We start from the raw sequence: 144,179 nt of genomic DNA on the forward strand, positions 1-144,179 counted from the left end.
AAGTGACTGAAGGAATTCAACGCTGGCGGCGATGGGGCCACCTTCAAGTACATGTCGAGTGACACGGCTTTCTGTCGAGCTTGTGAAAAGACTTTCCGGGTGAAGCAGAAGTCTGAGCTGGCCCAACATGTCCGAGGAGACCGCCACAAGAGCAACTTGGCCTTGAAGAAGAAGAGGACGGTCACGCAAGCCACCATGGAGGACTTTGGTGGCGGAAAGAGGCACAAGTGCGACGTCGTGGATCAGGAGCTGTGCCAGGCCATGCTGGCCACTGGCATCCCATGGTCGAAATTGGAAAACCCTGCCCTCCGGTCGTTCCTGGAGAAGCACATCACTCTCCAGATCCCCGATGAAAGCTGGATTCGAAAGCACTACCTCGACAAGTGCTACGACGAGGCCTTGGCGGGGATCCGTGCCGACCTCGGACAGCAGCCCATCTAGCTGTCCGTCGACGAGACGACCGATTCGGCAGGTCGATATGTGGCCAACATCATCGCGGGACGCTTGTCCAAGGAGGGGTACTTTCGTCCCCACCTCGTCCAGTGCATGTTTCTGGAGAAGACCAACTCCGGGGAGATCGTGCGTGCAGTCAATGACACGCTGCGCTATCTTTGGCCTGATTTCAAGCCGGAGTGCCTCAAGGTCCTCGTCAGCGACGCCGCGGCCTATATGATCAAGGCCGGCCATGCCCTGAAGGAACTCTTCCCGGACTTGCTGCATGTGACTTGCGTTGCCCACGCGCTCCACCGTGTCTGTGAGACAGTCCGAGAAATCTTCAAGGACGTCAACGACCTGATTGCCACGACGAAGAAGGTGTTCGTCAAAGCCCCGTCGCGTGTTGTCTTTTGGAAGGAGCAGCAGCCCAATCTTTCTCTCCCCCCGGAGCCCATTCTGACTCGTTGGGGGACGTTAGTTCGACGCCGCGGTATTTTACGCCGAGCACTTCGAGGCCGTCAAGGACATTGTGGACCAGCTGAACGATGACGACGCGATGGCAATCCGGAGTGCCAAGGACCTGTTCGGAAAGGCGGACATCAAGCTCAATTTGGTCTTCTTAAATGCCCACGTGTCGTTCATCCCGAAGATCCTTAAGCAGCTGGAGGAGGCCGGCGTGGAGCTGGCCAAGGCCTTCCAGCTCCTTGATCAGGCCAAGGAGGAGCTCGAAAAGATCCGAGGCTGCCGTAAGGAGATCCTGCTCACCAAGTTCAAGGCGGTGCTGCAGCGCAATCCCGACATTGGTGTGCTGAGGACAGTGGCTTTGATCCTGGATGGAGATCAGCACGGATCTGAGGTTGGTGTGCCGGCTGGAGTCAAGCTTGCTGACATCCCCCTCTTGAGGTACTGCCCCATCGTCAGCGTCGACGTGGAAAGGTCCTTCTCCGTCTACAGAAACGTCCTCACCGACCGCCGACACCGCCTCACCAAGGAGAACATTACCAAGATAATGACTTCAAACACCTACTTTAACCGTTCCTAAAAGGGTCTTGTCAATTTCTTCTAGTCCTCTACTTATCAAACAATGCGGTTGCAATAAAGGTACCTGAACGTCATTTTTTACCTGTTTACTAGCCCAGAGTGCTTAATGTTGTGCAGGAAAAAGCTTACCATTTTTTGTTCTTTTTTTGACTGATTTCTGAAAAACTTGGTAATAATAAAAAAAATGAATAAAACGGGGGAAAAAAATATTTCGGGATTTTTTCACATAAAAAAAAAAAAATTCCGCTTTACAAAACATAAAAGGCCTATTTTCTTAACATAAAAATCCGTAGTCTACTGAGTCATCAGTATAAGACCTTTGATATAATTAGTGGTCTCTGTGAATCTGTCGAGGAACATTTCAACACCTCCGTAATATGATTAAATGGACATTGGCCACTGTGAGAGGATGGTGTCCCCATGGATGTACAAAATTATCAGTGTTATAATAATGCTCACATTGAGATTTTGTTTGTCTCAAAAATAAGTGAATTGTCTGAACATGAATCATATCGACTTTATATAAAACACCTTTAATGGAAACCAACCACCCCAAAGCGGGTTAAGGATGGAAAGCAAATGGAATTCATCAACGGCTTTGCAGGGGGGGTGGGGGGAAATAGGTTTTAAGAGCGAATTTAAAAGGAGAAAAACGAAAAAAACAATTTAAGAACGAATTTAAAAGAAGAATTGGAATTGTGGAAGGTATTTCCAAAATCGACGGGCGATATTTTCCAAAAAAAAACAAAAACATGGCCGTCAAATATTTTGCTTCTGATTATGGGAATTTAAAGAAACCTGAGGTTAGATGCAAGAAGAACAAGATGATTCATAAATTGACTTAAGAACAGCAAACAACTCAGGGTGAGGCGATCAATGGATTCATCAGAGTTTTAAAATCTATTAATTGATGGATGTAAAGCCAGTGGAGTGGGGAAAAAACTGGAGTTTCGTGATCATTATTCAGAAAATGGTTTTGTCCTACGCATCCTGTGCGAGTTGAAGTTAACCAAAAGTTGTTGATACTGTAAAATTGAGTTGCAGTGACCAACAGATTATAGTGCATGCACCAGGTGTTCAAAATAACCTTCCTATTTAGACGATAACGAATCATCGTATCTCATTCTTTCCGCAAGGACTCCAAGATGGCTGCTCACCTCCTTCTCAGGTTATCCCCCATTCATATTTTCGATCCTCATTAACCCTCTCCAAGCACACCCCTTCCTTTCCAGGTTAGTGTGTTTCCATCCCTCTCCCCTATCTCCCTCATCTTAGTTTTTTGTTTTAATGCTCTTTCATTCAGTTTTCCCGTATTGTTCTTTCAGCCCACTTCTTGTTGTGTTGAACTTGTATCCAGATTGTTCAACCCCTGTGTTCCACCTCCTCCTATTACTCTCTCATTGCAAACTATTGGGGACGCCTCTCCGTGGTGGTTGTACCCCCCACCCCCCCCCCCCCCCAATGCACGTCGGGGACCAAATCTTCCGCACTCTTCACTGCTGCCCGAATTGGTCAGGGCAGCGTGTACACAGTCAGATTGCCGATCGGTCCCCATGGACAGGCCCTTTCCCTCTTCTCTCTCTAACTCAGTCATGGCCCTGACTTCATGAAGGCAGGGTACACCACTACACCATCCTGGATGTGGAGGATCTTTGCGTCACTCCTACGAGATCGATCGGCTGTCTCCGTGTCGCGGGCATGTTCGAGAGAACTGTCTGGGCTATACAACAACAACAACTCTCTCATTATTAACCTCACCCACACTTCATCCAAGTGTCCCTTTGTTGTGTCCCTTTACCATGCTGTTGGTGTGTTTCCCCCTTACCAATGTTCTTCTCTTCCACGAGCCTCGACTTTTAAATCCAAAAACAACAATGTTGCGACGATTGTAAAATACTGACTTGCAGGTGCCTTTGATGTAGACCTCAAAAGTGAAGGTTCAATGATAATGCCATTAATGCGAATTGAAAGAGAAGAAATGAGTTGGTCATTCTCAAATACCATGATTTTTTTTTTTTTTTGTATACAAGATCGAGGCTCGTGGAAGAGTTAAAAGAGGTTCTGGATAAGGTTCCTGGATGAAAAGAGGTTCCTGGATAGGTAGCGAAGATGAGTAGGTAACCCTCATCTCGGTTTTGCTGTTATTATTGAGCTTCAATTCAGAGGTTCCAATGCAGCTGACATCTTGGACCTGATTTTGGTTAAACAAGAAGAGTTTGAGGGCCTATGGGATTTGGAGTATTTGAGGGAATATGGAGGTGACATTAGCAAAGGAAAAAGTTGAATTGGTACATTGTGTGCCAAATAGGAAGAATACTGATACATATTGGCACTCCAGACAGAATCATAAGTAACACTGCCAGAAAGAGTAATATATTGAGAGGTTTGACAATGGACAACCACAGCATGGACAGACTCAGTCTGGTCGGAACTAAACCAAGCTGAACCACCAAGGCCATGACCATTATACGTGAGTAAATTAGATTGGGATGACTTGCATCAATAGCACAGGCAGAATAGAGAAAATAGGGGCAAAACCCATGGGCACTCACTCACCTGGTAGATTAAAGCAGTATACTACACCGACTAAAGGTATTTTGATCAGTATGAAGGTATTTAAAACCAATTTCAATAGTTACTAGAAGACAGGTCAGCATGTAGAATCATACTGATCATAGGACTTTATACAAACCGAAAAAAACGATTTTGGGGGGGGGGGGGGGCAAACCACTCATGGTCACAGTCCCATCAGCAGTTGTGGAGAAAAAGATGCAAGTGCTTATGGACTGACAGACAGACGGATGATGCGCCATCCCATAAGCTCCCCGGAACTACATTCCAGGTGAGCTAACAACCCATGAACATCATGCCACAGGCATTGGTTGAATAAAGAAAAGCTATTTCTGAACTATGCCATTACAAACAAGGTCAAAATGGTTCCAAGATGAACAACTGATCCACAAAAACCTGAGACTTGAGCTTTGATAGAGTGTTTTAAAATAATGGATGGAAAGAGAAGAAAGACTGCTCTGTAATTCTACAAATTATTTGGATTAAGAGAGGCCTTAGAGTGGGGGACCATTGAGTTTGCAATTGATACAGTATTGTATCAACTACATTATTGTTCAGAGTAATATGATTAGACTGATTAAAACAGACCAGACAGTTTGAAGCCAACTAATTGCGGAACCCCCACCCCCATATTTTGTATCTCCATAAAACGATCATGAAGTGCTGGGTTTGGTTCAGTCAGGCAGTCACATCGCTCTGACCCAACGTTACAAAAAACACATCAAGGTTCCTTGGTTTGACAGGAGGACCTTTCTTGGTTGAGACAAAGAATATGTTTGATAAATGCCTCACTTTGTGGGAAGCTTGATCATCAGCGAGTCAGGTGGACAGGAGGATCTTTCTTGGATGAGGCAATGATCATGTTTGATTAACTAGTACACCCGCTCACTACGGGAGCGGCAGGAAGTGTCATTCCTCTTTGGGGTATATAGATTAGAGTCGATCTATGGTCGGGTCTCAAGAACATTGGGTGTGTGTTCATTTACCAAGTTTCTTGTGGAGAGATCGCCACGTGGTTAAAGCATTCGAGCAAGCACTCCATTCAAAACCGTTAAGGAACGGCTGGCTTGGCAAGCTGCTTGGTAAATGACCACAACCCGGGCTTCCCCCTTTCAGTTTTGTGTTAAACAGCAGGAGCGAGTTTCAAAACGCTACTTCAGCTGCAGGGTCATGTTATTAACCCAACCCTTGTGGGGTATATAGAGTACTGTGGTGCTGTGCACACACGACTCGATTGCCAGAGAGGTAGGCCACAACGCATGGATACAAACAAGTCTTTATTAAGAGCTCGCGTATCAACACTGGGCGGGCTCGAGCTTAGAGTCCGCATATATGTCCCGAGGCCACGCCTTGCCCCCGGGCGTGGCCGATCGGCCGAAAGGCGGGGCATGTATTTCAGTTCCCCACCTGGACGCTCGCGCCACCCACTGGTGCGCGGAATTATTGACCCTTGTGCCCGCCACACGCGCCCCCCCCCAGAATTCCCGCGCACCTGAGGGGTGAGCTTGCAGAGAAGCCGGATGACCAGGCCGAAACGCCCCGTGGCGATGCGTGCAGGGCTGGGGGGTAGCGGGACGGCGGGGCTGGGGGGTGCCGGGGGTCTGACCGCCGGGGGGCGGCCTCGACGTGGAGGCAGAGCTGCTTGTGTGGGGTGGTCCAGATCGAGGTGGGCCGGGTTGAGGCGGTCCACGGAGATACGATCCGGGGCACCGCGGATGTCCACGGTGAAATGTTTGTCCCCGGTCTCCAGCACGCGGAAGGGCCCGTCGTACGGGAGCCGCAGCGGTGCCCGGTGGGCGTCGTGCCGGACGAAAACGTGCTCCGCCGTGCGAAGCACCAGGGCTACGTGGGAGGAGGGGAACCGTGGTGTGCCGTCGGCACCGGGGCGAACCTCCGGGCGGTCTCCTGCAGGGTGGAGCGCTGTTGCGCCGCGGACCAAGGAGCCGTGGAGTCGGGGATAAATTCGCCCGGTACCCGCAGCGGTTGTCTGAAGACCAGCTCCGCCGAGGACGTGCGCAGGTCGTCCTTGGGCGCCGTCCTGAGGCCCAGCAGGACCCAGGGGAGCCTGTCGGTCCAGCAGCCATCGCGGAGGCTGGCCCGGAGCGCGGCCTTCATCGAGCGATGAAAGCGCTCGCACAGGCCGTTGGCCTGGGGGTGGTAGGCCGTGGTGCGGTGCAGTTTGACACCGAACCCTTGCGCCACCATGCCCAAGAGCTCCGAGGTGAACTGGGGGCCGCGGTCGGACGAGATGTCCGAGGGGGCACCGAACTGGGCAACCCAAGTGGCGATGAAGGCTTGCGCCACATCAGCCGCAGGCGTCGCCACCAATGGCACGGCCTCCGGCCACCGTGTGGTGTGGTCCACCATGGTGAGGAGGTGGGTGAACCCCCGCGAGGGGGGCAGAGGTCCCACCAAGTCGACGTGGACAACGGGGCCTGGGTGTGGTGGTGGACCGTTGCGCGCTGGCACGCGAGGCACGTCCTGGCCCAGTCGCGTTCCTGAGGCCATGCCAGACGAACTTCGCCGCGACGAGCTTCTGGGAGGCCTTCGTGCCCGGGAGGGACAGGCCGCGGATGGCGTCGATAACCGGGCGCTGCCAGCCAGTGGGCACGATGGGGCGAGGCCGGCCGAGGGAGACGTCGCACAGGAGGGCCGCGCCCACGACGTCGAACGGCACCTCGGTGACGTGGAGGCCCGTGACGGCTGTTCGCAAGGCCTGGATGCCGGGGTCGGCGGTCTGGTCCTCCGCCATCCGGGCATAGTCGATCCTGAGGTGGACCGCATGCGCGACGGAACGGGAAAGGCAATCCGCCACCGGGTTGTCTTTACCCGCGACGTGACGGATGTCCGTCGTGTACTCGGACACGGCAGAGAGGTGACGTTGCTGCCGGGCCGACCATGGCTCGGCGACCTTGGCCATCGCGAACACAAGGGGATTGTGGTCTACGAAAGCCGTGAACGGGCGGCCCTCTAGCAGATGGCGGAAGTGTCGGACCGCCAGGTGGAGCCCGAGCAGCTCGCGGTCGAAAGTGCTGTAGCGGCGTTCGTGCGGGCGAAGCTGCCGGTTAAAAAACGCCAGCGGCTGCCAAGCACCACACACCCACTGCTCGTGCACCGCGCCCACCGCGTAGTCCGACGCGTCGGTGGTGAGGGCGATCGGTGCATCAGGCGCCGGGTGCGCCAGCATGTTGGTGTTGGCCAGGGCCAGCTTTGCGCCCGCAAACGCCGTGGCCATCGGCTCCGACCAGGCGGTCACCTTTGCCCGGCTTGGCCCAGAGGGCCTCGTGCAGGGGGCGGAGGAGCTGGGCGACGTGGGGGCACGAAGCGGTGGTAAAAATTTACCATGCCCAGGAATTCCTGGAGCCCCTTGATCGTGCGGGGGCGCGGGAAACCCCTGACCGCCTCCACCTTGGCCGGTAAAGGGACGGCCCCGTGCCTGGTGATGCGGTGCCCCAATAAGTCGATGGCGGTGATGCCGAAACGGCACTTTGCGGGGTTGATGATCAGGCCATGCTGGCCCAGGCGTTCGAAAAGCGTGCGGACGTGGAGCAGGTGCTCCTCCCGGGACGTGCTCGCGACTAGGATGTCGTCCAGGTAGACATAGATGAAAGGTAAGTCATGCAAGACGCTGTCCATGAGCCGCTGGAACGCCTGGGCCGCATTCTTCAACCCAAAAGGCATCCGCAGGAACTCAAAGAGGCCGAACGGGGTGATGACGGCCGTCTTTGGGACATCGTCCGGGTGTACGGGGACCTGGTGTTAGCCCCGGATGAGGTCCACCTTGGAGAACACGGTCGTGTTTGCCAACCGGGCGGAAAAGTCTTGGATATGCGGGACCGGGTAACGGTCGGGGGTGGTGGCATCATTGAGCCGGCGGTAGTCACCGCACGGCCGCCATCCGCCGCCGGGCTTCGGCACAATGTGCAGAGGAGAGGCCCAAGCGCTGTTGGAGCACCGTACGATACCCAGCCATTCCAGCGTGGCGAACTCCGCTTTCGCCACGGCGAGCTTCGTGGGGACGAGGCGGCGCGCCCGGGCGTAGACCGGTGGGCCGACCGTGAGGATATGGTGCTCCACCCCGTGTTTGACGGCCACCGCTGAGAAGGTGGGCCGTGTGAGGGCCGGGAAACTGGCGAGGAGGCGGGTAAACTCGTCCGCTGCCGGAAGCGTACAGACTAACCTCGCCGGGACGGAACCTTTCAGCAAGCCGCTTGGCAAGCCGCTTGGTGAGCCGCTCAGCGAACAATGGGAGCGAGCTGAAGGTTTCGGCCTGGACGAGACGTCTGCGCTTAACGTCGACCAACAGCCCATGCGCACATAGGAAGTCCGCGCCGAGCAGGGCCATTGGCACGCTGGCGGTGACGAACGACCATTGAAAGCGCTGCCCTCCGAACCGCAGTGAGAGGCAACGCTTCCCGAATGTGCGGATGGGTGTACCGTTGGCGGCAAGCAAAGCGGGGCCCCGGCCCGCAGCTTGCTTGTCGGACACGGAGGCAGGGAGGACGCTTACCTGCGCTCCCGTGTCGCAAAGAAAACGGTGCCCGGACGAGGTGTCCGTGATGTACAGGAGGCTGCCAGAATGGCCGACGCTCATGGCCGCAAGTGAGCGCCGGCCCGGTAGTTTCCCGACCCGTCAAAAGAACACGGCGGACGGCACATTTTAGCCTTGCGGCCGAACCTGGCATGGTAGTAGCACCAGGTTTGCGGCGGTGGCAGCCGCGTCGGCGGCGGTGGTGGGCGGGGCGCAGCAGCGGCCACGAGGGAAGCGGGGGGCGCTGTAGCCTCTGCACCGGGATCCACCACGGCAGCACCATAAACCGACCGCGTGTCGCAGGCCGCAAAAAATTTGTCGGCCTCTCCGGCCAGGGCGCGGGTTCCGTGATGTTGGAACTGGCCAGCGCGAGGCGCACCTGTACAGGTACCTGGCGGAGGAAAAGTACACGGAACAAGAAATCCGGGCGCTGGTCTCCAAGCAGGGACAGCATGAAATCCATCCGGACGGATGGTCGTGTGTCGCCGAGGGCGGGAAGGTCCAGGAGGCGGTCGGCACGTTCGACCTCCGTGAGCCCGAACGTAGCGAGGAGGAGACGTTTGAGCGCCTCGTACTTGTGGTCGCCCGGCGGGCGCCGAAGGATGGACACGGCGCGGGCGGCAGTGCCGGGCCCGAGGGTGGCGACCACGTGGTAGTACTGGGTCTCGTCCGCCGTGATGCCCCGGAGTTGGAATTGAGCTTCGGCTTGCACAAACCAAACGTCGGCTTGCGCTTCCCAAAACTCCGGGAGTTTGATTGCGACGGTGTTGGTAGCCATGGCGCGTTCGGGGGTCAGCAACAGCTGAACCAATTGGGGTCACCAGTGTGGTGCTGTGCACACACGACTCGATTGCCAGAGAGGTAGGCCACAACGCGTGGATACAAACAAGTCTTTATTAAGAGCTCGCATAGCAGCACTGGGCGGGCTCGAACCTAGAGCCCGCATATATGTCCCGAGGCCACGCCTTACCCCCGGGCGTGGCCGATCGGCCGAAAGGCGGGGCATGTATTTCAGTTCCCCGCCTGGACGCTCGCGCCACCCACTGGCGCGCGGAATTATTGTCCCTTGTGCCCGCCACAGTACAGTAGATCTTCACTCAGTTCTGCAAGTAAAACTTACGTCACTGATGTCGGGATTCCTCCAAGTTTCTTTATTTAGTGTTATAAATAGCATTAGCGACTGTTTAAAAAGCGAATCATGCGTGTTTGTGGTTTATAATATTTTTACTTCGGTAAGCAAATAGCATGATAAGCTATCTTGAAACGTTGACTCGACGTTTGTTCATGGAGGAAAAATACCTTGGTGAGGTGGGGTATTAATGATATTAATATTGTTTTGTAATAACATTAATATTATGCTATTATCGTTAGTTTTGTTATTCGAAGCGGCCTTGGAAAAACGCCACAATAAAGCTAACTTTACACGGATATACACCTCAACATGCAACCCCATTGACGGAAATGGTGGGGAAACCCCGCTCGGAGGAGAAAAACCCCTTGGGGTGGGGGGGGGCAAATGAATGCGCCACAACTTTCGTTATGTAACCCTTCCGAGTCCCTGGTGTTGGGCTAGCGGCTAGGGTGCCGGCTTAGGATCCTGGGTTCGAATCCCGGTCGATCGCTGAATTAACGCCAGGGGGGTTGACTCAGCCTGTCATCCTTCCGAGGTCGGCTAATTGAGTACCAGTTCACTGGTAATTCCCTGTTTGTCGTTAAAGGCGGCAAAAAGGGTTGGCGTCAGGAAGGGCATCCGGCCGTAAAACATTGCTTCAAAAAGGGGACCAAAAAACAACAACCACGGTTCCCGAAAAAGGCCAACCCCCGCTTTGCGGGGAAAAATGGCCTCTAAAGGTGGTATATAATCATCCTGTAAAGTTTGGTTGAGATTGGATAAATAACTACAGAATGTATTGGGGTCAAAAAATCATCAGACAAACAGACAGACACCAAATGGCGTATTTTAGTATGGTGCCTCACTTTGTGGAAAGCTTGATCATCAGCGAGTCAAGTGGACAGGAGGATCCTCAGGAGGATCTTTCTTGGTTGAGACAATGAGCATGTTTGATTAATGCCTCACTTTGTGGGAAGCTTGATTATTAGCGAGTCAGGGTTTCTTGTATTTTCACTATAGACAGCAACACTTCAATCTCAGCTGAAGTACCAGAGTTGTGAACAATGTGGAATAATGGCAAGATTTAAATGAAGGTGTAAACTGAGCAAATTGTTGATTTGTATAATGGCCTGTGGAAAATACGGTGAAAATGTATGAAACATGCTCTCTTTCAATACTCTGTCTGATGATCTCTCACTAACCTGAATGTCATCTTTTCATTATTAGATTACAAGATTTAAAACTTACAATCTGAAAACTGTCTGATAAGACTCGCTTGTTTAACCACTTAATGCTGATTCGACAGATTGTAAACATGCTTTTTTCCATCATATCAACGAATTGTTACTCAAGAAATACAGTATGCATTGTAAAAGTCTCTATGAAAAAAGTAATGTTAACATACAGCATGTATTGTCAAAGTCTCTATGAAAAAAGTAATGTTAACAAGTGATCTGAGCGAATAATACGCGACTTTCAAAATGATGCAATCTGCCCCCAAAATGCTCTTTGCGCATAAACTCCAGGAAGCTGAAGAGTTTGTGGTGAAATAAAACATATTGTGTGTCCAGGATAAAGATTATTACCTGAAATGGCTCACCAAGCTTCTGAGAGAAGCTGAAAATACTTGGAAAGTACCTGGAAGAAAGGGTGGTGCCTCTGCAAAACAAGACACTTGATCAGCCAAATGTACACCAGTTTGAATTGCAAACTCCTGAGCATGTGTGTTGGTGCAAGGCCCGAGTGGATGGGCATGTGCTACCCAAACCCTCAGACGGATCGCTACCAATGTAATGACGTGTCTGATGATGATGAACACTGATGGGAAGAACATATCTGGAGCTTGTACATGTACAGGGTAAGTTTAAGATGATGATAGTTACCATTAATAATGTTGGGGTATGGGGGGTGGGGGGGATATCAGGGAGCTGCGAGGGCCATTATTTGGTTATGGAGCCAGAAGATAAATTATACAAGATTTTCCATCATACAAATTTCCATCATACAAAAAACAAAAAACAAACAAAAAAACAAACCCGACGCCTCTCATTCAGGGAAATTGCTCGTATTCCTATATTCTCACGAGTCCAATTTGCACACAGGAACAGAACAATTATGGTAAACCATTTTGAAATTGCTCTTTCTTCTAAATGCTGAAAATTATGTTTAAAAGACGATTTGAATCACAGATTCTATGCCAGCATCGCCAGGTTAAAAGTGCCCGGCAAGCCGGACCGAGTCAGTGTAAATATACACACAGGCATGCGCAAAAGGCCGCATTTAGCATCCAAAAGTCATTTTGAAAGTCACATATTATCCATGTAAAGTAAATTACTACTTCGACTACTACTACTACTACAATCATAATTAGCAACACATTATTGTGTGATCAAACAGGAAAAACGTTTGACCCAAGTCTTTCACGAACAGGATGGATTCGTCTGACTAACGTGATTTTGGCAGGATTTGTAAGTAGTTGTTGCATAACCCTAGACAGTCCTCTTGAACAAGCTCACTACACGGAGACAGCCGATTAATCTCCCAGGAGAGACCCAAAGATCCCCCACATCCAGGATGGTGTAGACACGCACGTATGAAAGAGAGAGGTAAGAGGGAAAGGGCGGGTCAGCAATCTGACTGTGAATGTGCTGCGAAAGAAGGATGCGGAAGATTTGGCCCCTGACTTGCATTATCCGCAGCGTACTACCACCATGAAAAGGCTCCCCAATAGTTTTCAATGAGAGAGTAATGGGAGGAGGGTGGAAGACACAGGGGTTGAATAATCTGGATATCAAAAAAATCCTCAGGGATTCCTGAAATACTTTTTATGGAAGTGTGGCATTATTACCTAGAGGGTGAGTCATAAGTCCCAGGACACGATTTTAGATGCTTATACAAGATTTGTTTATACCATCTACCAGGGTGAACCATAAGCAACAACATGCATTTTAAGGCCATGTTCCCTGCTAGAGCGGGGGTTAGCCTTGCGGTCCCCATGACAATCTTCTCCATTTTGCCCTATTTTCTGCATCTCTCCTTGTTAACCCCCTTGCCCGCATTTCTTCTTCCACCATCTTAAGCCAAGTCTTTCTCGGTCTTCCCCGTCCTCTACTTCCTTCTACATTCATTTCCATCACTCTTCTCAACCAGTCACTTTCATCCTTCCTCAACACATGACCAAACCATCTCAACCTGTTCCTCTTCACAGCATCCATCACAGGCTCTATTCCCATCATCTTTCGCAAATCATCATTTGTCTTCCTCTCTCTCAATGATACTCTGCACATCCACCGAACCATTCGCATTTCCACCCTTTCCAGCCTTCATTGCTGCTCTACGTTCATTACCCATGTCTCGCTCCCATAAATCATAACACTTCTCACACATGCAGCATACACCTTTCCCTTCAGCTTCAATGACTCTCCTCCTCATCAGCACGCCACTCAATTCCCGAAACTTCTTCCATGCACATCTCACTCTAGCAACCATTGCCGAGTCTGATCCACCTTCTCCATTCAGCATGTCTCCGAGGTAGCAAAATGTTTTCACACCTTCCAGCTTCATGCCGTCTCCAAGATCCAACTCAACATTTCCTCCATGTGCAGCTCCCTCTGTGCACACCTTACATTTGAATGTAGCTGCCACACTGGTTAATGACCCTCTCAGACCACTACATGTTTGATGAACCCACTCAGCGCACATTGTACATTGAATGGAGTTCACTCCGACACCCTTACTGCACACAGCACATGGCCACTTCCCAGTTCTTTCCACCTCACCACATGCTTTACCACTTGCCATCACCTTCGTCTTTCCTGTATTTTCCTCGGGTGAGCCATAAGCCCCAGAGGTTATAACAGTAATATATAATAACAGGAGTAATAATAACATTACAGTTATACAACAATACAATAATAACAACAATAATACATAACCTTTGATATTTTAAGAATTACATTGAAGTGCTGCACAGCAGTCCGTCACGAACTGTCAACCTGTTTTCATGATCTGCATCTGACAATTCACAAATGACAGTTGGTTTCTTTGGTTTCATGTGAAGATCTTCTTTTGTTGTGTGATGTAACAATGAATATGAAACACCCAACTCTGCAGAACGTTTCCTTTATGATTTTTTGGGATTTTGTCCACTGCGCTTGCTATCGAGTACACTACCAGTCTGAAATACCTTTTTCCCAAAGATGAAGATTTGATTTTGATAGTGCTGGCTTTCCATAACGCTCAACAAAGTCTTGTTGCACCTGTTTCATCGTCTAGTTTGTGTTTCTCCTCTCGTGGTACCGGCCTGTCATGGTACACCACCGCTACCAGCCTCTCTTCCACTGTGTCTGCCATCTTGGTTTAATGTATTCTTTGCATTATCTGAAAAGAAAAAAAACAGTATAAATACATGGTATAAACGTCAGCACACTCTGTAAATAATTTGGGACATTGATGAGGTTGAAGGCCAAGCTATGGCTGAAACAAATGGACCTTTAAAACCTCTTTTTCTGGTAAATCCTTAAGGTTGTTTTACTCTTGCGTTTTCCAGTCTCTGGTTCGACTAATTTCGCAAATTCTAAATCCTCAGAACTACAATCTTTGATTCCATTCCACGTGACAAAGGCCCAACTTTTATCAATTTACATAACCGTCGTCATTCTATCATGTATATTCATTTTTATTGATTTCATCCTTCGCTTCCCCATCTGTTTAGTCATTTCTCGATGGAGCATCCTACCATGAAACACATAATGGCAACTGAAATATTAATACCGTTTTGGTTGTATTTTATGATGGAGGGTGTGTTCACCCTTTATAACTTAGTCATCCATGTTGTACAAATGTCACCTGAAAAGAAAAGTGTAAACATTCCCAATTAATATTGAAGGTAAATTTGCTTTACCGCTTCCAGTATTTTAAAGACAAATTCCTGTAATGGAAGGTGTTTTTCATGATGGTTTTGAACACAGTTTGCAAGGTTAAAACTTGAATTCAATACTCGTTTGAGGCTGGTAGGGGCGAATAATCGTTTATTTAATGTCCTGTTTATGTGCTCTTGTTACGGAATCTACATGGTATTTACTTCACACATAATTCAATATACCATCATCAAATTATTATTTATTAGCTTCTTTTAAAAAAAATACATCATTTAGAGTATCGGTTCTCAAAGTGGTCCCTACCGCCCCCCAGTGGGTGCTGGGAACTTTCAGGGGGCGCTCCAGAGTCCACGGGCGGTAGGGGGGCGCTGGCAATGATTTGGGGGCACTGGCGATTTAGAGGAGCAGCGGTGATTTGGAGCGCTCATTGGGCTTCCTGCAGTCTGAACAGGTTACACGGCGCCATTCGGCAAATTGGCCATCCAATCAACGACCACATTCTTTCCCCCTTCGCATGGTTTTTATGATCACATATTCGCTGATGTCGTGTAGGTATTTTCTTGTCCACACATGCTCACGCAACAAACATGATAGTGTATGACACCAGCGAAATACTATTGGCCGCTTCCATGATGACGGCCAATAGTAAAAACTTTTTTTTTTATTGTAAAACAAAAAACTATTATGCAAAAAAATTATAAATGCAAAAAACAAACAATAGTAAAAACTATTGGCCGCCAATGCGGCAACACTAATTTTTGTCAGGTGGTGCCATTTCAACCAATCGGCTTGCAAGAATCTTTTTATGTGGGATATAATACACTCTATTCGTGCTGGACTATTCAACGTGCCTGGTTCAACTTTACAGCCTGGCCAGTGGCCCAGTGCAGACATTGGGCAAGGTATGAACAGTCAGTGTTAGCGCTGATGTTAGTCTTTCGACATTTTGGCGTGTTGATTTCGTCATTCAAAAAAGCTTCACGTCCGGTCGGCTTCAAGATGTCGGCCTCAAAGAAAAAGTGTCGTCAGTATTCCGTTGAATACATCAAGTATGGATTCATTCCATCTCCGACGAACAAACAGTTACCGATGTGTTTGTTGTGTGGTATCACGCTGTCCAATGAAGCAATGAAACCATCTCGACTGAGCGAGCACCTGAGTAAAAAGCACAGTGATGTGGCTCGCGCAGAGGTCCGCCATTTCCAATCGCTGAAAGAGAAATTTGAGAAGCGATCCACGGTGACGACGATGTTCAAAGCCAGCGAAAAGCTCGTGGATAAAGGACTGGAAGCGTCGTATAAGCCGTCGTTGCTCATCGCCAGATCTGGAAAACCGTATTCAATCGGCGAACAGTTGATCAAACCAGCTGTTGGGGAAGTGATAAAAACCGTTATGGGCCAGGATCCGAATCCAGTTCTCTCGTCGATTGCGCTCAGCAATGATTCCGTGGCCAGGCGGATTGATGAAATGTCATCGGATGTAGAAGATAAGCTGTGTGGTGAGCTGAGAAGCACACACTTCACCATCCAGCTGGATGAGTCCACTTTGCGTGACAGTGAAGCTCTGTTACTCTGCTACGTTCGCTTCATCCGTGATCAGGAAATGGTGGAAGAAATGTTGTTTGCCCGCTCTCTCCCCACCGATACGAAGGGTTCTTCCATCTTCCAAACGTTGGAGAAGTACTTTACTGATAACATACCGATGGAGAACATTCTCGCTTGCGCGACGGACGGGGCACCAGCGATGGTTGGCCGCCAGCGTGGTCTTATTGCGCTTCTGAAGAACCAGGTACAGTCCGTGTTCGCCATTCACTGTGTCGTGCACCGCCAGCATCTTGTAGCAAAAGCTCTCAGCACCAGACTTCATACATCACTCCAAACAGTAATCACAGCAGTGAATAAAATCAAGGTGTCGTCTCTGCACGATCGGCTGTTTCGTCAGCTTTGCCAGGAGAACGATGAGGCATTCGAGCGGCTCCTGTTGCATACCGAAGTTCGATGGTTGTCCAAAGGTGCTTGTTTGACCCGTTTCCTCAACAGTGGTCGAGTTTCTGTCGGAAATTGATACGGAGCTATCGGAGAAAGTGAATGCGATCGAGCATGATGTGGCTTACCTCACGGACATATTCAGTATACTGAATGATGTCAACAAACAACTCCAGGGTGACCATATGACGCTGATTAAAGCAAAGAAAGTGATCGGCGCGTTCGTAACCAAGGCGACTCTGCACAGGGAAACCCTCGGCCGCAGAGATGTGTACCACTTTCCCCAGTTGGCAAAGGAAACTGCTGTTTCTGATGAAGAGCTGCTCGTTTATTGCAATCACCTTGAGAAGATTCGTGGAGATATGGAGCAGCATTTCAGAGACATGCTAGAACCGTCGGTACCAGCATGGGTGGTCAACCCATTCAAATGTGACATTCAAGATGTGAAGTGCGAATTACAGGACGAAATTATCAACCTCCACAATGATGATGAGGCAAAGGCAAGATTCTCGCAGCATGAATACGGCAAATTCTGGATTCTGGAGCGGGGCAAATACCCCGCAATGTGTACAGAGGCAGAACTGCTGCTGATGGCGTTCCCCACATCATACCTCGTTGAAAGAGGGTTCAGTGCCGTGATGGTGCTGCTGACCAAGTATCGAAACCGCCTTGACATTACCAAGAGGGGCGATCTGCGTCTCTACCTCACTGAGATGGAGCCAGACGTTCGTAATCTCGCAGCGAGTCACCAGGCCCACCCTTCACACTAACGGTATTTGGGCCTGTGATAACAGATTCCCAATTTGCCTCACCTGGACCTGTTCTGCTGAAACATTGTAGGTCGTGCAAAATAAAATAAAAAGTAAAGTAAAATATTATTCAGAAAATATTTGGCTTCTGTTATTTTTGCTTCCTATATACATAAATTATGGGTGTCCGACCACGAAAGATAGGACAAGGGGGGCATTGGGCCGGTCCTAGAGGGCAGAAGGGGGCGGTGGCCCAAAAAAGTTTGAGAACCACTGATTTAGAGCTTGGAGTGGAGCTACCCTCATACCCCCTCTCCCTACTTACACCTACTTACTTACACACACACACACACACACACACACACACACACACACACACACACACACACACACGACTTAGATGAGATAAACATAGCCACTGACCTTGGCAGAAGTGCCTTAACTTCCTGGGGCACTCTGGATACCATTACCATCACAACAATGGTGCCACTTTCTTCTCCGTACTCAGCAGGGAATTTCCTCCTCAACATGGATGCCAGCCTATGTGGATTGGCCATTCTCTGGAAAACCTTTCAAATTGTGAACGTCAAGCAAGGAAGCAGCATTTAACATTTTCAAAGGCTTTCGTATGAGTCAGCCAGGGTGCAAACCGCCGACCTCGCAGACACGGAGAGGGAGCGGATTCCTTAACCATTACACCAATGAGTCTGGTTACAACTTTAGGCCCGGTTGCATAAAACTCCCTTATCCTTAAGGAAAGATTTACCTTAAGGTACACTGTGATGCCTTAGCTAAGGGTTTCCTTAAGGGAAATCAATAGATTTCCTTGAGTTTAAGGAAGGCTTTAAGGAAAAAAATTCAGGAATATTTATATATGCAACGATCCTCAAATTAAGGGGGTCCTTAAGGGGAAACTTGAGGAAATATTTCAGTAAATCCACAAATCTTTCCTTTAGGATGCTTTATGTAACTGGGCCCAAGTCCTCTCATGGCGAAGAGACTGGTTTTACAGCCAGAACACCTTACTTCATTAAAAAGAATCTCAACTTGTCACTCAACAAGTCTTTCACAAGAAACCATCTCGATACTGTATTATGTACACAAACATGGCAATTATATTTTCAACCTGAACCGCACCCATTTGTGGATGTGTCTCTCGTATCCTTCCGCGCACCTCACAACCTCCTACGTCTTTACTCCCATCTCCTCACTTTCTCCTTCCGAAGCTTTTCTTCCTTAATTATTCTCTCTTCTACTATTTTTTTTTCTCCCAAAACAACACCACTCCCACCAACATGTCCATGACTCCTCAACTGCTGTCAATACAGTCGTTCCAAGATCTGTGTATTTATTCACAAGACCTCTGAAGACATTACAGAGTTTGTGCAATTCTTCCTTCCACTTCAACAGAAAATGAAGATGTTATCCAAAAGGTTCATCATATAATATGAGAGATATTAGCTTCTCTAAACATATACATATACAGGTATGTTTGATTCTTCATCTTCTTAAATGGCCAAATTATTTCCACAATTTTGTGGGGTTTTTCACAAGGGATTCTTTCCCAAGTGTTTCTGGAAACAGCTGGCCAGGCCTGACTGTGGCCAGATTTTGTAATTTGCTCACAGTGCCAGAAATAAAATTACTCTTTGCAAAGATACTCGGAAATCTTTAACACGAAGATCGCACTGTGTCTTTGCAAGCAAACAGGTCCTCCGGCCTCATGTCATTCCAAGGAATCTTATGTGTGAAACACCAGGTTGAGGGTTTATAGCTGGGTCGAAATTCGAACCCCAGGCTGGACAGCTCAAAGGAGAATTCACATATCTCAAAGTCTGAGCTCCTTCCAGCTCCTTCCAGTTCACTTATATACAACTGGAATATTAAACCTCTATCAGTAGGTGTCAATCAGACATTACCGAGCATACCGAATCTAAACACAATTATTATGTGGGCCTGGAATAACTTTTCAGTGAATCAATATCCCCTTATTCTTACAGCCATAGTGAGACTTGGTTCCGATATGAGCAAAATTGTTTTTAGGTACCAGATCGTAGCTCAGATACGAGGCCCATCTTGCACCTGTCAGGTAACTTGGAATGCAGCGCACAACCACGAGTGCATGGACCGAATCGGAGAAATGCACCATGGTGATTCATTGCAGGTGTGGGTGTGCAGTGGAATGAACACAAAGTCGAAATTCCGAGGAAAGACCGCAGATCAAAGCACAACAAACTATATATATATATATATAAAACACTAATTTCAATATTTCATCTGGACTATTTCAAAATTGAAATAAATAAATCAGAACAAGGAGCTGACACTCTAGGCCCCCTGCCTTTTGGGTGGTATGAGGAATATATATCTGCAAGATGAAAGCTAAATATTTAACGGTTTCTTAAATATCGCATACACAAGCCAAGTTACATGGTCGCCATGGCAACATATTTAAGCCAATCACATCCGTGATCTATTCAGGTTGAGATAATGTCATGAGGAATATATATCTGCAATATGAAAGCTAAATATTTAACGGTTTCTTAAATATCGCGTACACAAGCCAAGTTACCGGAGATGGTCGCCATGGCAACATAATTCAGCCAATCACAGCCGTGATATATTCAGGTTGAGATAATGTCATTAGGAATATAATTGTTTTCAATATGAAAGCTAAATATTCAACGGTTTTTGAAATATGGCGTATACAAAAGTACATGGACGGATGATCGGTTGGTAAATCTGACGGAGCTCATTCTAATTTCCTTGTCTCTGACCTTGTCCGGCCTTATCAGAATTTCCTTGTCTGACATTGTCAGAGGGGAGAGGGGAGAGGGGACAAAAAAAGGTAAAACTTTAGCAATAGTCTTTACCTCCGCCACAGAAGATGGACAGAGGTTATGTTTTAACACCCATCTGTCTGTCTGTTAACACAATATCTCAAAAGGTTGTGGACGGATTCGGAAGAAATTTGGTGGACAGGTTTGATATGTGAAAAGGACGAAATTATAGTTTTTGGGGAAGATCCAGATCTGGATCTGAGACTTTTCAGTGATTCTTCGCCATTGGGAGATGGGGCCAAACATGATACAGTATATACAGCACAGATATCTCAAAGTTATGGACGGATTTGGACGAAACTTAGTGGACAGGTTGGTTGTGTGACAAGACGAATTGATTAGATTTTGGGGAAGATTCAAATACGGAACAGGATGAAAAAATATTTTTTAATTACCCTGCGCTCTCGAAGCGAGAAGCAGGGTTAAGCATTCGGTGAGTACGTGCATGTCTACATTTTAAAAATTCATTTACTTGGCAACCGTTAGTCCGGTTCACACGAAATTTTAACATAGGAGCACCGCCGCATGTATAATTTTTTATTCACAATTATGACGTCATAGATCACGTGTTACGGACGCCATCTTGGGGAAACGTTACACCTCTACATCTCCCAAACCGCTCAATGGAAAAAGTTGAAACATCGCTCATTGTCAAGTACTCACCATGGGAAATAAGATATGATGATGACTTCATCAGTGCCTTCATTATGACGTCATAATTCGACAAGTACAACGCTTGATCTGATCAGTATGAAAAAAATTCCCTCTGCAACTGTTAGTCCGATGGACACGAAATTTGTACCATAGGAGCGCTTCCTCTTGTAGAATATTCTAACGATAATTATGACGTCATATGACACGTGGTACAGACGCCATCTTGGAAAAATCTAAAAATGTTGCACCTCCATAATCTTTGAAACTGCTCCAGGGGAAAAATTGAAATATGGCTCATTGTGAAGAACTCCCCATGGGGAATAAGATATTAATGATGATGCCATATTTATGCCAGCCGGCTAGCTTGTTGACACAAGCCGGCAATTGACACAACATTTTCACCATAGGAGCATCTCCTTCTGTGGAATATTTTAATAATTATGACGTCATAGGTCATGTTGTGCAGTCGCCATCTTGGAAAAAACTTCAAGGTACCTCCTCAGCGTCGACGAGTCTGGCATTTCACTCAGGCTGACTGGCATGGTCTTCAAGCAGCCATCAATCATCTGGACTCGTCTCCCATCTCCACTGCCTCTGACATTAACTCATCCTTGGAATTCTTCCAAAGTAAATTGCTCTCTCTCATGCACATATTTATCCCATCTCGTCTTCAGTTGTCATATCCTTCCTCCTATCCATGGTATACGGAATCTTGTGGTGAGGCAGTTGCCCTGAAACAACTTGCCTTTGCCTCCAGAAAGGCAAATCCAACAAAAGGCAATCTGATTTCCTTTCACAAAGCCCAGAACAAGTGTGTGTCTATCCTCAGGAGAGCCAAGAAACACAATCTCTCTACTCTCAAGAGTGACCTCTCAAACCCGTCTCCCTCTTCCAAATCCTGGTGGCGTTTGGTCAAATCTGGTTCTGCTGTTTGTTCCCCATACATCCCCTCCCTCACCTCAAATGGCCACACGGCTGACTCCACACGTGAAAAAGCGGGATGCCTCAACTCTATGTTTGCCTCAAAATCTTGTGTCCCAAACCCGTCTCTTTCTGTACCCACCTTACCCAGTGACACCCAGCTGCTCCTGGACTCTGTGTCCTTCTCTCCTGACAAGGTGGATAAGTTTCTGCCAAACATAGACTCTGATTCTGCAACTGGACCAGACGGCATCGGCCCACGGGTCCTAAAATCCTGTTCTGCCGCTCTTTCACACCCTCTCTGTTCTCTTCACCCTCTCTTTTGCTCATGGTCATCTGCCTTCAGCTTTGCAATCAACCAACATTACCACATGACACAAAAAGGTGCAAAAACAGATCCTTGAAACAACAGACCAATCAGCCTGCTCCCAATTATCAGCAAGGTCATGGACTCCATCATTGCTTCGGATATCAAATTCTTCCTCTTCTCCAATGGCTTGATCTCTGATCATCAATTTGGTTTCAGACCAGGTCACTCTACTCTGGACATGTTGCTTCTGCTCTCTCAACAATGGATGGAGGTCCTCAATGCCAAACCGGAAATCAGAGCTGTCTCACTTGACATATCACGTGCCTTTGAAACGGTCTGGCACCCCGCTCTGCTCAACAAACTCTCCTCCTGTGGTGTCCATGGAAATCTCCACACATGGCTTGCGGACTTCCTCTCTGGTCGTAGTCAACGTGTGGCCCTGAATGGATTTCTCTCATCTCCCCTTCTTGTTCAGGCTGGAGTTCCCCAAGACAGTGTTCTGGGCCCTGTGCTTTTTCTGGTCTTCATCATTGATCTCTCCGACTCTCTGGAAAATCCTCTCTATCTCTTTGCTGATGACGCCACTCTCTGCTGCTCCATACCTCATCCCTCAGATCGGCAGTCTGCAGCCTCCTCACTCTCTGCAGACCTGGACAAAATCACAGACTGGTCAAACAAGTGGAACATATCTTTCAATCCTGACAAATCTCACACTCTCACTATGTCTCTCCGAAAAGACCGACTGGAAAACCCTCCCATCTACTTTCTCAACAATCCTCTCCAAGAAGTTCTGTCACTCAAGCTTTTGGGTCTCACTATCTGCCATGATCTTTCCTGGGAAAACCACATAGCCAAGCTGGCCTCCAAAGACAGTCGCCGACTGGGCATCCTCTGTCGTGTGAAGTCCTTTCTTGGCACGCCTGAGCTCCTCCCATACAAGGCTTTCATCCGCAGCTCAATGGAATACTGCTCTCCCCCTCTGGGCTGGTACTCCTGTCTCACACCTAGCTAGGCTTCACGCTGTTGAAACCAAAGCTTTCAGAATCATTGGAATCTCCCGCGATGAAGCTCACACTGAGGGCCTTTCACTCACTCACCACAGGCAGGTATGTGGTCTGTCTTCTACCGACTCCTCTCCGGCCTAACTCCCACAGCTCTGTCTGTGCTCTGTCCCCCAAATATTCCTGCAGGTAGCACAATATCTGCCTGTAACCCTCTTATGGCGAAACTGCCAAAATCAAGACTCTCTGCTCACCTTCACTCTTTCATTCCTCTTTTCTCCCGCCTCTGACACAAACTCCCTCACTCTCTTCAATCCCACTCCTCCCTCCAGGTCTTTTAAACAGCTGTTCACCACCATCTCTTATCTTCCCCCATCCAAAACCTTGATCTTTTCTACCCCAGTTAATTCACCCCAGATCCACTTTTTTGAAATCCCAACTGCTTTACTGGAAGTCCTAGCAGTGTCCATGTGTTTTATACCTCTCCCACCCCCCACCCCCTTCCCATACCTCCGCCCCCCCAAGCCCTCTCCCTCCCATAGAACACTCAATGTCCCTGTTCTCTTCTGTTGTACTTGTGTGCTTCCCTCTCTCTCCCCATCCTGTCTCCCGCTCCCTTTATTATCTGTTTTATGTGTCCATTTTTTTTTTTGTGATTAATGTTCGCTCTTACACAGCCTTGATCTTGCACACACAAAAAAAACCTCTATATCTCTGAAACCACTCAATGGGAAAAAATTGAAACATGGCTCATTGTCAAGTACTCACCATGGGGAATAAGACATGTTGATGATCTCTTTGCTGATGTCATCAGTTATTCGTGATGACGTCAAGTATAACGCTTCATCCGATCAAGATGAATTTTTGTTCTCTGCCACTATTGGTCTGATGAACACGAAATTTTCACCATAGGAGCGCCTCCTCCTGTAGAATATTTTAATGATAATTATGACATCATAGGTCATGTGGTACAGGCGGCATCTTGGAAAAACTGAAAAACGCTACACCTCTATATCTCCAAAACCGCTCCATGGAAAAAATTTAAATGTGTCTCATTGTAAAGAACTCCGCATGGGGAATAGGTGTTGTTAATGATGACGTCATTGGTGTCCGTAATTATGATATCATAACTTGACAGGGACAACGCTTAGTCTGATCAGTTTGAAATTTATTGAGTGTGATCTATGCAACAATTTTATTAGAGAATATAAATTTATGATGTAATCGCTCACGTAGTCTGGCAGCCATATTGGATGAAAGAAAGAAAAAAAAAACCTTCAAAAACAGAAGAGTTGGATCGCATCAAGTTGACTGCGTATAGTAAGTATTCCAAGAATACCATCTAGCTTCCGATGTGATTCTTAATCATTGAGAGATGGGAACAAAAACGGTATACAGAGGGATATTTCAAAATGTGAAGGATGACTAGTAAGAAAACCTGTGGTGGATGAGTTGCTTCGGTGATAAGTACAAGCCGATTAAATTTTAGTTCAGGTCCAAATCCAGATCCGTCATATCAAGGGACTAGAAACAGTAAACTTTTCAGCCTGGCAGAGGTATGCTCACTACCGAGTTCTGTTCAAGTTACCCTCGCCAAAGGAGAGGGTATTGCATTCAAGTCCGTTTGTTACTAGCGAAAATCGAAGATTTTTCAAGTATATTGGCTGGTATTGTGCGTTATTCTGTCTGTTCGTCCGTCAGTCAGTATATCAGTCGCCTGCAGGTCACAATTTTCAACCGATCTTCACGAAACTTAAACAAATGGCAGACTTGGTCATAAGGAAGAAGCCTATTGATTTTGGGGTCAAAGGGTCAATAAATCAACATAGGTCAAAGGTCACCAACTTTGTCAAATTTCTAAAATCTTCAATTTTCATCCGATTGACTTGAAATCCGAAGAGGATTTGCATATATGGTCACTCAATTCAACCACCAACTATTTTTGAGGTCAACGTGGCCAAATGGTCAACAAAGGCCAAGATGGTCAACATAGGCCAAAAGGTCAACATAGGTCAAGTTTCTAAAATCCTCAATTTTCATCCGATTGACTTGACATTTGAAGAGGATTTGCATATCTGGTCACTGAAGTCAACCACCAACTATTTTTGAGGTCAACATAGGCCAAAAGGTCAACATAGGCCAAGAGGTAAACATAGGCCAAGAGGTAAACATAGGCCAAAAGATCAACATAGGCCAAAAGGTCAACGTCGGCCAACTTTCTAAAATCCTCAATTTTCATCCGATTGACTTGAAATTTTAAGAGGATTTGCATATCACGTCATTTAATTCAACCACCAACTATTTTTGAGGTTAACATTTACCAAAAGGTCAACATAGGCCAAAATTTATAAAATTGTCAATTTTCATCCAATTAACTTGAAATTTTAAGAGGATTTGCATATCTGGTCACGGAATTCAACCACCAAGTAGTTTTGAGGTCAACATAGGCTAAAAGGTCAACTTAGGCCAACGACTTATTTTAGGGGTTTCACGAATATCGTGCTATGCACGACATATTTCTTGTTCGTGTCTCCCACGATTAAGCTGATTATATAGGCCTGTCGCTTTGCCATCGCAGAAAGGTTGGTGGTCTCTATCTTCTACCATCTCCTTTCTTCTGATCATGCACCGTCTGCTCTTTCCATGCTTTGTACCACTCAGGTTTCTGCAGGGCTCACACTGTCCACCATTAACCCCTTTCTGGTGAAACGACGTGAATCCAGAATCACTACTCACCTCCACTTATTTTTTACCTCTTTTTCCCATCTTTGGAAACAAGTTCCACATTTCCTTCAATCCAATTCCTCCCTCCAGATCTTCAAGACAGCTGATCACCATTATCTCAGATTGTCACCGATCCAAAAATAACATTTTGTCTGTTACATCCTGATCCCCCTCCTCCCCCCAAGCTCTCCCCCTCCCGCAGATCTCCCAATGTCCTTGTTCTCTACGGTTGTTGTGCTTGTGTGCTTCCCTCTCCCTCCCAATCTTGTCTCCCGCTCCCTTTATCATGTCATTGGTACCTTAAAACATTTATCATGTTTTATGTGTCCGTTTATGATTTTTGTGATTAATGTTAGCTCTTACACGAGCCTCGATCTTGAATAAAAAAACAAACAAACAAAAAAAAACCGTTGGTCCGATTGATAGGAAATTTTCACCATCGGTGCGCCTGCTCCTGTGGAATTTGTTAATGATAATTATGAAGTCATAGGTCATGTGGTACAGTGGCCATCTTGAAAAAAACGAAAAAATTTGCACCTCTTTTTCTCCCAAAGCGCTGCATCAAAAAAATTGTGACATGGCTCATTGTAAAGAGCTCTCTCTCTCCATGCAGAATACCATATGTGAATGATGATCTCATAGGTGTCTGCTTTATGACGTCATAATTCGACAAGTACAAAACTTCATCCGATCAAGATCAAATTTATTGAGTGTCATCTATGGATAAATTTGAGGAGACAAAAAAAAAATGATGACGTCATTGGTCACGTGCTTCGGTCGCCATATTTGTTTTAACACAAAAGCCTTAAAAACCACTAAAACACGTCCTGGCAAGGGTCTGCAATATGATTGCTATTTCTTGCTAAATGATGTAATCCTTCACCATTATTACAAAGAATGAACTTCTAGCCAGTCATATTATCACTATCCGATGAATGCTCAGATCGCCTTCATGAGTGTTCATCCAAGTCCTTCGTCCAGGACGACAATGATTAACTGTAAAGTTCCTTTCCATTTCATGTTTTTTTTTTTTTTAAACAAAACAACGCGTTAAGGCTTATTGTGCGTTAAAATGTCTTTCATACGAATCACAGGGAATAATTTATCCGATCCTGTAATGAAATGATTTGAAAGCTGCGACGTCTCTCCGCGAGTGAAGACCATTCCTGCTGGAGCTTGACATGCTCATACACGCCGATGTGTCGTCAGTATGGTTCGCCTCCAGCAAGAACGATATCAAAACCAATTAGCTCTGCGGCACGACAGGTCGACGTGTGCCATCTGCAGGTAACACAGCAGCCTTTTGAAGATGAAGAAGCGAACACGCTGTTGAACTAAATTGCATCACGACAGTGCTCAGCTATCAACGGAGCAAAATTTGGCTTGCATATAAATAATGTTATTTTGCCACCACCATATCTTCCGAATTATCTCTCGATTCCTTTAATTCGCAGGGCAGACAGCAGCGACTGTATATGTGATAAGCATCAGGAAAATGTCTTATCTCCAATATTTTTCACACCGTGTTCTGAAATACATTATAGGGCCATTGGTTGTCTGTATTAACTTTTACTCAAACTGAAAAAGTAAATAAAGCAGAGGAATGTCGGTTTCAGTTCATGGCTCCCTCCCTGCTCAGGAGCCTTAGTATTTATTTATTTTGTCGAATGATGCATCTCAATTCAGAAAGGTGACAATGGATGTTTTTGCTTGCGCTTCAAACATAGTGGAAACAGGTCAGGAGACGACGATGGTTCACGAGCGAGCGGTATTCAATGACAAAGGTCAAACCGACATTGAAAATATATAAATAGGAATGTATTATCTGTTATGAGACTAGTTAGCTACACATACCGAAAATTCGGTTCGATTCCGACAACTTTGAAAATTTGACCTTTGTGACCTTGAAATGTCAAAACGAAGGTTACTGACCTTGAAATGAGATAGAAAATAATGTATAATCAGTTATGAGATGAGGTTAGTTAGCTACACAATACCGAAAATTCTGTGAAAAATGATATGACAAAAAAAAAGAAAAAAAAAAAAAGGAAAAATTAAAAATCGAGCTCCGTGGGGCTAGACACATGACATTGGCCTAACCAAATATCGAAACCCCTGTCGGATTCCACCAAACCACTCGGAGAAGATGTAGCTTGAACTCGATTACCCCCTAAAAAGAATCTTTTTCGGGCGTGGCTCCGCCCACAATGGGCGCAATACGCCCACTCTAGGCAGGACACACCCAGATCATGATATCAACCTCCCACCCAAGCTTCATCAAGATCGGATGATATCATCGGGTAGTTATGCTGCGGACACACAGACACAGACACACACACACACAGACAGACGCACACACATGACGAATATAGTGGTCACTTGATAACTCGTAAACCAATATTCCATCTCGTACAAGCAGCAGATAATAATAGAAATGATTGCCGGATAATCTGGATAGACTTAGCAGGGGAGACAATGTGTAATAAGCATATTAAGAATTCTCATTCATCTGAAATCATGCTGTATATTCATACAACAATCTTATGAACCCAATAGGCAGTCTCATCTCTTACCAGTGATGAGAGTTGTATGACACATAACTCACTAATTCACCAGGGATGTGACCCTCTTGGGCCCACTGTGTGTTCACCGATGCCTTGGTGCAAACTCTATCTGTTCAACACTGCAGATGCTTGGTATGAGTGTTAAAGGTACATTTTCAGATACGCACTTTGCCAATACATTGAACACATCTGAAATAAACTGTTTTTTTAAACCCTGCACACACGAAGAAAAAAGCAGGGTTATGCAATGGGTTCATACTGTCTGTCTGTCTGCCTACAAACGTCAATTTATGATCAAGGAACGACTTCATTTCGAATGAATGTTTCATTTTGAACACAAATCGGAACACAAATCTACAGTCTAGCGCAGAACTTTGGCTCTGAATTTGGCAAATTGTACGGCATCTCGTCCTGAGCACGCATGAGAAGAGTGGAGTGAGATAACTCTTTTTTTTTTTAGTCTGTTTGTCTGTCTGTCTGTCTGGCAGTCAATCAAAATTGAAAGTTATTCCAAACAGGAAACTTACTGTTTTAGGGAGGTCATAAAGGACCGGCGGATGCTGTGAAGAGAAACAGGTTGAGATGGTTTGGTCATGTGTTGAGGAAGGATGAAAGTGACTGGTTGAGAAGAGTGATGGAAATGAATGTAGAAGGAAGTAGAAGACGGGGAAGACCGAGAAAGACTTGGCTAAAGATGGTGGAAGAAGAAATGCGGGCAAGGGGGTTAACAAGGGGAGATGCAGAAAATATGGCAAAATGGAGAAGATTGTCATGGGGCCCGCAAGGCTAACCCCCGCTCTAGCAGGGAAAATGGCCTTAAAATGCCTGTTGTTGTTGTATAAAGGACACAAACAACAAGCACGAATAACTAATGTAACGTGTTAAATAAGGTGGTGTAAAAGATGCTGCATTAATGGGTCGGCGGTAAACTTCCAAAAAAAAAGTTGTTTTTTAAATCATTTTATTTTTATATTTTTAATCATATAAAAATCGACAGCTTTTAAAATCATTTTATTTCAATTTAGTTACAAACTTGAACACTGTTGAGCGCTTTGTTGTCACTTCCAAAAACCTTTAATTTTGCAGTAATTGGACAAAATATCACGCCATTTTACGCCTTCACGACATATCAAATTTGCTGCGCAATCTAAGCGTTGGGGAACATTCCACTGTCATACATTGATAAACATAGTAGCATGATAACAACATGTCATGCTCTCTATAAATCAAAATATTCACATACCATATATGAATGCACTGTGCAAAGTATTCATTTTGTTTTTGTACATTTCTGCAATTTTGCGCTGCATATGTATTTTATCAATTTCTCAGTTATATTTACTCATTTGTGCATATTCTGTGTTTTCATTATTTCCATCTGTAGAGTGCCTCACCTACGGGCAATCTTGTTCCAAGCATGCAACATGTTCTTCTGACACATCCCTTTAATTGGGTGGTGCATAGGCAACTGACTGCTGCCTCGATCGTTCCAGACAACAGAAATAACACTGGTTACGTACATTAAGCAACAAGAAAGACCGCACTGTAATCACAACCTGTGACAAGATCCAGAAACGGGCCGAATGGGAAACACGCATTTAAAGCATTCTTATGTAAAAGGATGAACAGTGCAATTAGGAAACACACATTTAATGCACTATTTAAAAAATTAACTCGACGCCTCTTATCCATGTCACCCTCGCCACGGTTATAATCAGAATGAGCTGATTCCTCACATGGTCAATGATTGTTTAACCACAATATGGGGCCGTTCAAAAATTACAATAACGCTATGTTTTCAGGGAGGCGCATACCATATGTGCTGATGAGCTTGATTTAACCTTGCTAATAATTTTTATTCGACATATGATGATTTTTTGGGGGTCTCTCATTGTAGGTAACACTCGACCCAAACAAAGCCAATGGAAATGAGATGCACCAAAACCCGGGCAGTGTATAATCACCAGAGACATACAAGCCTGATGTCTTAGGCCCACCAGAAAACCAATATAGCAGCCATATTATTTTGTCTGGGTGTCATGTTGGGTGGAGTCAAGCAACATCAACATATAGGTGGGGTCTGGCAGCTGTCTGTCCAATTGATGCACATTTCAAAAATTGACCCCCAACAAGAATCACAACAGCAACAACAACCACACAGAGCTCTTGTAGACCTGCAACACGTCGCAGGTAAATAATGCCTCCTGCTTGTATGCATATAGAAATACATTGTGGTTATATAGCTTGGATAATTACAATTGCACTGATTATGTTCCAATAATTTCAATAGGCGGAGATCACAGGCCTGAAGCCTAAGGCCTGATATGAAGACTGAGGCCGACACATACTGTCGCCTTCACCAGACCGATGACATATGGGTTCCAACCTTTCGATATTTGGCGATCCTTTTAACAGTCGCTTTGGATGTTTCACACTGAACAGAAAAAGTACAGGGAGGGCATGGCGATTGTGAATATAACACTTCCGAAGATGGGTTAGGCTTACCAGAATGGTGAACGTATGACTTTTTTGGTTCACGAGTTATCAAACAGAGTGACCACTATATTTGTCATGGGTGTGTGTCTGTGTGTCTGTCTGTCCACAGCATAACTACCCGATGATATTGTTATGTCGGTAGGGTAAAGGAATATCTAGAGCCAGGTAGATCTGAATAGGTAACATGCTTCGACTGTGGTGATAGGGAATCTACTTGTAATAAGTTGTGTGTTAGTCCGGTTTGTCGGGTTAAGATGTATACCTGTGAACATACAAGGATGTTCGTGTGCTAGGTAGTTAGGGATTAAAGATAACTGCCCCTGTGTGTTAAACCTGGTAATCAAACCTTTGTCCCTTATGGCAATGCACACCAACATAGACATTTAGACAGGCCCTTAGCGCAACATTAAATAATTCCCTTCCCTGACAGTGACTTCGGAAGGAACAGGCAAGGAAACCAGGCCAGGACACCGCCGATGATGGCCGCTGCCAGCTACACCTCCGGCAGGCCTCGAGTAGCACGCGCTATGACCATGCTACAGGCCTGTGATTCGGTGGAGGGCACTGATTTGGTGGCGTGCCAAGGCTGACGTCACCGCCGCAACGCTATATAGGGGCGCGCCGAACGACATTTTCCGTCTTGCGGCTCTTGCATTTCAGCAGTTTGGTCTTGCACATCGAGCTCTTCGTCTTGCGCAGCACGTCGTTTCTTGCTTGCGCAGCTTCCTCGTGCAGCTCGAACCCTCTTGCAGCACGTCCTTCCCTGGCTGTCTTGTGCTCTCTGCGCTTCCCTGCTTGGTCTTGGGAGGTCCCCGGTGGTCATTGGCTCGCCATCTGCATGGTGCTTGGAGCAGTGCTCGGTGCTGGAGCGAGGGACCTCATGGGTGCACCGGGGCCGAACGGAGCCATGCTGGACGGCAGACAAGACAAGACGAGGGACAGTTAAGACGCACCACATTTACATTACACGACGAGACAATTCTTTTCCTTTAATTCATTCCTGTGTCTTGTTTCCGAAGTGAGGTGTGTGGAATCCCAATATAGGAGTTAGTTATTTCATTACCGTCGCGTTCGTTATCGGATCCGTGAATAAATCTCTATTTTTGTACGATAAATCTGGATCTGCTTGAGTTTGTTCGCCTTCCACAGGTACGCGCTTTTACCACAGCTTCCACTTTCCTTCTTCCTCCCGCGTTTTATAGCCGAATCCGAGTTGGTCGTCGCCTCCATTAAAGCCGTTCTGGTCTTCCGCAGTCCCTGGTATTAACCGGTAGGGTTTGTTGTGAAAAACCATTCAGGTCCGCACAACTTAAGTCCAACGGTTTGGTTTAATTGCATTTAGATCATCACATCATTCCTGTAAGTAGAAATACACAATAAGCATACGATGCGACATCTCATAAAGCCATTCATATCAGTCAATGCAAGCAAGCTAGATATTCTATAAAGGCGTACCATTAACGAGGCTACCGATGTAACATGTCACAAGGGAGAAGTCTCGGAGCACTGACACAGCAACGGGTCTTATAGTCACGCCCCTAGCGGTGACAACAATGACAGCGAGCAGCGAGCATCCCCACCCGGGTTCAGTACGGATACGATTTCACTACATTCACCCCCCCGTCAGAATTATACGGCCGCGTGGCTAAAAGCGAGTGAGCGTCAGCATGAATAGGGTGCGGAGTATCAGTCGGCCCAACCGTATCGGGCCGGGCGGCGAATTTCTCTGCCAGCACGCGTTCGAAATTCCCCGGGTACGGCATCTCGTAACCCTGTATCCCCGGTGTCAGAGGCGTCAACAGGGTCGGGTGATGAAGGGGGTAACGCCAAGTCGTCGGACCCGGGCAGTCTCGACGGGGGGAGGGTCGGTGGACTGTCGGCGATGGGAGCGTCGGGAGAGGCCATAGTCTCATAGATGGGTTCGACCGGTTCGTCTGATTCCCTACTAAGGTCGTCGACCCCGCAAGGGGCAAGATGACGAACGGAGACAGTAGTCTCACGACCATCAGACGTCATCACACGAGCATGCTCAGGATTAGCCTGGAGAATCTGCACTTTGTCCACAAGGGGGTCGTACTTGCTCGCGCGAACCGCCCGTTTAAGGTAGGCCGGCCCGGGCCCAGCGAGCCAACTGGGCAAAGACCGTATACACCCTGAGCTCCTGGGGTGGTGGAAAAGTCGCTCGTGGGGAGTTTGGTTAGTTGCCGTACTCAGGAGTGCCCGGATTGAGTTCAACGCCGCAGGTAGCGACCAAGCCCATTTATCGAGGCCCCGGCCGTGGGTCCGGAGATGGAGCATGACGGCCCTCCAGATAATCCCGTTGAAGCGTTCGATCTGCCCATTAGCCTGGGGTCTGTACGGCGTGGTGTAACTAGACGCAATGTTGTTTTGGAGCAGATAGCCGCGCACCTCCTGAGACAAGAAGACTGCACCCCGGTCGGTATGGACATAGGCCGGGTAACCGAACATTGAGAACAAGTTCTGTAAGCATCGCATCACCATGGCAGCAGTCATGTCCGCGCAAATATAAGCAAAGGGGAATCGTGAGTACTCATCAACGATAGTGAGCAGATAGCGAGAGCCGCTCGACACCGGCAAAGGGCCCTTGAAATCCATCGCCAAGCGTTCCCACGGGCGTGTAGCCTTCACCAGAGTCCCCATAGGGGGGTTATAGAAACGCGGTTTGATTTCCGCGCAGATAGCGCAGTCGCGACAGATACGGCGGATATCGTCAATCGAGTAAGGGAGATTCCCACTCCGCACGAAATGAGCGAAACGCGTTACGCCGGGATGGCCCGCAGTGGCATGCAGCACCCGTAGGCCCTCCAACGAGGTGATACCAGCACATGTATTCGGGCGTGATAAGGCATCGGCGGCCTGGTTATCCTTCCCTGGGCGATATTTGATGGTGTAACAGAATTCGGCGAGTTCGATACGCCAGCGAGTGATTTTCTCGTTCTTAATGCGCTGGGCGTGTAAGGTGTCGTACATGAACGCAACGCTTTGCTGGTCCGTGATGATTTGGAAGCTCCGCCCGAGTAGGTACGGGCGCCATCGCCGAATAGACTCGACGATCGCATACGCTTCCTTTTCAACGGACGAGTGCCTCCGCTCAGCGGAGGTAAGAGTCCGTGAAAAGAAAGCCACGGGACGTCCCCCTTGGGAGAGGGTCGCCGCGATGGCCTGATCCGAGGCGTCACTTTCGAGGACGAACGAGCCGCTCTCGTCGATGGTCGCTACGGCGGCTCGGGCGATGTCGGTCTTAAGACCTTCAAAGGCCGTCAATGCGGCCGAACTCAGGGGAAAAGTGTCGCAGGCCACAAGGGGGCGAAGTTTCGCGGAGAAATTTTGCACCCATTTGGAGTAATGGGCGAACAGCCCAAGGACGCGTTTCAGGGATGCCCGATCGCAGGGAGGGGCCATGTCGAGCAAAGGTCGCAGACGCTCCTTATCCGGAGAGACAGAGCCATGGGTCACGGTGTACCCCAGAAGATCTATGGTGCGTAGGGAGTATTGGCACTTATCCTCGTTCATAGTTAAGTGATACCGTTGCGCGACCTCAAGGAAGCGCTTCAGATTAGCATCATGGTGCTCTTGGTCATATCCACAAACCGTAAGGTTATCGAGGTAGACGAAAACATCGGTTAAGTGCTCCCGCGCAACGAGGTCATCCATTGCCCTCTGGAAACAAGCGACCCCGTTCGTTACCCCAAAAGGCAATCGTGTAAATTGGTACAACCGCTGCCCCGACTCGAAAGCGGTATAGATACGATCCACCTAGAGATAGGGATCTGGTGGTACGCACTACGGAGATCGAGAGTACTATAGACCGAATACTGGGACACCTGTTGCACTAGCGCGTCCATCCCCGGAAGGGGGTAGGCATCCAGCTGTGTAAAGCGGTTAATCGTTTGGGAATAGTCGATTACCATGCGTTTGCGATGGGCCTCGCTGCGCACCACTAAGACCTGGGCGCGCCAAGGCGACCTACTAGGTTCTATGATGCCGTCTTTCAAGAGCTGAGCCGTTTCGTCCGCAATGAATTGCATGTCCGCGTGAGAGTAGCGTCGCGATTTTACCGCGACAGGGGTACAGTCGGAGGTTAGATTGGGGAACAGCGAAAGCGGCCGGACGTCCATTTGCGCTAGGGCGCACACCGTTAGCGCGTCGTCCGCCCCCACAACAAGAGTGTCAGGCCCACCGAACTCCATTACCAGACGTCCATGCAGCTTAAGAAAATCGTGTCCTAGCAGAATATCAGCACATAATGCGGGTAAAACCATAAGGTGTACATCAGGGAAAACCCGTCCCTTTAGCACGAGTTTCAATCGGCATTCCCCTTTTGTGCTGAGCCGAAGTCCCTGGGAAGCCATGAAGATCCGTCTCGTAGACCGCCCGATCCGCCATCCATGCCTGAGCACAAGTCGCTGGTCGATAAAACTATCCGTAGATCCGGTATCCACCAAGGCCTGAACACAATGGCCCTCAACCATAAGGGGAATAAGGGCTTGAGCTAGGCCAGACGAGGCAGCTGGGAGCGGGACTGAGCCCCCCGAATGGGTCGGACCAGCCTCGCGGGTGGATCCTACACCAGCAGCAGTTTTGCGATCGTGGCCGGAGTCTGCGTTGACCATGGGGAATCCATTATCGTCATCAGAGGGCTTTCCCCAGCATTCCGGTGTTTCGCGATTCAAAATCCGACGAGAAAAGGCCTCCGTAGTATTTGTCATCGCCTTTTGACACTCCTGGCAGATAAAGGCTTCCGTAGTATCCGAAATCGCCTTTTGACATTTTTGGTCGCTTTGACAAAAGGCTTCCGTAGTATTCGAAATCGCCTTTTTACGTTTTTGGTCGCTTTGACAAAAGGCTTCCGTAGTATTCGAAAGCTGCCTTAACTCTTTTGACGTGGCGGGGGCCGCCATTAGCTCGTGGACGACTCGAGGAGTACGAGGGGCTTGGCAAAGTGTCAAAGCCCCTTGCGTGGCCTGAGGTTTGGCCAAGGACACGGCCTTTGTCCCCGATGGAGAAGGAGACAGTGGTGGCTGTCCGGTGGCGCCAGTCAAGGCCGTCTGAGCGCCCAGCGGGCCGCAGAGAGGGGCCCTCCCCTTCGAAGTCGGGTAAGGCGCTGGGCTCGTGGGCTCTGCTATGAGCCCGTTCAAGGTTGCTGCGCCCGCGCGTCCGCGGCTGCGCGAGTCGAAGGGCCGCGAGCCGCGTGCCGTTTTCTTGCACACTTTCACGTAATGTCCCTTTAGCGAGCACAAATGGCAAATAGCGTCACGTGCCGGACACACGACTCGGGCATGACGAGGCCCTCCACAAAAAAAACATGCGGCCCCGCGCAAGGCCTTGGGTCTGCTGGTCGAGACGGCAGCTGTCAGGGCAGGGTCATCCTCCGGAGCATCCCGGAGTTCAGCAGGCGGATCCACGTCCTCGTCAGTAGCACTCTCCGGCCGGGCGTGTAGTGAGGTACCCGCCAGAAGGCACGTGCGATCATAGGCGTTCGATTGCATCCGCGCTTCAGTATACGCTGTCGCTTGCTCAACCGCCGTAGCGAAGGTCAGGTCGGTCTTCTCCAAGAGTTTGAGTCGTAGTTCCTGGGAGGAGACCCCTGCTATGAAGGCATCTAAAAGACGATCATCCTTAGCCTGCTCGGGAGTCCGTGGCTCCCTGACGCTGTCCAGCAAAAGCTGCCAGAGCTCCTGGTCGTAATGGTCCATAGCCTCGTTGGGCTGCTGCCGTCGCGTTTGCAGCAAATAACGCGCATACACAGGGCTTTTTTCTTTTATGTAAAGCCGCTTGAGCTCCGCGATGGTAAGATCATACGTCGTGCATTGAGCGATCGCGTGGTAGACCCGGTAGTCGATTTTCGAGTGTAATATCGCCAGCTTTGCGGCAGGCGTCGGAGCGGTCTCAGGCTCATCAAAGAGATGCTCCAGTTGTCGGAGCCAGTGCTTGAGTTGCAAGCCTCCGTCCGTGGCTTGTGGGTCGGCGCTGAAAATGGACACCGTCAGCGCCTTGTTGCCAGCCATGTCAGCAGATCTTAAATGCAATTAAGTGTTGTGAAAAACCATTCAGGTCCGCACAACTTAAGTCCAACGGTTTGGTTTAATTGCATTTAGATCATCACATCATTCCTGTAAGTAGAAATACACAATAAGCATACGATGCGACATCTCATAAAGCCATTCATATCAGTCAATGCAAGCAAGCTAGATATTCTATAAAGGCGTACCATTAACGAGGCTACCGATGTAACATGTCACAAGGGAGAAGTCTCGGAGCACTGACACAGCAACGGGTCTTATAGTCACGCCCCTAGCGGTGACAACAATGACAGCGAGCAGCGAGCATCCCCACCCGGGTTCAGTACGGATACGATTTCACTACAGGGTTCGCGCGACAACTGGTGTCAGGAGTGGGATTGAATCCCGAGTAAATTTGGTGTCAAGGAGTGTGGAGAATTTGGACGCAAAATTTTTCGTAGTCTGAGGCGACAAATTGGCATCGTCGATCGATGCGCGGGACGCGAACAGCGCGTCAGTTAAAATTTAAATTTTATTCCTTGTAAGACCCGCGCGGGGAAGCTAGCTCTTCTTCACAGATGGAAGAGGTACGCAATATGGAGGAAGGAAGGATGGAAGATGTGGGAAGCATTGGGGGTGAGTCGGACGTAGCTGGGGTGGAGCGTAGTGGTGGAACTTCCCCCGCCGCAGACGGCCCCCGTAGACAACCAGACCATAATGCAATTGATTAAGCAAATTAATGACAGCATGAAGGCACTAAACGATAGCAGTGACCGGTTGGAAAATAAAATTGATGAATGTACGAGAGAGTTGAAGGAGGAATGAAAGAATGGTGCCGATGGGGCTCAGGAGAAGCCAAGGGTGGCAGAAATTGAATCGGAACGGGGGGAAGCCAAATTGGGAATTGCACTGGGAATGGCAATGGAAGTAGATGGGGAACGCCAACAGGTGAGCGTGGAGTGCCCACAGGTGAATGGGGAAGGAAGTTTGGAATGTGGAAATGGTAATGGGGGATGTTTCCCACCTGCTGGCCTGGAGGTTTATAGGGGCCGGGTGGATGTCACAACACCTCAACAGGGAAATGAATTTGAATCCTTGCAGCACCAGGGCGGTGGTTCAGAGCAAGATAGGGTAACATTATTGGGGGTCCGAGTAATTGAGCCGGACCGGGTATTTATTGGGGAAGGCCTGTCGGGGCCAAAAATAATTTGTGATGATGATGGGGATGATGAGAATGATTTGATCCAGCGGCTGGGGACCTGGGACAGTCCCATGGAGGTAGGGTTTGATCAGGCCCAAATAAGCTTGGGGGATGAGGTGAGTCGGTCCGAGGAGGAGGTTGGAATGGCCGATGAGACCCTCACCGTGCCCACCGATTGGGTAACAGAGGCTCTGAAATTACATAACCAGTTGGGGGAGTGTGTTGACTCCGGGCTGGATTTGGACCTTGGGGAGTCGGGAGATCGGGCCTCCACCGATTTGGTCCCCGAAGGGAATTTGGAACAGCTGCAGGGAGGGGCAGAACAACCCGAAGGAGTTGTTACCTGCAGCTGCGGTTTGGCACAGGTGGTGAAAATTTTGAAAGGAAAAAATAAATTTACATTTAAATGGGAATATGATGTGGAGCAGCCTTGGTTGGAGTTGGTCCCCGAGCTGTGGGATTTGGACCAGGACAGGTCATTGGTGATGGCCTCGGGGAAAATTTGGGTATGCCAGCCAGCTGGGGGGCTGTGCTGGCGAGATTTGGACGTGGGGTCCAGCAATGGGTGTCATGGTACGACCTGGGCCCCATGGGGGGGTCTGGTGGAATGTGGCGTCCCTTGTCCGTTGGGGCACCGCCCAAGCGGGCGGCTCGGGCCGACAGGGTCACCGGACCCTGGTGGGGGTTAAGACCTCCAGGGTTGTCCGAGGTGGTTTCTCAAGCCTGGGATGGCATTTATTGAGGACCACTAGGGGGAGGTGTTGTGGGTCGCGCTTTGGTGGAGGCACCGCGGACAGTCAACTTGGGCCTGATGTAGTGACCACCCGGGCATGCGGCATGGCACCCTCTCCCTGAGACTCTGGGACAGCCGGCATGTGGTTACCTGCCATGCCGTGCTGGTTGATGGACGCGGGTCGAACCGAATGGGCAGGGATGGAGATAGCCTGCCGGACAACCATTGGGGCATCTGTGGAACATGATGGTGAGAATGATCTTCCACAGATGTCTTGTTATGATTTGTGGACTCTCGGTTTGGGAAGAGAGCCATGGGAATGTGAATCGGGAATGTGTAACGTGCCAAGTATATGGGCCAAGCTCGGCTGGCATGTGTATGGCAAAGCATCTTTCTTTGGTGAGTTTAGTAAAATGTGAAAAATGTTTGGCATGGGTAATCTGTGGGTTAGATGTAAATTTAAGGGTGAATTTTGTGAAGAGCAAAGGTGGACACTGTTTTGTGACACCATTATTGATCCAGGTATGTAGACCAAAGTGTTGGAGGCTGTGAAAAAATTGATAGGGTAGCAGGACACAGCTTTCAACTGGTTGCGGGGGCGACTGTGCTGATATTTGGGACGCGGGATCATGGGGATGGAGTTGGGGGTCTGGGGGTCAACGTGGTGCTTTGGGTGTCCGAGGTGTGTGGACCATGTCTTCTGGGTGGGTCTCCTGGTGGAGCATGGCTGTCGACTGGACCTTGGTGTGGTCAAGTGTGGGTGGGCACTGGGGGGATGCAGTTCTGTGGACTGGGGGATGAGCGCGGCGTAGGTTACGTGAGGGGAATGCCACGCACTGCGACCGTCTCCCCCAGGGCCGAGGTTGTGCGTGCGGTAGTGTTTGTTGGCAGCAGGTGCTCACCACATTGGCCAGCTGAGGCTGGTGCAGCTGTGTTCCTCGCAGGGAGGCCGAAGGATGGATGGTGGGTCGCACGCTTATGGACACTCAAGGGCCATGTTGGCGTTTTGACTGCTCGGCTTGTCCCGATGACCCTTGCACGGTAGAGGTGCGGAGCTGTCGTAGCCACATGTAGTTGTGTAGTGATAATTACCGTTGGATGCGGACCCACATACCTGCCAGTATAGTGTGTGGACCCCGGTGTTTTCCCGGTGTGTACCCCGGTTTAGAATAGGTACACCGTATCCCTGCGCATCGTAAGAGGCGACCAAGGGTTGGCGTCAGGAATGGGCATCCGGCCATAAAAACATTGCCTCAAACAGGGAACCATGATTGTCATGGGGCCCGAAAGGCTAACCCCCGCTCTTGAGGGGAAAATGGCCTTAAAAACGATCATTCATTCATAGTAGGGAGAAACGAAAAATTTGGTGAAATTTGATAGGCCCAATGGGATAATTTTTTGGGATTTTGAAGGGTGGATGGCACCTTTGGAGTTGACCAACCGGAAGTTACCTGTACATCAAGGTAGGGGTAAGGCCTTGATGGTTACTGCCCCAGGCTTCAGGACTTGCTATGCAAATTGGGGACATGTAATTTGGAGTTGGGAGGCGGGTGAGAGTGATGACATGGTCGGTGAGGGGGATGGAATGGGTGCCACAGAGTCTTGTGGGTGGCGTGTGTTTTTGTGTTGTGGTGATGTGTTTTCATGTGGTCGTGAGTTTGGAAATTGAAATATGAGTGAGTGGTGATTATTGCGAAATGTGTTTTGGAATTGTATTCGTTAAACTGTGAACAGGGATTTCACATATGGCAAGCCATGTCAACTTTTTGTAACACCATCTCTGGAAATGTGTTGAGAATTGAATGGCAGCGGGGGAGGAAATGTGTTTTGGGATCTTGTGGGTGGGGAAGGTGTGTGTGTCCGCAGGTACAGATCAGGCTCTGAGGAGCGATGCCTGCGGCCCCCCTCTGCGGCAATTACCCCTGGAAGCGGACTGAGGGGGCCGCGTTGGACGACGGACACCCACGGCGGACAGATAAGCTCGCACCACATTTCACAAGGAAACGACGGACAGTTATTTTATGTAATTCATTCCTTTGTCTCGTATTTGGAAGTCGGTGTGCGGGATACCGATTTAGGACATTTTATTACCGGCACGTATTTTCCTGTCCCCCTATCTCTTGTAAAATAAATCCTTGTATTATTTTCTTTGCCATTCCAAAATCCTGTGTCCATTTTGAGTTAATCCCCCTGCAGGATTGGAGCTGCTGTCGGTTCGCTATAGGTAAGCGCTTTCACTTCTTCTTCTTCACTTCTTCCTCTCGTGCTCTTATAGTCAAATCCGTTTGAGCCATCCACGAGCCCTGGTATTAACTGGAAGGGATCGTGCGACAATATACTAGCCGAAAGCACCCGGCGTTGCCCGGGTTCTTTATGAATGAATTTACTACTATAATTCAGCTTTTACTCGCGGTGGTAGAAGATTGACTACTATAATTCAGGTCAGCTTTTAATTGCGAAATGGGCCCAGCCCGGCCGAGGCAGCCTCGACTGGCCTTAACACCTAGCCTATAACCTTTCCGGGGCCCGTCCCGACATTTTTAGTTCTTTTTGAATGAATTTACTACTATAATTCAGCTTTTACTCGTGGCCATAGAAGATTGACTACTATAATTCAGCTCAGCTTTTAATTGCGAAATGGGCCCAGCCCGGCCGCGGCAGCCTCGACTGGCCTCACCACCGAGCCTATAACCTTCCTGGGGCCCGCCCCGACATTTTTGGTTCTTTTTGAATGAATTTACGACTATAATTCAGCCTTTACTCGCGGCCGTAGAAGAATGACTACTGTAATTCAGCTCAGCTTTTAATTGTGAAATGGGCCCAGCTCGGCCGCGGCAGCCTCGACTGGCCTCGCCATCTAGCCTAAAACCTTCCCGGGGCCCGTCCCGACATTTTTTGTGTCAGAGGTTTCCTCCTATCTTTCACCGTTCAGGAGATTAACGCGTGCAGACAAACAAACAAACAAACAAACAAAAACTTTCTTTTATATATATATACAGACTTGGCATTTAATATGGAATATTTTTTGGTGGTGGTTAACTTACTTTTCAAGATGACTTAGAACAAAAAGTTCATTGGAATTATGTTGAAATTATTCTACATTTTGTTAATGTGACCATTAAAAGAAACAAAAACCACATTTGACATTTCGAAGCAAATAAATTGATCCTCGAAAGTGATGTAAACTGATATCGAACTCAATTCATGGACAGTACTGTGTTAAACTTCTGTACGTTTTCCAGAAGTATCTTTTTATTTTGCACATTAGCCAATTTTTATTTTAACAAAAAGAAAAATTAAATTACGACTGGGATTACGGACAGTAAAATTACAGTTCAGTACTTCGTGTAACCCCCACAAGCATTCAGGAGAGCACGTACACGTTGGGGTATGCTGTTCACGAGATTTGCCAAGGTTTGGACAGGAATTGCTTGCCATGCAGTGACAATAGCCTGCTGCAATTCACGCACAGAGGTCGGCTGCTGATCCAAGTGGTCGATTTGACGCGTTAATTCTGCCCACAAGTTCTCTATCGGATTCATATCCGGGGACATGGCAGGCCACTCCATATGCTCTACACCACGGTCAGCAAGAAAGTGTTGGATCATGCGAGCACGATGAGGCTGTGCATTGTCATCTTGGAAGACAAAGTTTCCTCGAAAGGCTGCACAAGCAAATGGAAGCAATGTTTCTTCCAGAGTGGCCCTGTACTTGAACTGGTTCAGGTTTCCATTCAGAACAACCAGGTCAGTTTTGCCCCCTGCATGAAAAGCAGCCCAAACGGTCACCCCACCACCTCCAGCTTGGACTCTTGGCACTATACAATCTTCGTTGTAGGCTTCATGCACTTGTCTGCACACTCGGACGCGGCCATCTTGACGATAGACCAGAAATGTAGACTAGTCACTGAAGGTCACGTGATTCCAGTGTCCTGGCTGCCATTGACGGTGCTCTCTGGCCCACTGCAATCGGCGCTGGCTGTGTTGTCTTGTCAGGCGTGGCTTTCTCAGGGGACGCCTGGCACAATAGCCTGCTTGAACCAGTCGTTGGTTGACTAGCCTTCTGGATACAGGCACATTTGTCAGTTGCTGCCACTCAGCCCGAAGCCGATTAGCTGACTTGGTACGGCCATTGCAGACTAACCGGTGCAGCTGGCGATCATCTCTCCTTGTGGTTCTGCGGGGACGTCCTGGCCTCGGTATTGGAGTAGGGACACCCCTCTGAGCATTTCGTTTCAGGATCTTTGACACCTGACCTTGAGTGATGCCATACTGCCGAGCAATAGCACGCTGTTTCATGCTGGAATTTCGTAAAGCCACCACTCCATGACAAACAGCATTGTCGAGTTGACGGACCATCTCCAGAGGAAGCGGCAATAACTTTTGTGGACATGCAGCAGTTGTTTTCCACTAATACAGAACGCAACAACCCTTATATACCCGATTCTGAAGCCAATCGTCAAATGTACCTGTCCTTACATTTTGTCATGCCACCTGTGATATTATCCTGTTATTGCCTTCTTGCTGCGAAAGACAATCAGTGACATGGTTCTTTTAACAAAGAAATCACTGAAGCGTAAAAGAAACTCACCAGATTGATACACCGAGTTCAGAAAGTAAACCCAAGTCAAGGAAAAAAAAAATTCAATATTAAATGCCAAGTCTGTAGATAGAAGAAGATATACAGTCACGTGAAAAAGTAAGTACACCCCATGTAAAGTTTTGACTTTTTCAACATATTTCAACATACAGCTATTTGATCTTCATTTCAACAATATTGATAGATAATGGTGATATAATATAACAAATATCATGAAACGTTCACATTTTGTAGTCCATTGATTAATTTAAATAAACATGAATGCAAATTTCACGTGTGGAAAAAATAAGTACACCCTTGGCTATAATAGGTGGTATTGCCCCCTTTGGCAGAAACAACCTCAAGTAGGCGTTTCTTATAACTGTCTACCTGTCTCTGACATCGACTGGGAGAAATTTTTGCCCACTCCTCCATGCAGAATTCTTTCAGCTGTGCGATGTATGAGGGGTTTCCTGCATGCACAGCTCGTTTCAAATCCCCCCACAACATCTCGATGGGATTTAGATCCGGGCTTTGACTTGGCCATTGCAGAACCCTCCATTTCTTTCTTTTCAGCCATTCCTTGGTGGATTTACTGGTATGTTTAGGGCCATTGTCATGTTGCAAGGTCTACCTTCGGTTGAGCTTAACTTCCCGACAGATGGCCTCACATTATCCTCAAGCACCCTCTGGTACAATTAAGAATTCATAGTGGATTCTATGATGGTGAGCTGCCCAGGCCCTGATGCAGCAAAGCTGCCCCAAACCATAATATCTCCACCACCATGCTTTACAGTTGGTATCAGGTTCTTGTGGTCAAATGCTGTCTCTGGTTTTCGCCAAACATGTCTTCTGGTACTGTGGCCAAATAGCTCTACCTTTGACTCATCTGTCCAGAGCACATTGTTCCAGAAGTGCTGGTCTTTGCCAAGGTGTTCATTGGCAAACTTTAGTCTTGCCCTGATGTTCTTTCTGGACAGCAAAGGTTTCCTCCTGGCACACCTCCCATGTAGATCAAATTTGTGCAGCCTCTTTCTAATGGTAGACTTGTGCACTTTGACATCAACAGTGGCAAGAGCTACCTGCAGGTCCCGTGATGACATTCTGGGGTTCTTAGAGACTTCTTTCAGCATCTTGCGGTCTGCTCTCGGGCTGAACTTGCTGGGGCGGCCTGGCCTGAACAAGTTGGCAGTTGTTTGGAGTCTTCTCCACTTGTGGATGATCTACCGGACAGTCGAATGATTGATTTCAAATTGTTTGGAGATCTTTTTAAATCCATTCTCAGACTCGTAGGCATCTATAACCTTCTTTCTGAAGGCCTCAGAGAGCTCTTTTGATCTAGGCATGGTGACGCCACACACTTCAACAACAAAGAGCAAACCAAACTAAATGTCTGAGGTTTAAATAAGACAGGTTCCTCCAAGATCAAAATCTAAAGAGTATTTGTAAAATTTCAATGAAAGCCATATCACTGTTCATATCGGTAAATATTATTCCATCGTGTTTGGAAAAATTGGAAAAACAATGTAGCCTATTTTACTCCAGGGGGTCCCAGGATTACCCACCCACAATTTCGTTGCGATGGGTTCAGCCGTTTTTGCGGTACCTGGAAACAGACGGACAGACAGACAGACGGACAGACATTTGGTGAATTATTATAGTAAGATGGTGTGGCATGATATCTAAGAGAGAGCACAATCGTCTCTAATTTGTCTAGTCCGGGTTTGGTTCATAAAGGAAGAGGATATGACTACAAAATGTCATCATTGGGTTCTCAAAAAGTGTACTGTAGGTTACACCATCATTCCTGGGAGACGTAAAACTGGCGGATCTTGTCTTGCTCTTCAAAGACTTGTCATTCTTTTTCAAAACCAATGGGTCATTGTGTGTTGGTATTCTGGCCAAAATCAAAATATATGTCTCCTGATTTTCTGCTGGGAAGACAAGGGCTTTGATGATGTATAAGCAATTTCTCGTTGCGACTTCATCTTATCTATTCGTTTCAGCCCTCCATGGAAATGTCTAATGTGTTCACTGCAGTCCCGTCTTGTTTAACTATTGATCTGGATTTATTTACGCACAAACCCTCCTGATGTTAATTCAAACGGATAAAACTCACAAGTAAAGCAACATTCATAAACAAAAGAGATTAAATTCATGAAATTAAGACAAAACACAGACAGCAAAATATGAGAGCACCTGTATATAATGGCTTCCTGGCAGCCATAAAACAAAATTACAAAAAAAAAAAAAAACCTGTTAAATTTTGAATGGACATAATAATGCCAATAGGCAGATAAATAAGTTTAACAACAGTTTATGTGTAGCATGACAGGAAGTGTTTGGTTTTTGAAGATAGTCTTTCACCGTAAACCACTCGATTGTGTCACGGTTGGAGGTTCTGCTCTGAGTCTAAAAGGTTGGTGGTTTGATCCAAACACTGGCCTAGTCATACCAAAGATTTGGAAAACGGTACGTCCTGCCTCCTTGCTTGATGTCCATCATTTACATAGGATGGAGCATGGACAAACAACCAAAATGGGATTAATGGTCTTCTTTGGTAGTCTTTTTTGATGAAGCTCTTCAATGGTCTTCTTTGATGAAGCTCTTATATGGTCTTCTTTGATGAAGCTCTTTTATGGTCTTCTTTGATGAAGCTCTATGATGGTCTTCTTTGATGAAGCTCTTTTGTGGTCTTCTTTGATGAAGCTCTTTTATGGTCTTCTTTGATGAAGCTCTATGATGGTCTTCTTTGATGAAGCTCTTTTATGGTCTTCTTTGATGAAGCTCTTTTATGGTCTTCTTTGATGAAGCTCTTATATGGTCTTCTTTGATGAAGCTCTTTTATGGTCTTCTTTGATGAAGCTCTTTTATGGTCTTCTTTGATGAAGCTCTTTTATGGTCTTCTTTGATGAAGCTCTTTTGTGGTCTTCTTTGATGAAGCTCTATGATGGTCTTCTTTGATGAAGCTCTTTTATGGTCTTCTTTGATGAAGCTCTTTTATGGTCTTCTTTGATGAAGCTCTTTTATGGTCTTCTTTGATGAAGCTCTTTTATGGTCTTCTTTGATGAAGCTCTTTTATGGTCTTCTTTGATGAAGCTCCTTTATGGTCTTCTTTGATGAAGCTCTTTTATGGTCTTCTTTGATGAAGCTCTTTGATGGTCTTCTTTGATGAAGCCCTTTATGATCTTCTTTGATGAAGCTCTTTTATGGTCTTCTTTGATGAAGCTCTTTTGTGGTCTTCTTTGATGAAGCTCTATGATGGTCTTCTTTGATGAAGCTCTTTTATGGTCTTCTTTGATGAAGCTCTTTTATGGTCTTCTTTGATGAAGCTCTTTTATGGTCTTCTTTGATGAAGCTCCTTTATGGTCTTCTTTGATGAAGCCCTTTATGATCTTCTTTGATGAAGCTCTTTGATGGTCTTCTTTGATGAAGCCCTTTATGATCTTCTTTGATGAAGCTCTTTGATGGTCTTCTTTGATGAAGCCCTTTGATGGTCTTCTTTGATGAAGCTCTTTGATGGTCTTCTTTGATGAAGCTCTTTTGTGGTCTTCTTTGATGAAGCTCTTTGATGGTCTTCTTTGATGAAGCTCTTTTGTGGTCTTCTTTGATGAAGCTCTTTGATGGTCTTCTTTGATGAAGCTCTTTGATGGTCTTCTTTGATGAAGCTCTTTGATGGTCTTCTTTGATGAAGCTCTTTGATGGTCTTCTTTGATGGTCTTCTTTGATGAAGCTCTTTTGTGGTCTTCTTTGATGGTCTTCTTTGATGAAGCTCTTTTGTGGTCTTCTTTGATGAAGCTCTTTTATGGTCTTCTTTGATGAAGCTCTTTTATGGTCTTCTTTGATGAAGCTCTTTGATGGTCTTCTTTTATGGTCTTCTTTGATGAAGCTCTTTTGTGGTCTTCTTTGATGAAGCTCTTTTATGGTCTTCTTTGATGAAGCTCTTTTATGGTCTTCTTTGATGAAGCTCTTTGATGGTCTTCTTTTATGGTCTTCTTTGATGAAGCTCTTTTGTGGTCTTCTTTGATGGTCTTCTTTGATGAAGCTCTTTTATGGTCTTCTTTGATGAAGCTCTTATATGGTCTTCTTTGATGAAACCCTTTGATGGTCTTCTTTGATGAAGCTCTTTTGTGGTCTTCTTTGATGAAGGTCTTTGATGGTCTTCTTTTCTGGTCTTCTTTGATGAGCTTAATGGTCTTCTCCTGCATTGAATTTCCTTGTAAGGGAACTCCGATGATGATGATGATTATGATGATTTTCCTATTACTCTCACGAGCAAACCTGGAAGAAGCAGCTCTGCAGGTATGAATAATGCTTTATGTTTTCATCAGCATATTAAAATACAAAGCATGATCAATAAGTTAAAGGCTTCACATAACAAAGTGGATTAATGAAATTAACAAATACGATGTTTCAAACAATCATGCTTTCTCCACCTGAGCACAGTCTGAAGATTTAAATAATATTTTGATTTTCATTGTACTTCCTATATTTGGGCAGACAGAATGGCCTATGAGTGAGTCCGCACACTCACCTCGAAGTTGTCCAGCCTTGGTTTGAATCCCGACCCAGCTATAAACCGTCATCCCGGTGTTTCATAGGTCGTACGATTCATTAATGTGTGCCGTCTCATCTGCTGATATTAGTTGTTGGAATTGGTGTCCTTCCCAAAGAGTAGGTGAGCTATCGCCGGCATCCTGAACAAATTACAACTCCGTGTCCTAATTACTGCCGGGAAGGCAATGGCAAACCATCCAGTATAAACCTTTCCGACATACTGCTTTGGCAGTATTGAACCAACCTTTGGGCAGAACACTAGTTAGTTAGTTTAGTTATCATATTAACCTCCTAAGTTCGGCTACAGTTTACCAATGAACCCCACTGCAGCTGGTATAACCCTCATTTAAATATCCTGATTTACCATTGCCTTTGTTTGCATGTTTCGGCCAGTTAGATGACGTCACATGATCCTCTATTGCATATGGAGGAGAAACAGGTCAGTTGGACAGACAGAGAAACGAGTCAAGGCAGGTGAGCATGTGAAAAATCGGCCATTTGAAGAATGTTTTGTGCTTCATGGAGTAAGGTGGGGGTACACGTACCTGGGCAGGGAAGGTGAGGTGAAGATGGGCAATCCTGGGGGTTGGAGATCTCGCCCCATTATTTCCCGACAGAGGCGTCCCGCTCCACCTTCCCCGACGCCCACCAATGGACACGCCGCCTTTCCACTGCAAAAAATTAATAACATCGGATTATCCAAAGATATTTTGAGCTGCGTCAGCCACAATGGTGATTACAGTCTCCGTTCGACCTTGGCATTACCTGGGCACTTCCACGTTAACATTTTGGAGATGTCGCGAGGATAAAAAACAAATTCAAATCAAATGACTCAATCATAAAGAATTTCCCAGAGGGATGTTGAGATGTATTATTGAAAACGATATTTATGACAGATGCCAAACGTGCCCAGGTAGTAAAATGGGGCCCCAGACTCTCTCTCGGAGATAATTTTACATGTATACATAATGAGGGAAATGAATAAGCGCTACAATGGCGCTGCTGCTGCTCGAGGCCTGATTGAAATAAAATGAATATCGATCTTTTTTATTCAAATCAAGTAAAGTCTCTGCCTAAGGCTTAAAACCTTGCAAAAGGTCGAATGGGAGAGTTCTTCGCCATTCATGCACTTGGTACTTTAGTTTCAACACCTGTGATGGTCCCGACAAATGTTCATCACTTTCAATTAATTCCGTCGTACTGGTATATATTAATTATTTTCACTCGTGTTGTTGTGTCGACACCTCTTAGCAGCAGAAACAAAAATGGACTCCACTACCTCAACAAGTTAAATCCCAATAGAGATAGAGATAGAGAGAGACATAGAGAGAGACATAGAGAGAGATATAGACAGAGAGATAGATAGAATTTGTAAGTTTGTTTATTTGCAATCAGGTCACTCCATCCCCGTCCTCTGGTCGGCTCAGCGCACTCTCACTCTTCGTCCCAGCGCACCTGGTCACAGCAACCCACACGATCGCACCTCTTGCCTACGAACCCTGGCTAAATCACCTGAATTCATCCCTGCTGTTCAAAACAACATCAAGCTCACCCTGTTCAACACCCGGTCCCTCAACAATAAATGCCTCATCCTGAACGAATACATCCTGGATAACAAACTGGACTTTCTCTGTCTCACCGAAACCTGGCAACAACCTCTGGACTACTACACACTTAACCTCACCACACCCAATGGATATTCCTACGTCAATAAACCACGCTCGGAGGGCCGAGGTGGTGGAATTGCCGTTATCCACCGTCAAGACATCAAGACCAACCTCATCTCCATCTCATCTGCTCCATCATTTGAACACCTGGCTTTTAAACTCTCTGGTCGCACGCAGTCAGTCATGGCTGTCGTCTACCGCCCTCCCAAACCACACCCATCATTCCTGTCTGACTTCTCCTACTTTCTGACCCAGCTATGTTCCCTCTCCCCCTCAATCCTCCTCCTTGGTGATTTCAATATCCACATGGACTCCACTGACTCCACAATAACCACTGACTTCACTGATTTACTCACCTGCTTTAACCTCACTCAACATGTCGACTTTCCTACCCATATCCGTGGTCACATTTTGGACCTTGTCTGCTCCACTGGATTAAATTTGCACCATCTCTATGGCTCCGACCTCACCCTCTCTGACCACTTAGCCATCACTCTGACCATCAACATCCCCGCCCCAACACCAAGGCATTATCGCACAATCAACTTCCGTAAGCTAAACGCTCTTTCACCTACCTCATTCTCATCCACCCTCTCTGAAAAAATGTCCACTTCTCCCTTCATTGACCTCCACACCCCTTCCGACCTCACTGACTACTACAACCACACTCTCTCCTCCTGCCTTGACCAGCTTGCGCCTGTAAAAACCAAAACAGTTTCTTTCACCCATTCTGCTCCCTGGTTTACCCCTGAACTCCACCTGATGAAAACTCGTGCTCGCCAACTTGAAAGACTCCGCAATAAAACGGGTCTCACAGTTCACTCCCAAGCCTACAAGGACCACCTACAACACTACAAAGATGCCCTCTCCCGCGCCCGCTCTGCCTACTACTCTCAAATTATCCACTCTGGCTCCGGAAACCCAAAAGCACTCTTCTCGACAATAAACAAACTCCTCCGCCCCCTGAATACCACCACCCAGTCATTCACAGTAGACAACTGCATCTCCTTCCTCTCTTTCTTCCAACGCAAAATTGACAACATCTACAACAGCTTGACCACCGCCGCACCCGCTCCCCCTCCAACCACCTGCCCCCCCTTGTCCTGCCATCCCCTGTCTCAATTCTCCCCAATCTCCCCTACTGACCTCTCTGAACTCCTCATAGGAATGAAAACTGCCACCTGCACTCTTGACCCCATCCCCTCCAGCTTTGTCAAAGCCTCCCTCCCTGCTCTCTCTCCACTTATCATTGCAACAATAAACTCCTCCCTGTCTACAGGCATCGTCCCACCTTCCCTCAAAATTGCTGCTGTTACCCCCATTCTGAAAAAACCTGGTCTAAACCCTGACACCCTAAACAACTTCAGACCCATCTCCAACCTACCCTTTCTGTCAAAAGTTTTGGAACGCGCTGTAGCCACTCAACTCAAACATCATCTCTCTGCCAATAACCTGTATGAAACATTCCAATCCGGATTCCGGTCCAACCACAGTACTGAAACTGCTCTCCTCAAAATCACCAATGACCTTCTCCTCTCCTCTGACGCTGGCAACCTCAACATTCTCGTCCTCCTCGACCTCAGTGCTGCCTTTGACACCATCGATCACACTATCCTCCTCACCCGACTTGAATCCACCTTTAACGTTACCGGCACTGCCCTCTCTTGGATTAAATCATACCTCTCTGACAGATGCCAGTTCATCTCCATCAATAACTGCAAATCCCCCACTGCTCCCCTCCCCCAAGGTGTCCCCCAAGGTTCAGTTCTTGGCCCCCTCCTCTTCATCCTTTACCTGTCCCCGCTCGGTCACTTAATCCGCCGTCATGGTCTCCAATTCCACTGCTTCGCCGATGACATCCAGCTTTTCATCTCCACCAAGTCCGTCTCCACCGACACCCACTCTATCCTGACAAACTGCATCACTGAAATAAAATCCTGGCTTCAAATCAACTTCCTCAAACTTAACTGTGATAAATCTGAAATAATCATCATTGGCCCAAAAACGCTCACAAAATCCACCCATAACTTTGCCCTCAACATCGACGGTATCCCAGTATCCACCTCCACTCACATCCGGAATCTTGGCGTCATCTTTGACCAAACCCTTTCCTTCGACAAATACACTAAACAGATCACAAAGTCAGCCTTCTTTCACCTGAAAAACATTGCCCGTCTCCGCTCATCCCTCTCCTCCACGGCTGCAGAAACCCTCATCCACGCCTTCATCACCTCCCGTCTGGACTACTGCAATAGCCTCCTCTATGGTTCACCCTCAAAAATCACCAATAAACTCCAATACATTCAGACCTCCGCTGCCCGTCTACTCACCCATTCCCGGACCCGTGACCACATCACCCCCGTCCTTTACAAGCTTCACTGGCTCCCCATCCCCCAGAGAATCCAGTACAAAATCCTCCTCTTGACATACAAAGCCCTCCATAACCTGGCCCCATCCTACCTGGCTGACCTCCTCTCCAGACACACTCCCACCCGCAACCTCCGCTCTGCTGGTACCAACCTCCTGACCCCCTCCATCCGGACCAAATTCAGATCCTGGGGGGACAGGGCCTTCTCCATCGCTGCTTCCACCCTCTGGAACTCACTACCTCACACCATCAGAGACTCCTCCTCACTCACCACATTCAAAACATCACTAAAGACCCACCTGTTCAACACTGCATTCAACATTCAACCCACAGCATTTAACCCCTGACTAACTCTTCTCCTTCTCCCTCCTTTTGCTTTAAATATTTCCCTATTGATTCTTGTCTTTTTGTAATTGTTGTTTTCATGTATTGTTATGCATTATGTTTGCCACTCTGTCAAAGCGTCTTTGGGCTTCATGAAAAGCGCTATACAAAATAAATGAATTATTATTATTATTATTAGAATGAATGAATGAATGATCGTTTTAAGGCCATTTTCCCCGCTAGAGCGGGGGTTAGCCTTGCGGGCCCCATGACAATCATGGTTCCCTGTTTGAGGCAATGTTTTTTTTAATGGCTGGATGCCCTTCCTGACGCCAACCCTTGGTCACGCTCTTACGATGCGCAGGGATACGGTGTACCTATTCTAAACCGGGGTACACACCGGGATCATTCATCCCAGCAAGCTGGTACTCAATTTGCCGACCTCGGAAGGATGACAGGCTGAATCAACCCCCCTGGTGTTAATTTAGCGATCGATCGGGATTCGAACTCAGGATCCTAGGATCCCAGGCCGGCACCCTAACCGCTAAGCCAACACCAGATAGAGATAGACACAAAGAGAGACACAAAGAGAGACAAAGAGAGAGACAAAGAGAGAGACAAAGAGAGAGAGAGAGAGAGACACAGAGACAGAGAGAGAGAGAGACAGGGCGAGAGACAGACAGAGAGACAGAGACAGAGACAGAGAGAGAGACATAGATAGACATAGAGAGAGAGATAGACATAGAGAGAGAGAGATAGACATAGAGAGAGAGAGATAGACATAGAGAGAGAGAGATAGACATAGAGAGACAGAGATAGACATAGAGAGAGAGATATAGACATAGAGAGAGAGAGATAGACATAGAGACATAGATAGACATAGATAGACATAGATAGACATAGATAGACAGAGAGACAGAGAGAGAGAGAGAGAGAGAGAGACATAGACATGGAGAGAGAGAGAGAGAGATAGAGATAGAGATAGAGATAGAGACAGAGACAGAGACAGAGACAGACAGAGAGAGAGAGAGAGAGAGAGACAAGAGGGAAAGGGCCAGTCCATGGGGACCGATCGCCACTCTCACAGAACCCACGCTGCCCTGACGAATCCGGGCAGCAGGGAAGAATGGAGAAGATTTGATCCCCGTCTTGCATTGGGTGGTACAACCAACACGAAGAGGCATCCCTGATAGTTGTAGTAACCCAAGTTGATGTACATGCTGCCATGTTTGAGCACGTACTTTGTGAATCAGCATATCTGGGACAGGTGTGGAAAAAGCAAGAGAACAGCAAAGTGAGGTGCATCTTGTTTTATCGATTGAAGCAAACCTTTCGATTGTGTCGATTATGAATTGATGTGGATTATGCTGAGAAAAGTGGGGATGTTGGAGCACCTGATATGCCTGATGAGAAGTCCGTACACAAGACAAGAAGCTACAGTAAGGACAGAGTATGGAGAGAGAGAATGAGAATGGTTTGGAGTTAGAAAAGGGGTCAGACAGCCCGGTTCATTCTCTCCCCTTACTTGTTCAATCTGTATACTGAATACATCATCATGGAGGATCAAACTTGGATGACACCGAGGCTGGACTGAGGATTGGCGGAAGATGTATCAACAATCAAATGATGTTGGCAGAAAGTAAAGAGGACCTCCAACTGCTGCAGACAAAGAAGAAAAGTGGAAAGCCGGTCTTTACAAAGACAAAAATCTTAACTGTCGAAAAGTCAACCTGTCCACAAAGTTTTGTCCGAATCGATCCATAATTTCCATCCCAAAAGGGAAAGTGCACCACAAGTCACGTGGATTTTCACAAGTTCACCTTAACACCAGGCCTGGATGGGCATGCTGTTTCTACCTTGATGGATTCAGCTCAGCAGCAGGTCGACAAGATGATCGTTATGAAACTCGTGAAAAACCTGCAACTAAGGGCCAAAAATGACACCATGAAATCAATGGCACCGACGCCACAAAAACTTTTGGTGCTGATGATCGAAAGAAGCAAATGCAGAAATTCAAAGAAGTTTAAATGACAAATAAGGACAGGTGAACAAAAAATAAAAAGGTAAAAATGAGAGACGATAAAGCCTAGAAAAGATGAATAGGCTTTACAGGTAGGCCCTGGATATCTTTAGCAGAATTAGTGGGTTAAGAAGTCACAAGGAAGTAGGGATTCACATGGGAAACCAGAACGGCACTCGGTAGAGAGCATACCTCCACCATGCTCAACTGTTTACGCTTTGTGCCGCTGGATCCGTATCCGGATCTTCACCGAAATCGAATCAATCCATACTTGTAACACACCCAACATGTCCACCAAGTTTTGTCCGAATCTGTCCATAACTCTTCGAGATATCCTGCTTACAGATAGACAGACAAAAAGGGGGTGACAACATAACCTAGGTCAACATAACCTTTGGTGGCGGAGGTAAGAAAGCTCAACCTCAGCCTTAAGCATCCTTTCGATCAGAGATGTCAATAGAATCCGAGAGCTTGACAAAGCATTTTTGTTCCGTCGATTTCTTGGTTTACGGAACAGGTAAAGAACCTACCGAAGTACCATGGCGGCCTCATCATGGTATAAAGAGTGTCGAGTCTAATGAACATTTCATAATCAGACACTCAGTAGAGAGCACACCTCCACCTGGTTGGCCATATCACTCAATGGTGAAGAATCACTTTAAAAATTCTACTAGCCGGATCCGGATCTGGATCTTCACCAAAATCGAATCGAATCGTCCTCGTTAGACACCCAACCGGTCCACCAAGTTTCGTCCAAATCCGTCCACAATGTTTTGAGATATCCTGCTATGTATCGTTTCTGGCCCTATCTCCCAATGGTGAAGAATCATTTTAAAATTCTAGTAGCCGGATCCGAATCTTCACCAAAATCTAACCATTTTGTCGCTGTCACATACGCTACATCTCTGCCAAATTTCGTCCGAATCTGTCCACAACTTTTTGAGATATTGTATTCACAAACAGACAGTCAGACAGACAAACGGACAGACAGACAGGGGTGAAAACATAACCTCCATCCACCTTTGGTGGCGGAGGTAACAATAGTTTGTCCATTCAAAGTGTTTGTTGCAAGGACATCTGTTTCGAAACATTTCCTTTTAGTTCCAGACCACCTTGGCATGAATTCATCAACGTATGGAAAAAAGAATCTTCACAGATATATTTCTCATCCTTCTGGCTGGAACAGTCGATCGCACAAACATGGGGCTTAGAAACCGAAAAGATGCAACAGTGCAAAGCTCAAACCAAAGCCCTTCAAAGACATCCGACAAACAAGGATCTTTGTAGAATGTGAGGAAGTCGGGGGAGTTTAGATCAGGCCTGTGGGAAAACCCCACACTCTGCACTTGAGAAGTTTGCTCATTTTGAACCGAACAAGTGACGGACAGGAAGACCAGGAACTGCTCCATCAGCCTCAGCAGCAAACGGTTTGCTCTGTATTTATTTTGGACTACTTTTCTATATGTACAATGCAATCAATCAATCGATCAATAAGTCCCTACTGGATTGTGCTAAGGCAGCCGGCCCACTCGTCTTTGAGCTGTATGGTCTTGGGCCAAACACATTCCCCAGCTGACCCCACTGTAAGATTGCAGCAATTGGGGCCCTTAAAGAGGTAGCAGAGACGACAAGCAATCAATGTAATTGCTTTTAAGAATCATTCATTAACAAGACAATCGGTAGCCGACATCGATATTTACAGTTATGTTGGGTAGCACGTCTGTTGGCCGTCTCCCGAGGCTTCCCAGAAATGCCTGCAGAAAGGTGCAAAGGAAGCATGTGCAATTGAAATGCTGCACAATCTACTAACATCATTTTCAGTAATTAATTGAATGTTGCTACATCAATGCCATTCATTATGGATACGACTTCTCTTGGTTGTGTACACACGACCATTGATTATGTAGTTCCAGTGGCCATAAAAAATTCCTTTGTATTATCATACTCTGAAGCGAACTTAATAAAGTTAGTTATTCCCGCTAGTTAAATAGACAAGTCCTTCGGTATCATTTCATCCCATTTTAATGTACAGTAGTCACCTTTAAGACTGGCAGGATGGCCTAGACTAGAGGTATACACACTCACCTCCAACTGTTTAACTTGGGTTTGATTGGAAGCACAGTTATAAACTGTCATGCTGGCGTCTTGCAGGCAGGGAGAGGCATCAATGTGTGTGCAGGCAGAGCGAGGCATCAATGTGTGTGCAGACAGGGCGAGGAATCAATGTGTGTGCAGGCAGGGTGAGGAATCAATGTGTGTGCAGGCAGGGCGAGGCATCAATGTGTGTGCAGGCGGCAGGGTGAGGCTTCAATGTGTGTGATATCAGGGCGAGGCATCAATGTGTCTACAGGCAGGGAGGGCGAGGCATCAATGTGTGTGCAGACAGGGCGAGGCATCAATCTGCGTGATGTCAGGGCGAGGCATCAATCTGTTTGCAGGCAGGGTGAGGCTTCAATGTGTGTGATATCAGGGCGAGGCATCAATGTGTCTACAGGCAGGGATGGCGAGGCATCAATGTGTGTGCAGACAGGGTGAGGCATCAATGTGTCTACAGGCAGGGAGGGCGAGGCATCAATGTGTGTGCAGACAGGGCGAGGCATCAATGTGTCTCCAGGCAGGGAGGTCGAGGCATAAATATGTATGCAGGCAGGGCAAGGCATAAATGTAAGTGCAGGCAGGGCAAGGCATAAATGTGTGTGCAGGCAGGGCAAGGCATAAATGTATATGCAGGTAGGGAGAGGCATCAATGCATGTGCAAGCAGGGTCAGGCATAAATGTGTGTGCAGACAGGGTAACGCATAAATGTGTGTGCAGGCAGAGCGAGACATCAATGTGTGCGTAGGCAGTGCAAGGCATAAATGTGTGTGCAGGCAGGGCAAGGCAGAAAAGTATGTGCAGGCAGGGTGAGGCTTCAATGTGTGTGCAGGCACGGCAAGGCATAAATGTGTGTGCAGGCAGGGCAAGGCATAAATGTGTGTGCAGGCAGGGCAAGGCATAAATGTGTGTGCAGGCAGGGCAAGGCATAAATATGTGTGATGTCAGGGCGAGGCATGAATGTGTGCGCAGACAGGGCAAGGCATGAATGTGTGTGCAGGCAGGGCGAGGCATCAATGCTTGTGCAGGCAGGGCGAGGCATCAATGTGTGTGTAGGCAGGGCGAGGCATAAATGTGTGTGCAGACAGGGCGAGGCATCAATGTGTGTACAGGCAAGGAGGGCGAGGTATCAATGTGTGTGCAGGCAGGGCGAGGCATAAATATGTGTGCAGACAGGGCGAGGCATAAATGTGTGTGCAGACAGGGCGAGGCATCAATGTGTGTGCAGGCAGGGCGAGGCATAAATGTGTGTGCAGACAGGGCGAGGCATCAATGTGTGTGCAGGCAGGGCGAGGCATCGATGTGTGTGCAGGCAGGGCGAGGCATTGATGTGTGTGCAGTCAGGGCGAGGCATCGATGTGTGTGCAGGCAGGGCGAAGCATTGATGTGTGTGCAGTCAGGGCGAGGCATCAATGTGTGTGATGTCAGGGCGAGGCATCAATGTGTATGCAGGCAGGGCGAGGCAGCAATGTGTGTGCAGACAGGGCGAAGCAAAAATGTGTCATGCGAGGCATCAATGTGTGTGCAGACAGGGCAAGGCATCAATATTTGTGATGTCAGGGCAAGGCATCAATGTGTGTGCAGGCAGGGCGAGGAATATAACTGTGTGTGCAGGCATGGCGAGGCATCAATGTGTGTGCAGGCAGGGTGAGGCTTCAATGTGTGTGATATCAGGGCGAGGCATCAATGTGTCTACAGGCAGGGACGGCGAGGCATCAATATGTGTGCAGACAGGGCGAGGCATCAATGTGTGTGCAGGCAGGGCGAGGCATCAATGTGTATGCAGGCAGGGCGAGGCATTAATGTGTGTGATGTCAGGACGAGGCATCAATGTATGTGATGCCAGGGTGAGGCAGCAATGTGTGTGCAGACAGGGCGAAGCAAAAATGTGTGTCATGCGAGGCATCAATGTGTGTGCAGACAGGGCAAGGCATCAATATTTGTGATGTCAGGGCAAGGCATCAATGTGTGTGCAGGCAGGGCGAGGAATATAACTGTGTGTGCAGGCAGGGCGAGGCATCATTGTGTGTGCAGGCAGGGCAAGGCATATAACTGTTTGTGCAGGCAGGGCGAGGCATCATTGTGTGTGCAGGCAGGGCGAGGCATAAATGTGTGTTCAGGCAGGGCGAGGCATCATTGTGTGTGCAGGCAACTGGGTAAAAACTGGGTGTCCCTTCGGTCGGCATTAGCTGGTGGATGTTAAAGATCCCACGGAGTCCTTCATGAAGATTAGGGCAGCTGTTACTGACACCCTGGCTAAAATTACAAATTCCTGCCATAACCTATAGGGGGCACTGCATCAGTGGCACAGCCATGCTCCCAGCGATGACACAACGAACAGGCACAAGCTGCATATTAAATTACTGAATGAACCTGTTGTTTTTATTTTATTCATTTGTGTATACTGAACTAAATCGCATGGAGGAGCTTATATTTTATGTGAATCACAAGGAAGACAACGACATTAGTGGACTACAGTGTAGACCTACTTTAAAAATAAGTCCAAGAATATTCGGAGACAATGCGGACAAACACTTAAGGTATATGAGATTTGAAACTGGGATCTCCATATAGCGAGGTAAGGCTTTAGATGGGAACAGGAACAGGCTAACCCTAATTTTTGTCACAACCTGCGATGTGCAGATTCAGATAATTTGTGAACCAGAGAAGAGAAACATCAAGCAAGCTGTCCTGTGTGCCTGCAGTCAATTCTCAAGGAAGTGAAAGACCCTAATGCATAATTCAGATTTTTATCGGCCAACTGTGCCCGTACAGTGGGAGAATTCCAATTATACAACAGTCACAACTCCTTGGGTTGGCTCAATTTGTTTTTACACTCAAGGAGGAGTCTAAATATGTACGTTGTTACGTGTTCCTCCCCGACCTCCTGGTCTTGGTATACCTCCGAACCCCGAGAGGAGCCACGGCCGAAAAATATATTATTCCGTGTCGAAATCAATATTGAAACCACACCAATGATTATCCACAAACCAAATAATGTATTAAAAAGCACACAGGAAGAACCATACAACAATGATGGCAATCAACCATATAATCAATCTTAAGATGGTACCATCTTATCTAGTAACTTAACTCAAACTCACGCACTCCCAGGGAATGGAACCGAGCACTCCTCAATGTCTCTATAACTCTCCAAGGCAAAGTTGATTCGCTCCAGCGATCGTTGGAACAATGTCCGATCAAGATCAATCGAGGCGTAGGCGGTCGAAGCGACACAGAAGTCAAGTGGTCCAACACCCAGCAAACTCGCGGTCGAATGGAAAATCCCCAAAGACGCGTGCCGACGTACACGTTCGCCGCTCAATCATCGAACCGCCGTGTAATCTTCAAACGCCGCTTTAGTGCACAGCCCTCCCCGGCAGACCACCGGAGGGTAAGACCAGCCGACGTGACAAAAAACCTTTTCCGATGAACGCAGCGCGCGGGGAAAAATGGCGGACGGCTCTCACTCGAGACGGAGCCTCTAGGCAAGGATTCTCCGGAACCTCAATGCCGATACCTGACTACGCAGGTTCCTCAATACTCCGGCGATAACACCGATCACACGAACTTCCTTTCAAGGTCTCAAAGTTCACTCGCGATGTTCGCTCGACCACGCCCGTAATGGAGCTTCGACACGCGTCTTCCCCGACCTTTGCCTGACGACCTCTTCTTCTTTGTTCGACCTTTCCGGTGCACAATCCGATTTCCTGTTTCATTTTTACCATGAGCGCTTTTAACCTTTTAATCACAATAACCATTTCCTTTAAACAACAATAATCGCCGTTTCCTTCCAACCCCGATAAGAATAATAATACCTAACCAGAAATGTTTCATGTGGATGAAAACCACCACCACGGAAGGGCCGAATCCGTAACAACGTATCACCTGCAGGATAAAGACAACAAGCGTTAGGCCTAGGTCAGACGTCGGTGAAGTGATGCGAGTTGACAAAGTGGAAGACGCAGAAAACATGCTATGATATTGTTGCGGATATGGGATTTGGCCTCCATCCATATCCGCTTGTAAATATTCCCCTATTTCCCCAATACTCCCCAACTATCCCCAATCCCCCATTCCCTAGTCCCATTGTCTGTAAACAACACTCTGTAGAACCGACCTTCCCCTTTTTCCCCCATTAAATGTCGTGCCCAGGTTCACCGCATCTCACGTAGACAACTATAGGACATCTTGCTAGTTATTCTTAGTCTATGTCAGTTAAGGACTCGTTTCCATTAATTCTGACTCTTCGTTGCACCAGAATGTGATTGTATGGCACCAGTAGTAAGTTTAGGACCTCCCAATACCTCCCCACAATCTCATCTCCGCATCCTCCCATCATCTCATGAGACAACAACACCAACAACAACAACAGCGGCGCGGGGAGTGCGCGTCCTCACTCCGGCTTGGTTAGCCGCCATTGACCATGTGCTCCGGCGGGGTTACCACACAGGGGCTGACTGTCAGCTCCTCGTCAAGGGCGGAGCCCGGTAACCCCCCCGCACCCAATAAGAAGCGGCGGACCGATTCCATCTGGGGCGGAGCTAACGAGCCGAGGGCGTGTCACTCCCCGCTGGATATACGCAGCCACTTACCGGAGGTGACGTGAGATGCGCCCCCAGCTTGGAGAGAGAAGTCGCCACCTCCAAGCGCTGGATACCTCCCGCATCTCTGGACCGGACCGGGTCGATTCTGCCCCTGAGCCAAGGTGCACCTTGAGCCATCGACTGCCTGCCCTCCCCTGCCATCAATCCCTGTGTGAGTCAGTCTTGTCCCGTTTGTCTGTGGTCTGTCGGGAATAAGATAAGACCGTGTCTAAGTGCCCACCTTTCTGTGCTGTACCTCTTGTCCGTGTAATCTAAACATTCTGCAAACCCATATTATAACCTCCTCCGGAGGTCTTGAGAACTGTACCCCTGGTGTCGTGTCATTTAACCCAGCCGTTGTGTCCTTTCCTTCATTGATCTAGCGTAGCGCGATTCGGCCAACGTTCGAGTGTAATCGGGTAACTTGTGCGAACACGGCGGCCATTCCGCTCGGCCCACCATAACATCAAAGTCGTGTCCGTAACAATTGGTGTCGGGAAGTGGGATCGGTCCCGGAGCGCGTTTCACGCGCTCGAAATTATAACAGCGAAATTTGATTGTGTTTTACAAAAAAAAAAAAAAAAAAAAACCCGAATTTTGGAAGTCACGCTATGGCAGATCAAGACGGCTGGGTTCCGGTAGAGGAGAGTGAGGCAGGGTCGATCCAGGACCAAATTGAGGGACATGAGGAGAGCGAAGCAGTGAGGGTAGCAGACGCACAAAATGGCGGCCTCGCACACATGGTTATTGTGGCGCCAAATTTAGCCGCGCCCGTGACCGTAGCAGCGCCGCCGATGGATTGGGGCCTATTTATGGAACAAATAAAGGCGCTCATGGTCCAGACAAGTGAAGACCTGAGGAATGACTTGGGAAACCAAATGGGGGTAATGGGGAAGCGGATGGATGCTCAGGGTGAGCGATTGGAGGGCCAAATGGGGGCAATGAGGGACGAAGCGAGGGGTACCGGTGAGGGGTTAGACAATAATTTTAAGGGATTAGACAAGAAATTTGGGAAGTTAGACGACAAATTTGAGGGGTTAGACAATAATTTTAAGGGATTAGACAAGAAATTTGGGAAGTTAGACGACAAATTTGAGGGGTTAGACAACGGGATAAAAGAGGTGAAAAATGGGTTAATGGGGGTAGAAAACAGAATGGCCGCTCAAGAGAATCAAATGGAAGGGATGCAAAAGGGGTTAGAGGGGTTAGAAAACAGGATGGAAGGCAAATTGAGGGACATGAGGAACCAAGCGGAAAGGGAAGTTAAACAAATGGGGCAGCAGATAGAGGGGGTCAGAATGGGGGTAGAAACCAAACTGGATGCTCACAGGGAGGAAATGGAGCAGATGAGGGTGGCATCTGGGCAGGAGATGCAAGTGATGGGAGAGGAGATCAGAAGAGGAGTGAGTGAGGAGGTCGGAGGAGTGCGCGAGGAGGTGAGGCACTGTAAGGAGCACATGGAGAAGGAGGTGAGAAAGGGGACTGTAAAGTTACAAGGGGGCATAGAGGACCTGACGCAGGAGGTGGAACAGCTTTCGGAGGGACAAAAAGGACTAACGGAGCAGGTTCAAAGGAACACTGCGGTATTAGGAGGGTTAAAAGCGACACAGAAAGAACTAAAAGATGACTTGATAGCGACGAAGAGGGAATGTCAGATGGTACGTGAGGGACTGACAACGAGGTTGGACGAGGTGATAGAGGTAATGGAGACGAAGGACCGGCAGGTGAGGACGCACATGGAAACGGTCAAGGTAGCTTTAGAGGACGAGCTTGAGGAGACGTACCGGGACATAAAAGAGGTGAAGCAGAAATTAGAAGAAGTGGAAGAAGGGGTGAGCGAAATTAAGAAGCGACGGAGAGGGGATAAGAAAGAGATAAAAGAGGAGGTAAAAGAATTGGTCCAAAGTCTGTGTTTGGATCGTGATGATGTGCTCATTAACCGGATGAGGGATTCGCAGGTGATGGAGGAGAAGCGAAGAGGAAGAGGACCCGGTGTAAGTGGTGACCAATATGGTCGTGCGTATGATGCGCCAGGTGATTTAATGAGCTTGGGGGTCGAGGTGGACCCGGGTGTTCGTGAGAGGCCGTTGGTGAAGTGTGCGACAGGTCTGGTGTGCGAAAAAGGAGGTGTGCGAGAAAGTCCGACTCTGGGGTGTGTGAGGAAAAAGTGCGTGCCAAGGAGTGAGGGTGCTGGCGAGAGTGAGTCGGTCGTAGCGCGTGTGCGAGGGAGCACATGGAAGCGCGGTGTGGTAAGTGTTACAGAGGGTGTGACGGGAGAGTGTGCGCAAGAGTGTGCGCGAGAAAGGTGTGTGACGGACAGGTGCATGGGGAAAGAGTGCGCTGTCAAAGGCAAGGAAGAGTGTACACCTGTGGTGAGTGTTACAGAGGGTGTGACGGGAGAGTGTGCGCAAGAGTGTGCGCGAGAGAGGTGTGTAACGGACGGGTGCATGAGGAAAGAGTGCGCTGTCAAGAGTGGAGGTGAGAGTAGTGAGAGCGACAAGGAGCGTGAGTTGGTTGTGACAGGTGAGCGAGGATGTACACCTGGAATGGAAGGATGCACACCTGGAATGGTAGAGCGTGAGTGGGAATGCACGCTGGAATTGGTCGTGAGGCACGTGGTTGGGTGTGCGAGTGAGAGCACACCTGTGATTGTCACAGAGGAGGTGACCGAGGAGGGGGCGCGAAGAGGTGTGTTGGTGAGGTGTGCGAGCGGCGAATGTGCGCCAAGGTGTTCGGTGGTCAGGTGTGTGACCAAGGCTGGGAGTGGAATGAGTGTACCTGGGTGTGTTAGAGAAGGTACGACGAGGAGCATGGAAACGGCTGGATGTGTGAGCAAGGAACGGGCTGCGGGGTGTAAGCATGCAGGTGAGGCATCGAAGGTAACCGGGTTAGAGGTTAGAGCGACTTTTAGCCGAATCGGGCCCTCGGTGCGTGCCGGGCCTCGCTTTGAACGGCCGCGTCCGTGCTCCACTAGGCGGAGCGGGCAGCTCGATAGGAAGGGTCGTCATGGCGACCACTTGCTATTGAGACATGCCGGCAGGTCGAGATCGGGACATTGGATGGCTCCACGCCGAGGTGGTGCGTGGGATCTCGGCTCGGGTAAGGCCCCGTCCCTGCCACGAGTGCGGGACGTATCCAGCCGCTGGCACCAAACAACCCGCATTCATGGCTTGGCTGTACGAAGCCGGGCTTTGGACAGGAATTGGCGCACCGAGAGGCATTAGTGAGTAGACTGTGTGACGAGGATAGTGTTTTGGCCCCAAAATTAGAGAAAAACAAAATTTGATGATTGGCAAAGGATTGGCAGTAATGATTGGCAGATGATGGACAGTGATTGGCAAATTTTTGATTTGTTGAAATTTGATGTGCAAAATTGGTAGTGAGCGATGGGCCCGGTGGGTAAGGGTGGCATCCCTGCCACCCTTCCCATGTGTGGGGCAAATGCGCTATAGATTATGGGGTGTATGGCAGTGAAAACTAGCCCGGGTGGGTTAGGATATTGATAGGGCCCTAGAAGATGACATTAGGTGACGTTAAGGTTAGTTAGTGACAATGATACCTGTAGTGGGGACGCAGGTAGATTAGTGTGGATTATAATGACGAGGGAGCGCAATAGTTTAAAGGGACGACTGGGAAGCGCAAGTTTCAGAGGGGAGTAGTTAGATGAGATGATGCTGTGTGAGAACTGGACAGGTGTGTGGAGCAGTGGATGAGTAGTGAGTGTTGTGGATCAGCGCGAATGCGCTTGGGGAGAGAAGGGTGCAGGTGGCACCAGGTGTGAGAGCACAGGTGTGCAAGTAAAGGTGGTGTGGAGAGAGTTGGAGTAAGTGGTACGGAGTGGTGTGCATGGTGCGAAGGTGTGGATGGGGGAAGAGTGGACCCCTTTCACGAGTACCCGGGGCGGGTAGTGTAAGTGTTAGGTAGAGGGTATAGGTAAATTGTGGTTGGATATTGGCATTCGTGGTGCGGTTGCAGAATGGTATTGTGGATGGGTGCATTAGTGTTGTGGAAATGGCTGGGCGTGTAGCCTGTTAGTGTGTGTAGTTGGTTGGGCACTCCACCACTGTGAGGATGTCGGCCAGGTGAGGCCGCAGGTGGGCTCTGGGAGCCGTTAGTGTCAGTGGGGCCCGAGGATCCGGAGGACGGACCCGGGTAGCCCAGTGCCAGAGAGGGCACTGAGTGGGGAGAGCGCCAGAGGGCCTTCCCCAGGTAGTTAGGTTAGGGTAAGGAGCAGGTAAGCTCGGAGGCAACTGCAGTGGTGGAGGTGTGCAGGTGGGTAGACCTGCGGGGAGAGCTACACGTCGCGGCCCAGAAATTGTGCGAGGGCACCGGGAGATGAATCGGGGGAGTGAGACCCCAAATTGAAAAGCACCACAGTTTGGTCAATGTGAATTGGTTTTTAGAACCCATAGTGTAAGAGGGCCAATGGTTTGGCAGGAGAAAGACCCCGGGTAATGTAAAGTTGTTAAAGTCATTTAGGAAATAGTTAGGATTGATGAACCTGTCGCACCATACGCAGCCACTTACCTGTGGTGATGATGACTCCACACCTGTGTTTTCTTTGTTCTGTGTGCAGGAAAGGAGAATTGCTGTTGGATTTGTGAGACGCATCACGACGTGGATGAGACATTGGGGTGATTCCATCTCTCCCTCCCTAGGAGGGACTGATGATGAATTGGTGATGGCAAATTATGATGTTGAGTTGGAGATGGCAAATTTTGATGAGAGTTGAAAATGGCAAATTTGATTGGTTAGGAGGGAGAGAAGACGAATTTGGTTTATGGGAGGAACGGGGAAGACAGTAGGGACATTTGTTGATTTGTAAAGTAGATGTTTATGGGTAGTGTTGTGTTTTGTGGATACAGTAAGGGGTAAGGGAGGGGCAATGTAGGTTACCTGGTGGGGGGGGGGGGGGGCGTACGGTAGGAACGTACCTGTCTCACCTGGTTCCCATGTGCCCCCAGTGTGCATTACCTTATGTTGCGTGCACTTTTGCGCCCTTACCACCTTACTCACTTGTCTTCTTCTTTTGTCTCCCACCTCCGAGGATCTGGCTTTGGGGCAGAGAGAGAGGAGAGAGAGGTGCTGGCTCCGCAGTTGTGGGCCTGCACTTTCGCTGCTTGCTGCCGGGATCGATACACCATATGGACTGCAATTTTTGTGGCCGCCCACCATGGACCGCAGTTCTCTTGCGGGCAAGCACCACCCGTGGATGGACCTATGGGTCAACGTGGCACCTATGCCATACAGGTGAACCACTTTTAGTTGGCCCCCTGATGGCCACAATACAGAAATGGACGCGGTTGGCGCCTTTCTTTATTTTTGAAAGAAGCCAGAAGGCCAAGTGCACCACATGAAGGCAAGACCAGCGGCAGAACATCGGCCGGCTGCGACACCACCGGTGATTGTTGAACACTTTATTGGTGCACCAGATGGTGCTGACTGTACATGATGGGGTGGTGCTTTTGGTGCTTGGAAGGGGTGCTCTGCACATTATTAAAGGCCGTAAGGCCACAGAGCACTCGTGGGTTGGTGTATCGATGCTGGCATGCATGCTCTCTCTCTATGCATAACATCTGCATGTGTTCCTCCAAAAACAGGTCCTGGATCGTAGTGTAAATATCAGTGTAGTCTTGTGTAAATAATGCTCCCTACCGGCTGTATGTTTAGCTTGAGAATTCTTTCCGCGATTCGGTTATCCTGTGGGTGTGTTTCTGTGAGGAGAAGGGTGCAACGTCGCAGGGGGACATATTTACTCATTTGTGAACATCTGTAAAACTGTCGCACTCAGGGTAGAGTTAATAGTAGAGGGAACTACATCTGAGTGCCACACTAAAGTAGGTAAAAATTTATCGGGTCGGGACGCCCCGAGGTAGAGAAGGGTGCAATGTTGCGGATATGGGATTTGGCCTCCATCCATATCCGCTTGTAAATATTCCCCTATTTCCCCAATACTCCCCAACTATCCCCAATCCCCCATTCCCTAGTCCCATTGTCTGTAAACAACACTCTGTAGAACCGACCTTCCCCTTTTTCCCCCATTAAATGTCGTGCCCAGGTTCACCGCATCTCACATAGACAACTATAGGACATCTTGCTAGTTATTCTTAGTCTATGTCAGTTAAGGACTCGTTTCCATTAATTCTGACTCTTCGTTGCACCAGAATGTGATTGTATGGCACCAGTAGTAAGTTTAGGACCTCCCAATACCTCCCCACAATCTCATCTCCGCATCATCCCATCATCTCATGAGACAACAACACCAACAACAACAACAGCGGCGCGGGGAGTGCGCGTCCTCACTCCGGCTTGGTTAGCCGCCATTGACCATGTGCTCCGGCGGGGTTACCACACAGGGGCTGACTGTCAGCTCCTCGTCAAGGGCGGAGCCCGGTAACCCCCCCGCACCCAATAAGAAGCGGCGGACCGATTCCATCTGGGGCGGAGCTAACGAGCCGAGGGCGTGTCACTCCCCGCTGGATATACGCAGCCACTTACCGGAGGTGACGTGAGATGCGCCCCCAGCTTGGAGAGAGAAGTCGCCACCTCCAAGCGCTGGATACCTCCCGCATCTCTGGACCGGACCGGGTCGATTCTGCCCCTGAGCCAAGGTGCACCTTGAGCCATCGACTGCCTGCCCTCCCCTGCCATCAATCCCTGTGTGAGTCAGTCTTGTCCCGTTTGTCTGTGGTCTGTCGGGAATAAGATAAGACCGTGTCTAAGTGCCCACCTTTCTGTGCTGTACCTCTTGTCCGTGTAATCTAAACATTCTGCAAACCCATATTATAACCTCCTCCGGAGGTCTTGAGAACTGTACCCCTGGTGTCGTGTCATTTAACCCAGCCGTTGTGTCCTTTCCTTCATTGATCTAGCGTAGCGCGATTCGGCCAACGTTCGAGTGTAATCGGGTAACTTGTGCGAACACGGCGGCCATTCCGCTCGGCCCACCATAACATCAAAGTCGTGTCCGTAACAATATGATATTTCGCTCACAAGGTTCAGACATACATGGAAGGCCATCTTGGATTTTGACGTGGCGACCCAATTTTCAACAGCCTTCTTCCTTATGCCTAGATACACCCACACACCAGATTATAATTTGGTACTTCGCTTATTTTTCAAGATATTCCGCTCACAACGTTCAGACATACATGGCGGCGGCCATCTTGGATTTTGACGTGGCGACCCAATTTTCAATAGCATTCTTCCTTATGCGTAGATACACCCACACATCAGATTAGAAGTTAGTAGTTCGTTTACATCATGGTGTGTACCCCGGTTTAGAATAGGTACACTGTATCCCTGCACTTCGTAAGAGGCGACCAAGGGTTGGCGTCAGGAAGGGCATCCGGCAATAAAAACATTGCCTCAAACAGGGAACCATGATTGTCATGGGGCCCGCAAGGCCAACCCCCGCTCCAGCGGGGAAAATGGCCTTAAAACGATCATTCATTCATTCAGTTCGTTTATATGTCAAGATATTTCGCTCACAAGGTTCAGACATATATATGGTGGCGGCCATCTTGGATTTTGACGTAGCGACCCAATTTGCAATAGCTTTCTTCCTTATGCCTAGATACACCCACACACCAGATTAGAAGTTGGTACTTCGCTTATTTTTCAAGATATTCCGCTCACAAGGTTCAGACATACATGGCGGCGGCCATCTTGGATTTTGACGTGGGGACCCAATTTTCAATAAAGTTCTTCCTTATGCCTAGTTGCACCCACACACCAAATTATAATTCGGTCCTTCGCTTACGCACGCACGTACGTACGTCCGCACGCACGCACTGACGGACTGACGCATACACGGACGGAGGGGAAAACCATAGTCCCCCTTTCGCTCCGCGGTGCGACAGGGGACAACAAGCGTTACGCCTAGGACCCCGGTCGGTGACATGGCGGCGGCCATCTTAGATTTTGACGTGGCGACCCAATTTTCAATAGCGTTCTTCCTTATGCGTAGATACACCCACACACCAGAGTAGAAATTAGTAGTTCGTTTATTTTTCAAGATATTTCGCTCACAAGGTTCAGACATATATATGGTGGTGGCCATCTTGGCGTTTGACGTGGCGACCCAATTTTCAAGTGTTCTTCCTTATGCGTATATACACCCACACACCAGATTAGAAGTTGGTACTTCGCTTATTTTTCAGGATATTCCGCTCACAAGGTTCAGACATACATGGCGGCGGCCATCTTGGATTTTGACGTGGCGACCCAATTTTCAATAGCTTTCTTCCTTATGCGTATATACAACCACACACCAGATTAGAAGTTGGTACTTCGCTTATTTTTCAGGATATTCCGCTCACAAGGTTCAGACATACATGGCGGCAGCCATCTTGGATTCTGACGTGGCGACCCAATTTTCAATAGCGTTCTTCCTTATGCGTAGATACACCCACACACCAGATTAGAAGTTAGTAGTTCGTTTATTTTTCAAGATATTTCGCTCACAAGATTCAGAGATATATATGGTGGTGGCCATCTTGGATTTTGACGTGGCGACCCAATTTTCAATAGCGTTCTTCCTTATGCCTCGATACACCCACACACCGGATTAGACGTTAGTAGTTCATTTATTTTTCAAGATATTCCTCTCACAGGGTTCAGACATTTACTTTTCAAGATATCGCGCTCACAAGGTTTAGATATGGTGACAGCCATCTTGGATTTTGACCTGGCGACCTAATTTTCAATAGGGTTCTTCCATATGCCTAGTTGCACCCACATACCAAATTAGAATTTGGTCCTTCGCTTACGCATGCACGTCCGCACGCACGGACGGATGGACGCACGCACGGATGGAGGGGAAAACCATAGTCCCCCTTTCGCCATGCGGTGCGACGGGGGACAATAAAACATTGCGCACAATGACATGACATGTTAATTTTGAACTTACACTTCCTTGTGGAAGATGCCCATGGTTTGTAAATCATGAACCAACTCCTAGAAATGAATCAACGAATTATTGGATTTCAAATGCAAAGAAGGAATGATTTGCATTGAATGTATACTGACTGACATGATGTGCTGTAAACAGAGTGTTTATATACATCGAATATATATTGTCGTGCGACTCCCGGTTAACACCAGAAGGTCGCGGATAGGCCTAAACGGTTTATTCGGAGGCAACAACCAAACACGGATTTTACTATGTCGCACGGGAGGAAGAAGGAAAATGGAAGCTGCGTAAATAACTTGCCTTGCGCGCCGACTGCAGCTTCGATCCTGCAAGGAAATTAATTAAACCGGGCACAGGTTTAACAGGGAATGAAAAATAATACAAGGGTTTATTGCAAAGAAAATAGGGACAGGGAAAAGCACGCGCAGTAATAAATATCCTAATCGGGACGTCCCCACACGACAGATTTCAGAAACGAGACACAAGAATATGAATTAATAAAAAGCAAAAAACGTCCGTTATGTAATTGTAAAATGTTCTGCGGATGCGGCCTTATCTCATCTGTCGTCTTGCGTCCCCAAGCTCCGCCGCACACTACGAGGCCCCTCGCTCCAGCACCACAGCAACGCGAAGGCCCGAGCCAACGCCCACTCCGTTCGCACACGAGGCCCCAAAGCAGGAACAGCAACCGCGCATCCAACGCAGGCTAGCGGCTCCAAGCGAGGTCCATCTTCACACACGATCGGCTTGCCACGTCCCAGTCAGCTCTCCCGAAGCAAACGTGCAAGAACAAGCGAACTCCACTCGGGCTATATCTCAACTAAACTCGGGCTGCGCAAGACCAAGCGCCAGATGTCCAAAAGGGCTAGCTGTGCAAAAAGGGCACGAACTGCAAGAGACTCTCCAGACCAACTCTCTCTCTCTCTCTCTCTCCCTCCCTCTGTCTCTCTCTCTCTAAATGGCGTTCGGCCTTCTCTTAAATAACCTTGCTGGTGACGTCACATCAGCCTTGGCGCTCTACCCAATCAGTGCCCTCCACTGACTCGCCGGCTGGAGGTTCACACCTACCGCGCCACCCCAACTCTCGTCCCCTGTTCCGTGGTCATAGCGCGTGGCACTCGAGGTGGATAGGCCTGTCGGAGGTGTACTTGGCGGCGGCCATGCGGCAGTGTCCTGGCCTGGTTTCCTTCCGAAGTCATGTCAGGGGAAGGGAATCATTTAGTGTTGCGCTAGTTACCTATCTATGGTGTCTACAGGTGTGCATTGCCATAAGGGACAAAGGTTTGGCTGACCAGGTGAGACACACAGGGGCGCTACTCTTTAATCCCTACGCTACTTATCACTCTAACATCCTGGTATGCTCAGATATACTCTTAACCGACAAAACGCCTACACATGAAACTTATTACAGGGCAGATTCCTTACCGTGACAGACGAAGCACGTTACCTATTCAGATCTATCTGGCTCTACATATCACTACCCCACCCGACATAACAATATATATATATACAGTGAAACCTTGACTTACGAGTGCACCAACTTACGAGTTTTCCGAGATACGAGCCGTCGCTCGGTCGATTTTTTGCTTTGTGATGCGAGCCGAGATCTGAGTTACGAGCGAGCGAGCTTACGCCACCCGCCACTAGGTGGCCCAGCGAGCGTTCAGTTCACGTGGTTATCTTGCCGTGCAAGCATCTCTGCCGTATCGCTGTTGCTTTGTTTTCGCATTTTGTTTATTTTGGAATATTTCTGAGTTTTAACCATGGGTCCTAAGAAATTGAGTGCCAAGGGCAGTGCTGAGAAGAAGAAAAGGATGATGTGCTTGGATATAAAACACGTAATCGTCGAAAAACATGAGCGAGGTGTGCGTGTTGTCGACTTGGCGAGGCAGTACGATTGTAGTACTTCTACGATATGTACGATTTTGAAGCAGAAGGAGTCGAGTGAATGAAGAAGACGTTAACGACCTCGTCGAGAAGCACGAGGAACTGACAACGGAGGAATTAAAGGAGCTACAGCAGCAGCAGAATACGGAGGTTTTGCAGGAAATTAACGCGGAGGAGCCAGAGGCGGAGGTGGTTATTGCTACAAGTGAGATTAAGGAAATGTTGGGAATGTGGGAGAAAATTTCAGAGTTTATTGAAAAGAAACACCCTGAAAAAGTTGCAACAGGTCGTGCGTTGGCGCTGTGTAACGACACTTGCCTCACTCATTTTCGAAACATTTTGAAAGGGAGGAAGAAACAAACCTCCTTGGACAGGTTTTTATTGAAACGCCCTGCAAGTGAAAGCGAGGAAAGTGTGGCGAAAAAGGCAAAAGTTATCTCCTCCACCTCCGCCAGCATCTTCGTCTGATCTTCAAGGTAAATACACTTAATAAAACCAGTTTATTTCTTTACATTCTCTTTTATTATGTACAGTATATACAAGGTCGTGCTTGTTTATACATTATTTGTTATTTATAAAGTACATTTTTCTTATTTAAAAACACGTAACAAAAAAAATTGGTGTGGTTTTTGGGGGGCTGGAACGGATTAATAGCATTTCAATTCATTTTAATGGGGAAATTTAATTTGAGAAACGAGCAAATTGAGTTACGAGCTCGGTCACAGAACGAATTAAACTCGTAAGTCAAGGTTTCACTATATATACACAAAGAATTAAGTTAAGCACCCCTACACAAAGAATTAAGTTAAGCACCCCCTAATATATATTCTTTGTGTATATGTATACATTGGCATATATTCTAAGGTATGTGAGATCAAATAATGATTGGTATGACATTAGCAATTATCCATTGATGAAATGCAGATGAGTGCACGCATCTGTGACGCCCATCGCTCGTGCAGCACGTGTTATCATCCACGTGGTCGTGATTTTCTGTAAATGCACTATCATCACGGGTTATTGCAAGTCACGCCTGAGCTCGTGTGGGGGTTACATGGTCATTTTCTCGTAATGGTGGCTCGTAGACGGTTGTCGGACGGAGAAAGATGGCGGATAATAGGCATGATCGAGTCCGGAATGTCCAGAAAAGCTGTAGCTCGAACGTTTGGTTACCACCATTCGGTGATCAGTCGGTTGGTGCAGAAACACCAGGAAACGGATGCGGTGAAGGACCGCCCAAGGTCTGGAAGACCTCGCGTGACAACAGTCCGCCAAGATAGAGCGCTTTTGAGACTGGTGCGACGATATCCCTTCGCCTCGAGCCATTTCCTGAAGGACAACTGGCTGCCCAACAGAAGGCTATGTCACCGTACCGTGAGGAACCGCCTGAAATCGGCCGGTTTAAGGTCAAGACGAGTGATCAAGCGTCCAAGGCTACTCGAACGACATCAGAGGGAGCGTTTGGCATGGTGCCTAGCGCGACGTGGATGGAACATCCGGTCTTGGAGGCGAGTTCATTGGTCGGATGAAAGCCGGTTCTTGCTGTACGTGACAGATGGGCGTGTTCGGGTGTGGCGCCACAAAAACACCGCGTATGCACCTAAAAACATTCAACCAACGGTACCCTTTGGTGGTGGCTCGATTATGGTCTGGGGATGCTTCTCCCATGACTGTAAATTGGACCTGATAACTGTGCGAGGTAACCTCAATGGAGAGCGATATGCCGAGGAAATCCTGAATACCACCGTAATCCCGCACTTCGATGACCACACCCTCGCCAGCAGACCCATCTTCATGGATGACAACGCCAGGCCTCACCGTGCGAGACGTGTCCGAGCCTTGCTGGAGCAAGGTGCTGTGACAACCATCCCCTGGCCTGCGTACAGTCCTGACCTGAACCCCCTCGAGCACGTTTGGGACATGTTGGGACGACAAATTGCGAAGATGGTCCCTCCAATAGCCAATCTGGATGAATTGGAACGTGCATTACATCGGGAATGGAACAACCTGCCACAGCAACGCATACGACGGCTTACAGGGTCTATGAGACGTAGGGTTGAGTCAGTGATCCGATCACGTGGGTCCTACACACGTTATTGACGCAAAGATCGCTAGAGGTCTTCTCAGAACAATGACTGTACGTTAGAAAACATAAACGTCATCCACACTGTCCGTGATGGACCTATAGCTCCATACTTAAATTGAGGTGAAAATATGCCTAAAATTCCCAAAAAATTTCACCTTAAATTATTCAGAATAAAATATTGAAAACGGCATGATTGTTATGTTTTTATGTGACCATAATATCACTTCTCCAGAAAATATAGCAATATCATGGGTATATTACACTGTTTTGACGACAACAAACTTGTAATGTGCGAGGTTGTAAAAAAACGGGGGGGGTGCTTAACTTAATTCTTTGTGTATATATATTATATACACAATCAATAAAACACATTGGCACTTTGCGCATTATGATGTAAGTGCCAATGGGTTGCCACTTGCATTATATTGGCCAAGAACACTCTCACTCTCTCCCTCCGAAAGGACTGTCAGATAAAACCTCCAATCTATGCTCTTAATCCTCTTGAAGAGGTTCAGTCACATAAACTTTTGAGCCTCACTATAAGGTATTACTGGATCTTACTCTGGCAAAGGACATTGCTAAGTTGGCCTGCTAGGCCACTGGGCATCCTCTGTCATGCAAGGACCTTTGTTGGCACACCTGAACCTCTTATCCACCTACAAGTTATTCACCCAAACCTTGATGCTCTGAAACTGCTCTCCCATTTGGGCTGGCACCCCTGATTCACGCCATGCGCAGCTTGACGCCATGGAAACCAAGGCCTTCAAGATCATTTGAATTTCCCATGAGGATTCAGAGCATGTGCGGTCCACCATCAACCACCTTCTGGTGAATCTCCGTAAATCCAGGATCAATACTCAACTCCACTTATTTGTTCCTCTTTTTCCCACCTCTGTAATCAACTTCCACATCTTCTTCAATTTCATTTTTCCCTCCCGGTCTTCAAGACAGCTCTTCACCACCATCTCAGATCACCCCCCCATCCAAACCCATGATATTTCTACCGCCGTTAACCTCCCCCTCGTCAACCGCCTCCAAGACCACTTCTCTCCAAATTTCAAATTTTTCTTTCCTGGAGTTTGCTTCTGCTTCTATCTTGTCTACGGCATACATCCTCACTTCCCCTCAACCCCACAACCATTTTTTGTCCAAGTCTCCCTCTATTTTGCCCTGCATAGCTGCTGTTGGTGGGTCCCCCCCCCCCTCCCCTCCCCTCTCCTTCTACTGCTCATTTTGTTCTGTTCCATCCTGATCCATTTTATGACGTTCATTTTATGATGATTCATCCTGATCCATTCCAGCTCCTCCATAAGCTTTGTATACAAAAAAAGCAAAATAATATCTGAAAAGGGGATATCCAATGCAATCACGGTTTTCTTTCCCAGAAGATGGCAAGGAGGAAATTTGAGAGTTGTCAAAACAACATACAATATGCAGCATGTGTTTGTCCATTACAATGCAAATGTATTTCTTATCCATTCCGCATTTATGCTTCACTTTCTCGCTGAGATGGGAATTCAGTTATCCATCAGAACCGCATCTTGAAATTTTCAAACCTACAGTGTGATTGAATTTAAAGGAGCAATTACATGCACACAGTTTGGCGGTGTGAATATAATCACTATTTTAGGCCTCTGAACACATTAGATTGGCATGAAATCATTATGAAATGTGCCATATATTGGAAACGTACCATGTGTGGTGTACCGGACACAATGTATTCAGTTTTATCAAACGTGTACTATGTTGGTGTAATGAACATGTGCATGCACACACTATCGTGTGTTGAACATATTGCGATGAAAACGAGAATTTATTACTTGTCGAAGATTTATTACTTGTCGAAAAATCGAAGATTTTTCAAGTATATTGGTCGGTTGCGTTTGTGGTTCCGTCTGTTTGTTTGTTTGCCTGTCTGTCTGTCACTGGCCTACAGGTCACAATTCAAAACCGATCGTCACGAAACTTTACCAAGTTGTGTAGGTCGTCACAATTGAGAAGCCTATTGATTTTGAGGTCAAAGGTCAACTCAAGGTCAAATTTTTAAAATCATAAATTTTCATCTAAAAAGCCGTCAATTCTCAACCAATTGACTTGAAAATTGAACAGCATTTGCATATGGAGTTACTAAATAGGGAAACCAACTATTTTAGGTCAAAGGTCAACTCAAGGTCAACCTGCCAAAATCATCATTTTTCATCTGAAAAATTGTCACTTTTCTTCCTATTGACCCAAGCTTTGATCAAGATTGTCAATTTTAATCTTGATGAAAAGGACAATTTGCTGTACAAGTGGAATTTTTTTTCTTGGGGTGGGGGGGCGGATTTTGCAAGTATCGTGCTCCACATGGCGTCTTCTTGGTATTTTATTGTGATGCATTGATGTGATGGATTGGAATGGTTGATTTTGCAATTATTGTTATTATGTACTGAGAATTGAGAAAATTAATGATTATTATTTGCCCATCCCCCGCACAGCAGGAGAGGGGGTTTTGAAATCACTTATGTGTGTCTGTGTGTCTGTATGTGTGTCTGTCTGTGCCGTAACGTTTTTTTACCATTTGAGTTTTTGTCATAAAATTATCAACAAAGCTTTATTATGAGCATATGGAGAAACAAATTAATAATGTAAAAAGGTCAAAGGTCAGCGTCATGTAAAATCATCCATTTTCATACAATTGACCTGAAATTTTAATTTACCATTTCAGATTTGTCATCACATTGTCATCAAAGCTTTATTATGAGAACTAGCGTGACTTGGCGCACTCCGCGCAACTCACCACACGTCGTTTCAGAGGGGTAGGCATCTTTGACCATTTCGTTGTCTTTTGGGTTTCATGGTGTTTTGGGTCTTCAGGGCCATTTGGGTCTTCAGGGTCTTTTGGATCCTCTGGGCCTTTAAGGGTATTTTAAGTCTTTGAGATGTTTTGCGTCTTCGGGGTGTTTTGGGTCTTTGGTGCGTTTTGGGTCTTCGGTGTGTTTTGGGTCTTCGGTGTGTTTTGGGTCTTCGGTGTGTTTTGGGTCTTCGGTGCGTTTTGGGTCCTCAGGATGTTTTGGGTCTATTGGGTGTTCGGGGTGTTTTGGGTCTTCGGGGTGTTTTTGGTCCTCAGGATGTTTTGGGTCTATTGGGTGTTTTGGGTGTTCGGGGTGTTTTGGGTCTTCGGGGTGTTTTTGGTGTTCTGGGTGTTTTGGGTATTTTGGGTCTTCGGTGTGTGTTGGGTCTTCGGGGTGTTTTGGGTATTCAGGGTCTTTGGGTATTCAGGGTCTTTGGGTATTCAGGGTCTTTGGGTATTCAGGGTCTTTTTGAGCCTCAGGGCCTTGAAGGGTATTTTGGGTCTTCAGGGTATTTTGGATCTTCAGGGGTTTTGGTGGTCTGAAGGGTCTTGGGGGAATTAAAGGGTCATCAAAGGCCTGAGGGGTCTCAGTAGTCTCAACACAATTAAGAGGGTTAATTAAGAGGGTGGTAATTTTATTTGAAGAAGAAGACGTTTTCGTCGCATATAAACATACATACATACATACATACATACAAACATACATACCGAACCATATATGTTTGCTCTATTATAATAAGATATGGAGAAGACAAATTCATAATTTGGTTAAAAGGTGAAAAGGTCAAAGGTCAGCGTCACCTAAAATCATCAATTTTCATCCAATTGACCTGAAATTTTAATTTACCATTTTAGCTTTGTCATCAAATTTTCAACATAGCTTTATTATGAGAACATGGAGAAGACAAATTCATAATTTTGTCAAAAGGTCAAAGGTCAGCATCACATATAATCGTTAATTTTCATCCAATTGACAGGGCCATCAACAGACAGGGAGAAAGGGGAGACATGTTGGTGAAGTCACTTAGCTGGGATCACATGGCATTGAATCATGATGCAAGAGGAGATCTTCGCTTTGAAATAAGGATGCTCTGAAGGTCAGTGGCCATAAGATCCTCGGCTTCAGTGGGGAGTAACTCAGATACTTGGAATATTCCTGGTCAGAGTGCCCTGTTTATACTAGTCTTGTGATCTCCTATCAGGCCATTCATCACGTTGGTGCAGCAAGGGGGAAGTCATAAATCTAAACAGGCATGCTTTCTACAGAGATGTAAAACAAAGCAGTGTCTCAAAACACCATTGTGCTGCAATCTATATATTGTTGCGGATATGGCATTTGGCCTCCATATCCGCTTGTAAATATTCCCCTATTTCCCCAATACTCCCCAACTATCCCCAATCCCCCATTCCCTAGTCCCATTGTCTGTAAACAACACTCTGTAGAACCGACCTTCCCCTTCTTCCCCCATTAAATGTCGTGCCCAGGTCCACCGCATCTCACGTAGACAACTTTCGGACCTCTTGCTAGTTATTCTTAGTCTATGTCAGTTAAGGACTCGTTTCCATTAATTCTGACTCTTCGTTGCACCAGAATGTGATTGTATGGCACCAGTAGTGAGTTTAGGACCTCCCCATACCTCCTCCCATCTTCCCCATGAAACAACAACAACAACAACTACAACAACAACTACAACAACAGAGGGGGGCGGCGCGGCGCGGGGAGTGTGCGTCCTCACTCCGGCTTGGTTAGCCGCCATTGCCGATGCGCTCCACGGGGTTACCACGAAGGGGCTGGCTGTCAGCTCCTCGTCAGGGGCGGAGCCCGGTAACCCCCCGCAGCCAGTGAGAAGCGGCGGGCCGATTCCATCTGGGGCGGAGCTAACGAGCCGAGGGCGTGTCACTCCCCGCCGGATATGCGCAGCGACTTACCGGACGTGAGGTCAGATGCGCCCCCAGCTTGGAAAGACAAGTCGCGACCTCCGAGCGCTGAGCGACCTCCCCGCATCTTTGGACCGGACCGGGTCGATTTTGCCCCTGAGCCAAGGTGCACCTTGAGCCATCGACTACCCGCCTTCCTTGCCATCAATCCCCGTGTGAGTCAGTTTTGTCCTGTTTATCTGTGGTCTGTCGGGGCTAATATAAGACCGTGTTTAAGTGCCCACCTTACTATGCTGTACCTCTCATCCCTGTAATCTATACGTTCCGAACTAATATAACCTCCTCCGGAGGTCTTGAGAACCGTACCCCTGGTGTCGTGTCATTTTAAACCCAGCCGTTGTGTCCTTTCCTCAATTGATTTAGCGTAGCGCGACTCGGCCAAGGTTCGAGAATAATCGGGTAACTTGTGCGAACACGGCGGCCATTCCGCTCGGCCCAGCATAACATCAAAGTCGTGTCCGTAACAATTGGTGTCAGGAGTGTCGGATTCGGACCTGGGACTAAATTTATTAGGCCCAAATTTTGGAACACCAATTGTACCACTAGGGTAACAATTGGTGTTGGGAGGTAGAATTCGATCCGGAGCGCGTTTCCCGCGCTCGAAATTATAACGGCGAAATTTGATTGTGTTTTACCAAATATAAAAACCCGAATTTTGAAAGTCGCGCTATGGCAGACCAAGTCGGCTGGGGTCCGGTAGAGGAGAGTGAGGCAGGGTCGATCCAGGACCAAAATGAGGGACAAGAGGAGAGCGAAGCAGTGAGGGTAGCAGACGCACAAAATAGCGTCGTTGCGCCCGACGTTGCGGGCGCGCGAAATGGCGCCTCGCACATAGCTACGGCGGCCGCACCCGCTGCACAAGTGGGAGGGATGGCCCAAATGCAGGCCCTCATGGAGCAATTTATGGCGCAAATGCAGGCGTCCCTCAACCTGCAGAAGGACGATATGAGGGCTAATAGTGAGCAAATGAGGGCTGATAGTGAGCGATTGGGTGAGCGATTGGAGGGCCAAATGGGGGTAATGAGGGACGAAGCGAGGGGTACCGGTGAGGGATTAGACAAGAAATTAGAGGGGTTAGACAATGGGATAGAAGGGGTGAAACATGGGTTAGGAAGTAGAATAGAGGGATTAGACAATAGATTAGGGGAAATACAGGAGGGGTTAATGGGGGTAGAAAACAGAATGGCCGCTCAAGAGAATCAAATGGAAGGGATGCAAAAGGGGTTAGAGGGGTTAGAAAACAGTATGGAAGGCAAATTGAGGGACATGAGGGACCAAGCGGAAAGGGAAGTTAAACAAATGGGGCCACGAGCCCTCCCTCGGATCGTCCACGCCGACCGGATAAGGCCTTACACCGGCGAGCAGGCGCCCCCGTGGATTGCCTCGGCTTTAGATGCCGAGGCGGGACCCAGTACCTCTGAATAAGGGGGGGCTTATTAGTGCCAGAGGACTGGGGGATTAAGGAGCGATGGGCCCGGTGGGTAAGGGTGGCATCCTTGCCACCCTTCCCATATAGGTGGGGCAAATGCGCAATAGCTTATGGGGTGTATGGCAGTGAAAACTAGCCCGGGTGGTTTAGGTTATATTGTGTGTAGGGATCTAGCGAAGATGACATTAGGTAACGTTAAGGTTAGTTAGTGACTGATACCTGTAGTGGGGACGCAGGTAGATTAGTATGGATGATAATGACGAGGGAGCGCAATAGTTTAAAGGGACGACTGGGAAGCGCAAGTTTCAGAAGGGAGTAGTTAGCTGAGATGATGCCGTGTGTGTGAGGATTGAACAGGTGTGATTGCACAGGTGTGCAACTGGAGCAGTGTGGAGCAGTGTGTGAGTAGTAAGTGTGGTGGATCAGCGCGAAGGCGCTTGGGGAGAGAAGGGTGCAGGTGGCACCAAGAGTGAGAGCACAGGTGTGCAAGTACAGGTGTGTGGAGAGAGTTGGAGTAAGTGGTATGGAGTGGTGTGCATGGTGCGAAGGTGTGGATGGGGGAAGAGTGGACCCCTTTCACGAGTACCCGGGGCGGGTAGTGTAAGTGTTAGGTAGAGGGTATAGGTAAATTGTGGTTGGATATTGGCATTTGTGGTGCGGTTGCAGAATGGTATTGTGGATGGGTGCATTAGTGTTGTGGAAATGGCTGGGCGTGTAGCCTGTTAGTGTGTGTAGTTGGTTGGGCACTCCACCACTGTGAGGATGTCGGCCAGGTGAGGCCGCAGGTGGGCTCTGGGAGCCGGTAGAGTTGTGGATGGGGCCCGAGGATCCGGAGGACGGACCCGGGTAGCCCAGTGCCAGAGAGGGCACCGAGTGGGGAGAGCGCCAGAGGGCCTTCCCCAGGTAGTTAGGTTAGGGTAAGGAGCAGGTAAGCTCGGAGGCAACTGCAGTGGTGGAGGTGTGCAGGTGGGTAGACCCGCTGGGAGAGGTACACGCCGCAGCCCAGAAATTGTGCGAGGGCACCGGGAGATGAATCGGGGGAGTGAGACCCCAAATTGAAAAGCACCACAGTTTGGTCAATGGGCATTGGTTTTTAGAACCCATAGTGTAAGAGGGCCAATGGTTTGGCAGGGGAAAGACCCCGGGTAATGTAAAGTTGTTAAAGTCATTTAGGAAATAGTTAGGATTGATGAACCTGTCGCACCATACGCAGCCACTTACCTGTGGTGATGATGATGACTCCACACCTGTGTTTTCTTTGTTTTGTGTTGCAGGAAGTGAGAATTGCTGTGAGGATTTGTGAGACGCATCACGACGTGGATGAGACATTGGGGTGATTCCATCTCTCCCTCCTTAGGAGGGACTGATGATGAATTGGTAATGGCAAATTATGATGTTCAGTTGGAGATGGCAAATTTTGATGAGAGTTGAAAATGGCAAATTTGATTGGTTAGGAGGGAGAGAAGACGAATTTGGTTTATGGGAGGAACGGGGAAGACAGTAGGGACGTTTGTTGATTTGTAAAGTAGATGTTTATGGGTAGTGTTGTGTTTTGTGGATACAGTAAGGGGTAAGGGAGGGGCCATGTAGGTTACCTGGTGGGGGGGGGGGGGGCGTACGGTAGGAACGTACCTGTCTCACCTGGTTCCCATGTGCCCCCAGTGTGCATTACCTTACATTGCGTGCACTTTTGCGCCCTTACCACCTTACTCACTTGTCTGCTTCTTTTGTCTCCCACCTCCGAGGATCTGGTTTTGGGGCAGAGAGAGAGGAGAGAGAGGTGCTGGATCCGCAGTTGTGGGCCTGCACTTTCGCTGCTTGCTGCCTGGATCGATACACCATATGGACCGCAATGTTGGTGGCCACCCACAATGGACCGCAGTTCTTTTGCGGCCAAGCACCACCCGTGGATGGACCTATGGGTCAACGTGGCACCTATGCCATACAGGTGAACCACTAATAGTTGGCCCCCTGACGGCCACAATAAAGAAATGGACGCGGTTGGCGCCTTTCTTTATTTTGAAAGAAGTAAGAAGGCCAAGTGCACCACACGAAGAGCAAGAGACACCTGCAGGGTTAGGGGTTGTTGTTTTTATTTTAATGAACAATGGTGACTGCACCGATTGGTGCTGGGGTGGTGCTTTTGGTGCTTGGATGGGGTGCTCTGCACATTATTAAAGGCCGTAAGGCCACAGAGCACTCGTGGGTTGGTGTATCGATGCTGGCATGCGTGCTCTCTCTATGCATAACATCCGCATGTGTTCCTCCAAAAACAGGTCCTGGATCGTAGTGTAAATAGCAGCGTAGTCTTGTAAATAATGCTCCCTACCGGCTGTATGTTTAGTTTGCGAATTCTTTCCGCAATTCGGTTATCCTGTGGGTGTGCTTCTGTGAGGAGAAGGGTGCAACGTCGCAGGGGGACATACTTACTCATTTGTGAATATCTGTAAAACTGTCGCACTCAGGGTAGAGTTAATAGTAGAGGGAACTACATCTGAGTGCCACACTAAAATAGGTAAAAATTTATCGGGTCGGGACGCCCCGAGGGTAGAGAAGGGTGCAATGTTGCGGATATGGCATTTGGCCTCCATATCCGCTTGTAAATATTCCCCTATTTCCCCAATACTCCCCAACTATCCCCAATCCCCCATTCCCTAGTCCCATTGTCTGTAAACAACACTCTGTAGAACCGACCTTCCCCTTCTTCCCCCATTAAATGTCGTGCCCAGGTCCACCGCATCTCACGTAGACAACTTTCGGACCTCTTGCTAGTTATTCTTAGTCTATGTCAGTTAAGGACTCGTTTCCATTAATTCTGACTCTTCGTTGCACCAGAATGTGATTGTATGGCACCAGTAGTGAGTTTAGGACCTCCCCATACCTCCTCCCATCTTCCCCATGAAACAACAACAACAACAACTACAACAACAACTACAACAACAGAGGGGGGCGGCGCGGCGCGGGGAGTGTGCGTCCTCACTCCGGCTTGGTTAGCCGCCATTGCCGATGCGCTCCACGGGGTTACCACGAAGGGGCTGGCTGTCAGCTCCTCGTCAGGGGCGGAGCCCGGTAACCCCCCGCAGCCAGTGAGAAGCGGCAGGCCGATTCCATCTGGGGCGGAGCTAACGAGCCGAGGGCGTGTCACTCCCCGCCGGATATGCGCAGCGACTTACCGGACGTGAGGTCAGATGCGCCCCCAGCTTGGAAAGACAAGTCGCGACCTCCGAGCGCTGAGCGACCTCCCCGCATCTTTGGACCGGACCGGGTCAATTTTGCCCCTGAGCCAAGGTGCACCTTGAGCCATCGACTACCCGCCTTCCTTGCCATCAATCCCCGTGTGAGTCAGTTTTGTCCTGTTTATCTGTGGTCTGTCGGGGCTAATATAAGACCGTGTTTAAGTGCCCACCTTACTATGCTGTACCTCTCATCCCTGTAATCTAAACGTTCCGAACTAATATAACCTCCTCCGGAGGTCTTGAGAACCGTACCCCTGGTGTCGTGTCATTTTAAACCCAGCCGTTGTGTCCTTTCCTCAATTGATTTAGCGTAGCGCGACACGGCCAAGGTTCGAGAATAATCGGGTAACTTGTGCGAACACGGCGGCCATTCCGCTCGGCCCAGCATAACATCAAAGTCGTGTCCGTAACAATATATATAAAACACAGTTTTGTTTGTGTGTTACCTATAGACTCCTAAACGGAGAGGCTCACGTACTTTATATTTGGCATAGACATGGCCATTGAGCCTGGGAGGGTTAGGGCCATCAACAGACATCAACAGACTGTCTTTTTTTTAACATGGCCTACCTAAAAATATTTGACGAGATACATATTTTTTATTCATATTTACCTCAGCGCATTTCAGCGAGGAACATTATACACGGAATCTCAGCCTGTGCCAGAGCAGCTCGCTGATTCGCTCAGAGCGATCACGTGATGTTCCATCCTCGCCGCCAGACCACTGAACTGAAAATATATAGAATGACCATTGCCATTCACACCACACAGGTGGAGATGCAGCTACCGGACGCCATCTTGGTTGGCACTCGATGCTGGGCGACGGTGATTTCCGTCATGCGTTTGCACGTAATTCAGAGCAGAAAGCGATTGCGTTTTTTCACCTTTTATGCGATCGTGTTTTGTGTCGATTTTTGTCGATTTTGTACGATATGAATTAAATGTCTTTGAAACGGCTGTGAAACGTCTTTCCACAACCCTTCCGTAACCGATTGGAGCAGTTTATTGCCGCACAAAATGGCATTTTAACAGTTGTTTGGCTTTTAAAATCTGGGACATGTTCAAAACAAACGAGATCCGCGAAGCGAGTCGGTCGAGTCGTGCTAACCAAGATGGCGACACGGTGGCTCAACTTTTCACGGAGTCTGAGCGTTCTATATATTTTCAATTCAGTGCGCCAGACTCGCTCACGTACTTGATTTTTGGCATAGACATGGCCATTGGGCCTGGGAAGGACATGGCCTACCTAAAAATGACCTCCGATGATGAGATCATATTTTTTTATTCATATGTAACTTAGCGCATTTCAGCGAGGCACATTATACACTGAATCTCAGCCTGTGCTGCAACGTCATTGTTGACTGGCCCTCCCCTTCCCCCCTCCCGCCCCTTCCCTCCCCTCCCATTCCTCCTCCCCTTCCCTTCCCACCTCCCCTTCCCCTCCTTCCCTTCCCCTCCTCCCCTTCCCCCCTCTCCTCCCCGGTCCCCTCCCTTCCCCCCGTTTAGCCACTCTGCCATCAAGCCCAGATCGGTGGAGTGTTGCAGTGATAGTTGTCCTTCTGGAAGTTTCTCCCATCTCCACACAGGATCTCTGGAGCTCAGCCAGAGTGACCATCGGGTTCTTGGTCACCTTTTTTACCAAGGCCCTTCTCCCCCGATTGCTCAGTTTGGCCGGGCGGCCAGCTCTAGGAAGAGTACTGGTTGTTCCAAACTTCTTGCATTTAAGAACTATGGAGGCCACTGTGCTCTTGGGATAGTGGGGCTGCTTAACTGATGAATTGTGCCTTTTCCCTTAAAAGCATGAAACTTGGCACATGGCTAGAATACCCCAAAAGAAAGATTTATAGTCCAGGGGGCATCTCCAATTTCACCCCATATGGCGGCCATCTTGAAATTCAGGATGGCCGTCATACAAGACCTGTTTTGATGAATATCTCCATAATTAGAACAGATATCAAAATGGTTGAAGTGCCTATACCTACATTTTTAGGGTCTAGGAATCCAATGGCAACATAAAATATTCAATAGTATATGGCAGCCATCTTGAAATCCAAGATGGCCGCCATAACAGACCTGTTTTGATGAATATCTCCATAATTAGAACAGCTATCTAAATGGTTGCAGTGCCTACACCTACATTTTTAGGGTCTAGGAATCCAATGGTAACATAAAATATTAAGCAGTCAAATGAAAATATTAATTTTGCATAGTATCATGCATACTGGGAATGCATATAAATACTCTTAACAGGTTGGCATTCTTCAGTGATTAAAAGTGTCTATGACATCGCAGACTGTAACTGTGCCATCTTGTGGTTTTCTAGTCTTTGCTGCATTCTCCATCACATGCGCAGAGAGAAGTACAGGGAAGTGCAGCTTTCTTACACCGGCAACGACCAGTACATCCTTTTTTGCACCCACACTTAACAAGTTCATTGCAGATCTTTGCAGCCTCTGGAAGTGTTGTCCATATTGGTTTGAACTGGCCAGCAGACGTTTTTTGCCAACCCCATTCAGTGGGGCTTGGTAGATCAGGCTTAGCATGCAATGCTTGTCCCCAGCATAGTGCGCCTTGGTATACTGCCCGCTTTACGTGCTGCACGAGGGCATCATGTGTTGGTGGAATTGATTCCACAGGTCTGCCCTTCTTTGCAAACAGTTTCTTTCGTACAATGTTAATGTCAGTAGCAGTACTTGTGCGATCATACAACAGAATAACAAATCTCTCAATGACGTTCATGCAGGTTTCAGTTATCTCTGTGCTCTGGTGGCAAATTTCTGCTAGTACCTCTGTGAGCTCAGGGAATGATTCCCACACATTCCATGCAGTTACCTTTCCACGCCCATTAAACGCTGAAGAAGTGTCACACCCTGTTAATGCATGAAACATGGGGAGGGCTTTAGATTTCTCAGGGCCAAGAGCTGTGGCTATATCATGTGCAGAGATAAATCGCATGTTCTTGCCTGTCCCAAATTGTAACCATATCATCACTGAAAGCTTCTGGGATGCTGTAACTGCAAGCACGACAACATCATCATCTGCTCCCATAAAGCATCTAAGTACATTTCAAAGTCAGCCTCCCTCAATGAGCGCACAAAGGTCAGGATGCTGTTCTCCAATGCCATCGTGAGACTCCAGTATTGGAACTGTGGGTGTTCCAATATGTTGCCATTGGATTTTGTGTTGCCATTGGATTCCTAGACCCTAAAAATGTAGGTATAGGCACTTCAACCATTTTGATATCTGTTCTAATTATGGAGATATTCATCAAAATAGGTCTTGTATGACGGCCATCTTGGATTTCAAGATGGCCGCCATATGGGGTGAAATTGGGTATGCCCCCTGGACTAAAGATCTTCCTTTTCGGGTATTCTAGCCATGTGCCAAGTTTCATGCTTTTAAGGGAAAAGGCACAATCGATCCGAATTTTTTAGCTAAGCCGCCCAGCTAGGAACCTTCAATGCAGCAGAGATTTTTTTGTAGGCTTCCCCAGATCTGTGCCTCGACACAATCCTGTCTCTGAGCTCTGCAGGCAGTTCCTTCGACCTCATGGCTTGGTTTTTGCTCTGATATGCATTGTCAGCTGTGAGACCTCATATAGACAGGTGTGTGCCTGTCCAAATAATGTCCAATCAATTGAATTTACCACAGGTGGACTCCAATCAAGGTGTAGAAACATCTCAAAGATGACCAAGAGAAATGGGAGGCACTGAGCTAAATTTCAAGTGTCATAGCAAAGGGTCTGAATACTTATGTCAATGTGATATTTCATTTTTTTCTTTTTAATAAATTTGCAAAACGTTCTAAAATCCTGTTTTCTCTTTGTCATTATGGGGTATTGAGTGTAGATTGATGAGGGAAAAAATGAATTTAAACGATTTCAGCACAAGGCTGCACCATAACAAAATATGGAAAAAGTGAATGGGTCTGAATACTTTCTGAATGCACTGTATCTGTGTTAAGATAGCTTTATCGTGGCGTTTTTCCAAGGCCGCTTCTAATGACTATAATATCACGAGCAGGAGTACTGGGTGTTGCTGGGGGGATGAGGGGGCGTGGGGAGAGGGAGGGGTGAGGAAGGGAGTGTGGGGGAATGGAATGGGGAGGGAAGGGGGAGAGGGAGGTGAAATATATACTACATATACATCTTTGGGGGATGCCTGGTGTTGGCTTAGCGGTTAGGGTGCCGGCTTGGGATCCTAGGATCCTGGGTTCGAATCCCGGTCGATCGCTGAATTAACGCCAGGGGGGTTGACTCAGCCTGTCATCCTTCCGAGGTCGGCAAATTGAGTACCAGCTTGCTGGGATGAATGATCCTGGTGTGTACCCCGGTTTAGAATAGGTACACCGTATCCCTGCGCATCGTAAGAGGCGACTAAGGGTTGGCGTCAGGAAGGGCATCCGGCCATAAAAACATTGCCTCAGACAGGGAACCATGATTGTCATGGGACCCGCAAGGATAACCCCCACTCTAGCGGGGAAAATGGCCTTTAAAACGATCATTCATTCATTCATTCATATACATCTTTGGGGGGGGGGGGGGGTTAGTTTTGACAGGCCCTTCCGTTTTGGGGGAGGGGGGAAGGGAATGAGGAAAAAAATTCCCATGAAAAAAGTGCTTCATAACCTCAGTGTTGCACAGGTAAAAAAGGAAATTGTAGTACCCTCACCTGAGTAAGGCACCCTCACCTGAATTTGATGTGGCGAACAAGCAACAGAGTCCCACACACGTGATGTGAAGTGGGTCTCTGGGTGAACTCGGAGATTGTGCCCCAGGATCACAGGACTGGTTCTCCTTCCACCCGGGAGGGGAGCTAATGAACGCTGGTGATGTTCCGATCGGTATTCCTCGTGAGGACAATTCCGTGGGGAGTCTGAGAGAAACAGCACATGTCCACACCCTCTCGATTTCCTGCAGTAACTGAAATGTATCTGCCAAAACCAGTTCATAAACCGTATTTCTTGTGACATCATCAGGCATGCCCACTGGTTGTGAGCTGGCTCGAGCACACCACTGATTGGCCAGAGTCAAAAGAGAATGAGCAGCCCTTGGCTCGATAGCCGTTAGTGGTCAGGCCAATGCAGAGAAAGGTGAAATTAATGAAATAAATAAATGAGCAAAAATCACACTTAACAGTGAAAATACAAAGGGATGGAGGGGAGACAAGGCCCAGATGGAGGGGAGACAAGGCCCGGATGGAGGGGAGACAAGGCCTGGTCTTCGTACACATAAATTGGAGTTTGCAATAAATCTGTTTTTAAAATGCTAACTACAATATAACGAATCAGATAATTAACCCTTTATCCTGTAAGAGTACATTATTTTCTTTTTTTGCAAAAAGCCAGACTTTTTGCCTATGAGCAAGAAAGCAGAACACATTTTGTTTTGTCTTTGGTGCGACTCTGCCAGGGCCGGGTTTGAACCACTGACCTTTCACTCGGAGCAGACATGCTATAAACATGATATTACCGAGTCTGCATATGCACACAAACACAGATGTAAAAATGTTGCTGATCATATGGTCCTGAACGCAAAAAATAAATCCTTTCCTGGCAACATTATTTTTTTGAATACAAGATCGAGGCTCATGTAAGAGCTAACATTAATCACTCAAAAAAAAAAACGGACGCATAAAAAACATATGACAAAGGGAGTGGGAGACAAGATGGGGACAGAGGGAAGCACACAAGTTCAACAGTGGAGAGCAGGGACATCGGGAGATCTGTGGGAGGGAGAGGGCTTGGGGGAGGGGCAGGGGAAGAGGGAGGGGTGGGGGGTGAGAGAGGTATAAAACACATGGACACAGCTCGGACTTCCAGGAAAGAAGTCGGAATTTAAAAAAAAAGAAGTGGATCTGGGGTGAATTAACGGGGGTAGAAAAGATCAAGGTTTTGGGTGGGGGTTAAGATCAAGGTTTTGAAGATAAGAGATGGCAGTGAACAGCTGTTTTAAAGACCTGGAGAGAGGAGTGGGATTGAAGAGAGTGAGGGAGTTTGTTCCAGAGGCGGGAGAAAAGAGGAATGAAAGAGTGAAGGAGAGCAGAGAGTCGTGACTCTGGCAGTTATTTTTATTTTTATTTTTTGTATACAAGTTTGAGGCTCGTGAAAGAGCTAAAAGAGGGTTGCTGGCATTCATTCATATGCTGCACAAGGCTGCTGGGCTGCATCATTGCATGGTTAGGGGGCACAGATTTGCTGCTGATGCAGTGCCCCCTTAGGCCAGGGTAGGAATTTGAAATTTGGCCATGGTGCTGGCGATCGCTCGCCTACTTTTCATGAAGGACACCATGGGATCTTTAACGTCCACAAACTAATGTCGGCAGATGCGATGCCAGTTTAATGTCCATCTTAGGGATGGCACACACATTAAAGGAAGACTCCAGACCCAAATTTTGTTTTAATTATTTAAATCTTTAGAATAAGGTAATGTTTAATTTTTTTTAAAGAAAAAAAAATCGACGCTAAATTAGTCGTAAAATGCGTTTTAAAAAAGGTACGATTAAAAAAAGAGTTAGTTCTGGAATCCGTGTGACGTCACTGTGACATCACACGAGGTATAGATCTCAGCTGATCGCGGTGCACACCGTGCATAAACATGGAAGACATCGCAGAAAAAGAAGTTTCCGACTCCGAATCGCTCGATATTTCCTCCGATCTGTCGGACTTTTCAGCCGATGAATACGTATCAGAGACTGAGGAAAGTATTGTAGAAGAATTTGATACAGAACGGAGAGAATTTGGTGTTCAACCATATCAGTTTGAGCCGGAATACGCCGACGAAGATCCAGAGGTCAATATGGAGGTTGAAGTGGAAAACGACGAAGATGATGCTGAAGGGCTCGCAGATTTAGATTACTGGTACTTGTTGGGCTAGCCTACTTGTTGATAGTTTCGGTTAAATATGCGAGGAATATTTGTATCAAGCGAGTGCTATTGCAGTAGTGACTTTGTTTGATCGATAAAACGGTAAAAACCCGATCGCCTTGTGCCTGTATCATGGCGTAGCCACAAACACGCGGGCTGCAGCTACTGAGTGTAGTGTACAAATGCACTCGTCACTGTACGTCGGCGTTTCGTAGAATTTTGGCCAATTTATTTATATTTATGGCAGGCATGTTCCGCTGGACCCCGAAATAAGTCGATACATAAGCAATTATGCTCGCATCCCAGGAGGGGGGGGGGGGGGGGGAGATCGCCCACATTTTATACATGACACAAATGTCATTTACGATTTAGTGTAGGCCAAGGCCTATGCATTGCAAGTGTCTTTGGGGACATACAGTGACAGTACACTCGCATTCGAGCCTGTGTTTACGATTATAATACCATTGTTTTTCTTGAATGAAAGGGGGGTTCATAATTTCTCAATTTATGGTTGCGTACATACTTTAAAGGGGCTCTTCAATCATGAAACGTTTTTCACACTTTGCATGCAAATATTTGTATAAAACCACCGTTTAGAGGCCATTTTTCCCCGCAAGCGGGGGTTGGCCTTTTTCGGGAACCGTGGTTGTTGTTGTTTTTTTCGGTCCCCTTTTTGAAGCAATGTTTTAGGGCCGGATGCCCTTCCTGACGCCAACCCTTTTTGCCGCCTTTAACGACACAGGGAATTACCAGTGAACTGGTACTCAATTAGCCGACCTCGGAAGGATGACAGGCTGAGTCAACCCCCCTGGCGTTAATTCAGCCATGGACCGGGATTCGAACCCAGGATCCTAGGATCCTAAGCTGACACCCTAGCCGCTAGCCCAACACCATGGTTGCACCCAACACCAGTGCAACACCATGCAAATATTGGTATAAACCAGCAAAATAAATTGGCTACCTATTATACATCATATTTCGTTTCTAGGACTGCACTCCTAGTACTAACACAATGCCCAGCCTAATGTTATGGCCCTTTAGGCCATTTAAAGGTGCACTTTATTGAATCTTGCGCGAGGTGACGTAGACTCTGTTGCAGTGATGTCACTAGGGTCACATTGTGCTAGAACATGATGTAATACAGCCAGCATGATGTCAAGTCACCTCTGGAGCCTGAAAATGACAGGATTTCGAACTTCAAAATGCGATGAAGATTCAACACAGTGCGGCTTTAAAAATCCCTGTTTCTCATCAGCACGCACATCAGAAAACGGGAGCCGCATTTATATTTCTTTTATTTTCAAAATTACGCTTTTTCCCACATAACCCGTCCCACCCCCCCTCCCTCCCCCGAGTTTCTCAATACACCGCATCACCTGAATGATGCTCACAGTCACATTTGACAGAAGATCAAGATTTCCAAACCCTAAAACATAAAAGGGTTATACCCATAATAAAAAAAGACAAAAAAATTCCTCGTCGACTTGGTAGGACCTTTCCATCGTGCTCGAGTTCGTCAGACAAACCTCTTCCAACTGTTATTACTGGCAACATCCTTCGGGAATTCATGCAGTGTTCGCACAAAAGGCTCCGAGACTTTGCTGCACCTGTACAAAACACAACTATAAACCATTTAGAATCCGATATGCAGGACAACATAACAAGAATAGAAACACTCCACACTATTGTATTGCATTGTAAACCATTTGTAAAGTATTTCCGGCTTCCCCAATCACCTCGTGTGACGTCATACTGTGCATGGGCACGTGGTCTAACATTTGCAGAAGCGTTTTCGTCGATGGTCTATTAATTGGCGCATTTAAGGTCGGATTACAAGGAAACGACTTCGAGTGTTGATTTTTTTTTTTTAGATGATGTTGTTATGTACTGATCAAAGATTATGTAGAAGCATTTAATAAATAAAAAAATTGGGGTCTGGAGTCTTCCTTTAATGATTCACTCTGCCTGTGAACCACCAGATGACAGTTTATAGCTGGATCAGGATTCAAAGAGGGTTGCCAACAGATATTGTGCGACCTGTAGGAATATTTGGGTGACAGAACACAGACAGAGTTGGGGGAGCTCAGCCAGAGAGGAATCGGTAGAAGACTGAAAGACCACCAACCTGCCTGCGGTGAGTGAGTGAAAGGCGTTCAGAGTTAGTTTCATCGCGGGAGATTCCAAAGATTCTGAAAGATTTGGTTTCAACAGCATGAAGCCGAGCTAGGTCTAAGGCAGGAGCACCAGCCCAGAGGGGAGAGCAGTTTACCATTGAGCTACGGATGAAAGCCTTGTATGTGGTGAGGAGCTCAGGTGTGCCAAGGAAGGACTTCGCACGACTGAGGATGCCCAGTTGGCGACTGGCGTTGGAGGCCAGCTTGGAAATGTGGTTTTCCCAGGAAAGATCATGGCAGAATGTGAAACCCAAAAACTTGAGTGACAGAACTTCTTGGAGATAATTGTTGAGAAAGTAGATGGGAGGGTTGTCCAGTTGGTCTTTTCAGAGAGGCAAAGTAAGAGTGTGAGATTTGTCAGGATTGAAAGGCATGTTCCACTTGTTTGACCAGTCTGTGATTTTGTCCAAGTCTGCAGAGAGTGAGGAGGTTGCAGACTGCCGATCTGAGGGATGAGGTATGGAGCGGCAGAGTGTGGAGTCACACATCAGCAAAGCGATAGAGAGGATTTTCCAGAGAGTCGGGGAGATTATTGGTGAAGACCAGAAAAAGCACAGGGACCAGAACACTGCCTTGGTGAACTCCAGGCTGAATAGGAAGAGGAGATGAGAGAAACCCATTTAGGGCCACACGTTGACTGCGACCGGTAAGGAAGTCCACAAGCCATGCGTGGAGGTTTCCATGGATACCAAAGGAGGAGAGTTTGGTGAACAGAGCGTGGTGCCAGACCGTATCGAAGGCACGTGGTATGTCAAGGGGGACAGCTCTAATTTCCTGTTTGGCATTGAGGACCTCCATCCATTGTTGAGTCAGCAGAAGCAGCATGTCCAGAGTAGAATGACCTGGTCTGAAACCAAATTGATGATCTTAGATCAGAGCCATTGGAGAAGAGGAAAGATTTGATATCCGAAGCAATGATGGATTCAAAAATTTGACTGAATAACACCGCAGACCACTGCAATGACGATACACACTAACAATGGAAATGTGTTGGCATTTCCTTATATTAGGAGACAAGACCTTGGATGACTGGAAATTCTTCAGATATTCTTAATTGTGGATGCAAAAAGTGAAAAGTAACATAAATAATTGTTAAAATTCACAGTCTCATTACCTCTGTAACCAAAGGTGTCTGTCTGTCTGTCTGTCCGTTTGTGAACAAGATATCTGAAACAGTTGTGGATGGATTTGGACGAAACTTGGTGGACCGGTTGGGTGTGTGACAAGGAAGAATAGATTCAATTTTGGTGAAGATCCGAATCCGGATTCGGCTAGAATAATTTTAAGTGATTCTTCACCATTGGGAGATTGGGCCAAAAACGATACATAGCAGGATATCTCAAAAAGTTGTGCACGGATGATTTTGATTAAATGCGATTCTGTATTGTGATTTTCTTGTCTATTCTGGGATACAAAACGTAAAGTGTTCACCTGGCGGAGGTATGCTCTCTACTGAGTGCCGTTCTCGTAAATTCCTATTTTTGAATGTCTCAATATCAATTTTTTACAGTTGCACTTCCTTACTTTTCTTTTCTTTGTAAAGCATTTTTGAGATGAAGCTTCTCTGCAAAGCATCTAAATGAAAAGTGTTAATCAAATTGTTTGATCGGTACGATAATCACAGTGGATTCAAATGGATATTTTATCAAAGATGTTCATATTGCTTTGGTTTTTGAAGAATGATGCGACTTTCACATCACAAATTCCACACTATACGCTGTCTGATGAGCCAGGGCACACAAAAAAATTTATTGCCAATAAGTACGAACTCAAAAGATGTGTATACTCAAATAGAAGAGAGCCCGCTGCATTAAATACGTCTTAAGATTGAGGTTAGGGTTAGAGCAATAGATTCCATCAGGACTATTGGAGTGGAAAAACATGCTGAATGGAGAAGGTGGATCAGACTCGGCAAAGGTTGCTCGAGTGAGATGTGCATGGAAGAAGTTTCGGGAACTGAGTGGCATGCTGACGAGGAGGGGAGTGTTGTTGAAGCTGAAGGGAAAGGTGTATGCTGCATGTGTGAGAAGTGTTATGATTTATGGGAGCGAGACATGGGTAATGAACAAAGAGCAGCAACGAAGGCTGGAAAGGGTGGAAATGCGAATGGTCCGGTGGATGTGCGGAGTATCGTTGAGAGAGAGGAAGACAAATGATGATTTGCGAAAGATGATGGGAATAGAGCCTGTGATTGATGCTGTGAAGAGGAACAGGTTGAGATGGTTTGGTCATGTGTTGAGGAAGGATGAAAGTGACTGGTTGAGAAGAGTGATGGAAATGAATGTAGAAGGAAGTAGAGGACGGGGAAGACCGAGAAAGACTTGGCTAAAGATGGTCGAAGAAGAAATGCGGGCAAGGGGGTTAACAAGGGGAGATGCAGAAAATAGGGCAAAATGCAGAAGATTGTCATGGGGACCGCAAGGCTAACCCCCGCTCCAGCAGGGAAAATGGCCTTAAAATGCCCGTTGTTTGTATTCCATCAGGACTATTCTAAGTTTTATTTATTTCTTTATTTTACCAAGACACAATCAGAATTTTTTTCTGTGGAAGTCAAGGTCATCTCACCAATTTGTGAACCAAATCAAAAGATTGCATTCTTAATGCACAGCTTGGCTTTGGATACCGATTTGTAAAGCTGTTCGGTGACAATGTGGACAAGAAGACACAGCTTGATGCGCAGTCTGCTAAACCATCTTCGCAAACAAGCAAACAAGCAGCGAACGCTGTCAAATGCACTCTCCACGTGATAAGCACAAATCACAGCATATCCTTGGATCGCAGTGTACACTTACGGACTATATGTACCACAAGCAACACACAAGTACTCGACGTACTCACGTGCACTGGGTATCCGCGCCATGGCAGTCACCGTGTACCACCCTGGCACAGCACAGATACCATAAATGTACCACTCAGCACATTGCCCAGTGGTGTTTGTCCTGCGGAGCAAAATAACCAATAACTCCACAATCGGTTTAATGTACATCTTGCACACACATTGTTCTATCGAGCGGTACATGGCGATATGCTGTGGTTTAAAAGCATTATTGATATTTTTCCAGGTCAAACGGAGGCACAGCTGTATATATTACAAACAAAAAGCTGTTTGCAACAATATAAAAATTAACAAACCGTTAATGACTTTTAATGTATCCATAATTGGCTTGCTTTATATAATAGACAAAAATTTGATCAGGGGATCCAAGTGCTCGCAAACACAACTTATTTTCATGATTACCAAAATGCACTGGGACTTCAATAAAAACCCCTTAATAGTCCCGAAACTCTCTTGAAATAGTATTGCTTGGAAATGGCAATTAAGGCATTTTGCAAAAAAAAACAATCTGCTGCCGTAGTGGTGCAATGAGAGTGGGTCGGTTTATGAAATTGAATGCTGTAATAAACCTTCCTTCTGTACGGTGTTGTCCACGCAAGCGCTTTGCATCTGTCGAGTGTCCTCTCAGTTCGTGTAACAAACAGAGTGCATGGAAAGAAAAAAGATGTCCCAATTATACACTGGCCTGGCAGGATGGCACTAACTCCTAGGCTGTCTAGCCTGGGTTCAAACCCCGACCCACCTATAAACTGTCACGCAGGTGTTTCACAGGCATGCTGATTCATCACTGTGTGTGTCAGTGGTATGATCCAGCCCAGAGGGTATGAACCAACTCATTTAGTGTTAAATATTGCCCACACAGCCATTGCTCAACTGACCTGGATCCCATACGGTGGAGATTTTATCGAGGATATTGACACGGGTCATGTGGACACACGAACACTGATTCTGTGGGACGCACGATTTGAATACAAATTTCCAAAATCGCTCAGTGGAGCCGAGGATAATTGGATCATTACCCGTCACACGTCCAATGGCCCCCCAACATGTAATTACATCATGACATGTTTACAACAAGAAAATTGTGGGATACAGCCAGGATCCCTTTATTTTAATATGGCAGACATTAGAACTGTTTTAAAGGAAAGAGATATCAATGATGATTGCCAGCAACCAGTCGGATAATCTACCAAGACGGTTGGGAACAACTACAGAAAAAATATGAGTGATTTGCTTTCCTCACTTCCTAAGCCAATGGACATTCCACATCGTCGACATCAAAAGTTGATCCTGTCAATTTTCAAGTTCTTGCGAAAATAATAACATGGTTATTTAAATTGTTATCATGGTATAATGACAAAAGGTGACATATATCCTTGAAGGATTAAAAGTTTCAAAGAATACTCCAATTTGTTTTTACCAGGAATTTAAATTGTCTGAATTACAATTTTTACAAACATAAACACCATGTGACGTCATTGAGCAATTGGTCCATTCACCTCAATTGCTTCCTTTCCTCAATGAGCATGGTTTGCGTACAAATGACAAATACATTTCAGAACTGCAAATCTATCGTTCATAAGTTGTTGCTAGATCTTTTTGTGAAGACCATATATATATATATATACAGTCACGTGAAAAAGTAAGCACACCCCATGTAAAGTTTTGACTTTTTCAACACATTTCAACATACAGCTATTTGATCTTCATCTATCTATAATTCCAGTAATCTCTGTCTGTACGTTTGTTTGTCTGTGACCGCTGTTTCTCGACAACCACGGGTCCGATATACTTTTAACTTGCCAGGTATATTGCTGGGGACCCGAGGATGTGCCTTTTCAAGGTTTCATATTAATCGGACAATTACTTACCGAGCTATGTCCAAAAAACGATTCAACCAATCAGAGAGCAGCGAACGATCGCGTGTGCCGAACGTGGCGGGCACACTCTGCCTCGGATGGCACATTTGAGAGCGTATTCATTTATTTCACGTTTGCAAACTATGTTGGCGTTAAACTATGTTTTACAACTAATAAAAACGAATTTGCGATTCATTCGCTTTCCTGCGCGTTTGTGCACGCGATGGCGATTTCTTTACCAAACTCCGGAAGCCGTTCGCTTTGGACCAAACCATTGCATGTAAATAGAGGGGGGGGATTGTCACCACTCGCAAGCCGTTCGCTTTGGACCAAACCATTTCATGTAAATAGAGGGGGGGGATATAATTTTAGATATAGATATAGTACGGGCAATGCCCTAGTTTCAACAATATTGATAGATAAAGGTGATATAATATAACAAACATCATGAAACATTTACATTTTGTAGTCCATTGTATAATTTAAATAAACATAAATGCTAATATCGCATGTGGAAAAAGTAAGTACACCCCGACATTTATCACTACTTCAAAAACCTAAAATTAGAATCAGGTGCACCAGCTCAGGTGCAAATGATTAGAACATCGTTAGAGAAGATCTTGGAGGAACCTGTCTTATTTAAACTCCAGACATTTAGTTTGGTTTGCTATTTGTTGTTGAAGTTTGCGGCATCACCATGCCTAGATCAAAAGAGCTCTCCGAGACCTTCAGAAAGAAGGTTATATATGCCCACGAGTCTGGGAAGGGATTTAAAAAGATCTCCAAACAATTTGAAATCAATCATTTGACTGTCCGGAAGATCATCTACAAGTGGAGAAGATTCCAAACAACTGCCAACTTGTTCAGGCCAGGCCGCCCCAGCAAGTTCAGCCCGAGAGCAGACCGCAAGATGCTGAAAGAAGTCTCGAAGAACCCCAGAATGTCATCATGGAACCTAAAGGTAGCTCTTGCCACTGTTGATGTCAAAGTGCACGAGTCTTCCATTAGAAAGAGGCTGCACAAATTTGATCTACATGGGAGGTGTGCCAGGAGGAAACCTTTGCTGTCCAGAAAGAACATCAGGCAAGACTAAAGTTTGCCAATGAACACCGAGGCAAAGACCAGCACTTCAGGAACAATGTGCTCTGGACAGATGAGTCAAAAGCAGAGCTATTTGGCCACAGTACCAGAAGACATGTTTGGCGAAAACCAAAGACAGCATTTGACCACAAGAACCTGATACCAACTGTAAAGCATGGTGGTGGAAATATTATGGTTTGGGGCAGCTTTGCTACATCAGGGCCTGGGCAGCTCACCATCATATAATCCACTATGAATTCTTCATTGTACCAGAGGGTGCTTGAGGCTAATGTGAGGCCATCTGTCGGAAAGTTGAAGCTAAACCGAAGGTGGACCTTGCAACATGACAATGACCCTAAACATACCAGTAAATCCACCAAGGAATGGCTGAAAAGAAAGAAATGGAGGGTTCTGGAATGGCCAAGTCAAAGCCCAGATCTAAATCCCATCGAGATGTTGTGGGGGGATTTGAAACGAGCTGTACATGCAAGAGGGAGAGCTCGGCGGGTGAAGTACCAACCGAGAATGAAGCTGTGGAGGTTGAAAGAGGTGACAGTGAGGGAGGCATCAAAAGAGAGGCTGAGTATGGTAGAGGATGATGTGGTTGAGCATGAAAGTGGTTGGATGTCAATGAAAGATAGTCTGTTGGGAGCCGTTGGTGAGGTATGTGGATGGACAAAAGGACCACCGAGGCACTCGGAAACATGGTGGTGGGATGATGAAGTTGGAAAGAAGATCGACGAGAAGAGGAAGAAGTTCAAGGAGTGGCAGAAGGCGAAGGGTATGGCGGCAGAAAAGGCAGAGCATGAAAGTTATAAGGCAGCCAAGAAGGCTGCAAAGCAAAGAAAGAGGTAGCAAAGGCGCAGGAGGCATGTAGGAAAATGTTCGGAGAACGCTTGGATATGGAAGAGGGTCAGAGAGCGGTATTCAGGATTGCAAAGTAGAGAGCGAAAGAGAGGTGTGATGTGATGGGAGTGAGTTGCTTGAAGGATGAAGTGAGACAAATCGTTGTGGACCCAGTTGGAATTAAAGGAAGATGGAAGAGATATATGGAAATACTGTTGAATGCAGAGAATGAATGGGATGGCAACATAGAGAGTAACCCAGTTTTAGGACCGGCAGAGAAGATAACCGAGAAGGAAGTTGAGGAAGCGATAAAAGCAATGAAGAGTAGAAAAGCGGGAGGGCCGATGGGAGTTGTGGGAGATATGTTGAAGCAGGCCTTGGGATTTCAGATCTCATCGGTAACCGTTTTTCGGTTCCGTGATTTAGGTTTATGGGAACCGAAGTGAAACGTACTTTCAATTCCATGATTTTGCTATCACGTTACCGACACGCTGTCTGTGTAATGAGTAGCACATACTTTGCAGCGAAGCAATGTGACCAAGCCTTCCCCATCGCATTCTGCTTCAAAATCGTCGCTGAATGACCATTTTCATAATGTTTTTAAGGCGACATTTTCGGGGTTTTTTCGCTTAGCAACGGATGTCATTTTGAAAAGGAAGTCTGTGATTTAGACCGATGCGCATGTCCGTCAAAGCGGAAGTCATATCGCGAACCTGAATGTGGGAAACTACATGCTATCTGCTTTGCCGGCCTAATTTTGTTGGAAATAAAACTCAACTTCTAAAATAGTTAGCTGAAAATCACACGTGAAGGCAAATACCACAGCTTTTTGCCTTACACTGCCTTTCTGCGATGGGAAAAGTACTTTCTGTTCCATGTTTTTGCTATATCACTATATATTTTGCTATTTTTGCACTTCACCTGCCGAGCTGTCCTTCCTTGCATGCACAGCTCGTTTCAAATCCCCCCACAACATCTCGATGGATTTTTAGATCCAGGCTATGACTTGGCCATTCCAGAACCCTCCATTTCTTTCTTTTCAGCCATTCCTTGGAGGATTTACTAGTATATTTATAGTCAGGTTCATTATGTTCAGATTTATAATTTCGTTCTTTTTTTGTGGAGATTAGCAAACCTATACATTTTTGGAAAGCTTATAGCACCAGGAATCCGAAAAACCATGTTTCCATTTGCGCAAATTTTTCTTTGGCGGCCATATTGGATTTTCAAAATGGCCACCATCGGAAACCTATTTTTCGCGATATCTCAACATCCGAACCACCTAGAGTGCTGATTCCAACACCTATACCCACATTTTTGGGGATGAGGAATCACATGAAGCCATCTAAAATAATCTACACCTACCCTGGGATACCAGGTGGCAGCCTACAGCGGATTTTCAAGATGGCCACTTTCAGGAAACATGTTTTTTTCTGAATATGTATACCACATTGAGTGATGTTTCGCCTCAGTACAGTCATAGTCATAAATGGGATCATTTCAACATGTTCAGTTCATGTACATGGAAAGTCATTATATCAGACCTAATAGTTCATTTAAAATAAACCTCATGAAGCTCACAATTACTTACCTGTTGTCGTTTTATATATTTGCAGGTCTTGAGAGAAGATGAGTGAAGTTACGACTCAGCCCACACAGTGGCAGCACTGCATAATTTGTCAAACCGCTTCAGCAAAATATGGAACGCTTGTCCAGCAGCCCAAACCGGACTCGTTTGAACACTTGCTACAAACCCTTAATGATAGAGCAGCCTACCATGATGGAAAATATGTTAAAATTCACAGTCGCTTAAAGGATGAAACAAGTGAAAGTCTGCAATTCAATAATGCAGTTTGGCATCGTATCTGTTATTCAAATGCAACCAACAAAGAGAAGGTACAACGTGCCAAAGACCGCCATCAATATCACATTTCAGCCGGCTCCTACACAGAGAAAAAACGTGGACAAAAGCGAAAAAGCACAGAACTGGACGAACCATCAACTTCCACCACCAGTCCGTTTACACGTTCTGCAACAGCTCCATTCATTAAGGAACATTGCTTTTTCTGCCAGGAAGATAACGAGCAAAAATTGTACACATTGAGAACAGAAAACGGTGGGAAAGCATTACACGATGCTGTGGAGCTGTCTGGAAATCTCACCCTGCAAACTAGGTTAAACACATCCATCTCACCCACTGATGCACATGCAATCGATGTTCAATACCACAAGTCATGTTGGACAACAAATGTATTCCATGTGTTACGTACCAAGGATAACAAGGGAACAACAGAGAGAGGTCATCCGTTTCAAACATCATGTTTGATTGAGTTGATTAGCCTTGTCGACTGTCAAACTCAGAATAAACAATACTTATCCATGGCACATATTGAAACAACATACATCAACTTGCTTGGTGGCACAGATGCATTGGCGCACCACTTCCCTGCATATAGTAGACACTGGCTCAAGGAGAGAATGCTTCTAGAACTACCACACGTAACGTCTGTTAGGCAAAAGGACAGGAGAAAACCTTCTGTTCTTTACTCCCCAGATGCATGCGAATCCGATATGGTTCAGTCTGCCATGATAGAAAGTGAAGTAGACGATCTGAATATTATCTATAAAGCAGCAAAGGCATTGCGCAGAATTATCAAGAACTTCCACCAACAGGAAAACTCATCCGATGCTATACAGGTCACTAGCAGCACAGATGATGTTCCAGCAGCACTCCACGCAATGATCAGATGGGTTATGGTGGGGCCAACAGAAACACTAGAAACTGAAAAACGAACCACTCACGTTAACAGAGAAGTACTCACTGTTAGTCAGATGCTATTGGGTGGATTCAAATCTGACAAGCAAGTGAACTATAGGCCCAAAACTGATTCTGCGACCTTCTGATCAACCAAATCACAAGAAACTCCACAGTCTCTAGGATTAGCCTTGGCAGTTCACCATGACACAAGAAACAAGAAACTCCTGGAAAGTCTCTGCTCTCAAGGTTACTGTGTCTCGTACAGTCGTGTTATGCACCTCGAAACAGCCCTAGCAAATGCCATTGTGGAAAACACCCTGAAGTTCCAAGGACTTTATGTTCCTCCATTTTTGAAGAAGGGAACTTTTGTGTTTTTTGCAGCTGATAACACAGACTTTGCTGAAGACAGCGTGGATGGCAAAGGGACAACCCATGGAACAATCATTGCTGTTTATCAAAAACGTGACACTCAAGGAGAAACATTGGCGCCACAACTGAGCATAGCTGACACTACCAGTTTGTCAGTGACCCCGTACCAGGTTCCTATGCTTCATTGTGACAAGCCGGTGCCGAAAACCATAAAGAGAACAGACACATTCCACATCAGCAAGGATGGTATATCACCAGCGTATCACCTTACACATCTAGGATGGTTGGTTGCTTCTATGATCACCAGAATGCAGAAATCAAACAGCACATATATACCTGGTTGGGCAGGATACCACTCATTGCTGTCGGGTAGTCACAGTTTGACACAAGTCGGAGTCTTACCCCTTCTACCTGAAGTAGCACACGAGTGGTCGACTCTTCTGACCGTCATCTCTCGGACAACTCAGCTAAAGAACTTAGTTGTTGGTACAAGCCACCCTACAGTCATTTCCTGGGATATGGCCCTCTATGAAAAGGTGATAAGGCTGCTGGATGCAAGGCCAGACCTGAAAGGTACCGTTGTACCTCGGCTTGGCGAGCTGCATGTGGTGATGGCTGCTTTGAGAGCCCTGGGTACTTCCATTGAGAACTCAGGTATTGATGACGCGTGGATAGAGGCCGACCTCTACGGACCTTCAACAACAAGGCAGATCCTGAGATGTTCGCATTACAAACGCACTCTCCGTGCTCATATTTATTCATATATAGCACTTTATGAAATGGCGCTGGACCTGTTCTTCAAAGATTATCCACAGTTGAAAGCCGTTTGCTCAGATATGTCAGAAGAAATAGACGAGGCATGTTCAGAAAAGGACAAGTTCACCAAAGCCACAAGTGTGAAAGAAGCCAACACAAAACTGTTGAATGTCATCACTACAGCTGATGTTGTGAACATATTCAAGACTTGGGAAACAGAACAATCCAAAAAAGCCATGTTCAAGTCCTTGATGAATTACCTGCATCGAGTGGAGACAATTCTGTTCTTTGTGGAAGCTTCTCGGGACGCAGATCTCAAACTCCACCTCGAATCTGGTGAGGCACTCAGCAAGCTATTTTTCTCCATGGATCGTATCAAATACAAACGTCTTTGGCCGCGATACATAGCAGATATGTATGACCTGAGGAAGACGCATCCGGCCACATACAGGGAACTCGAGAATGGAAATATCTCAGTAACGAAATCTAGCATCCCCTTTGTATCAATCGGTGCAGACCACGCTTGTGAACAGGAAAACAGAGCAATGAAGGTTCATTCTGGACTTCCAGGCATCTCCAATAATGCCAATGCAAGGCAGAGATTCTTTATGGCCTCTCCAGAATTGTCACGGCTGACCAGAGAATTCAAAGATCAGTTCGACACCAAAACAGACAAAGTGACAGAACACCACGAACTTAGTCCGAGGGCAGTGAATCTGAACAATACAGCGGTTGAAAAGATCAAGGCTGCTATCATGAGTCATGTCAATCCATTTACCACAGAAGGAAATAGCATATACAACTTGATCACACATGCCTATGTCCCAGAGGAGCACACGTCACAAATCCTGAATATCGACAACATTGGTCAACACTTGTACGAAGAGTATGTTGACGAAAGAATCAATGGAACAGTCAGCTTATTTGCACCCGTGAAAAAAGAAAACAACACGATGTACTTGTCTGGTGTGAAGAAGACCAAGATCATGCTCAGGGACAAGTCAGTCGACTTGAAGGAAACAAAAGACTTGTATGGAAGGCTGATGATATTGACAAAATCAAGCCGTGATGTTGACCAGAAAGACGCAATAGGCAACTACGAATTCACCCTTACACCTCGCGCCTTGTTCGCACCAAACGGTGACCTGCTTCCTTGCCTTGACAAGTCAAAGTTAATCCATCTCCTTGTGAAACATGGAGACTTAGCTCCGGGTGACTTAGCTCCGACCTCAAGTCCTCAAGCTCAAGTCCATAACTCTGCAGCTATGAAAATAGCAGTAGTCGACGCCATGGTTCTTGTACAGAAATTGTCGACAAAACCAGCTGCAACAGTAACCGTTGAAGATCTCAGTGTCAGCTTTAATACCAGATTGATGTCACTGACAAGACATTTTGACGAAGTTATACTCGTGTTTGATACTTACAAGGCCGATTCGTTGAAGCAAAGCACAAGACAAAAAAGACGAGGGGGGCACAATCCAGTCCAGTACCAAGTGAAGGACAATACCAAGATCCAACACATCACCATGAAGCGGTTCTTGTCACACGATCAGACAAAGTCAGATTTGGCAGAATATCTGGCTGAGAAAACGTTGGAGTACAACGGAGATGCCTCCAAGCTGATAATTATATGTGCAGCAGGAAAGGCCAAGAGTAACAAAGGCGTGCATTTTGAAGACAATAATCATGAGGAGGCAGACACTCTGATGATTCACCAAGCAGTGCTGGCAACTCGCCGCAATCCCAACGCAGAACAGCTTACCTTCTTCTCTCCTGATACGGATGTCCTGGTCTTGGTCATAGCTAACTATGATGTTCTGCTCAAAAACACTGCTGTCTCCCTTGTGTCGGGCCTTGTGCAAGTACAACCAATCTGGAACAATCTTGGCATCGAAAAGGCCAAGGCATTGCCAGCATTCCACACATTCACAGGAGCAGACAATACTGGACGGTTTTCGCGAATAGGCAAAACAACATGGTTTGAAGCTTTCGTCAGAGCCGATAGTGACGTGATACAGGCCATGAGAATGCTCGGTGATGCTGCAGATGTGACCGCAGATCAGATGTCCAACTTGGCAAGATTTGTATGTGCAGTGTACGTACCAAAGGGAATATGTATCAACAGCATTCCGGAGTTGCGCTGGTACCTCTTCTGTAAACACATGACTGAAAGTCACAAGTTACCTCCAATGCTAGGGGCTCTAAATCAGCATGTTGATCGTGTACATCTTCAGGCAAGGGTATGGGCTCAGGCTGTCAGCCATTAGGGTTTTAGCCCCATGACTCAATTGATCATAACATCTGAAATTATATATCGTGCTTCTGAAAAACTGATTTGAACTCAGCTGCAGGCAGAGGCGAGTGGACAAAAAGTGGTTTCGAGGCTCGACGTGCAGGGTGGATCCTTAGCCTAGTAAATTAGTCCTTGAATTATGTGCCAAACAGTAGATAAAATGTTCGCGACCCACGTACAGGAAAAGATGTCATCCAAACGCCTCCTTCACAAAGGGAATAATTAATTATATATCTTCGTAGTGTTTAGTATGTCTCCTAAACCAAGGACGTATCCAATCTTCATCTACCATTTAGCCTAGTGTATAAGAATATTTACTTCGGCCTGCGCTCGGGTCTGATATGTTTAGATAGATAGCCAAAAAAAGCGTAGCCTATCATTATGCTTACATCTTGTTGTCTAAATTTGACCTTCTATAGGACGGGACAATGGGAGATGTTGTCCTTATGGCCTTGTATTGCTATGTTTTTAGCGCAGATTCTTGTCTAATATTTTGCTATAAATGAAATGCCTTTTTGCTCATTCATCAGCGAGTGTCTTGAGGAATTGTCCGCTGCGTGTAGGCGGTACATTCTCGAGCCTCGCTCCACACGTGTGTATATAATCGATTTTATTAAACATTGTTGTTCTTCTTCCTCTGATTCTTCTTCTTCTTCCTTCCCTTGAGGTCTTCGATCTCGACAATTTTGGTGTCAGAAGTGGGATACATCCAAGTGTGCAGACGAGGTGGATCCTCACGTTCCAGGTCGGGAGGGAGGCCTGCCGGCATCTAATTTGGTGGGTACGCATTTTTGCACCTCGAAATTGAAGCCTCCCGCCTTACTTTGGACGTATGGACCTCTGTCGGCTGTACCACCTGGCTTGCATTCCGAACCAAATTTAGTTTAAACCAGAGCAGCAGTGGGTAATGAATCGATTATACAGGGCGCCCGGGATAAGGAGGTAAGGTAAGCTTCCTGCGTGGGAAGCAGGTAGACCCATAAGTGGGTGATAGATAATAGGTATTAAGTTACTCCGGCGTGAGAACTGCGTTTAAGGTTAGGAATCGGGGGGCGACCCGATCTTAGGACTACCAGGAGGGACTAGCCCAAGAAAGGTAGAATAATGAGTATTTTAAGTTAAGCTACGCACTGGATGTGTTAGAGTTCACAGGTAAGTAGGATTGAAGTGTGCATGAGTGTGCATGAATTTATACTGTATTGTATGGAGAATGAAAGGTCAGTCACATGGTATTTGTGTATAAGGGAATGAATGATCTGTCATTGCAGCGTGTATTTGTGTTTATTGTGTGTGTGTCATTGATGTGTGTCATTGACTGACAAGGGATTCCCCAAATTGCCTACGGGCGTTGGGCAATCCGGATGAGTAAAATTGGCAGGGAATAATGAGAATGTTATGGAGAGCATGTGTAGACAGGGCTTTAAAACAAGTGTTCAATTACATCCCCACATTAACGGCTCTCCAGATGTAGCAAGGGAGAATGGGAGTGAAAGTCAAAAATAATAGGCTGTCAACCGACCGGGTGTTTATTCAACGGCATGGCCGGGGCTTGTATTTGGCCGATTTGGGATGGCAGAATGCGTTGAATGAAGACAAGAATGACATGTGATGCTGACATGAGTCCAATCGGAAGAATGGATGGTTATGGTTTCACCGGTCCGTTTATCTGTCTGTCTGTCCGGACACAGAGCTCTTGGGGAGAGCCAGAATGGGTTGGGTTGACCAAGATGAATGTGGACAATATATTAATTGTTTATATTAATCTATTAATCTCTGTATATTAATCTGTAAAAATATATTAATCTCTGTGTGTGTGTGTCCGTATTTGTCTGGCTTTCTGGCTGTCTATGGAGTCATGTCTCTGAACACTGATTTTGAGGGAGTTGCTGGTGCGGACCAAAGCGGTGTCCGCGGTATCTACTGGGGGTCGAAGGTCACTCCCTCTGTGTCTGCAGACTTGTCGTTCGGCAGTGTCGAAAGACAGGTTCGATTGTCGGTCTGTCTGCTTGATTTTCGGGTCTCACTCTGAGTATATGGCATATACTCTGAGTATATGGTCGTTTTCTGTTTTGTGCTTTAATGGTGGTTGATTTGACTTCCCTGAAAGGGGGACAATAAATATTTGGTGTTAGCTGTTGTCATTTCGGATGTTTGCAGTTGTAATGTGGAGCCAGTCTGTCTGTCCAACTGGGTGTGTCTGACTGCGTCTGCAGATATGGATCAAGGAGGAGCAGTTTCTGCGGCGTTTGTTATGATGTTGAATGTCATTCACTGTGTCTGCTGACGTGTCGTGTGACTATGGGGACTATGATGGTGTGTCCTGGCGGGAAGAATCGTGGCAGCCTACAGATTTGAATGGAATGGCCTCTGTGAGACCATCCTGTTAGTACGTTGGGGGTTCGTCTGTCTGTCTGTCTGTGAATGGAAATTGAACTGGACTTCGACAGAAGGCAGGTGGGTGGTCACCTGCTGTAAATTGTGGTGGAACATTTGTGACGTTCCCTAATACGAGGGGACGAATTGGTTTGTAAATGTGTTGTGCAGGTACTTTTTCTGTAGGTAGCCAAATTCTATTGTTGTCAAGTCTCATGTAACCTTGGTTAACGTATATCTACGGACAAGAGCTGCACTTTATTTTAGTAAGTGACTGGGAAAGTTTGTTTTAAAAGGTGCCAGCGGAGTTGTTTAGAGTTATGGAGGTCACAACTCGCTGGAACCTCTTTGTTTATGTTTGGCTGACTTACATTGACTAGTATATGGGAAAAAGGGGACTGAAAATGCTTTGATTTTTTCGTGGATTGCCCATTGGGTATGCTTAGGATTTAATAGAGTGGTGGAGTTCTGTGAAATATGATGACGTTGTCTTATGGACACTTTGTGAGTGACTAGACACGTGCCTGGAAGGGGAAATTGTATTCATAACTCATGTGGGTTGTGTCTGAAGAAAAGGTTTAAAGTAAGTGTGAAGAAGGTCATGGAAAGTGCGAAGATGTTATAGAAAAGTCGAATTAGATGGATCATTTGTCAATGACAAGTGACTTTGCAAGGTTTGCTAAGAAAGGGAGGGGAAAAGATTATAAAAGTTGATGGAAAAGACGGGAAATAAAGAAAAGTGGTTAGTTATGGACTGTTGTTTTGTGATAAGAAGGTGATTGGGGGCTGGTGAAGATTGGATCACGGCTCTGCAGACCAGGTGAACAGAACTCCACCAGGAGTGGGTATATGGGAATCACACCAATTAAATTATTGCTCAAAGGGAGGTGATAGAGCAAAATAAAAAAGATTGTCATGTGGACCGCAAGGCTAACCCCGCTCTTGCAGGGAAATGGTTTTGGGAGGCTAGTTATTTTTCAGATAATTTTTCCAGTGGGTTTATACTGATGTGAAATTCACGTATCTAGAAAGGAAGGGAAAAAATTGTCCAGGTATTGATAGGATAACAGTGAAATTTTGAAGTGAAGTGAAGGATAACAGTGAAGAGTTAGTGTGTTCGTTGCGATTTTTGGGAATGGCAGGGTACTGTCGTACATGGATGATGGACCGACTGCGGAAAACGCCAGTAAGGCGTCGATACAATGTTGAACACCGAACGGTCCATGTGTTGGACAACAATGAAGGGTTCATAATTAATTTGGCACCTCAAGACAGACGTTCCGACATCCGCACCTACAGAGTTCGATGTAATACAATTACAAGCCGCAGCCTCAAACGTAGAACATCAAAAATTGGATTAAATTGGGAGCTCAGTGCCCCGCAGAAGGACAAATGTGGACGATTAATGACAAACCCGTGGCACCGCGAGCTTTATTGCCATGGTTGGCACGCATGGCGCATCCAAATGGCCATGTGTGCCATAGGGGGGTGAGGTGATGAGGCAGGTCACTTCCACCTGGGCAGCACCAGGCCTTTCGACTGTGGTTACCATGGTCTGTCGCTCGTGCGCTATATGTCAACGGCATCAGCCAACAGTGGATATGGCAGCACTTGAATTACCTATCATGGATGACATGTTTTTTAAAGTTTTGCATAGGTCTATCCCATGTTGGTACGCAGCATACATGAACGCGTTCGGGAGGCCCTACCGGAGCCAACAAGCAAGCCTATCCACACCTTCGAGGCGACTGGAGATTACGTGCTGGTGAAGCATTTCACCCGTAAGACTGCGCTCGAACAAAGTTGGACGGGGCCATACCAAGTTCTTCTGATCACACCAACAGCGGTGTTTTGGTGAGGGCAAGTCGTCCTGGGTACATGCCACACATTGTAAGTTGGCCATACCCACAAACACAGACACCTCAAACGCACCACCACAGATCGAGGATGCTGCACCACCGCCTGTTAGGGGTGGCAATCACATTTAGTTTAATATACCGCTTCAGGCTAAAACAGGTGTCTGCAACAGGTGCATGGGATGCTAAAAGAGGACATTGGATTGACTTTAAATTGAAATGAAAATTGAAAGGGTGGATTAGGAAAATGAGTTTGTTCAAATAATCGTGGCATCTGTGGGATGCAACAATTTTGTGCCAGAATGGTGTATGGGAGCCGTCATCTGGGAAGCGTCGTTAAATGGCAGTAGGTTTAGACAGGTTTTGCTGCCCTCAGTCGTTTGAAGCAAGCGATTACTACAATGTGAATTCATGACGTCACAGAGCTCCCCCTACGATTATAGGCCACCATGCATTTCACACATATTAATTCCGCACCCACGGATCGAAAGCAAGAAAAAGCCAAAGGAAAATACGTATTGGACAGTGACCCGTGCAATGGCGGAGGTACAGAACCGATCACGGTGTTGGGTGTGTATGCATTTTCCCCACACCAGTACGACAGGGATAGAAATGGTAGTGCTACCCCTGTCCCTACGAGATATGTGCTCAGGACCCTTGCGTACCCCATGTCTGACCACAACCTTGGAACTGATAGGCCCAAAATCGCAAGCAGTGTGTTCCCGGGAGTTTCGATATACCCCACCCATTAAGCAGGCTTTATTAGACAAACCACCTGATCCAGTCTGGGTGACAGAGCAAAAGGGACGGGTGTGTCTTATAGGAAAGGGACACGTTCAGATGGGAACCTCGGAATGTACCCATACCCTGCCATCCGACACCAGATGGAGAGAAAAGGAAGGCCCCCTTGTAATAACCATAGATGACCAAGCCCAGCATAACGTAACCAAGCTAACCATATCTTGGGGGACACCAAGCGCCACCCGCGTTGAGATCAGTAAATGCATGGCCTCGGCCCTTATCCCACCCCATGGAGTGATGTTTATTTGCGGAAATAAAGCATATCCATACCTACCCGAACAGTGGGGAGGGACTTGTTATCTGGGATCCATTTTTCGCAAGGTAAATTTGGTAAATCATGTATTATTAGATGTAGGGAAGATGATTAAAAGGAAGGTATTTTCGGAAATTAGTGAAAGTAAATATGGCATTTGAATTTCCAGACACGACACAGGAAATGCGGCTATGAATAAGCCAACCATCTGAGAGATAAGGTAACTAAATGCCAATTAGTGGGACGGGGGGCTAGGAATTGATCATGGTGTGTGTAAGAAAGTATTTTTCAGGATGGACGATGAAGAAATCGCCGGTGGAAAACCATGATCTTGACCACAGAGGCCGTCGATCTGAATGGGTCCTTCAACAAGGCAGATGTGACCAGCGCTTCAGAATTTTGTATTGATTTTTGTGATGACTGTGAAAATCCCTTGTGGGAACTGGCTACTGGCTGATGCCTGCATCGATGTTTGAGATGATTGTAATACTTGTGTTGAAAATCCCTTGCGTGTACTGGCTAACGCCTCTTATGTATTATGAATGATTGGCAAATAGATAGTCTCGCATTAGTAATGGAACGAATTGGAAACGAAACCTGAATCGCAGAACTACAATTGGAAAACGAATTAATGCATATGCAAACGATGGTGATGCAGAATCAAGTGGCTTTGGATATGTTATTGGCAGAAAAGGAAGGAGTATATGGGGTGATCGATGAACCTATTTGATGCTTGGGATTCTGATAATGATTATGATTTTAGTTGGGATGATTTAACCTGTAATTTAGAAAGTGTAGGTTCTTTTAAAAGTTATTGCTATTATACCAGCAGTGAGGAGCGGATAGCAAACATGTATCCGGAAGAACCACCCTCACCACCACTTACACCACCCAGCAATCACATGTACAAGGCTTGATGGCATTGAACGTCGATTGTTTGCCCTGATTCGCGAGGACCTCACTTGCATAAAGAGGGCCCCTTAATCTGGCTGGCAACTGGGTCGCACCTATGCCGCAGCGAGGGTGGATTCGGAATCTGGCGGGCGGCAGCAATCTCTTAAACCAGGCGCCGTCGTCGCGAATTATGGCTAACAATTTATGCGTTGAATGTTAGACGACCAGTTAGGGCCGGTATCTCTCTTTGAGCATACGTGACGCTATGTCGTGCCTGGCATGTAACTAATTGATGAATTTGGTGTCTTTCCAAGGAGGTGTCTTGTAAAGACAAAGGAAGGAACTGTCAGCCATTAGGGTTTTAGCCCCATGACTCAATTGATCATAACATCTGAAATTATATATCGTGCTTCTGAAAAACTGATTTGAACTCAGCTGCAGGCAGAGGCGAGTGGACAAAAAGTGGTTTCGAGGCTCGACGTGCAGGGTGGATCCTTAGCCTAGTAAATTAGTCCTTGAATTATGTGCCAAACAGTAGATAAAATGTTCGCGACCCACGTACAGGAAAAGATGTCATCCAAACGCCTCCTTCACAAAGGGAATAATTAATTATATATCTTCGTAGTGTTTAGTATGTCTCCTAAACCAAGGACGTATCCAATCTTCATCTACCATTTAGCCTAGTGTATAAGAATATTTACTTCGGCCTGCGCTCGGGTCTGATATGTTTAGATAGATAGCCAAAAAAAGCGTAGCCTATCATTATGCTTACATCTTGTTGTCTAAATTTGACCTTCTATAGGACGGGACAATGGGAGATGTTGTCCTTATGGCCTTGTATTGCTATGTTTTTAGCGCAGATTCTTGTCTAATATTTTGCTATAAATGAAATGCCTTTTTGCTCATTCATCAGCGAGTGTCTTGAGGAATTGTCCGCTGCGTGTAGGCGGTACATTCTCGAGCCTCGCTCCACACGTGTGTATATAATCGATTTTATTAAACATTGTTGTTCTTCTTCCTCTGATTCTTCTTCTTCTTCCTTCCCTTGAGGTCTTCGATCTCGACAAGGCTACTATCGCACATCAAGTGTTCCTGGATCCACAGCAACATGGCTACTTCAAGGACAACGATGGGGAATTGAAACCACTAATGACAGATGTACCACCAGCACCGAAAGCAATACTTGAGATGGTCAGATGTCAGTGCAAAGGAGACTGCTCATCGAGACGGTGTTCGTGCCGTGCCAATGACTTGGCATGCACAGACTTGTGTTTGTGCAGCTCCGAATGTGAAAACGACGATGACTGTCAACCTGTTCTCTGCTCTGACGACAGTGATGAGGACATTTGAAAACCTATGAGGACAAAATGTTGATGAATGTTGACAAAGATAAAATTTCATCTATGGGAAATATTCTATGTTCAAATAAAAGTAATTATTACATGTATAATTATGGATTGTATAGCCTCATCTCTATATACTTACCTCTTGAATACATAAATCACCTGTTTAGGATATATGAGGGATGTGGTTTCATAATTATGATCCGTGTGCCACAATGTAGCGAAACATCACTCAATGTGGTATACATATTCAGAAAAAAACATGTTTCCTGAAAGTGGCCATCTTGAAAATCCGCTGTAGGCTGCCACCTGGTATCCCAGGGTAGGTGTAGATTATTTTAGATGGCTTCATGTGATTCCTCATCCCCAAAAATGTGGGTATAGGTGTTGGAATCAGCACTCTAGGTGGTTCGGATGTTGAGATATCGCGAAAAATAGGTTTCCGATGGTGGCCATTTTGAAAATCCAATATGGCCGCCAAAGAAAAATTTGCGCAAATGGAAACATGGTTTTTCGGATTCCTGGTGCTATCAGCTTTCCAAAAATGTATAGTTTTGCTAATCTCCACAAAAAAAGAACGAAATTACATAACAAACCTGACTATTAGGGTCATTGTCATGTTGCAAGGTCCACCTTCGGTTGAGCTTCAACTTTCCGACAGACGGCCTCACATTATCCTCAAGCACCCTCTGGTACAATGAAGAATTAATAGTGGATTATATGATGGTGAGCTGCCCAGGCCCTGATGCAGCAAAGCTGCCCCAAACCATAATATTTCCACCACCATGCTTTACAGTTGGTATCAAGTTCTTTTGGTCAAATGCTGCTTTCATTTTGCTATATCAACATCACCGCTTTACACAAAAAATGTGCAAAAACAGATCCTTGCAACTGCAGACCAATCAGCCTTCTCCGAATTATCAGCAAAGTCATGGAATACATCATTGCTTCGGATATGAAATCTTTCCTCTTCTCCAATGGCTTGATCTCTGATCATCAATTTGGTTTCAGACCTGGTCACTCTACTCTGGACATGCTGCTTCTCCTGTCTCAACAATGGATGGAGGTCCTCAATGCCAAACAGGAAATTAGAGCCGTCTCCCTTGACATATCACGTGCCTTCGATACAGTCTGGCACCCGGCTCTGCTAACCAAACTCTCCTCCTTTGGTATCCAAGGAAATCTCCACGCATGGCTGGCAGACTTCCTCTCTAGTCGCAGTCAACGTGTGGCCCTGGATGGGTTTCTCTCATCGCCTCTTCCTGTTCAGGCTGGAGTTCCCCAAGGCAGTGTTCTGGGCCCTGTGCTTTTTCTGGTCTTCATAAATGATATCTCTGACGCTCTTGAAAATCCTCTCTATCTCTTTGCTGATGACTCCACTCTCTGCTGCTCCATTCCTCATCCCTCAGATCGGCAGTCTGCAGCCTCCTCACTCTCTGCAGACCTGGACAAAATCACAGACTGGGCAAACAAGTGGAACATGTCTTTCAATCCTGACAAATCTCACACTTACGATGTCTCTCCGAAAAGACCGACTGGACAACCCTCCCATCCACTTTCTGAATAATCCTCTCCAAGAAGTTCTGTCACTCAAGCTTTTGGGTCTCACTATCTGCCATGATCTTTCCTGGGAAAACCACATTTCCAAGCTGGCCTCCAAAGCTAGTCGCCGACTGGGCATCCTCCGTCGTGCAAAGTCCTTCCTTGGCACACCTGAGCTCCTCACAACATACAAGGCTTTCATCCGCAGCTCAATGGAGTACCGCTCTCCCCACTGGGCTGGTGCTTCTGCCTCACACCTAGCTCGTTTTCACGCTGTTGAAACCAAAGCGTTCAGAATCATTGGAATCTCCCGCGATGAAGCTATCTCCGAGGGCCTTTCACTTACTCACCGCAAGCAGGTTGGTGGTCTTTCCGTCTTCTACCGACTCCTCTCCGGCCTTGCTCCCCCAGCTGTCTCTGGGCTCTGTCCCCCAAATATTCCTACAGGTCGCACAAGATCTGCCTGCAACCCTCTTTAGGTTAAACTGCCAAAATCAAGACTCTCTGCTCACCTTCACTCCTTCATTCCTCTTTTCCTCCACCTCTGGAACAAACTCCCTCACTCTCTTCAATCCCACTCCTCCCTCCAGGTCTTTAAAACAGCTGTTCACCACCATCTCTTATCTTCCCCCATCCAAAACCTTGATCTTTTCTACCCCCGCTAATTTCACCCCAAATCCACTTTTTTGAAATACCAACCTCTTTCCTGGAAGTCCTTGGTGTCCTTGTGTTTTATACTTCTCCCACCCCCCCCCCCCCCCCTTCCCACGCCTCCTCCCCCCAAGCCCTCTCCCTCCCACACATCTCCCGATATCCCTGCTCTCAAATGTTGTGTTTGTGTGCTTGCCCTTCTCTCCCCATCTTGTCCACCGCTCCCTCTTTTTATATATTTTGTTTGTCTGTTTGTGTCGGTTTGAATTTTTGTGTGATTAATGTTAGCTCTTTCATGAGCCTCGATCTTGTATACAAAAAAAAAAAAAAAAAAAATCACGTCAACAACACGCTACCGGTAACGATCGTTTCTGTGAAATCCGCACGCCTGTTGAAGGCAGCGGGAAATTGGGGTGTGAAGAGAATGACAGATCTGCAATCTGTTGGTGAAAGAAGGCCGCATTCCAGTGGTTTTGGAACTGAGTACCCTCGTCCCTCTATACAAGGGGAAAGGTGACCCTCTGGACTGTGGCTCGTATCGAGCGATAAAGTTATTGGAGCATGGAATGAAGGTATTGGAACTTGGGTGTTGGAGAGGAGGATAAGGAAGAAAGTGAAGATTGACGAAATGCAGTTTGGATTTATGCCAGGAAGAGGAACGACAGATGCGCTTGTTATTGTGAGGCAGTTGCAGGAGAAGTACATGGAGAGGAGGAAGAAGTTGTTTCTTGGGTTTGTTGATCTGGAGAAAGCATTTGATAGGGTTCCACGTGAAGTAGTGACAGGGGCATTGAGGAAGTTAGGAGTGGAGGAATGGTTGATCAGAGTAGTGATGGCAATGTACAAAAGAGCACGCACTGCTGTAAGGACGAAGGAGAGGAACAGTGGTGAGTTTGAGGTGAAGGTGGGAGTGCATCAGGGGTCGGTACTCAGTCCACTACTATTTGTAGCTGTGATGGAGGTGCTGGCTCGGAACGTAAAGGAGGGTTTACCGTGGGAGTTGTTGTATGCAGATGATCTGGTGTTGGTTGCAGAAAGTATGGATGGACTGAAGGAGAAGATGAACAAGTGGAAGGAATGTATGGAGACAAAAGGTCTGAAGGTGAATATCGGAAAAAGGAAGGTGATGGCAAGTGGAAAAGCATGTGGTGAGGTGGAAAGAACTGGGAAGTGGCTGTGTGCTGTGTGCAGGAAGGGTGTCGGAGTGAACTCAATTCAATGTACAATGTGCGCTGAGTGGGTTCATCAAAAATGTAGTGGTTTGAGAAGGTCATTAACCAGTGTGGCAGCTACATTCAAGTGTAAGGTGTGCACAGAGGGAGCTGCAGATGGAGGAAATGTTGCGTTGGATCTTGGAGACGGCGTGAAGCTGGAAGGTGTGAAAACATTTTGCTACCTAGGAGACATGCTGAATGGAGAAGGTGGATCAGACTCAGCAACGGTTGCCAGAGTGAGATGTGCATGGAAGAAGTTTCGGGAACTGAGTGGCGTGCTGACGAGGAGGGGAGTGTCGTTGAAGCTGAAGGGAAAGGTGTATGCTATGCTGCATGTGTGAGAAGTGTTATGATTTATGGGAACGAGACATGGGTAATGAACGTACAGCAGCAACGAAGGCTGTAAATGGTGGAAATGCGAATGGTTCGGTGGATGTGTGGAGTATCGTTGAGAGAGAGGAAGACAAATGATGAATTGCGAAAGATGATGGGAATATTGCCTGTGATTGATGCTGTGAAGAGGAACAGTTTGAGATGGTTTGGTCATGTGTTGAGGAAGGATGAAGTGACTGGTTGAGAAGAGTGATGGAAATTAATGTAGAAGGAAGTAGAGGACGGGGAAGACCGAGAAAGACTTGGCTGAAGATGGTCGAAGAAGAAATGCGGGCAAGGGGGTTAACAAGGGGAGATGCAGAAAATAGGGCAAAATGGAGAAGATTGTCATGGGGACAAGGCTAACCCCCGTTCTAGCAGGGAAAATTGTCTTAAAATGCCTGTTGTTGTTGTTGTGCATGCAAGAAACCCCTCAAACATTGCACAGCTGAAAGAATTCTGCATGGAGGAGTGGGCAAACATTTCTCCCAGTCGATGTCAGAGACTGGTGGACAGTTATAAGAAACGCCTACTTGAGGTTGTTTCTGCCAAAGGGGGCAATACCACCTATTTGAGCCAAGGGAGTACTTACTTTTTCCACATGCGAAATTTGCATTTATGTTTATTTAAATTATACAATGTACTGCAAAATGTAAATGTTTCATGATATTTGTTATATTATATCACCTTTATCTATCAATATTGTTGAAATGAAGATCAAATAGCTGTATGTTGAAATATGTTGAAAAAGTCTAAACTTTACATGGGGTGTACTTACTTTTTCAGGTGACTGTATAATAATAATACATTTATTTTATATAGCGCTTTTCAAGAAGCCCAAAGGCGCTTTGACAGAGTACAAAAAAACAAGTGCAAAAAGACAAAAATCAATAGGTAAATAATCAAAGCAAAAGGAAAGAGAAGGAGAAGAGATAGTCAGGGGTTAAATGCTGTGGGTTAAATGTTGAATGCAGTGTTGAACAGGTGGGTCTTGAGTGATGTTTTGAATGTGGCGAGTGAGAAGGAGTCTCTGATGGTGTGAGGTAGTGAGTTCCAGAGGGTGGGAGCAGCGATGGAGAAGGCCCTGTCCCCCCAGGATCTGAATTTGGTCCGGATGGGGGGGGGGGCGGGAGGTTGGTACCAGCAGAGCGGAGGTTGCGGGTGGGAGTGTGTCTGGAGAGGAGGTCAGTCAGGTAGGATGGGGCCAGGTTATGGAGGGCTTTGTATGTCAAGAGGAGGATTTTGTACTGGTTTCTCTAGGAGATAGGGGACCCAGTGAAGCTTATAAAGGACGGGGGTGATGTGGTCACGGGTCCGGGAATGGGTGAGTAGACGGGCAGCAGAGTTCTGAATGTATTGGAGTTTATTGGTGATTATTGAGGGTGAACCATAGAGGAGGCTGTTGCAGTAGTCCAGACGGGAGGTGATGAAGGCGTGGATGAGGGTTTCTGCAGCCGTGGAGGAGAGGGATGGACGGAGACGGGCGATGTTTTTCAGGTGAAAGAAGGCTGTCTTTGTGATGTGTTTAGTGTATTTGTCGAAGGAGTGGGTTTGGTCAAAGATGATGCCAAGATTCCGGATGTGAGGGGAGGTGGATACTGGGAAACCGTCGATGTTGAGGGCAAAGTTATGGGTGGATTTGGTGAGCGTTTTTGGGCCAATGATGATTATTTCAGATTTATCACAGTTAAGTTTGAGGAAGTTGATTTGAAGCCAGGATTTTATTTCAGTGATGCAGTTTGTCAGGATAGAGTGGGTGGCGGTGGAGATGGATTTGGTGGAGATGAAAAGCTGGATGTCATCGGCGAAGCAGTGGAATTGGAGACCATGACGGCGGATTAAGTGACTAAGGGGGGAAAGGTACAGGATGAAGAGGAGGGGGCCAAGAACTGAACCTTGGGGGACACCTTGGGGGAGGGGAGCAGTGGGGGATTTGCAGTTATTGATGGAGATGAATTGGCGTCTGTCAGAGAGGTATGATTTGATCCAAGAGAGGGCAGTGCCGGTAATGTTAAAGGTGGTTTCAAGTCGGGTGAGGAGGATGGTGTGATCGATGGTGTCAAAGGCGGCGCTGAGGTCGAGGAGGATGATGACCAGAGGAGGATGAGAATGTTGAGGTTGCCGGCGTCAGAGGAGAGGAGAAGGTCGTTGGTGATTTTGAGGAGAGCAGTTTCAGTACTGTGGTTGGAGCGGAATCCGGATTGGAATGTTTCATACAGGTTATTGGCAGAGAGGTGATGTTTGAGTTGAGTGGCTACAACGCGTTCCAAAACTTTTGACAGAAAGGGTAGGTTGGAGATGGGTCTGAAGTTGTTTAGGGTGTCAGGGTTTAGTCCAGGTTTTTTCAGAATGGGGGTAACAGCAGCAATTTTGAGGGATGGTGGGACGATGCCTGTACACAGGGAGTTTATTGTTGCAGTGATAAGTGGAGAGAGAGCAGGAAGGGAGGCCTTGACAAAGCTGGAGGCGATGGGGTCAAGAGTGCAGGTGGCAGTTTTCATTCCTATGAGGAGTTCAGAGAGGTCAGTAGGGGAGACTGGGGAGAACTGAGACAGGGGTTGGCAGGATAAAGGGGGGCAGGCGGTTTGAGGGGGAGCGGGTGCGGTGGTGGTTAAGCTGTTGTAGATGTTGTCAATTTTGCTTTGGAAGAATGAAAGGAAGGAGATGCAGATGTCGACTGTGAATGACTGGGTGGTGGTGTTCAGGGGGCTGAGGAGTTTGTTTATTGTAGAGAAGAGTGCTTTTGGGTTTCCGGAGCCAGAGTGGATAATTTGAGAGTAGTAGGCGGAGCGGGCACGGGAGAGGGCATCTTTGTAGTGCTGTAGGTGGTCCTTGTAGGCTTGGGAGTGAATTGTGAGACCTGTTTTATTGCGGAGTCTTTCAAGTTGGCGAGCACGAGTTTTCATCAGGCGGAGTTCAGGGGTAAACCAGGGAGCAGAATGGGTGAAAGAAACTGATTTGGTTTTTATAGGTGCAAGCTGGTCAAGGCAGGAGGAGAGAGTGTGGTTGTAGTAGTCAGTGAGGTCAGAAGGGGTGTGGAGGTCAACGAAGGGAGAAGTGGACATTTGTTCAGAGAGGGTGGATGAGAATGAGGTAGGTGAAAGAGCGTTTAGCTTACGGAAGTTGATAGTGCGATAATGCCTTAGTGATGGGGTGGGGATGTTGATGGTCATCATGATGGCTGAGTAGTCAGAGAGGGTGAGGTCGGAGCCAGAGAGATGGTGCAAAATTAATCCAGTAGAGCAGACAAGGTCCAGAATGTGCCCACAGTTATGGGTAGGAAAGTTGACATGTTGAGTGAGGTTAAAGCAGGTGAGTAAATCAGTGAAGTCAGTGGTTATTGTGGAGTCAGTGGAGTCCATGTGGATATTGAAATCACAGAGGAGGATTGAGGGGGAGAGGGAACAGAGCTGGGTCAGAAAGTAGGAGAAGTCAGACAGGAATGATGGGTGTGGTTTGGGAGGGCGGTAGACTGACTGCGTGTGACCAGAGAGTTTAAAAGCCAGGTGTTCAAATGATGGAGCAGATGAGATGGAGATGAGGCTGGTCTTGATGTCCTGTCAGTGTATTACGGCAATTCCACCACCTCGGCCCTCCGAGCGTGGTTTATTGATGTATGAATATCCATTGGGTGTAGTGAGGTTGAGTAAAGAAGTAGTCCAGAGGTTGTTGCCAGGTTTCAGTGAGACAGAGAAAGTCCAGTTTATTATCCAGAATGTAGTCGTTCAGGATGAGGCTTTTGTTGTTGAGGGACCGGGTATTGAACAGGGTGAGCTTCATGTTTGTTTGTACGGTGGGGATGAACTCAGGTGATTTAGCCAGGGTTTGCAGACAGGAGGTGCGATCGTGTGCGTTGCTGTGACCAGGTGCACTGGGACGATGAGTGGGAGTGCGCTGAGCCGACCAGAGTACGGGAATGAAGTGACCTGTTTGTAAGTAAACAAACTTACGACCAGAGCCTCTATGAATATATCTGGGTCGTCGCAGGAGTCCGTGGTATTTGATTGCAGAGATGCATGATGGGGTGGAGTAAGCGTTGAGCAGAAGTAGCCTTGCAGCGGAGTACCTTAGAGCCATGTCAGGCAGGAGCAAAGGGGACGAGAACAAGGCCAAGGTCGAGGAGGACGAGTAGGCCTTGCCAGTGGAAGCGGCGAGCAAGACAGTAAAGGCCGAAGCAGCAGACGAGGCGCAGGACAGTTCGGGAGCGGGCCTGAGGCAACGGTGGAAGAGCCGGGCAGGCGAAGCCAGGAGCAGAGCTGGGACCGAGCAGGGAGCAGATCCAACGGCCAAAAAGCCGCCACGACCACCAGAAAAGCAGACTATGTACAATGACCCAGTCGGAGAAGCGGCGAACAAGTATCGCCAGCGTCCTCTCCAGACCGGACCGGAAGCGGCTTTCCAATATATATACATATATATACATACATACATACATACATACATACACACACACACACACACACACACACACACACACACACACACACACACACACACACACACACACACACACACACACACACACACACACACACACACACACACACACACACACACACACACACACACACTGTTTCAAAAAGAGTGATGCAACTTTAAACATTTATTTACAAAGAAACAGAAACCTCAGGAACGTGAACCAAACATTTCTTGAAAGCTTATGACATGGTATTTTATATCACTGATTGCTATTGCAATAAGTCACTGCTGGAGTTGGTGAGAGCCCAAGGTCTGAAATTGGCATTTTACGCAAAATCCTTGTAATTGACGTTCTCGATGTGTGCCCTCCACGGTTCAAACAGGCATTGATCCTGACTCAAAAGTTCTGTCCAACTTTCCTGTAGGTCTCATGTGGCACTGCCTCGAGGTAGTCTGACACCTCCTGCTTCAGATCATCCAGTGTGGCAGGGCAGTTGACATAGACAGAGCCCTTGGCAGCACCCCAGAACCAATAGTCCAGAGGGTTCAAGTCTGGGCTATGGGGTTCCCACTCATGAGCCGTACCCAGGGCAACGAGGCGGTTTCTGAAGAGCTGCTGCAGGAAAGTGATGGTGTCACCAGCTGTAAACGGGGGGTGGACCATTCTGCATAAAAAAGGTCATGCTGGGCTGGTTTGGGGTGACCTTTTGGGCTAGATCATTATGGAACTTCTGGAGCATGGCCTGGTAGCGCTCACCATTAATCGTCACGGTCCTGCTGTTGTCATTTTCAAACCAGTAAGGCCCTAGTATTCCCCATCTGGCATTGAAGGTGCAGAAGCATGTGACCTTAGGCCCTTTCAGGTACCTCTCAGTGATATCCTCAGGTGGTTCTGCTCCCCAGAAAATGTTGTTGTGGTTGTTGATTTGGTCTCATATCACAGAGCCACCACTTTTTCTTTTGCTCCACTATCAATGGCATAGTTAAGCTTCAGAGTTATAAATCCCAGGGAACAAATACCACAATAACACCACCAAACCCCGAAAAGGAAACACGGTAGAGGTAAAAAAAAAAAAATGGCAGGAAGTCAAACTTGTAGCAATCTTTTTGACTGAAGACATCACACTGAGTGCAACAAATTGTTTATCACCAGCAACACGCGCTCCCTACGGGACAGGCAAAAGGGGGTGAGGGCCAGGCTTTAAGTTTCAGGTGGCCATCCCAACTTAGTAGAACGTTCCCATGCACACCCAACCACAAGTTTCAGTGCATTTGGTCCCACAAACAAATACATGCAACATGTATGTTTCCACACATTCCCCCACATATATGATGACAATTGGTTTCATTATACTAAAATACAGATCGTTGATGTATTTTAGAATGATTTCTGCAACTTCTGATAATATTAATATAGTAATGACTTCCCTTCCAAGTAACTTCGACACAAGAGGAGGCTCGTTAGACCACTCAAAGCCATTTGTAAAAAAATCCTTTTGTATACAGATTCAAGGATCATGGAAGAGCTAGAACACAGAACGGATCAGTACGCAACAGTACAAAAGGAACAGCAATAGAAGGGTTGAAATAGATGGAGATGAACAAACAAGGGATACAGGTAACGATGAGGGGTAAGGGAGAATACAAGGGTGAACAAGATGGATACAGAAGCAAAATTTTGGGAGAGGTGGGATGGTTTAATGGGTGTAAAAAAAGTCATGGTTTTGGATTTTGGATGGGGGGGGGGGGGGTGATTTGACATGGTGGTGGGCAGCTGTCTTGAAGACCTGGAGGGAAGAATGAGATTGAAGAAAGTCTGGAAGTTTGCTCCAGGGGAGGGGAAAAAAGAGGAATAAATGAGTGGGAGGTGAGCAGTGATTCTGGATTTTGGCAGTTTCACTAGGAGGTGGTTGCTGGTGAACTGCGTGCATCATGCAGATACCTGAGAGGGACAGAGCACGGAGAGGTGCAATACCAGAAAGGAGGCAGAAGAAGACACAGAGACCACAGACCTATCAACAATGGCAAAGTGATAGGCCCATGGACTCAACTTCATTGTGAAATATTCCAATAATCTTGAAAACCTTGGTTTTCAAACCATCAAGCTGAGCAAGGTGTGACGCAGGGGAACCAGTGAGGATTGGAGAGCAGTACTCCATAAAGGTGTAGATGAAAGCTTTGTAGTTGGATAGAAACTCAGGTGTGCCAAGGAAGGACTTTGTACGATGAAGGATGCTCAGTCGGCATCTGGCTTTGGAGGCCAACTTTTAAATGTGGCTTGCCCAAGAGTTTGAGTGACTGAACCTCTTCAAGAGAGTTGTTCAGAAAACAGATAGAAGGGTTTGTGATTCGATCCTTTTGGAGAGATTTAGTGTGCGTCAGGGTTAAAATACATACATGTATTCCAAGTGTTTGACAGGTTTGTGATTTTGTCAAGGTCTGAAGAGAGAGGGAAGAGGCTGCTGACTGTCTGTCTGTCAGAAGGATGAGGGATGTCACAGCAGAGTGGAGTGATCAGAAAAGAGATAAAGAGGATTTTCCATCGAGTCAGTGAGATCATTGATGAATATTAGGAATAGGATGGGACCCAGAACACTGCCATGGGGAACTCCAGCCTTAACAGGGAGAGGAGAATAAATGGTCCCATTGAGAGCCACATGTTGGCTATGGGAGTGGACGAAGTCATCCATGTGTGGAGTTGGCCTTGGATTCCATAGGCAGACAGTTTGGAGAGTAAGGCAGGATGCAAGACTGTATCGAAAGCTCGAGATATGTCCGGAGAGACGGCACTGATCTCATGTTTGACATTGAGGGAGAGTAGAAGCAACATGTCTAATGTAGTGACCTGGTCTGTATCAAAATTGATGATCTGAGATGAGGCTGTTGGTGAAAAGGATCGATTTCATTATCAACTGCGATGACGGATTCCATGACCTTGCTGAAGATTGGAAGTAAGCTAATTTGTCTGTGGTTTATACGATCAGTGTTTTCACTTTTTATGTTATGCTGTGAAGTTGACCGATTTTAAAGCAGATGGAATATGATCTGGGGTAAATTACAGGGTGAAAAGGGCAGAGAGAGGATGTGCAAGAGCAGCAGAGCAGGTTTGTAGGACACGTGAGCTGATGCCGTCAGGGCCGTCTTAAGAGCATTGTAGGCCCTGGGAAAAGCAATCCACTGGGGCCCCTTCCCACCCACCCATGGGAATAAAAATGTAAATGGTCAATAAAATTAAACCTATAGATTTATTGGTTCTTTCAACAAAATCAATATTTAAACATTAAAAAAACATGCTGTAAAGCGAGGATTAATCAACACAAACTTTTGAACAATATAACATAAGCCTTGAAAAAACAAACATTTCAACATATAAATGATAATAATTGGTACACCGTACAGACGGAGATGGTACAGTATGAATTATTTATTATAATGCAAACGTTTGCCAAATTTCTTTGCAGAGAATCGATTTATAATTGGCTCTTCAGGACGTCATTTTCCATGCACATGAGTGAAAGCCAGTTCAAACGCTGCTGCTGCATTGTGCTGCGAAGCTGATTCTTTGTAAGCTTCAATCTTGAAAATGAACGTTCCCCTGTACAGTTGGTCACCATCATGCACATGAACACTCTGAGTGCAATTTCAACATTGGGAAACACAGATTTCAAGTTGTCCGAAATTATTTTTCTGTACAACGCAGGAAGAGTCTTACAATTTTCATCAAGAACCATATAGTGCTTGAGTTGCTGGCATTCATTTAGAAGGTCACCATAATCAAGGTCTTTGTGATAGACATTAGCCAAGTGTTCACACTTTTTGTTTAACTCATCAGAACCAATCGTTTTCAATTGACTGAAGAAGGAAAACATATTTCCAATCCATGAATAAGCATCTGCACGTTTTGTCAGGTCAGAGTTCAGAGAGTCCAGAACAGGAGGGAATGTTTCCACCCTGAACTTTTCACTTTTGTTTAGAAGTATCTCTTCTTCTGATCCGTCATACATAGTAAGACGTACACTTCGCTTTCGCACCCGTTTCTTCACATCGCTGTAATCCGATTCTCGACACCTACTCCTGGCCTTCAGTTCATATTCACTAAATTTGTCTCTAATTTCCTGAAGATACGTTTTCAGAGACTCAAGAAGATTCATGGCAACAAGTAAGTCCACATCTTTTGACTGCAGGACCTTACTTGTTTTGCTCACTCTTTCGAGAATGTCGTTCCAAAGAAGTCAGAAAAATCGTTTCCAGGTTCTCCATTTTCTCGCTCAATCCTTCTGCCTCTCGCCTTGTGTTCACTTCCTGGTCAGTGTCACCCGATACCGAATCCTGTGCATGTTTAATTTTCTCGAAACCTCTATGCAGAGCATGGACAGCATCAAAATGTGGCGACCATCTCGTGTCAGACAGACGCTTGACCACAATGTGATCTTTTCCTAAAGATGATGCCTAAACATTCCATCGATGTGTAGAAGCCGATAAAAAGGAATACAGACGCTGAACAAAGTCAAAGAATTTTACAATCTGTAGACAACACTCTGCCGCTTTTACTCCCACTAAGTTCAGGCTGTGTCCAGCACAGGGGACATAGATGGCGAACTCATTCAGTTGACGGATCCGTGCCTGCAATCCAGTATAGCGTCCAGACATATTTGAGGCATTGTCATACGACTGACCACGGCAGTTTGATAGCGGAATTTTGTTCCCATTCAGGAAATCCACAACAGTGTCTGCTAGATTCTTTGCTCCATGAGAAAAGATGGGGATGAACTTGATGAAACGCTCCACAGGCTCACATCCTCGAATGTACCGGACGGTAAATGTCATTTGATCAATGTGTGAGATGTCTGGAGTGGAATCCACACTTATTGAATAATACTTTGACTCTTTTATTTCTTCAAGAATAGCACAAAGAACATGTTGACCCATTAATTCAATAAATTCCTCACAAATGTTTGCCGATAGATACAATGGGTTCCCCTTTCCAGCATTTCCATGCAGTTTGAGATGCTCTTCCAAAAAAGGGTCAAATTCACTCAACAGCTCTGGAATACCTAAAAAGTTTCCATTTTTTGCTGACCCAATAGTTTGATTCTCTCCACGAAATGCCAAACCTCTGGAGGCAAGAAAGCGAATGACAGAAACCACACATGACATGTCAACACTTTGTGCCAGTACTCCTGCTCTGAGCACTCATGTTTGATTAATAAAGAATCGACACATCCAGTTTCTTTATGCCGAATCAAATATGCCATCATGCACTTGTGATATTCTTTTCCATTTTCATGTTCTACAATAAGATTGCTGTGTTTCCAGTCATTGAATCCTGATGTAGCAATGGGTGATTCGTTCTTGGACAATAGGTGACATCCAAAGCAGTACAAAGAACCTTGGGATGGTGAATAGAGTAGCCATTTGCGTTTTACACACTCGCCATTCCGCAGTTCACGTGTGAACACATTCTTTGATAAATACCTTGTCTGAGTTCTCCCTCCTCCGGCTCCGTCGTACACTCAGCGTGAGTTTGAAAGGTTGCAATCATGATTCTGACATGATTTCGGCCCACTACGAATCCAGTAATCCACTGTATTGGTATTCTTAATGTTCCATAGCCCGGGATCTGTCACATCTGTGACGTAAATCGCACACTCCTTTGCCGTTACAGATTTGTGTATTTCCTCTTGTGAAATGTCTCCAGCAGCAGGAACAGGTAATGGTATGTCTGGAACCGGATGATTGGATGCAAGAGTGGATGGAGATGGCGATGCTGTATTTGGAGGAGTAGTACTCGAAGCAAGATCGAACCAAGATGTTAACTTTGGAAGTTTGCTCATTTTCTCCTTCTCCTCTGCAGCTCTTTTCCTTTTCTGTGCTCCACTCATTGAAGTACGCTTCATTTCTGCTCAAAGGGTTATACACCGAGAAAAAATATAAATATTTTTAATTTTTTTTTGTAGTATATTACAAATATTTATATTAACAGACAGATTGATAAACAAAAAGAGAAACAAAAAGGAAAGAATATATATATATTATATATATATATATATATATATATATATATATATATATATATATATATATATATATATTTAAAAACATTAAACATTAAATTAAATAAACATTAAACATAAAAACATTAAATAAAAACATTGCCTCAAACAGGGAACCATGATTGTGATGGGCCCCGCAAGGCTAACCTCTGCTCTAGCGGGGAAAATGGCCTTAAAACGATAATTCATTTATATATATATATATATTGTTACGGAACCCAACGTCGGCCTCCGTTCCCATTATCGAGGGGGGATTAATCCCCTCGTTTATGACTCACCGACGTGGTCCCTGACGCTGCCCAGCTACCTCCGGAAAGGCAGGTGCACAGCCCCGTTCGTACCGCGGACAGATGTTAATTGCCGAGCGGTTTTAGCAACCGCGGCACGAACTATTAACAAGGAACTAACCCGATCCTTGAACGTTGGCCAAATCGTGCCACAGGTGTCCAATGTGGAAACCTCAAAGACGAACGGATGTGAAGAAGAAGGCAAAAGGTTGGAAATACGAATATTATTTATTACTACTATTTACACAATTAAAGAAACCAAGGAAGAAGGAAGGATAATAAAATAAAATACAGAAGAAGAAGAGGACACAGTGCAAATTAGCTTACCTATTACAGTCTTACAAGACAAAAGACAGACTACAATCACACTTACACAGGGAATGATGACAGGAATGGCAGGAGGTGGATGGCTGGAAGGAGAGGAAGGTTCAACTGGAGCAGATGGTTCGGACTTGATCCCGCACGGGACGTCGGGCTGGACCTCGACGGCCACCGATGCCACCGATCCTGGTTCCCGCGTGGTAACCTGCCTGGTGGAGCCAACGCTGCCTGGTGGAGTCAACACTGCTTGGTGGTCAACGCTGCTTGGTGGAGTCAAAGCTGCGTGGTACTGCTCGTGGTACTGCCTCTGAACTCATCTGCCGCATCTCTCTCTCTCTCTCTAAGGCTTCCGCGCGCGCTTTTATTGCGCCTGGGGCGATCAAGCCGCCGGCCTCCAGGACACGCCCATCGGCGAGCTCGCCTCGGCCCTGATTGGCCGCGAGGGCCCACCGATCCCGCCCCCAGAGGAGGCGTTGGCAAGGCCACGCCTTGTTCCTGGCGCTGGGCTGACTCCTCCCACCTTCCGCTCCGAGATGACCTCGTGCTCAATGGAGTCTTGCAGCGAAAAACACGGTCCCAAAGCAGCAGCGGCGAATGCAGAAAACCGCCCAATTCAGTTGGCAATTGATGACAAAGGGGGAATGTGAAGGGAATCTACCTTATTTGAATTCGGTGCAATGGAGTGTTAATTAATGGAAGACAAAGCCTTAATCTAATACACATAATAAGGAGATAACTACTGAACAAGGAGGAAATCTATGATTTGCTACGTGATTGTATATGGAATAACTACGGGCACGACCTTTGACCTTTATACACCAAATGGAGGAAGGAGGGTGATATTTTTACAACGATCTTCATTACACTTACAACCATAATACAAAAACACAACAATTCTCAAATCCACAACAATATGAATGAATGAATGATCGTTTTAAGGCCATATATAATCCCTGGTGTTGGCTTAGTGGCTAGGGTGCCGGCTTGGGATCCTAGGATCCTGGGTTCGAATCCCGGTCGATCGCTGAATTAACGCCAGGGGGTTGACTCAGCCTGTCATCCTTCTGAGGTCGGCAAATCGAGTACCAGCTTGCTGGGATGAATGATCCCGGTGTGTACCCTGGTTTAGAATAGGTACACCATATCCCTGCGCATCGTAAGAGGCGACCAAGGGTTGGCGTCAGGAAGGGCATCCGGCCATAAAAACATTGTCTCAAACAGGGAACCATGATTGTCATGGGGCCCGCAAGGTTAACCCCTGCTCTAGCGGGGAAAATGGCCTTAAAACGATCATATATATATATATATACAGTGGAACCTTGACTTACGAGTGCACCAACTTACGAGTTTTCCGAGATACGAGCCGTCGCTCGGGCGGTTTATTGCTTTGAGATGCGAGCCGAGATCTGAGTTACGAGCTTACGCCACCCGCCACCAAGTGGGTTCCGGTCACGTGGTTATCTTGCCGTGCAAGTATCTCTGCCGTATATTGCTGCTGCTTTGTTTTCGCATTTTGGTTATTTTGGAAAATTTCTTAGTTTTAACCATGGGTCCTAAGAAATTGAGTGCCAAGGGAAGAGAGGATGATGTGCTTGGATATAAAACACGCAATCGTCGAAAAACATGAGCGAGGTGTGCGTGTTGTCGACTTGGTGAGGCGGATGTGAAGGCAGCTGAAGATTTTATTATAACTGAGAAGAAGAAGAGGATGATGTGCTTGGATATAAAACACGCAATCATCGAAAAACATGAGCGAGGTGTGCGTGTTGTCGACTTGGTGAGGCGGATGTGAAGGCAGCTGAAGATTTTATTATAACTTTTGCCGAACTGATAGAAGCCGAACGATACATCCCCCAGCAAATCTTCAACTGTGACGAGACAGGGCTCTTCTGGAAAAAGATGCCGAGGAGGACGTATATAACGGCAGAGGACAAGAGCATGCCAGGCCACAACTTGTTCAGAGTGCCGGCGATAGCTCGCCTTCTCTTTGTGGAAAACACGGTACTGAGAAGAAGAAGAAGAGGATGATGTGCTTGGATATAAAACACGCAATCGTCGAAAAACATGAGCGAGGTGTGCGTGTTGTCGACTTGGTGAGGTGGATGTGAAGGCAGCTGAAGATTTTATTATAACTGAGAAGAAGAAGAGGATGATGTGCTTGGATATAAAACACGCAATCGTCGAAAAACATGAGCGAGGTGTGCGTGTTGTCGACTTGGTGAGGCGGATGTGAAGGCAGCTGAAGATTTTATTATAACTTTTGCCGAACTGATAGAAGCCGAACGATACATCCCCCAGCAAATCTTCAACTGTGACGAGACAGGGCTCTTCTGGAAAAAGATGCCGAGGAGGACGTATATAACGGCAGAGGAGAAGAGCATGCCAGGCCACAACTTGTTCAGAGTGCCGGCGATAGCTCGCCTTCTCTTTGTGGAAAACACGGTGAGATCCTTAACATCCAACAACTAATGGGACGCAAACGGGGCGCCCAGTTTAGCGGTACACACATTGATGAATCACCCTGCCTGTGATTCACCCATGACAGGTTATAGCTGGGTCGGGATTCAAACCCAGGCTGGACAGTTTAGAGTCAAGTGTGCGTACCTCCAGTCCAGGCCATCCTGCCAACTTGTATGCTGCATACAGGTGAAATATAAAGCGCGAGATATTTTTATATATACTGTATATTTTAAAAAAAATTGGTGTGGTTTTTTGGGGGCTGGAACGGATTAATAGCATTTCAATGCATTTTAATGGGGAAATTTAATTTGAGAAACGAGCAAATTGAGTTACGAGCTCGGTCACAGAACGAATTAAACTCGTAAGTCAAGGTTCCACTGTATATGTATATATGTGTTCTCTCTCATGTCTGGCCTCTGAACGACACGATTTGGATAAACTCAATTATTCGTGCCCAGTGGACACTTTGACAATCATTTCGGCAAATATTGGTTGTTAATGCATTATAATTGACAACGAATTTAAACTGTACATACCTTATTACATAAGAATGGAAGATGCTCACTATTCACAATTCACAAAAGTGACAAGACAAATAGTTGGCGCTGTGAAATGCTGATGGCGCTTGCTGGAATAAATTTGAGAGAAGTGCGTGACGTCATTCAAGATTCAACAAATGGCAATCGGGATGCGCAGTGAAACTTGTTTCGTATTTTACACCGTGAATAAATGAGCGGAAATCCTAATGAAATAAGGTTAATGCATATTATACCATTTGCATATAAAATGAAATGTAATCTGCTACAGTCTTATTTTGTAACTTAATCCCAAGCTTTCCAGCGAAGAGGTCGAGTAATTATCCACTCTGCCAAGAGATCTCTCATGAACAATATGGTAGCATGGTGCCCCGAGAATCGTGGGGGCCCTGGGCAACTGCCCAGTGTGCCCATGCCTTAAGACGGCCCTGGATGCCGTCCAGTCCAGTTGCAGAGAATGTTTACGGCATTACAATATGTTTACAATTACAACCATATGCTGTACATTCGGCAAGCATGTCATCAAGTTGATTCTATATTAATAAACTGTAAACTAAGTGTCTACAAATCGTTTACTAGTATTCCATACTGCAACAGAGTAGCATCTTAAGATCATTCTGAGGAAACACCAAACACACAATCACAGCACAACTCCACAAACAGCGTAATAACTCTCACCCCCATGCCGTCGAGCCTCATGAGCAAGGCCCACCACACTTCAAGAACTGGGCCTGGTCAAGTATTTGCACAGAACAGCCACACGTCCATATCATTATCAAAGGCCGTAAATATCACTTCAACCAAAGGCACACGCCACTATATACAACATGTCGGATCAGGAGAGATTCCTACATTTATAACCTTACCCTGAAACTCGAGTTACAAGTTCTGCTCTGCAAAATTTCGTCCTATGCTCCCTGAAGAGAATCTCGCACAAGCGATTTAACTAGTTCCTCTTGTGGACTCTTCCATTCCACTTCGCGTCAGGGGGCAAACGGGAGAGGAAAATGGACTGGTCCAAGTTGAGGGAGAAAACGAACTGGTGCTGCAATTGGCTCAATGTAGCAGTAAAAACTGAGCTGTTACGGGCTACCCACAAATAGGAGCCACCCACAAATAGGGGCCACCCACAAATAGGGGCCACCCACAAATAGGGGCCTCCCACAAATAGGGACCTCCCACAAATAGGCGCTATCCACAAATAGGGACCTCCCACAAATAGGCACCACCCACAAATAGGGGCCACCCACAAATAGGGGCCACCCACAAATAGGAGCCACCCACAAATAGGAGCCTCCCACAAATAGGCGCTATCCACAAATAGGGGCCACCCACAAATAGGAGCCACCCACAAATAGGAACCACCCACATCAGCTAAAGCATCTTTCTTTAAAGTCCAGTTGTGCAACATAGACGTTTCCAATAAAACGATCCTGCATTCCCACCGGCATCCAATCGCTTCACTGATGGGTTTAATCAAAGACTTCATGCTGCACTCCACAAGTCACAACCACATGGTATACCTATCTGTAAATCTCAATTCTCCATATACTGTATGGAGACATGAAGCTGGTGTGTTTACTGATGTAAGCCTTTCAAGCTTTCAAAGGATGAAAAATACAGTGATTTGAAACACACGAAAAACCGGACCGTTCGTGGCAGCGTTGTTGTTGTTGTTGTTGTTGTTTAAGTGCTCCTTCCGTATCCGTCACACTTTATTCTAAAATCTTAAATGGTTGCTGCCGCCATACATTAAACATCTTCTTCATCCAATCCAGAAAGATGGACGGACTTTTAAAATAGAACGCTGTATCTTTATGTTCAAACAGACATTGATTTTTTCCAAGCATAATTGATCATTTCTTCTTGTTTCCATACTTTTTCCAGTAACATTCCCAAACCCACATACTTTTTCATTTTTAAAAAAATGTTTTTTATTACTTGTTAAATAGCTTTCCAACGACCTCAAAGTAAATCGAATGAAATTAACTATGAATTATTACTCTATTTTACGTCATTTCCTCCATGTTCCGGAAGTACCTTTAGTACGTGAGTCAGCGTTATCTTCTTTATCTTAACACACTCCGCATTAGGCTCACATAAGCCAACCTGCCAATAATGAACAGTGTTAGGCACAGAAACCGAGGTCCGAGGCATTACGAGTCTGGAGCAGCAAAAATAAAAAAAGTAAGAGGCGTCGAAGGTTGAAGAAACGCAGATCTCCCGATGTCCCTGCTCTCAAATGTTGTGTTTGTGTGCTTCCCCTTCTCTCCCCATCTTGTCTACCGCTCCCCTTATTATATACTTTGCTTGTCTGTGATTTTTTTTGTGTGATAAATGTTAGCTCGTTCACGAGCCTCGATTCTGTATACAAAAAAAAAAAATTGAGAGGCTGTCTTGAGAAATTTCTAATGAAACCACCCAGAGCGCAGCACAACACATTTGACTCAACGTCACAGCTCCAGCGCCAGGAGCGAGATAGGCATTCTGGGGACATGGATGAAGACGCAACTCTTCAATGGAAGAGCAGATGCCTGGACAGGCAGAGAAAGAATCAGTTGGAGGTGAACAGTCTGTGGGTTTGGTCGAAAGTTTTGCTGACCTTTCAGAGCGGACCGAGTCGGCAAGGTATTGCAGTGAAAGGACATGCAGTTGGATGTTGCATTATACCTAATCCAGGTGTGTCATGCTCACTTGGTGAATTATCGCGATTCTGGATTTGATAAGGCCATGGATACTGCCAAGTGTCTTGCGCTGTTAGTGGAGGCAGAAACAACGTTTGGTGACACTCGCAAGGTTATCAAGAAACTTTAGAAGTTGCGGAAGGCGAGAAGACGAGGCCATTTCGTAGGGTTCAAAGCTTGTTTATTCAAACAGGAATCTCCAGCACACTCTAAACTCAAACGGAAGTGGTAAAGCTTTTATAAAGCCAAAACCCTCTTCGGAGGGCGTGGCTCCCACAACCGCGCGTGCGTCACGTCCAACAAACCAAAAGCCCGTGCACGTGGATTAGACCAAACATAAGGTAACCGTCACATGCGGATAAGGTAACCGCGACATGCGAATAAGGTAACCGCTACATGCGCCCCCCCAGAATTCACTCCACGGGCGTGTACGTAGTTCGCAGGCGCGCTCGGCAGTGCCGAGAAGGCTCGAGCAGTGCTCGGCCTCGGTACGCGTGAAAAAAACGCAGCCGTGGGGTTGAGCCGACGGAGAGGCTGGTCAAGTCCTCGGGGGAGGCTGCCGAGGTTCCTCGCGGGCCTCCTGAGGTTGCAGTTCGCGGGTGCAGTGCCGAGAAGGCTCGAGCAGTGCTCGGCCTCGGTGCACGCAAAAAGCGGTTGAGCCAACCGAGGGGCTGGTCAAGGCCTCGGGGGAGGCTGCCGAGGTTCCTCGCGGGCCTCCCGAGGATGCAGAGTCGGAGAAGTAGTTGCGCGAGTTGCAGCTTTCTACACGCGAGCTGTAGCTGTAGTTGTAGAGTGTAGTTGCGCGAAGGTGACGAGCAGCAGTGCGCGCGAAGGTAACGAAGCAGCCGTGCCGCCAACGTCAGTGCGCGCGCAAGAGATGAGCAGCAGCGCGCGCGAAGGTAAGGAAGCAGCCGTGCCGCCAACGTCGGTGCGCGCGCAAGAGATGAGCAGCAGTGCCACCCACATCTTGTAACCGTCCCTTCGGAGGGTCCTGGAGCAGGCTCGCCCCTTCGGTGGTAGAGGAGGAGCCGAGCGCGGTGCGCGAACCACATGGCCGCTCGTCGTTGCCAACTCCGGCAGTTCGATTGAAACTGCCGTGTTCATTTGCAGCCCCCGAATCCGTTCGGGGGCAGCCGGGGTCACCAGTTTAGAAGTTGCGGAAGGCGAGAAGACGAGGCCATTTCGTAGGGTTCAAAGCTTGTTTATTCAAACAGGAATCTCCAGCACACTCTAAACTCGAACGGAAGTGGTAAAGCTTTTATAAAGCCAAAACCCTCTTCGGAGGGCGTGGCTCCCACAACCGCGCGTGCGTCACGTCCAACAAACCAAAAGCCCGTGCACGTGGATTAGACCAAACATAAGGTAACCATCACATGCGGATAAGGTAACCGCGACATGCGAAATAAGGTAACCGCTACAAAACGTTACTTTTCTTACGAGTCTGCAGATGAACCAGTTTCAGACCCACAGACAAAGTTCAAAGTTGAATTTTTCTACAGGGTTATTGATGTTTGTCTGACTGCACTGGACAGTAGATTTGAGCAGATGCGCTGCATCCAGCTAAGCCATTCAACTTTCTATTTAACATCGCAGCCACGAAAGCTTTAAGTGACAATGATCTTAGAAAAAGTTGGAACGACCGACATATCCGGCTAACTCATTGCAATTCGAGCGATTTGGAACCCATCGAGCTACTGGAGGAACTCGAGCTTCTGCACAACTCAGTGCCAGAAAGAATGTTCTCCACTTGAAACACTGAGCTAAGCAACTAAAAACTCCCTCATTGACACTTATCCAAATGTACAGGTGGATCTGAGGGCTTTACTGACGGTGCCGGTAACTGTTGCATCTGCAGAACGCTCTTTCTCAAAGCTGAAGCTCATAAAGAGCTACTTGCGCTCTACAATGTCACAGGACAGACTGTCACATCATCTCAATCGAGAAGGACTTCGGACGAAGACTGAAGTATGATGACATTATTGATGACTTTGCATCCAGGAAAAGTAGAAGAGTGAAATTGTAAAGTATCATTGATTGTTGTGTGTGTGAGACATTATATTTTGACTCCATGACTCATACATGTTTGATGCTCTTCTCCGCATCCCCTAAGTGAATATCTGAAGAATTTAAATCCATAATAGACCAATTCCACCATGTAACACTTCAAAATAATTATCTTTTTGAGCACTTTTCGGAATGATGTGACATTCACTTTGTTCTGTTCTCGAGTTTTTGCCTTTGACCTTTATTTGCAGGAATTCGTCATTTTTGTCTGTTCAGTCTGTACTACATCTGTGCCCAGTTTTTTAGTGATTGGCAAAACGGGTCATTATTGACAGAGATGTGTGCGTATAGATATCATCAGAAATCATCAGATCTGCATTTGCTCTTTCCATTGTGAAATTGGAATAAACTACGTCATTTTTCCTGTCGGAATTTCTCCTCATAGCATTTTCTTTTAGCGATTGATTGGGGTTTTAAGAGGGTTCCACAAACTAATTTTGAAGGATTTATGCAGCTCAGTTTCTGAGATATAAAGATTTTTTAAATGTTTGTATTTTTGGTCATTGTGATTTTTTTTAAGGTCAAATTTTATTTTCGTATCCCAATGGAACCTGAGTCAATTCCTAAGTCAGATTTGATTTGCCTGAATTAATACATTTGATGTGCCTTAATGCAAAAACCCTCTTCTTTCTTTGATGATTCATTCCAGAGTAATTGTTAGAAATGTGATTTTCACCCTTTGATGACCTTGACATTTTACTTGGTTCATTGTTGGCCACATATCACACTCTGGTTGACCCATACTTCTATCCTATCAAGTTTGGTTACACTTGGTGCAGGCATAGCCGAGATATGACAATACATTGCCCATGATGGTGTGGAAAGACTGATACATGCAGAGAAAGACAGAACTGGTCATTCTAATACTTCGCTAACCCCCTCCGGAACCGAGGTATGAATCGATTCTTCACCTGAAGATCTGTCACCATGGTATTAGCCCTCCAATAGAAAGGGCCACCCACTTGAGGTTTGCAGGGGGCCACCCACATACCCAGCAGAGGCTCTGTGCACAGTTTAGAACCACGAACCTCCGTGACTCAGAGCGCAAGCTCTCACCATTACACCACCCAGGCTGTTTTTCAAAACTTCTGGGAGGTTGATTTATGGTTTCGTGATAACATCCATTTTCAAGGTATTCTCTCCAGCAGTGCAGGAGTGAATTACCAGGAATGAGAATTCACCCACTTCTTATGATAGTTCCCTACTTTAACATAAAAATAAAAATCTAAGTTGGAGGATTCATAGGATCCCAACTTACAATGTTCCCAGCCCACCCATAGTACAACCACCACTTTTCAACTTGTTTTGATCACCAGTTTTGGAGTGCATAAAATACAGAACAGGTACGTAAACTAGCCGAGCAGTTTTAGATCCTATATATAGTTTTCATACAGAGATACTATTATGATACAGGAAACCACTGGGACTTGCAATACACTCTCTCACCAGGAGTGGTGCTAAAAGACACACATTCATGTATATCATCGTTTACCCGGCATCTCCCACCCCCTTCTCCTCTCTTGAACCCCCTGACAATTAATTTATTTTTAACACATAAAGCCTTACCAGGCATACCCCAAGTACCATCCAGCCGTTTAGGAGTGCATACAAGTCACACACACTCATTCATACGTATACACACACAGATGTGGATACTTTGAGACCTGGGAAGGCTCCGTTCCGCCTTCTGAAACCCGCAAATGGAGATACTGTATATAACAACCAACACCACACGTATACAGTACTAGCAGGAGTAGCTGGTGTTTTCCTATTTTTGTGGGTGCTTGAAACACTCCTCTACACCTACGAAGGAAAATTTACTATTTCATATTATACTAACAAACGCAATAATCGGGGATAATTTAATATCACCTTTCACATAGTTACATAGGCTCAGGACCATAGAACCCTTTGAAAAATCCAAATATATATATATATTTTTTTCTTTTCAAAATTATTTTTTTAAGAAATAAAACACTCCCAGGGACTCACTGATAAACATCTGAAAGTTTCACGAAGATCCATTCAGCCATCTCAGAGAAAAATGGCGAGACACACATACAGACACGTATACATAGTATCGATGTATAACCAGTGGTTTTACTTTTCCCCAGATAGTCCGGCAGCTAAGCTAAATATAGCATAACAATTGTGCATTTTGTGAGGAAAGCACCAAATTTGGCACACTAGTAGACGATCATATTATGAAAAGATCTGGATATTGGGCCATCTCAGATTCAGAGATTTGATTTTTGCAAGATTTGCAGATTTGCAAGCTGAGATTGCAACGCCAGGGACGGCCGACTCCTTCCTGCGAGCTGCCCACGTCACCCGCACAAGAAGAGCTCATCAAATCACTGCAGCGGCACTGCACATCCTGCAACACCGTGCGTATGAACGCCACTGTATGACATACGCTGATGATGCAGAAGACCTGCCTGAGTTCGAAGACTGGTGTCACCAGAGAGGAGAAGACATTCCCAACTTTCAGTACTGGGCAACTGTACTGGAACTAGAGATGTTGGTACTGGTCTACGTGCGTTCTCTGCGGCAGGCTTCATTCACGATGTACCTTGATGCCCTGACGGAACTGGTCCCATGGTTCCATGCTTTAGAAAACACACACTATGCCAGGTGGGTCCCTGTTCACCTGAGGGACATGGTTGCACTCCCAATGAAGCACCCAGATGTAGCCAGATAATTCATGGCTGGCAACTTCACTGTACAGAAGATGAAGAAGGTGTTCTCTTCGATCCCAATCGACCAGGCGCATGAACAGAATAACGCCTGCATCAAAGGAGATGGTGGAGCAGTCGGCCTCACTGACAACCCAAGTGCCCTGCGGCGTTGGATGATTGCCGGGCCAGAAGTTGCCAGGGCCATATAAGAGTTCCAAGATGGCCATCAACACTGGGGGAGGCGAGAGGACACACGTCATCACGACCAGACACCAAGTGTGCAGACCTCTTTCGCCAAGGATGTCCACGCCCTTGTCAGCGTCATAGAAGAGCTTGGCAACCCCTTTGAGGAAGATAGCATGGATCTGGTTGTCCTTGACACAAAGGAAATTGCAGGTCCTGCTGCAGTTGAGACTGTCAGGAATGTGAAGAAGATTGGCCAAGAGCAGTTCCAGGCTTTCACCAGAGAATGCCTGGTGGAAAGGACCAAGCCAATCGATGATGCAATTCGTCAGAACAAGCTGAAGGTGTCATTTTGGAAAATGGCTGCCACAGCCATCTGGGGCTGAATTTGAGATGGCCCAATATCCAAATCTGTTCATAATAGTGTTACGGACACGGCTGATTAAGATGTTATGATGGGCCGAGCGGAATGGCCGCCGTGTTCGCACAGTTTACCCGATTCCACCCGACGTTGACCAAATCGCGCTATGCTAAATCAATGAAGGAAAGGACACAACGGCTGGGATAAATGAAACGACACAAGGGGTACAGTTCTCAAGACCTCCGGAGGAGGATATAATTGGTGATGCAGAAAAGGGGTAGATTACAAGGCAAGAGGTAAAGCACAGAAAAGATGGGCACTTAGACACAGTCTTATCTTATCCCCGACAGACCACAGACAAACGGAACAAGACTGACTTACACAGGGATTGATGGCAGGGAAGGACAGGCAGTCGATAGCACAAGGTGCACCTTGGCTCAGGGACAGGATACAGCTCGGTCCAGTCCAGAGATGCGGGGAGGTATCGCAGCGCTCTGGGGTGGCGTCTTCTCTCTCCAAGCTGAGGGCGCATCTGACGTCACCTCCCTCTTCCTGCGCATGCTCAGCGGGGAGTGACACGCCCTCGGCTCGTTGGCCCCGCCCCAGATGGGATCGGTCCGCCGCTTCTATTGGGTGCGGGGGGTTACCGGGCTCCGCCCTTGACGAGGAGCTGACAGCGAGCCCCTACGTGGTAACCCCGTCGAGCACATGTTCGATGGCGGCTAACCAAGCCGGAGTGAGGACGCGCACTCCCCGCGCCGCCGCCGTTGTTGTTGCTGTTGTTGTTGCTGAACCATGAGGAAAAGCTGCGGGGAGGTATTGGGAGGTCCTAAACTTCCTAACGGTGCCATACAATCACATTCTGGTGCAACGAAGAGTCAGAATTAATGGAAACGAGTCCTTAACTGACATAGACTAAGAATAACTAGCAAGATGTCCTATAGTTGTCTACGTGAGATGCGGTGGACCTGGATGCGACATTTAATGGGGGAAATAGGGGAAGGTCGGGTCTACAGAGTGTTGTTTACAGAAAATGCGACTAGGGAATGGGGAATTGGGGATAGTTGGGAAGTACTGAGGAAATAGGGGAATATTTACAAGCGGATATGGATGGATGCCAATCTCATATCCGCAACAATAGGATAGTCTACTAGTGTGCCAAATTTGGTGCTTTCCTCACAAAATGCACAATTGTTATGCTAAGTTGCCCCACTAAGATCTATTTTTCAGTTTTATTCATAAAATGGACAGAATAAATGTCTGAAGTACAGTATTAGGAAACAATTCATGGTGTCCGATGAGTTTGTGACGACGAGTGTTAATAGCTGGGAGTTTGACAGTCAGTTTGGTTATTATTTGTTTACCTGTACAAGATGTAACTGATTGTAAGCCTAAACAGAATTACAATTGAATGTACCAATGAACAAGATGGGAAGGCAGGTTTCCCCATGCAAACCAGACAGAACACACCAAGCTCAGTTCTCAACATTACATACCATGATGCACTGGTGAATGTAAAGATACAAGAGATGAGAATTCAGAACAATCGGAGCTATACCCCGATTATCAGAACGACCCAATCATACGCATTGACGTTTTACCTCGTAGTCTCAACATTATTCAGTGCCGAAGACAAAGCAGAAAAAAATGACAAGATCACTGAAACACGTAATAACGACAATAACGTTTTGTATATATAAATATATTGTGGCTCCAAACAGACAGTGATTTTGATGAGAGCAGACTGAGACAGAGGCAAAGACAAAGGGACGATTACTTGATTGGTTTCATTGTTTTTTCCCCCTTGCACAAGAGGCAGACGGTTCATTGCGGACGCAAAACCAGACATACATCAGTGACTATGACCTGCATACAAAGGCCTGTGCCAAAGGTTGTGTCATCATACTCCCTCACCCATTTCTTCCCAAACGAAAACATATGAGACATTATTTTAGTGACAAGTTTAATCAATATCACATAATTCTATGTTACCTCCATTTTCATTAATGAGCTGCCTGCTGTACAAGGTTCGGACATGCTCACATACATTATTCCTTCTGCATTGCCATGACCTGTCGTTTACCTGTACACAATTTAATATTCCATCTACCTGTAGATACCTATGTTCACTTCTCCTCTAACTTTGCTGACTGTAAATTTTGGGACTATCGATTTTTGTGGCAAATACTGTGGGATTTTTGACCGCTCCCAACCTTGTATAAGGGTAAACATTGGGACTTTGTATCCACAAATTAAAAATACATTTCTAAGAAATTCCATACAGCCCAAAACCCCTTAAAATGACAAACCTCAAATGACAATAAATCTCTGCGCAACAATCATTTGCAGGGCTATCGTGTGTGTGTGTGTGTGTGTGTGTGTGTGTGTGTGTGTGTGTGTGTGTGTGTGTGTGTGTGTGTGTGTGTGTGTGTGTGTGTGTGTGTGTGTGTGTGTGTGTGTGTGTGTGTGTGTGTGTGTGTGTGTGTGTGTGTGTGTGTGTGTACAGTCGTGGCCAAAAATATTGACACCCTTGCACTTTTTTCAAATAATGCACCATTTCTTCCATAAAATTGTGGAGATGAAAAATATTTTGCTTTCCACATTTGTATTTCTTTGGCTTGAAGTGGAACAAAACAAAAAGAGCTGAAAAAATTACGAAATCTTAGCTTGTTCGAAACAGACATCCTAAAATGGCCCGGACAATATTATTGGCACCTTTTAGAAGTTGGTAGAAATAATTAAATTTCAAGCAGGTGATTCCCCGTTACTTTGGAATTGAACTCACCTGTGGTGAGTTGCAGGTACCTGCAATATAAAAATCACTCATTCACCCATTTTGAATAGAGAAAAAGAGTCATTCTGCTGTTTTGTGTTACTGTGTGTACCGCAATGAGCATGGAGAAAAGAAAGAAAACCAGAGAATTGTCTGAGGAAGTCAGACACAATATTTAGCCAAGATTATAGCCAAGCATGGACAATCTCAAGGCTAGAAGTCCATCTCCAAAGCAATACGAAGTCGAGGATGCCTTTAACTTAGTCAATGCCATTTCTTTTTATTTTCTAATTTAAAAGGATATATTAAGTTGTGAATCCAAAACAAAGATTCTGTAATATTAACAGTGAAATAAAGAATTGTGGAGACCAAATAATTTTGTCAATTTCAACTTAGTTTTCGAGAAAATTGTGAGTTATTTGAAAAAAGTGCAAGGGTGCCGATATTTTTGGCCACGACTGTAACAACAGCACTAAATATAATAGCATAATATTAATATTATTACAAAACAATATTAATACTAATAATAATATCCCACCTCCCCAAGGGGTTTTTCCTCCTTGGACAAACGTATATAAACGTTATAACGTTTGAAAAACGAAATATAACGTTTGATATTATTAACGTATATAAACAGCTTATCATGGTGTTTTGTGGGACACCCATGCCTGAATTTTTTTTTATAAACCACAAACACGTATAATTACCTTTTTAAACAGTCACCACTGCTGTATAACACTAAACTGAATTTTTTTGGGAGGAAACCCGACGCCCTTGAGGCAATATATTCTAATCCCCCAAAGACTAACAGATCCGAGCTGAGATGTACTGTAATCGAAATACCCCAGCGAGGACAACATGACCCTTCCTGTCATTCCCATCGGGAGTTGGTGTACTAGTTACTGTGAATAGAAGTGGACCTCTCTCTTGTGGACCCATGCCATCTTCATTGGACATGCTGCTTCCGCTGTCTCAACAATGGATGGAGGTCCTCAACGCCAAACAGGAAATCAGAGCCGTCTCCCTTGACATATCTCGTGCCTTCAATATGGTCTGGCACCCCGCCCTGCTCACCAAACTCTCTTCTTATCCATAGAAATCCCCACGTATGTCTCACGGACTACCTCGCCTGTTATAGTCAAAGCGTGGCTCCAAATGGATTTCTCTCATCTCCCCTTCCTGTTCAGGCTGGAGTTCCCCAAGGCAGTGTTCTGGGCCCTGTGCTTTTTCTGGTTTTCATTAATGATCCCTCCTTTCTATCTCTTTGCGAATGACTCCACTCTCTGCTGCTCCATATCTCAACCCTCAGATTGGCAGGCAGCAGCATCTTCACTCTTTGCAGACCTGGACAAAATCACAAACTGGTTAAACTAGTGGAACATGTCTTTCAATCCTGACAAATCTCACACTCACACTTTGTCTCTCCGAAAACACCGTCTGGAAAACCTCCCATCTACTTTCTCAACAATCCTCTTGAAGAAGTTCTGTGACTCAAGCTTTTGGATCTCACTATCTGCCATGATCTTTCCTGGGAAAACCATATTTCCAATCTAGCCTCCAAAGCCAGTTGCTGACTGGGCATCTTCCGTCGTGTGAAGTCCTTTCTTGGCAATTCTGAGCTCCACACCACATACAAAGCTTTCATCTGCAGTTTGATGGAGCACTGCTCTCCCCTCTGGGCTGGTGCTCTTGCCTCACACATAGCTCGGCTGGCTTCACGTTGTAGAAACCAAAGCTTTCAGAATCATTGGAATCTCCTGTGATGAAGCCAATTCTGAGGGCCTTTCACTCTCTCACCGCAGGCAGGGTGGTGGTCTTTCTGTCTTCTACCGACTCCTCTCCAGCCTAGCTCCCTCAGCTCTGTCTGTACTCTGTCCCCCAAATATTCCTGCAGGACGCATAAGATCTGCCAGCAACCCTCTTCTGGTGAAACTGCCAAAATCAAGACTCTCTGCTCACCTTCATCCTTTCATTTCTCTTTTTTCCCACCACTGGAACAAACTCCCCCATTCTCTTCAATAACACTCCTCCCTCCAGGTCTTCAAAACAGCTGTTCACAACCATTTCTTATCGCCAAAACCTTGATCTTTTCTATCCCCGTTAAAACACCCCAAATCCACCTCTTTCAAATTCCATTTTCTTTCCTGAAAGTCCCAGTAATGTCCATCTTGTTTATCCCGTGTACCCGCCCCGTGCCCCAGCCACTCCCTTCCACATATCTCCCAATGTCCATGTTCTCTCCTGTTGTTGTGCTTCCCTCCCCCTCGTGTTCCGCTACCTTTATATGTTTTATGTTTGGACTCTTACACGAGCCTCGACTTACTATACAAAAACAAGACCAAAAGTCTAACAGCAGCGTAGCTGGGCTTGTAAACTATTATAAACCACAAACACATATGATTCGCTTTTTTAACAGTCGCGAATGCTGTTTATAACATTGAAGAAAGAAATTTGGAGGAATCCCGACATCCAATGAGGTAAGTTTTACTTACAGAACTGGGCGAAGATCTACTGTAATCTATATACCCCACAAGGGTTGAAGTGTGCTCATTTAGCTAGTACTTGCCAAGCCAGCCGTTCCTTAACGGTTTTGAATGGAGTGCTTGCTCGAATGCTTAAACCACTTGGCAATCTCTCCACAAGAAACTTAGTAAATTAACATACACCCAATGTTCTTGAGACCCGATCATAGAGAGACTGTAATCTATTTACCCCAAAGAGGAATGACCTTTCCTGCAGCTCTCGAAGTGAGTGGCTGTTTATGCCATAATGACACCATAAACGTAATGACGAAACATGATGGCCGGACACAAAACTGCCGCTACTTTAATATATACAAGATATAGATTTAACCTCCAGCAACGTGGCAGTCGCTACAAAGGGATTCGTGTTACAATTAGATTTACTATAATAATAACGTTACGTTATTATTACGAAAA

Source organism: Myxine glutinosa, chromosome 13 (assembly GCF_964187855.1).
Source record: "Myxine glutinosa chromosome 13, kmMyxGlut1.1, whole genome shotgun sequence".
NCBI classification, from domain to species: Eukaryota; Metazoa; Chordata; class Myxini; order Myxiniformes; family Myxinidae; genus Myxine; species Myxine glutinosa.